Below are 135,462 nucleotides of genomic sequence, written 5' to 3' on the forward strand. Positions count from 1 at the left end.
ACAGTTCCTAAACAATCAGATTTGGTATCTGAGAAGAGGCTCCAGGCGCAGAGCTAACCTGATCCTAGAGTTTACAGCCTTAACCAGCTGCGTCTAGCAAGTGGCGTGCCTACGGCTAGTGCGATTATAACCCCGGGAAGGCATTAGGACGACAGAACTGTAAAGTCAGTATTGGCTGTTTACATACAACATGGGGCCTGTCGGCGGGCCGGAGGCTAGATGACGACAGAAAGGTAACATATAAAAGAGCAACAAAATACAGGTCTCGAAATGACAACTATAGAATGACAAGTAGAACCTCAAAATGTTAGGATACCTCACACTGAGCCGTAGCCCAACATGCACTGCATCTTTTAATAGAATTCATCAAAGCGTTTGAAGAGTGATCCAATGTTATATTTTTATATGTACTGTACTCGGACACCATTGTCCTTTACTGTTCGTCTTCCCGTGTTGTCACAGTGCCGTTGTATGTAATGTTCCCTTCTTGCATGCATGGCACTCGATGTCAATTGCAGTGAAGTCACCGAACCTGCAGAGTGGATTTTTTTCTCATATCAGCGAGGTGCGCTACGCATTCAGCATTCAAATGCTGATTCAAGTGGCCACGTTGAATGGACAGCATTCCTGCGAATATCTAAATTCGGGCTTTCAATTAAAAGACAAAATCTTCCACATTTATTTATTGCTCTCGTCATTTCTGCATACGTAAATTCGGCAAACAGTAGAGTCATTTGGTTGTCCTATTTGAAAGAAATACGCTATTGCAAACGAATAATAAACGTTGCATTATCAAAGTACGATTGCACACGCTCTTTTAAAATGCACCTGAGAGGGCTTCTGTTGAAAGATCTCGAGTTAGCGTATTTTAACCGTGAAGCTTGAAAAATGCGTATTGGAACATAACTAAAGTAATTTTAAGCCTTCTTACAAGTGGTACCTTCGTCTTTGTGACTAGGCAGAGAAATGAACCAATAAATAGTCCATTAATAAAAATCCATTCCAAAAAGACGAAGGCTGCGATTTTACTGTTAATTTAAAAAGTGCTTTCCTCTTCAACTGCAGTAAAGTTTTACTTCCACCGTCGGCAAATTATAGTAATACATACAATGGCGAGCACCATTATTTCTGTAACAATAAAAATAAAATTTGCTCAAAATAACCTCTCATATTGCTTTGCAGCGCCCCTCTCACGATTTTTTTTGCAAAGAATTGTTCAGACCACAAGAGTCAACGATTCCCCAGCAACTCGAGCAGACGACGAAGTCACTGTGGTCATTTAATTCCTCAAAGCGGACGGAACCAGCTCTTCTCGTTTCAAATGTTTAAAACCGCACCGTCGACACTTCCGTCAACAGCGCCACGCGCGCTCACCGGCTGCAACCGGCGCGCACCAGTCCAGCTGCTGCTTCGCGGCGGTTTCCCCACCCATTCTGACTATGCCACCATTTGGCAGCTTCCAGGGGGCGCCACCTACCAGCTATTTCGCAGCGCCATCTGCGCCGGTTCAGAATAAGCGCGCGCCGGCGCCAGCCGGCCACGAGGAGCGAGCGGCGCGGCCAAATTTATTGCGCTCGGCTGCCGCATCGAGACACGCGACGCGACGACTTCGGGTCCCGTAGCCCTGGACCGCTGCGACGCGGCGGCGCCGGTGTGTTACCACTTTTTGCGACCGCTGGCTCGAGCGAGCAGTTGGGGCCCCGAACCGCGGCGAGGAGGTGGCGTCGCCGAGACGGCTGCGAGATGACGCGACGCGTTACAACGTGTGCGTTCTGTGGAATGCCGCGCCGCGTGCACCTAGCGAAACGCGCGCGCGCGCCAGCGTGGGACATAGTTCAAACACTTGCCACAGGCGCTCGCGATGGCGCTGCCATCGGCGCTCGCTTCCGTCCGCGCTCGGTGCAAGGCGTTGCTCGGTGTCGCGTCACTGCGGCTCAAACCAGGCTCAAACACCGGGTTCGACACAACGGGAGAAAGTTTATAAAGGGAATTGATTCTAAACTGCTTACACGGAAAACAATTATGACATTGATAGACTGAAAAACAAAGTGGCGCGATTTATTTAATTTTTTTCACACGACTTGGACCAGGGTTTTGAATATAAGTTGTACGTCACTAAATATAGCGGACTGTACCTTCAGCTTGACCAAACAAAAATTCCCTCAATGTCTGCATAGTTTGTTCGACCTTGTACCAACTAGCTTAACAATCCACCTTGTTAACATTCGGCTCAGATTAGCTTAGTCGTTACGGGATTCGCTAAGGTGGCATTTTGAGCCAGTGGGTCTGACAGAGGGAAGGGGAGCGCTCCAAAAATAAATGTTCGGTTGAAAGCGCTCCTTTGTTCTCTCACTGTGCCCTATCGCTTCCGCACTCTATCTCTTACGGGTTGTTTTTTTCTTTTTGTGTTTGTTTGTGTGTGACGAAAAATTCCGAAAACAAGTAAAACGTGGTAGGCATGTAAGAACACAGGCAAGGACTCAACATCTCTTACACCCACCACTGAAGCTTTTATAATAAAAACAACGCTTTCTACTTTTACGCATTTCTCCATCAATTCAGCGCGCTGCATCCTGGAGCGAAGTTACAAAAACAACAGGGCATCAGAAAAGGGAAATCCTGTTCACGCCATCTGTTTGCTTGTTCACCGCCTACAGCATTACTCTCCTATAGCTCTCAAATGGTCAAATGCGGCATTGTTTTCAGCGTGTTCAAAAGTGATGAAGAAATAAGGAGAAATTTATCACTAAATTAAATAGGAATGGACGTGGCGGGAGCACATCAAAAGAAAACAGCTCGTCAAAAAGTTTCCTTATCTTCTCATGACACGCATGGCCCATTCCCACCGCACGAGGTTGAATTATAAACTTCTACAGCGTCCAAGGGGCACATGACATTTGCCTCAATCTTACGTTCAATGCCTCTTTTTTTTTTTACTGACGTAAAACGAACATTCTCACCATCCTGTTTGAAAGTAATGTGCTTTGATGTCGCTTCTAGTGCCTGCCATTTCAACGCCGTTGTAGCAGCTTGTGTAGTCGGATATAACTTACGCTTGCAGTGAAGCTCTTTCCACAGTCATGACCGCCACACACAGTTCGTCGCGAGAGGGAAATAGTACACTGTTACCTGAATAAAAAAAAAACTAATGGCAAGTCGAAATTAAAAGCGCACGACGCATGACAGGTACGCGACTTGTTAAAACCGCGCGACGTTAAAATGTTGATTTTGCTTACTGCTATGATTGATAAGCGGAATGCCGTATTTGCTCGCGTGATTTGCACACCCTTTTTCCTTTAAATTAAGGCTTCAAATCTGCTATGATTGATAAGCGGAATGCCGTATTTGCTCGCGTGATTTGCACACCCTATTTCCTTTAAATTAAGGCTTCAAATATGCGGTGCGCAAATTACGCGAAAATTTTCTGAACGCGTCCTACAGAGTTCATATCGAGTAATATATTCTCTGTATATTGCCGCCTATACGTAGACCTCCCAAAAAAGTTGACTCCAAATATAAGACCACCTTACGAGCTCAGTGGTTATTGTGCTCGGCTACTGAACTGAAAGACGCAGGTTCGATCCCGCCGCGGCGGTCGCGTTTCGATGGAGGCGAAATTCTAGACACCCGTATACTGCACGATGTCAGTGCATGCTAAAGAACCACAGGTGCACGGTCTAAATTATCCAGAGCCCTCCACTACGGCATCCCTGATAGCCCGAGTCGATTTGGGACGTCAAACCCCACAAAACCACAACCACGCATACACACTCCCACCCCACCCCACATTTCATAGTTACCCTAGGGATGGCATGATGGACGTGCTCAGCTCTAAGCAACAAAATTAAACGCACAACTAAACAATCGTGAAGCCGGCAGTGGGAGGCAAAGGAAGTAACGGCCGATAAAACGGCGCCCTCGCGTGTGGCCCGGCTGATTAGCGGAAAACCGAACAGGAAACGGTTGGTTAGTTTCGTATTCGGGCGCGCGCGCAAGAGTTCGTCCAGGAAAGCGACAGTCAGCGCGAGAGAATCGGGTAAACGGCGCGCAGTTCATGCACTCACCATTCGCGCCTTTGGCAGCCGCACACGGCAACGCCAGGCCTGCCTTGAGCGCACCCGCGTGCAAGCTAGCGATCTGGAGCGGCAAAAACCTCGAAATATGTGAGTTTTTCATTTTTTTAAAATGCGGGAAAAAAGTTGGGGGACACGTAAGCCTTAAAGGTACGACGCGATAAGGTTGTTGGGCTAATGCCCACATATGAAGACTTGTTCACTGTCTTTTAACATGCTTAGATTCGGGGGTGGGGGGGGGGAGGGGGTCGGAACGCTGCAGCGGTTATGTGATGCGCCGCTGCTCTGTAATGGAAAGTGTTGCCACCGGTGGGGCTATCTCTCGTGATCAATCATTAATTTAACTGCCACCTACCACGCTACGCAGTTTCCTCACAGCCCGGTGGGTGGGTTGTGATGACGTCACAAGGCCACGTGGCCTATAGGTGGCCCACCTACTTCCTATGTTGCTTATCTGGGGATTTTTCATGAGTTTTTCGCTCACGGTAAACGATGCCAACGGCGACGCCAGTTTTTCTGCAACGCTAGCTCCTTAACGCTATCGAGGTAAAAGTTGGGGGTGTGAAAATTATGCGCCAGCGCAAATTACGCGAGTTCATGCGGTAATCAATACAGCACCGTGCTGGCCGTGTGCTGCTGTTGCCAACAGCTGTTGTGTTGAGTTGCATCCTAACATAGTAGCTGTCTCCAAGGCCGCGCAGCCGCTATATTGGGTTTTCTGCAAAGTGTTGTGATACTCCGTTGGATTTATGCTCTTTTCCTTGAATTCTTAGTCATTAGCGGGTGTCTCGCTCAAGGCTTGCTGTCTAATTAACCGGTAATTTTCGCAAAGCTGAAGAGATTAAAAAGGTTCAGCCACTGGGGATTAGCAAAAAAGAAATACATTCGACACTATTTTAGGTAGAAGGAGCTTTGGGATAATATATAGCACGTAAAAGCCCCGTGTGATCAGTCCGCCCCTAGCTGTTGCGGCAAGAAAAGAGAGAAGCGAATTTTCAGGAATCAGCCGGTCTAGACATGAGGCCAGCTGTTGTAGTAAGAGTGGACCAGCTTTAATACAAATCAGCCGCAGTTCAGTCAATAGGCTTCAATAAGCCAGGCGCACAAGGGCGGAATGAAAGTGCCATTACTTTACGCGAGAAGAAAGCGTGCTAAAACAAGCCTTTATCACAACAGACCTGGTTTTTTTTCTAGCATCTTACTTGGTCTGCGGAAGCCCATCAACTGAGCGGCCCTTGTCAGTAGGGCCCGGACTTGTAGCCTTCTCCTTTGTGTAAGATGGTTTATCACCCTGTACACCATCAGTGTCATCCACGTAGTCATCGCGATCATCATCATTGCCAGCCGTTCCATGCCTCATCGACGCCTCAACGCTCAATGAAGTGAGAGGGACACTTCGACTCACGACTCACGACAGCTCCGGCACGCCGGTAGAGTGCAACGAGAACCTGCCAAAACAACTTGGTGTCATAGCCGGTAACAAGTGCCGCAGACTGTGCGACTGCGACTGTGCAATGTATCCATCCGACACAAGCTTATGGGGCGCAATGCTATCGTGAAAAAAAAAGTAGTGTCATCGTCATCATCTGTGTACGAAGCCCGAAATACGCATATGAAACTCCATTTTGAGAGCACGAATCGCAGAGTCCACCGTTAAACCTAAATCTATGTCCGCTGGATGCAAATAAATTTTTGCCGCAAAGTCATATTCCATAAACGTACGATATCGGCCGTCCATGCAAAAGGCTTACATCTTTACAAACAACAGCAATGTGTTTTTGCGATGAGTTGGTTATAAGCACTCACTTACTGCCTGCGCTCAAACAAGAGATGAACTGCGACCAACACACGCCTTCCGCGCAAGCTCGGATGGAAACGGTGTTGGCGCTCCCGCGGACTTTCGACAAAGCTTCTTCGATGGCGACGCTTCCCGATGCATTAGCCTGGAGCTTTCGGCGGAGGATTTCGGGATTTTGTTTTTGCTTTCGTCCGCCCCAGCTTCTGTCTGTAGCGGGTGCTGTGCCTCGCGAACTTGGAGACGGGAGCGCGTCGCGGCGGTACGCAGATCGCTCGCGTCGATTAACACTGCACGCGCGGGACTCAGCGCTGCAGGAAACCGGTCGAGTCGGGGGTTGCGCCAGCGCTGCACCCAGCACAGTTGAATGCAGCGCTCATGAAGCATACAACTATGAAGCACGAAGCATGCGTGTTTAGCGAGGTGAGTCAGAATGTGGGAGCTACAGGTATACAAGGCGTTTAATTCTTTTTCAACGCAGATTCGACCAAACAGAATAGGAATTTAAAACTCGACTAGAAATACGCAGTAATAATTAGATTGATATTTGCATAAATGCTTGAGCGAGAAATTCGCCTGGTCATGTAGCCCATTTTCAAATGCTGCTAGGTAGGTAATAAAGTGTTTTTACAACAGTATGTACTGAACAAAATTGCACAACAGTAAAACATCGTTATAACGAAATTGTTTATAACGAAATAACGGATATAACAAAGGATTGACGATTCCTCTTGGAAGCTTTGTCAACATGAGCTATAACGAAGCTACGGCTTTAACAAAGTAATCGCCGGGCCCCTTCAACTTCGTCATAATGAGGTTCAGCTTTAGTGTATAACGACTAGTGCTTGCTAAGTGCGCATGCGCGTTGCTCCTGCTTATGCGCAGTCATTCCGCTGCCTTGCAATGTCCACGCCGTGCTTTCCTCCGGTGTGACTTGCAGTCCGGAACAATCCTCCTCACGCATGTTGTGCTACTTGTCGGAATATTTCTCTTCAAAACATTGCTGCAATTAGTCTGCGACATATTACTCCATTCGTGTATCACTAAGGCTCGTGTAAGCAGTTCTCTAAAGTTTTATCTTCAAAAAATAATTTGACTGGCATAGTGTATTCGTAGTTGCGAGTGCAGCCCCGTGAGCAGTTCAGCTGATCGCTACCCTCGTGTTCACAAGCTTTGTTGTCATTCATCTTAGCCTAAAGCTCATAACAATAAGCATCCTCTTACGACAACCAGCTGTCGGCGAGACAGACCTCACGGTGACATTGTCTCGTGAAGCAATTTGACACAGTTTAAACCAATTGCTCTTCATGGCTGAGCGCTCTGATAGGTGCTTGCTGTAAAATGAAGGGGTATGATAATTGCAGCGAAAAGAATGACTGACGAGGTAAGGAACGGCGGCGCGTTGATAACGGCACAAGAAAAGGACAACACATGCGCACGCTACCCACTGTTTATTACATACATACATATTTATTTGTCACAGTTACAAGTTGAAATAAGTGTGCCCGCGGAAGCGCAAGTGCGCTTGTGGGCGGGTCACGGCAATCAAACGAAGTAGAGGCTCAGTATTGACGAAAAAACATAGTTTCCTGTATGTAGAAACAAAACAAATACTATACAACAAAGCTTATTGCAATAAGACACATAATATTCCTAAATACAAAAAAAGAACAATATCACTAATGCACACTGCCAAATTAAGACACTTATTTACACAGGTTCAAAAACAACTTAAACAACCTAGATTCACATGGGATGGCAAACTCAGAGTATTTAGAGCATTCTTGAGCTGAGTGTTATAAATATGCCTCCTTTCGTCTAATTGTCACAGTTGGTGGAGTTGTCACAGTCACAGTTGGTGGAGTGCGCATGTTGTTCTGTTCCTGTGCCGCTGTCGTTGCGCCGCGGTTCATCTCATCTTGAACCACTCGTCCCCCCCCCCCCCCCCCCCCCCGGGCTGTTGTTCTGAACAGGCGATTAAGACGCAACATCGTTTTCAAAGGGTTCAGTTAAAAGGCCAGAAATGGTGTGGCGGTTATGCGAATCATTACCGCAGAAAGATCAACGAGGTACAATGCACATAAGTATATGATTCACACCCGCAAGGAGCAAATAAATAAATAAATATAGAAATAAGAGTTGAACCAGCGCCACCAAAACAAAGTATAGCCCAAATATGATCAACTCAACAACCGGCCGCCCGCATGGTTCCTCTTACCTCATCAGCACCGGCCTCGACCTCCGTGACAACTGTGGGGACTCATTGTAGCGCATATGCCACGAACAATGTGCCTGCGAGGGCTTTCAATAAAAGACGTGTCTCACTCGATCACTATAGATTTTACGGCATGTCGAGGGCTTTCATCGTCTGTCGAGCTCTTCGCGCTTTATTTTCGACCTCTATAACGCTGTGCCCCCGTATCTCGCGACAAGTGCCATTACGAAACAGAAGCCGCTGTGCTTGTAGCTAAATGATTATGATTCTAGCGTCGCGCCTGTGAAACAGGCCTGAAGCTGTAATCTCCTAATTTCTATGTCATGCGCTTCGCTGCGGAACCTTATAGAATGGCTTAGTACCATTCTCACGATGGTTCAATATCCTCCGATGTCTCGGCCAACACTTATCGCTGTCCGCTCTCATGCGTTCTTTGTACTTTCGAGTCGTTAGTCGCATGGAGTCATCCTATTCTCTTGACCCCTATTTATATTCCCTCCACTGTCGTATGTGTGCAAGCAATCGTACGCGCAGGCAATTAGAAATCTCCGACAACTTTCCCCCTCTCTTTTCAGTCAACGTCGTCTTCCAACGGGCGAAGGATGCTCGCTGCCCGCGCTCAGGCACTGCACCGTTTCTCCAGCCGAGAAGACAGCCTGGCGGCGACGTTGCCTTGGCGGAGCGGCCTTGCTACACTGAACCAGAGTATGCGAAGCATTCAAGTTCGCTGCAACCTTGCCGACGCCTCTTTCGCTTCGTCGCCACCGTCTCAGCGCAGCCTTTCTCTTTCTGCCTCGAGTCTGGTACAGACCTTCGCCGTTACGGGCAATCGTTCGCGGCGGCCTTGACGGTGCCTTGACCGCGTGTCTGCAGCGCGACGTCCCGTTGTCGTGCACTGCAGAGGTCGCTGTCGCTGCTGCCTCCTTTTATTTGTATAGCGCCATCAGCAGTCCTCCTGTGTTTTTCGATCTGTTTTTCTCATCTGTCCCTTTCTCTCTACCTTAGATAGGCCATATCTCGAGGAGACAGCCGAGTCTGTCTGGCGTGCTGGGACTCTCGGGGATGCGGAAATTTCCAGTGATGCCGTGAAGGAAGGAGTGTCTCCGATCACAATCCGTCTATATATATCAATACAGCATGGTACAACAAGTGCTTGCGATGCACCGTTTTCTAAAAATATAGTTCGGTAACTATCTACAAACTAGAAGCACTGATATTAATCATGCGGCTAATGTACCGCAAAATATCGGGTGAATGCTTTCAAAATGAGGGTCGCCTGCAAGTGATCAGCATTAAGCGAATTATCCAGGACGTTTTCTTTGTTTTAATCAGTGCTTACACGGCTTAAAAGGAATAAAATTTGAGGCTTGGTTTAAAGCACTGCTTAAAACAAACAGCGCTTCTCTCTCCTTGTGCAATTCCTTGAGATGCGCTCAGGGATCACGACATCAAGGTGCATAACGGTTGCCCTCATTTAGCGTGTTGCTGTCTGCGATCGATTAACTGCCAATGCGCTTCACCTAACAAAGACAATCCATCATCTATTGTTTGCGCAGGAAGTTTAAGTTGAAACACGAGTTCCTTGAAGTGCATTTCCGGTGGCTCAGTTACAAAAGCCCCATTAACACTGCGGAGTACGCTACGTCGATTTGCGTCTCAAGTGAGCACGCGTATAATACAAATGGAGGTAAACAATCAATAACATAGAGTGGCGGTAAAAGTGCCTTCATTTAACCTCGAAAGGAAGCTGCGTAAGAAATAGGACTTCTGTAGCCTGAATGCTCGCGCTGCATTTCAACACGATGACGTAAAACATGAAGCAAATTCACCTTACGTTAAATTGGTTCGCCGTATGCATTCATAAGTTGCACAAATATTTGTATGCAGCTGGAAATGTTAAAGAACATTCTGAACATCTTAACTCTGTATTTACTGATTATTAGAAACAGACGTCTCTTTGGTCGTATTTTCACTAAAATGCATCTCATGTTACAACTGATAAATGACTTCAACCCAATCAAGCCGCGAAGGAGTGGTTTTATTTATTGAGCTCATGTCTCCTTTCTTCCTCGCGCGCAGTTCAGTGCTCATGGGAACAAAATAGCATACGCATGCGGTAACACTGAATTGCCGATACATCCCGTCTTATGCGTCGGCAGCTGAACGCAGAAAACGCCACTTCTATCGCCACATAAAAAAAAAATGTCCGAGAATAATTACGGACTTCAACCGACGGTTCCCCCAGAACTGACATATGCGTTTAAGTGGCACAAGAGACTGCTCGCACATGCAAAAAGATCGTCATACTAGCGCTTGCTTCCACAAGCTAAGCCTATAATAAAACAGCACCGTCTCCCAGTACTCCTTGCACCGATCACAGTTGTTGCAAAAGCTTCTTTATTACTGGTTTGCGTTCGATGTCCAACTGTGCCTCCTGTCCACCATTTCAGGGGCCATCAGGATGCTATTGCGAAAACAAAACAAAAAGTACGCCAGAAACAACGCCACCGTGATGGCGGCCGTGATGGCGATTGCTATGGACTCCAAGCTCTCTTTCTTGTCCAAGGAAAACAAGTGGTTCTTTATTTATTCAGCTTCTTGCGAATAGCAGCAACCTGCGGAGAACACCTTTTGTGATTCCACTGCATATCTCACTGATTTTATCAGTAAACTTGCTATTATAGAATGGCACGAAGTACAGTAGTCCACAGACCTGCCTAGAGCACTCGAAAGGCGCATCCTCTAGCATTTCGCCTCCATCCTTCGATGGAGGCGAAACTCTAGAGGACCGTGGACTGTGCAATGTCAGTGCACGTTAAAGAACCACAGGTGGTCGAAATTTCCGGAGCCCTCCGCTATAGCGTCCCTCATAGCCTGAGTCGCTTTGGGACGTTAAACGCCTACAAGCCCAACCCAATTATAATTATTTAAGGATCGTAGGCTAATACCACGGGCTGCCCCATGCATACCAAAGTCTAACGCATCGCTTGAAAGAAGAAAACACGTAAGCAGAATTTAGTGCCTAGAGTTTAAGAGTAAAGCTTGCTTAGAGTCGTAATGCATTAGCTACTTTTTTTTTTTTTAGCGAGCTTCTGGCTCAGTGACCTCTAACTTCATGCCTTAATGCCCTGTTCCTCTGCGCAGTTACTGCACTCAACTCACTACGCACTTACACGTGAGAAAAAGAAAAAGAAAATAAAGAAAAGAGCCCAATGTGTTGAATGAATACGAATCCTCAGTATTTACACCACAAAAAAAAAAAAGAGCGTACACCTCCAAGCACGACTCTAACGGGAGAAAATGCCTGAACGTATCAACACGAAGAGCCCTGAGAATCAATGATCTCAGAGTGTCTCAACTTTCCGCCTGCCATAAAACGAAGAAGGCCCGCCCTGCGGTCATCGTCCCGTGCTCGGTGAACCACTCATTTAGTCAGCGTACCACTACACGAACCCACAGAGAAGCAAGCAAGAGGGCGCTACCCGAGTTGTACCAGACAAGTCGGTCGGTTTTCTGGAAGCTCGCCCGAAACCGTGCAGGAATTTCACGCCCCGTGGGATTCTTTTTTACCGTCCCTTTTCCCCTCGGCGAGTGCTGCGGTAAGACTTCGACGGGGCACGACGCCCGCAGCATCGTTAATAAACTCCGGCCTCTCTTTTTGCCCTTCTCGACTCAACGCGGAGCCGTCCTCGCTCGGGGGAGACTGGCCCTTAATGAGCTCCCCTCGAAGCGGAGCAGACAACGCACACTGGCACTGCACACGCGCACCCGGAGGTTGTGCCGCCGTGTGTTGGGCCCCTCGCAATCCGTCTTCGTGCGCGCATGAAGCAGGCTTTGTGCCAGCCTCGATAGCCTCCGCTTCCCTCCGACGCGTCGACCCCCGTCCCAAGCTCTCACATTCGAGGAGAGGGACGAGAGGGTGCTGTGGCGGGAGACGGTGAGTTTTTGGAGCACACCAAGAATTTATGGCCCTGGCACACTCTTTGACCTTACAGTTACTTTGGAGCCATAAAAACATGTAGTCGTCATTGTCATCGTAATCATTATCGTCGTAAAGTGGGTATAACCCAAGTGTCAGGTGCGCAGTGACGCAAGGCGAGTAGGTTATACCACTATAACGGATCAGCTGTTAGCTCAGTGTTAGTAGTACGCATCATATAATGGACCAATGGCGTGACTGTAGATGTATCGCCAATTCCGCTTACCACCAGAAATGTAACGTGTATTATGTAGCTGCTTTCTAAATGCATAATATGTGGCATTTACTTCTCCACAAGATAATCATTCGGAAGGATAATAATCTCACTATAGTTGGTACCAGAGGTGGGCAACCTCATGAGGTTGACCTCAACCTCAAAATGGAGGTCGGCGACGGCTCGCAATTTTATGAATGAGGTCAGCAAATCAGATCTCAACCTCACACGTGAGTTTGAGGTGTAGTGAGGTCGTCATTCAGTGTGGTCGAAATTTTGAGGTCGAGATTTTTTGCAGTTGCCGCGGCTTACTCTGACGAGTGCCGCTTCCGAGTTGGAGCGCGCCACCGCAGTGTTCATGCAATGACTCTTGGTGTGGCGGTCGGCGGCTCAAGCTCCCGGAAGCGCGCACAGCACATAACTCACGTTGACCCGCGGTAGCTTTGTTTGATGCCGCAAACAAATAAGTTCAGTCCAATGGGCACGCTATAAATTCGTCGCAGCGCAGATGGCCCAAACCAAGACTGCTTCGTGCTCATGCTCGTTTCCGGCGCCGACGTCATGGCTCTTTCCTTGCAGTCGAGTAAAGGGATCCTGCTGTACGTTACACGGTGACTTAACAGAAACTGGAGCAGTCGGCACAGGCCAGAGAATGTGATTCAGGTGGTTCCTAGCAAGGACACATGCTGATTCGATGAAAAAAGAACGAAGCCAGAAAAACCTGCATAACACCGTCGAAGCTTTTGATCGGCGTCTTCCGCTTTCGAATCTCACACTATACCTGTGTATGTTCCCGTTCCGTAATGCAAGCAGATGCAAATATAATTTCACTTTTATAGTCTTCCGAATAACCTCTCTTTGGTCTCCTGTTCCTTGTCGGAAATTCACATATTATGACGAAACACCGCAGCACGGGGTGAACGTACCAGCATAGCGCTATTATAGCGGTAAAAATATGCATAACTATAATTAATGTATGATGATGTGGTAGCTGATTCTTTTTCCTTGATTTTTAATGAAGATGTGTGAATAGAACTGACTACGTGCTGCCGCTGTGCTGCTGAGTCGATGTTTCAAACCTTCTAATGCGGCGTTTAATGGGAGTTGAGTTTCCTCTTCAGGTGGCGATGAGAGGAAACACCTTGTCGATGACGAAATCTGGGTGTCTTGATGACCCGGTGATTCTAACTCGCAAACATTCACGTTACTCGAGGAAAGGAGAAGGTTAACTATCTATTTACAACATAAATAAAACGAGAAGAAACGATCAAGGAGGAAACTATTTACAACATGACTAAACCGTTGATCAGACGAATTCAGCCCTAGTTCAACCCAGAGCGCTTACTTTTAACCCCTCTGTCTCCGCCCTTAGCGGGGACAGCAACCAATAAGGTTACAAGCGACTCACATCACCAATCAGTGGTTAGGGAAAGAAAAATAAGGTTTCCACCAACTAATCACAGATTGGGGAAAGAGTACTGATTAAACAATGGTCGGAGAACGGGAAGCCAAAAATCTGCAATTCCCTCGACCAGCCAAACATTTGGGAAAGGAGAGGTTGCAATCAAACACACAAACAGCACAAACACGACTGCCATTTCCCACGGCACCACAATTAATGCATTCCTAACATTGTCATCTGTTTTCTCTTTCGCACACGTGCATGCGAGACAAACATATGCCGAAGAGACGATCACTCGATGTTATTTACAGAAAAAAAAGAAGACAGTCGTTAAGGAAAGAATGAGCTTAATGGTCACTCGATCCTACCCAGCCGTATCTCCTTCATTCGCGAAGTCTCGGCAACCCTTTGACGCCGTACACATGTCGACAGCTGTACCTGGTTAGGCTTCTTCGAGACGGGTTATGCCCGTGACTGCGCGGAGAAAACAAGGACATCCGCTGCAAGCAGGGGAGGTAGGGACAACACCGGTTGTCGACGCCCTTAGTTGGCGACGCGCTGACCGCATTACAACCACTTCCGTCCCCACTGGTGCGGCCCTCCTCGCGAACACGAGACCGACTAGTTCGCTGAAAGGTCAGCGGACTTCACAGTGGTGCACACTGTTGTTAGCTTCTGTTTTTTAAAAGTGAGCGATTTTTGTTTGTAATCATCCTCTTTTTTTTTTCTGCTATGTGATTAGATAGGTTGACGGCGTGCTTTGCAGACGACCATGGCACTGCTAACACCTCTATCTTTCCTTTAACTATTTTGCAGATGCCCATCGTTCACCTTAAACTGCTTCGCAGAATGCTCGCGCGGCACTCGCGGGTAAAAAACGTCGAGAATGCTGCAGCGTACCATCGATTAGTTCAGTTTTGAAGGAAAGCAAGTGATTGACTCAGAGCAGCTTGTCTCACAGTGGTGGACGAAATGGTACCCAGAATTCTGTTCAGGAGTATAGTATTTAGGCGTTTTTATTTTGTCCAGGGTTGGGTGGGGTGCCTGAAAAAGATTTCGCTGCGGCGAAATTTGAGCGGAGAGCCGTGGTGCTCTTGAAAGAGAGAGCACCTCACGCTGCCCATTCTAGGCCAGTTGTTTTGGCCCGTGTGATTTCAATAGTCGGCACAATGTTCGAAGAAGTAATCTAGCCCATTCCTGCAAAGTGCAGCGGGATCGTCGAGTCATCGGAGAATTCCCAGGACTTTGGAACCATTACCATCGCCACCTGGAGGAAGTGGCGGAAACGGGGACCGCAGTCGTGGCCTAGTGGTCTGGGCGTCCGCTTCGGCTGCGGGAGGTGGTTGGTTCGAAACCCACCGCCGGACACCCACCGGTAAAAGTGGGTACAAGCCACCTCGGCCCGGCGCCCGGCTTCTTCAAGGGTGTGTGTGCTTGGGGAGGCTCCACAAACCCCGCTGCGAACCATCGGGGGGTGCCGCATCGGGGAAACACTCAGCCTGCGAACAGGTGGAAACAAGTGAAGAGCACACTTGAATTCACCCCCCAGTCCGGCTGTGCGTCTTCATGAGAAAAAAAAAGGCCACAAATGGGCTTATACCGCACGAGGTGGATTTAACGTTGTTGACGGCGGAACTTATCGCTGATCCGTCAGAGCAACTGTGGTCAAGACCCTTTTCAAGAGCATCTCACGCAGAAGAGCCCAGCACGAGCAGAAGGCTCGTACTCTCTAACCAGCGTCAAGTAATGTCCTTCGTCAGAATCGATTTAGAGTATCACTGCGGTCATGGGCTAGTCCGGCTTTTCGGCCGTCCGACTTCGTGAGAAAAAAAAAAGCCACAAATGGGCTTCTACCACACGAGGCGGATTTAGCGTTGTTTGCGGCGGAGGAGGAGGAGGAGGAAAAACCTTTATTGAGCTCTAAGATTGGTGAGATTCGCGGAATCAGATGGTGTCTTCGATCTTCTTAGCAATGGCCATCTGCCCCTAGACCAGGGCTCCGCTGGATGCTGCTGCCAGCTGAGCCCGTCGGATTAGCCCAAGTTGGACGTCCTGACGGTCGCTGGAGAGCATTCCTTCCCACTGCTACGCACTCAGGTTTGGTATTATTGGTACCGGATTTATCTCCTGGCACGCCCACGTTATGTGGCATAGCGTGGGTGTTTCTTGGCACCATGGGCATTTGTCTGTGTATTGTGCGGATTGTATCTTACTGAGTGTGTTCAAGTTCGGATATGCGCCCGTTTGTAGCAGCCTCCAAGCTACGGAGTCTTCTCTGGGGAGAGATTTGTGCGGTGGGGGGATACCGCTTCCTGCTGCCCCTGTAGTGGTTGAGTATAGCCGAGTACTCTCTAGGGACTGGCTCGGCGTCCTCGAGACTGATATCGTAGGGGGCTCGGTATGTAGTGTATCCTCGAGCTACCTTGTCGACCTCTCGGTTGCCTTCCACGTCTGCGTGTTCTGGCTTCCACGCTATCGTGTGTTTAACTGGGTTTTCTTCTTGGGTGCGTCTTGTGCGGTGACCTCCAGAGCGGAGTATGCGGAGCGCTCTGTGTCCTATCCTGCCTAACGTGTAGTTTCGGCATGCCTTTTGAGAGTCGGTGAGAATGGTTAGGGACCGCTTAGTCCGGTAGCCCTCCGCTGCCGCTAGAGCGACGGCCGCTTCTTCAGCCTCGGTTACCGTGCAGTCTCGTAGCGATGCGCTAACAATTTCTCGTGTGTTCGAGTTTATCACCACCGCTACCATATTGGGGTTGACTTGCCCTGTTTTCCTAGGGTATGTGCCTGCGTCCACGTGCACCGTTGTTTCCTGAGGGGCTAGTGATTTTTGTATGTAGTCGGCTCTCGCCTTTCTGCGTTCTTCATGTAGATGTGGTCCATGTTTTTAGGAATAGGGGCCACCCTGATGTCGCGTCGTATTTCGTCCGGGATATTTGCGGTTCTTTGTATTTAATTTGTTCGCTGCATCCTAGCCTGTGCAGTAGCTCCTTGCCAGTCGGGGTCTGTTGTAGTGCTAGCAGTTTCTCTGTAGATGTGCATTGGGGTATATAGGTGGAGTGCGGTCTTGTACGCTCTTCGGATTATCGCGTCGATTTGCTGGACCTCACTCTTGATTGGGTTGTAGTACGGGAGGCTGTATGCTACCCGGCTGATCACTAGGCTCCTGACCAGCTTTAGAGTGTATTCTTCCCGCATGCCCGATCGACTGTGGGAGATGCGCGTATTCATGCGAGCGACTTGTAGTGTTGATGCCTTTAGGAGGGCTATGGTAGGTGAGCAGCGCTGGTTCGACCGTATCCACATGCCCAGTATTCTTGTGAGTGCCTTCTCCGGAATCGGCTTCCCTTCTAGGTAGACGTCGAGTTTGAGCTCGCCGCTAGTTGGGTCTATGCGGTTCTGTTTTCCTCTCCATACTCTAAGCAGCACCGATTTCTCGGTGGAGCAGGCTAGCCCTGTCGCCCTCACGTAGTTTTCTACGCAGGTAGCGGCTTCCTGTAGTCTTTCTTCTTTCTCCTTCAGTGAGCCCGTGTTTGTCCAAATTGTAATATCGTCGGCATACATGGCATGTTTTATACCCTCAAGTTCCCTGAGCTGTTTCGCTAGGCCAATCATTGCTATATTGAACAGCGTCGGCGAGATGACTGATCCTTGGGGGTTCCTTTGTTAGGGGCGTAGAATTTCTCCGAGCGGAGTTCTCCTAGACCTATCGTGGCTGTCCTGTTAGAGAGGAAAGCTTTGACGTAACCGAATACCTTCCTGCCGCAGTTTAAGTCGTCTAGACCCGATAGGATGGCTTCGTGGCTCCGGTTGTCGAAAGCTCCCTTGATCATCATCATCATCATCATCAGCCTTACTACACCCACTGCTGGGCAAAGGCCTCTCCCATGTCTCTCCAATTAACCCTATCATTTGCCAGCTGCATCCACCCTTTGCCTGCAAACTTCTTAATCTCATCCGTCCACCTAACATTCTGCCGCCCCCTGCTACGCTTACTTTCTCTTGGAATCCACTCCGTTACCCTTAAGGACCAGCGGTTATCTTGCCTCCGCATTACATGCCCTGCCCAAGCCCATTTCTTTCTCTTGATTTCGACTAGGATGTCATTAACCCGTGTTTGTTCCCTCACCCACTTTGCCCGCTTCCGATCTCGTAACGTTACACCTATAATTTTTCTTTCCATGGCTCACTGCGTTGTCCTTAACTTAAGCTGAACTCTTTTCGTTAGCCTCCACGTTTCTGCCCCGTAGGTGAGTACCTGTAGGATTATGCTGCTGTACACTTTCCTCTTGAGGGAACTTGGTAAACTGCCACTCATGTCCTGCGAGAATTCGCGATATGTGCTCCACCCCATTCTTATCCTTCTAGTTATCTCCCTCTCATGATCCGGATCAGCTGTCACTACCTGCCCTAAGTAGACGTATTCCGTCACAATTTCTAGGCTCTCGCTGCCAATTGTGAACTGTTGTTCCCTTGCTAGGCTGTTGAACATTACCTTGGTTTTCTGCATGTTAATTTTTAGACCCATCGATCTGCTCTGCCTGTCTAACTCATTGATCATGATTTGCAGTTCACCTCCTGAGTGACTCAGCAAGGCAATGTCATCAGCAAATCGCAGATTATTTAGGTGTTCTCCATTTATTCTTATTCCCAACTGTTCCCAATTCAGGCCTCGAAATACCTCCTGCAAACATGCGGTGAACAGCATTGGCGAGATCGTGTCTCCTTGCCTTACGCCCTTCCTTATTGGAATTTTATTGCTGACTTTATGGAGGACTATAGTAGCTGTGCAGTTGCTATATATATCTTCCAGTATTTTGACATAAGGCTCTTCTACCCCCTGATTACGCAATGCCTGTATGACTGCTGAGGTTTCCACTGTGTCGAATGCTTTCTCGTAATCAATGAAAGCTATATATAGAGGTTGGTTATATTCTGCGCATTTCTCTATCACCTGATTGATAGTGTGCATATGATCTATTGTGGAATATCCTTTACGAAAGCCTGCCTGATCATTTGGTTGATTAAAGTCTAACGTTGCCCTGACTCTATTAGCGATTACCTTAGTAAATACTTTGTAGGCAACGGATAGTAAGCTGACTGGCCTGTAATTTTTCAAGTCCTTGGCGTCTTCCTTCTTATGAATTAAGATAATGTTTGCATTCTTCCAAGCTTCTGGTACAGTCGAGGTCATAAGGCATTGCGTATACAGACTGGCTAGTTTTTATAGCACGATGTCCCCTCCATCCTTCAACAGATCTGCTGTTACCTGATCCTCCCCAGCTGCTTTCCCCCTTTTCATTGCTTCTAAGGCTTTCTTTACTTCATCTTTCGTTACTGGCGGGATGACGCATTGCTGTGCACTGCTGTCTTTCTCATTAACGCTCTGATTACATTGGCTACTGTACAGGTCTGTGTAGAACTCTTCGGCTACGTTAACTATCTTACCCATATTGCTAATGACATTGCCCTGCTTGTCTCTTAATGCATACATCTGGCTTTTACCTATGCCTAGTTTCCTCTTCACTGTTTTTAGGCTACCTCCGTTCTTTATAGCATGCTCGATTCTCTCCATATTAAACTTCCTTATGTCTGCTACCTTGCGCTTATTTATTAGCTTTGATAGCTCCGTTAGTTCTATTCTATCGGTAGGGTTAGATGCCCTAATGTTTTGGCGCTTCTTAATCAGATCTTTCGTCACCTGAGATAGCTTCCCGGTATCTTTTCGAACTGTCCTACCGCCTACTTCTACTGCGCACTCCATAATTATTGATGTCAGATTATCGTGCATTGAATGAACATCAAGATCATCTTCCTCAGTTAAAGCCGAATATCTGTTTTGCAGCGCTATCCTAAACTCCTGTGCTTTCCCTCTTACGGCTAACTCGTTAATGGTCTTCTTCTTCACTAGCTTCTTCCGTTCCCCCTTCAAGTCTAAGCTAATTCTAGACCTTACCATTCTGTGGTCGCTACAACGCACCTTTCTGAGGACGGCCACATCCTGAATGATGCCAGGTTTAGCGCATAGTGTGATGTCGATTTCATTTTTAATCTCACCATTGGGGCTCTTCCAGGTCCACTTCCTGTTTTCTCGTTTGCGGAAGAAGGTATTCATGATCCGTAAATTATTTCTATCCGCGAATTCGAATAATAACTCTCCCCTGCTATTTCTAGAGCCTATCCCATAGTCCCCTACCGCGTGATCGTCAGCCTGCTTATTGCCAACCTTCGCATTGAAGTCGCCCATCAGTACAGTGTACTGCGATTTTACTTTATTCATTGCCGATTCTACGTCCTCATAGAAACTTTCAACGGTCTGGTCATCATGGCTGGATGTGGGGGCGTAGGCCTGCACCAATTTCAGCTTGTACCTCCTAATCAGCCTAATTGCTATAGCTGCTACCCTCTCATTAATACTGTAGAGCTCCTCTGCGTTGCCAGCTATATCCTTATTAGTGAGGAATCCCACACCTAGTTCTCGTCTATCTTCTAATCCGCGATAGCACAGTATGTGTCCGTCCTTTAGTACTGTATACGCCTCACCTGTCCTCCTGACTTCGCTAAGCCCTATCACATCCCATTTAATTCCCGCTAGTTCCTCAAACAGCACTGCCAGGCTAGCCTCACTAGCTAAAGTTCTAGCGTTAAACGTTGCCAGGTTCAGATTCCAATGGCGGCCTGTCCGGAGCCAGAGATTCTTAGCACCCTCCGCTGCGTCACAGGTCTGACCGCCGCCGTGGTCAGTTGCTCTGCAGCCGCTGGGGACTGAGGGCCGAGGGTTGATTGGTTTGATCATAGAAGGTTGTGGCCAAGTACTACACCAGGGTGGTCAAATCCTGCTCTGGTGAGAGAGTGCGTTGTCGGCTCTGGTCTCTATCGACACGTGGATTTTTTTATTTAAACCCGGTGGAGAATTGCGCGGCACCAGGATTTGAACCCCGGTGCTCTTGCACGCGAGGCGGATGTTCTACCTCTACGCATCGCTGCTCCCTTGATATCTAGTGCCATTATTACGTTTTCTCCACTCCTCGAAATGTTACTTAGGACTTCTTTAATCTGTAATAGCACGTCTTGAATACACAGCTTGGCTCGATACCCGCGCGGGCTCCATTCCCGTGCCATGCACCCTAGAAAACCGAGCACCAGGCCCACAAGGACAGGATTTGAAGGCGCAGGCTCCTTTGCCAAGCCATGTAACCCTAGCAAGCCGAGCACCATGCCGGGACATAGCTTGTACCCATTTTGAGGAAACCGGTGGGTAACCGGCCGGCAGTGGGAGTCCAACCCACCACCTCCAGAAGCCGAGGTGGGTGCTCTACCGCAGCCGTGTGTCAGCGCTCACACGGTGTTGGGATTTTAAGGCGCGGGCTCCTTTCCCATGCCATGCAACCTAGAAAGCAGAGCACAAAGGCCGTGGAATGACTTGTACCCATTACAGCATGACCGGTGGGTGCATTTGCGTCCGAGCAGTACAAACTAAAGGTGTGCCGTAAAAGGGAAACATACGTCCGGGACATCAAGGGCCCGTTGTTCTAAATTCCGCATTGCAGTCGACAGTTCGTCCTCGTGGAGGCTCACTACTACTTGAGCAGCCCGTGGGAGGTGAGCAGCGTCTGCAGCTTGTTGTTGCGCTTCATGTCCTCGACGTCGGAGGCTCCGCCGAGGCACTGCTTCTTCACGAAGACCCGCGGCACAGTGCTGGCGCCGGTCATGTTGCCCAGCACTTTCTGGATGTCGTCACCATCCGAGCGGTTGTCCAGCTCCACGGCCAGGTACGACACGCCCAGCTCATCGAAGATCTTCTTGGCCTTCTTGCAGAAGGGGCAATAGCTCTTGGAGAATATCACCACGTTGTTCTTCGCGATGGCGTCGTCGACGAAGGCTTTCGCCATGGCTGCTTGCTCAGGGAGTTGCTGCTGCTGTTGCTGCTGCGATAAGCCGCTGCGATAAGCCGCTTTCTCCTAGCCTACGCCCCCAGCCCGTCCTTCAGTTTCTTTTTCCTCGACGCAAAAAAAAGTCCCTCCCAAGAACATCAGCATTATCATCTTTAATTATTAGCTGCAATTATTCGTGTTATCCCGCAGAATTATTGTCTTCGGTTGCTGATTATGCACAATATTTAATAAATATTCTGGAAACCTTTAGTTGGGCATCAGTATATCGACTTCCCTGGGCTCATAAAGATACACTATTATCATCGTCAGCATCATCGCCATCACCTCGAGGGTCAACGGTACAGTGACCTAGAATATCCAATATTCTAGTTCACTATATCAACGGCATGTGTCGTTGCATGATCGGTGCAGTATGCCACACATGAGAACTACCGCGTTTACTTGCTGGACAATTCGAATGTCATTAATATGGACCGAGCTATGGGCACTCTTTTCAATGCATCATGCGCGCATGTGTGGGATCCATTAGGACCTTGAAATGGGGGTGTGTGGGGACCTGGTATGGCGTCACATTACATCGTCGTCACGTGACTGGGTTTGACGTCACATTACATCGCTGTCACGTGGCCTGGTATCACGTCACTCATATTGTCGTCACTAATACTAATTAGCCCTAGCGTTACCTAATTACACCAATAAGCATTGGTTAGGCATGTTGATCAGTGTATGTTAATTAGGAATATTTATTTATGTGACATCATCTTCGTCACGTGACTCATAGGCTCGTGACGTCACATGGTGCCGTTTCATGCGGACACTTTTTTGAGGGTATGATCTTGAAACTGAGCCATCTAATGCTCTCGCATTAATAAAAGAAGCCGCTCGCTTCTACACAGACATAAATACAACGCTCTTGTGTTGGTGCACTACAGTCGCAGCTTCTTTTCGTAGGCAGCATACAGAGGACTGAACAGAGCGTTTGCTGGGGGGCAAAATTTTCATCTGCGCTTAGTGCTCTCGCTATGCCGGATAGAGCTGTAAATCTAAATATACTGATATGCGTCTGTGTAGCCGTCTCATTGCAAAGCATATCGGCAACCAGTTTCTTTACATTCGCTATTTTCAAGTCTAAGAAGAGTATCGTGATTCAAGAATACCTCAACCCCCCCCCCCCCCCCCCTCCTCATGCCCTCCCAATTTCTGGTAGATGGTGTAGAAGGTCTGTGTTTGCCAATTGCCGGTTCTTGCGTGAATGAGTGAGAGGTTTCAATACGAGAAAGTATACGCGAAGCAGTTGCCGAATATTGACACCTATAAACTTAGAATTACTTAGTGAAGCAAACTTAATGAAAAAAGTACCCTCCGAAGTACAGGTGGTAACCGCGTAAGGGACACCCCTGTCCGCAGGCCATAAACTCTCTGAGGGTTCATCCTAGGTTATAAGCTTCTCCTATTGCGTGCACATCAATAGTGTCTGTACACACCTTATTAAATAATTACAGACCGCTAAAGGCCGCTATTGTAATAACTAGTCATCACAATGCTACCGTCATCATTTCGGCTTTCCTGTCTCGCACGATTCAAAGAACTGCTTTCAACTGAAAAACTTCTAGATCGATTTTAGTTTTTTGTTTGTTTTCTGAGGTCGGGTAGCCGACGTTGAGGTGAGGTTGAGTGAGGTCGCCAGTGGCCTCAGGAAAAGTGGCCTCACTCAACCTCAACTGAACAGGTTGAGGTTGAGTGAGGTCGGCAAATTTTTTCTGAGGTTGAGGTGAGGTTGAGATTTTTGAAGCCAAATGTCCACCTCTGGTTGGCGCTACCGGTGTTCCTATACAAAAGCTTCCTCTATGCGAGCTGTGTAAAGGAAATGATCTCAGGGTGTTTGTTATAGAAAGCCTTTCCTCAAGCGCTCTCCGCTGAACCGTGTTACCATGCAACCTGCAAATGTTTATGCCCTCGACATGGAAGTGGTAGGATTCAAGCGATTAGATATTGTTTTGCTGGACGGGAAGCAATAAATTCAACGGGAAGAAAGGGTGCAGTAAGCGGCGTACACGGCTTTATCTACCGGTTGCTTTGCTTCGTGAAAAGCAACATATAGTATAATATGTGTGAAATCATAGCAGAGAGGAGAAATATATTTTCGGGATCACGAACATGTTCGAAATACATGTTCAGTGATCGCGGAGCCCTTTTCGGTCTCGAAATTGCGCGTTTGAATTCAGTGGATGGAAAAAAAAATATTATATTTTTAAAATCCAGTTCCCCATCGACAAACCAATATTTTGTTGCCAAAGAACTCACCAACATATCCAGAAGGGGCCATATAATCTATTTTTACCGTCAGGAAAAATTCAGTGGATGGAAAAAAAAACATATTTTTTTTAAACCCAGTTCCCCATCGACAAACCAGTGTTTTGTTGCCAAACAACTCACCAGCATATCCAGAAGGGGCAATATAGTCTATTTTTACCGTCAGGAAAACGTGGATGAAATTGTTTTCGGTGTGCCTTCAACAATAATTACAAAAACGTCCGTGCACGAATATTTCGGTGTATGTTAAAAATTCTTCCGGTGGTCGAGGTGGATTAGTAAACGTTATAGCGCAAACACAGACAACTAGGGCAGCGCTTGTGTATGTGTGCAGTCTCAAATGTTGTTGTCTGTGTTTGCGCTATAACTTTTTACTAAATCGCTGGTAACAAGCAGCCGATTCCATATGATGAGCTATTTCTTCTTGGCTTGCATGCGATCCGGCGGTCTCGACTGGCAGTCAGAAATTGCTTGGTTTATGTGGGTTTAACATCCCAATGCGACTCAGGCTATGAAGGACGCCGTAGTGAAGGGCTCCGGAAATTTCGACCACCTGGAGTTCTTTAACGTGCACTGACATCGCACAGTACACGGGCCTCTGACATCCTGAGGTGACATCCTCAGGAACCAAGGTTTCTGTGATGAAGTCATTGAAGTGATGGGTATCCTCGTTAAAGTGAAAGTACATAAATTTTGATGTAATACCAACCGACATGGTTGTGGTGTTTCTGTACTTGCTGCAAGAGGCAATAAAGCAAAAAATACGGCGATAGCTAGTGGTCTCGCATGGAGCCCTTTGAAGATGATCAGTTCGCGCTGTCGTGGGTTCGACTTCCAGTCTTGGACACTGACGTGATTCTTTTGCTTGCCTGATTTTTCTATGCGTACATATACATCGGCATCATAAGATTTTGCTAGGCTCTGAACCTCGATCCGGATTACTTTAGGTTTAGGTTTGTGAGGGTTTAACGTCCCAAGGCGACTCAGGCTATAAGGAACGCCGTAGTGAAGGGCTCCGGAAATTTCGACCACCTGAGGTTCTTTAACGTGCACTGACATCGCACAGTACACGGGACTCTAGAATTTCGCCTCCATCGAAATTCGACCGCCGCGGTCGGGATCGAACCCGCGTCTTTCGGGTCAGCAGTCGAGCGCCATAACCACTGAGCCACCGCGGTGGCGTCCTCTGGATTAATGCTTTCGCACTAAAAAACCGGTTCCTAATCGTTGATCGGTCTCGTAAAACCCGTAAAAGTAGACAACGTCAGTAGCCACACACAAATCAGTTTCCTACATTGCCCAAAGCAAGATAATAGTAAGGTGGGAACATAATATGAGGTAAAGGGAGGGAAAATGAATTCGTGGAGATTAATTTTAGCACAGCCTCAAACGCAATTTAACATTTCCCGTGGGGTGAAAAATAAACTGTGTTTAGGTTGCTTTAGATTACGTTTTGCTTTCGTTAACGTTCGTTCTTTTAACCGAATCGACCATCGGTTAGCTGTTGTCCGCATTATGCGTTCTGCACAGGTGCGTTCGGTCCTCTTAAAATCTGTTAGGACACCACACAAAAACGAAGAAACAATTTTACAAAATGTAATTTATTTTCTATAACATAAATGTGCCTTTCTGCGATGCCAATTTCAGTGCTCTTTTAGGAGTCATTTCGGAAAATAGGGCGCAAGTGTGTAAAATAATTAAACTGTGATTTTTAAATATAATTTATACTTTTTGTAATTACTACTTCGGTGCATAATTTGTTTCATGTTTCAGTGATCTGACTTTGATTATGTCGTGTGTGCTGTCTCCGTTAACCTCCAAGTTGCGGCCTCGAAGATTATTGCTGGCGGTATGTAGCTGATATATACTTTTGTTTTCTCGGAAAACTGAGCGGCATCAAAAGGGCCATCAAGGGTGCTCCCACAAATGCTCAGCATAGTGAATACAGGGCAGGGACAGCGATCAGGGCAATTGAAGTTATGTAGAAATGTACTGTGCGCAGTACCTCAATGTCCTGAAAGAAAAGGTCCCCTCCAAGAGTTGAATCGTGGAATTTTGCTATTTCTGCACGACAGCGCCCCAATGCTATACAAGTAATCCTCAAAAAAAGCTGTATTTTCTAGGTCGAGAGACAAAGCAATTGGAAAAAGTTTCGAATTCATGGCCACCTTGAAACCGATGGAACGAGAGTAACGCAGGCTTGTCCTGTGTCTTTAAAGTGTGTTTTTTATGCGAAGGGCAACCGCAGCTAGCAATGCTTTAGAAGATCCTAGGAAAGTACCACCTATTTCAGAAAACGGGGTCTTATCCATGGCGGTCGAACAAAAAGTTCTGTTCCAGGTGTGGTTCCGAATTTCTTTCTGAAACGTTTGGCAGCACATTTATCCGGATTTCCTATGCAAGAACTTTCGAGTTTCTTTGATTTCGGATAATCTAACCCAGGTTCCGAGTGGAGCCCGTGTGATGCCATTGCACGAAAAAGAGGACAATTTAAGTATATAAAATTACCGATGAATATGAGTGACTTCGTCGGGTTACCAGCTGGTCGACAATAGAGTTGTAGGTTATCGAAATTCCTTCCTTTTTGGAAGACATGAAATACGACCATATCCCATCGCCTGATGTGTGCAGAAATATATCACGTTTATGATTTATTTATACGACTTTAACACACAAACTAAACATACTTCCACAAAAAGTATTGCTTGAGACAAATACAGCCGCCAGGAAAGTCATTTATTACCATCTATTTTTGCGAAGGCTGCGATGTTGAAGAATTGCTTTTTTCTTGGAACTCTTCCGGATTTGTACTCCGATCCGGCGGCCACACTACAGTACTCTTGTCGTACTCACAGTCTTGAACAGCGTTTGTTCGACTGATCCCGTGTTATATTACGTTCTGTTGAATTTTTTTCGTGTTTGCCGTCGTGAACTACCTTTCTTATCCTTTATTTTTCTGTTGTTTTTTATTACCCCTCTGCAGAAGCGTGCTGTTCGTACCATAACCTTTGCAAATACAATTGACACTAGCCGACCACTCTTTCAAGAACTGCGAATATTACCGGTATCAGTTGCATACAAATTAAAGATAGCTCAAATAATAAACACAGTAATAAGAACTAATGATCCAATTCCTCTTAGACTGTTTAGATCGCCGCTGAGACAAACAAGAGCCGCCACTAATAATAGATTTAACCTACCGCCTTGTCATAACACTTACGGTCAAAGGCTATTAGAGTACAATGGTGCCCAGTTATGGAATGAGATTCCCGATGACATCAAACTCAAACATAATTTTTCGGCATTATTGAAAGACGTTTTTCTTGTCTGCCCAGAACTGTGGGACTGAGTGCGTTCGTGCTTGGTTTTGTACATTCATAAACCTATCTTTTGTTGTTTTTCATAATATGTATGTGCTTAACATATTTGCAATGCCGCTATTGTAGCACCTCACGTCTTTTTGTACATGTATTTTGAATGTGCCATTCTTTAGTGAATATTATGTATTTGGACCCTTCACTAGCCGAGTTGGCTATGGGTCCAATAAAGTTTTGATGTATTGGTTTTATAAAATAAAATAATGATGATGATGAGAAAAAAAATCTTAGCTCGCAGTATTTCGATGTAAAATGTTAATAACCACCGCGTAAACGATGCGCCCAAAACATCACGTCAGCACAGCGCATACAAGAGGGCAACGAAGCCTCACTCGCGGGTTCCCTAGAAAGGTCGAATCTCTTCTCATCCCAGGGACAACCTGTCCCCAGAAAGTACCTAGGAGCCGGATGGTGCAGCGCGGAACAAGCGGCACATGCAGGAACAGATTTATTTTTAGGACAGTGCTCTCCGGAGGGGCAGAGCGAACGGAAAACAAAGAGAAAAGAGGACCAGTGCCCAGAGACTCGGGGCCAGCGACGCAGGGGCAGAGACCCCGGGGAGTCAAAGGCTGTACGGCGCCGATCCACAGCCCCCACCCCCCGCGTGCCCCGACAGCAGCGGCGACAGCCAAGAACGGAAGGAGGCACGGAGCGCGCGCTTCTCCAGCCTTTCTGAATGAGCCAAGTGCGGCGCGGCTTGCTCCTCCTTCGTAACCGGCCGGTCCTGTAAGGTGAGCGATAGAAGCAGCTGTTTGGCCCACTACTAAATATTGTCGCGCCGCCGGCATTGTGAATACCAGCATGCTGTTGGTGGAACCGCCCTCGTTAACATATGGGTTTTTTTAAATGTGTACTGCTAAGGAGGGAACCGGATGGAAGTACTCAACCGGCTCCTCAAACATGCGAAGATGGAATGGAAGTCAACAATAGAAATTATTTTTTTTTGTCTGACCACCGGTTGCGCTGACGTTGAACGCGTGACAGTAGCGACAGTGGCGTCAATGGTTTGTGCCCGAATACAGTGCCTAAAGTAACTTAGGGAATGAAATGAGGCACACCACCCAAACACGCACAATTCATATCCGTATATGCATGCGTGATTAAGTTTCGTTTGGGCATGCATAGCCTTTGGCATAGTATTTGGGCATGGTTTCCGACTCATGCTGTACGTGCTATGCAGCAAAAAAAGAAAAAAAAATCTCACGAAAGGAAAGTTGGTTATAATCAGTGTCTAACATCTAGACGTCTAGCATTGAGATCTAAGAAACAGCGGTATCTTTGATAGCACAAGCGCGGTTCGGTATGCAATGCTTTTCTGCAAGTTCGATGTGCAAATAGTGAAAAACAAAGACAGACTACTCACAGAGGGACAGTTCTCGTTGCTGTTCACGGCCTTTCGTGAACTTGATGTGCGATAACAAGATGGGTTTATGGGGGTTTAACGTCCCAAAGCGACTCAGGCTATGAGGGACGCCGAAGTGAAGGGCTCCAGAAATTTCGATTACCTGAAGTTCTTTAACGTGCACTGACATCGAACAGTACACGGGCCTCTAGAATTTCGCCTCCATCGAAATTCGACCGCCGCGGCCGGGATCGAACCAGTGTCTTTTGGGTCAGCAGCCGAGCGCCATAACCACCGAGCCGCCGCGATGGCTGCATATCGACACTCTGGAACACTAGTAGAAAGACATGTTGAAGCGCTAGTTTCACAGCGGCTCCGAAGTAAAAAAAAATGCCACTGAAAGCTTCATGAGCGGAAATGGTATACAGAGCGGCGATAGAAGTCAGGATGCTATAAACTGTTGTTATTGTTGGCCTCATAAAACGGCACATCGAGCTTGTTTTTAATTTTCTTCTTCTTTATACTATGCGAATATCAGGGACCTACCCAACAATTCTGGACAAAAGCATCTTTGCGCGGGAAATCGTTTATGAACGCATTTTTTCTCCTATCTTCGAAGATTTCAATATAACAGTCGATATAACCGCGGATCTCCCGTCGACTGGCTTGAATTTTTTTTTTGCTTACGTTTTTGCTATCGTCAAAAGCGTTTCGCATTGGTCTTTGCATGGCAGTCCTAATTGCTCGATGCGAGCTACTGAAGAACTTTATAAGGCAGATTTTACTACACATCGGAACAATGGACCATCGCCTTCAATATTTCCGCAACAGCATATTACAATCTTACAATTTTCAAAATTTTTGTCCAAGACTTGGATTACTTGCCGCAGCAAGGCAAATCATTTTTATCGGTTTTGCGTCCGTCGTAAATGCTTATCGCTAATGCACACAAGGGTCAAGGGTTGATAACTGCGTGATTTCTTGTTCTGTTTTGCGAGGTACTGAGACGCGGTGGACACCTGGCAATTCAGGCTATCAGCAGCTGGCCAGGTAGGAGGAGCTGACGTCAGGTGCAGAAATGACCCCTAGGGGTCGAGGCACAAAAACGAGACAGTTCAGAGGCTGTCACAACACGGCGGCAAGGCATAAAAAGAAGGCGGCGGAGGAGATTACAGTTCCCTTTATGGCGGCGCATGGAAACAGCTGCCAGGAGTCTGTTTGCCGACTTATCAAGAGATTGCTCATGCGACACGCTGATAAGAAGCGATAACGGCTGTCACTGTGTCTTGCATCAGAGGTATACGCCTCAACTCTTTCGATGTTTGCGGAAACATTACACATACGCCTGCGTCAGCACGCCACGTTTGCAGCAAATTGCACCAAACTATGGTAACGAAAAAAACTCCGCCAGCACTCAAAAATTCTTGTCTGGTTAGGGGAGGGGTGAGTGGGAGGTGCGTTTGTCTTGCGCGTGGTCTCTATATGTATCTCTCTTCCTTTTTGCCATTCTCTCTTTCGCATTCACTCTACTCACACTCATCACTAACAAAAAAGTAAAAATAAAATAACCCTGGGAACCTCCCGGGAAACGAAGCAAGTGGCATGCCAACAGGTCTTTGGGAAAATGCGCTCTCATACTTTGAGGGTGTGCACTGACATCTTATATATTCAAGTTGGTGGGAGGAGCACGGCTCTGATCGTTCCAAGCAATCTAGTAATACATGTCGTTGGGCTAGGTGGTGCATTGAATTAAGGAAAATAATAATAATAATTGGTTTTGGGGGGAAAGGAAATGGCGCAGTATCTGTCTCATATATCGTTGGACACCTGAACCGCGCAGTCAAGGAAGGGATAAAGGAGGGAGTGAAAGAAGAAAGGAAAATAACGCTATCCAAAAGAAGGCGTACACAGGAAACTGGGAAGAAAAGGCTGTTTCGGCCTCAGTACCGAGAATTGTTTCCTCGGCTAGGGTGTCCGATATGTAAAGAAGAGGACATTGAGGCCGACATTCATCACTTACTGTGGGACTGCCCAGCTCTCAGGCCTACAAGAATCCGGCACCTGATGGTAGCAGTTCTTTCACCAAGCAACCCTGCTTCGTACATTGCCTGGACGCAGGGACCGTACCATCGTTCTTTAATGGACTTCATCAAATCAGCTAACTTTTTCCCATTCATTTAATCTCTACTACATCATTCATCAGACCTTCACCCATCATTGATGCCCTGGGGCAATAAATTTCGCTAAAAAAAAAGGCTTTCTTTTTTTTCTGTGCTCAAATTCTTTGTCTAGCATCTGTCCGCGTCTTCTTTTGGCTGTCGTTGTTTTCCAGGCATACTCACTCACTCGCCCACGCTCACACTCACTACCCCCAACACACACTCACACACAAACATTTCACACTTAACTCCCTTCTTGACTGGAAGTGCACATCGCGGGTAGTTAGCGCGCGCATTCCGCGTGCGCGGCCATGTAGTGTACGACCTCAAAAACTGTACTACATGTGGCGAAGTCCGCCGGCGTCTCGGTTGATTGAACTTCCGGGCGGAAAAGAGGCGGTCTGGATTACCGTCGGCCTTCTTCAGAGGCGCCGCAGGACAAAGCGCTAAATCGTCGGGGAGGGGCTCGTCTTCGATCGGGAAGCCCGGGCGCTGTTGCGCTCCGCTCAACCTAGATGGCGCTTCCTTACCCCTCGTATCCTCTAGGGACGACCTGGGGAAATTTCGGGGCTAGAACTCGAGACGTCATACTCCAGCCGGCGAGCAACGAACGGCTTCAATGCCGCCGCTAAGAGATGAATTATGAGGCCGGCTCGACGACGAGTTAGTTCCTTTCGAGTCTGAAAGAACTCCTCTCTTTTCACGCATCGTTCAAAGGCGAACTGCCAACGCCGGTGGTGCCTTGCACTGGGCGTCCGGGGACCGCCAGCCCATCGCTCAAGGAGTGCAAATGCGCCGATCAATATTCGTACGGCCTCCCACACACCCGGCTTCTGCGCGAACGGGACCGTGCGGCTTTGTCGAAGCACTGCTTTGGTGGTGTGTTTATGCTTCGCGGTTAAACGGATCGGTGACATTTTCGATCGCTACGTGCGAACGAGCGAAGAAAACGCGTTTTGCTCATATCTTCGTTGGAGTAAGGTTCTATATATCGGGGTTTGTTTCAGCAAGAGCAAGCTCTCGAGGGCTGATTCTTTCTTATATGCGTTCATAATATTTTTGTTGCATTGTTTTCATCGCCGGCGCTTAATTCTGCTCGCTGCTGTGAGAACTATACAGAAATTTTGTGCGATCATGTCAACAAAAAGAGAAGAAAAATCGATGTCCTTGCTGCTCTTATTACGTCAGTTACAACGCTAGAAACAAATTTGTAAAGGTTTTGAAATCATAGAAAGGGTCGATTGGTATGAACGGTCTTTATCTTCTCAGTGGCCGTAGTTTGGCTGCGCCCGCTATACGTAGATGATCATGATGATGATGACAACGCCTGAATGATTTCTTCCATTTCTGCTTGCAAGCACTTGCGGAATGCAAGCAGTGCTACCTCGTTTAGTTCGCGCTAATTTCAGGTACCGATCAGACTCAATGACTGAATAACAGTAAGGCTACAGACGCGTCAGGTTGGCAGATACATCGCATAAAGTTTGCTATCGATTTTCTTGCGCCTTGCCTTGCCCATATCTTTAATCTGTGTTTGCTGTCTGGCATTTTTCCGCGTCTTATGCAGACAGGGAAAGTTATAGTAGCGTTTAAAAAAGGGAACAAAAATGAATTGGGAAACTGTCGCCCTATATCTATCTTGCCTGTTTTTTCTAAAGGTTTGGAAAAAGTTATTATAAAACGGCTGTCGTCTTTCACTGATAGATATAACATTGTTACTACTGCTCAGTATAGCTTTTGCAAAAAACAAATCGACAGAATTAGCCCTTCTTGCTCAGAAAGAGTTCATACTGCAAAACTTTGAGTAAAAAAATCTGGTACTCGGATTATTTTCAGAGTTCTCAAAAGTGTATTATTTAGATAATCATTCTGTTTTGCTTGATAAATTGGATCATTATGGCATTAGAGGCAACGCCCATTTGTTAATTTCTTCGTATTTGCGCCATAGGTCCCTGTTCGCTGGTATAGCTGGTGAATGTTCCCAGCTGAAACCGGTAGTTCCTGGCGTTCCACAAGGAAGTATTTTGGGCTCCTTTCTTTCTGTTCTCTATGTTAATGACATTGTCCACGTCGACAGAACTGCCAAGTACATAATTTATGCGGACGACACTAGTCTGTTTTTTTCTGGTACTTCAACTGATTACCTTGGCGACCGAGCAAACAAAACCTTGGGAACAATAAATGCTTGGGCATTTAACAATTATTTACAAACTAATGTTAATAAAACTAAAGCGGTCATGTTTCACCCGCGTCGTAAACACTTCGCGTTTCCTCTGATTGAATTAAACAATACCAGAGTAGATTTCGTACAGTCTGTAAAAACATTGGGCGTCTACTTTGCAGACGATATGCCATGGACTGTCCACATTAGCTACATAGTTTTCCAGAACAGCCGGTATCATGCGCCGTCATTGCTTTAATTTTCCTACAGAGGTTAACATATTACTCCACAACTCTTTATTCTCTTCTGTACTTAACTACGGATGCCTCGGGTGGCCAACAACAGCAGTAAATCTTAATAATCTTACTGTCTTACAGAAACGAATCGCGCATTGTAAGTAAAATGTCATATTTTTTGCACACCGCAAATCTTTTCCAAAACCACAACATTATACCAATAAAATGCATATATGACTATAGGCTGTGTCATAAATGTAAACTGGCAATAATGAAAAACGATGACGTGTTGATTAATCTGGCTGGTTTAGAGAAAAACAAAACAGTGTATGATATATGTGCAGCATAGAGCCTTGTAATGTTAAGACATATATCGTACCAGTTATGGCCATCAGATGTTGGAATGCACTTTACCTAAGTTATTGAACCAGCCGCACTGCTGTGACAATCTTGACTTGTCCGACGTTTCTCTACAAGAATTGCGACAAAGATTCATGTATGTTTATGTTGCTACTGTCGTGAGCACCCCTTCCCCCCCCCCCCCCCCCTTCCTGTAGTCTTTTTTTTTTCTCTGCGTGCTGCATTCTGATATTTATTTGTATTTACAAGTATATAAATGCATTATATGATGCACATGCTTGCATGACGTTACCATTTTTTCCTTTATCTTTTCTTTGTTCTGGTGCTTCCGCCACCGTCAATACTGCTGTGTAAAGGGGAAGTCAGGATCCCTCAAACTGTTTATACAGTTTTTTCCCTGGCCTTCCTCGCAACACTTTGCTGCAAAAATAAACTTCAACTTCATACACATGTAGGAATAGTTACAGACTTACAGCCTCTCGATGTTCCTCGGCACTCATCACGTTCTTCTTGATGGACCATGCGATCAGAAGCATCAAGGCAACAAAAGAATATTTTTTTTCTTTTTTGCTTGCTTTACTCTGCCCTGGTGTCTGCCTTATCTGGAGCTAAATGCTTGGGAAATGGGTTTCTGAGCACACCTCGAGTAGTCGAAATAACATTGGGCCATGGCGCGCTTTGGCCACAGATGCCATTGCGCCATTAAGGCCCATCATCATCATCATCAACAAAATTTTTTTTTCTTTGCCCTTCGCGTCTGGATAATACCATCTTCCGATTACAGCAATACACGCTTCTTGCTGCCACAAAATCGTTTCTTACCACAGGCATATGCGTAGACGAGCAGTCACTCCAATAATTTCGTGACTCTTAACGAACAAACTTATAAGCGTCGACTCGTGGTGAGTCGCTGCCGTCTTCCGCCAGTGAACGTGCAAGGAAATAATTAGATTTCTTGTCTTGCTTCACAAGGGTCGCCCCAGCACGTCGTGATAGTTAAAGCAGCTGCACGAGCTCTATTGCACGTGTTTCATGCTTGTTAAGATTGGCACCACCAATCTCAGCTGACAAGAATCTTCTATGTGTTTTGAGTCGACGAGTTTAAGCCGCCCTAAACATCTGCATCTGTTTAAGTCAGTCACTGCAAATCGGAAGTGATTTCACCCATCATGACTGTACGCGATAATGCCCATCTGCTCGCTGTGGTCAAGGCCTATACTGCCAACATGACCTCCGCCCCAAAGTCACGTGCCCGTCAATCTCGTTCCCGACACCCGATACCGGAGCTCGCGAGTAAACAGCCTGTCGTCATCAGTTTTTTTCGGGCTCGCCGGCGACCACCATACAGTTTCCGGGGCCGAGGGACTGACAACGATAGCCTTTTGTCAGCAGGGCACGGCGGCGTCGACCAAGCTGACAGAGAAGTAAGTACCTGTGCTCCTTTCGCAGCGATAGCTCTCTATGAGGCTTTCACTGTGGTAAACGTCGTAGCTCGTCCCATTCGCAATCATCATCATCATCATCATCATCATCATCATCATCATCTCATCGTAATACCAGTAGAGCCTACTACAAGGAAAAGGCCTCTTACTGACCTCAAATTCACTCTTCGCTGCGCCAACTGCGGCTACTCTTCCTCCGTGCATTTTCTAATCTCATGAATCTACTAGCCACCTCTGTAGGTCTACTAATCGGTCGTTGTAGTACGATAGTATTATCAATTTATCATGCCGTAACTGATAACCCTCACCTTCGCCTTGTGGGAAACGAGTGCGCTATGGTCCAGAGGTCTGACCGATAAGCGCCGGGTAAGCCTCGGAGGGCGAACAATGTTCAGCCACAGCTTATACACTCTAAAGAGAACGGAGTAAAAAGGAAGTAAACTGTCCTCTAGAGCACTCCCTTTTATAAAAGGAAGTGTCAGAGGACAGCTTGCACCCTTTTTACTTCCACACCTGGCGGGCTGCCCCTAAAAGGGCGTTCCGTAAAAAGGAGTCGTTTTTTATTCTTCTTCAGTTTCGCCTTGTCACGAGACGGTGAAAAGAAGTTTGAGAGTTTTGCTTCCCTAAATCTGCTGGGGCGCGTAGGCGAATGGAACGCCACCCAACTGACGGCCTCATCAGCAGCTGCCGCAACCCCACGCGAGTCTGTAAACATGTAAACATGATGAGTCGATGCGGAATGGGCTAGAAGCGTCACGAAGTGCTGGTGATAGTGGTTTTGTTTATATTGTTTATATAAAAACAAAACACTGAGAAGGGGAAAAAAGAGGTGATTGATGTAGACAGAAACTGCTGCATTTATCTTGAGCAACTGATTTGCGGCTAGCAGGGACAGCGATGATGAAATGTAGTGCGGTAAAAGAGAGGAAGGGCAGAGGAGAGGAAATCATACAGCAGCTCTTTGTTGTATTCTTGTTTTCGTCATTTGTATTCAGTATTGAGTATTTTTATTTATTTATTTACGCATACCTTACAGGCCTCACGAGAGGCATTGTGTAGAGGGGGGGGGGGGGTCAAATACAGAAGTTCGTGTAAAATAGGTTAGAAATCAAAAGCATAGTAAAAGTGCAGCAAAACAGACAAAAACGAGTGAGTTCAGATAATAAGATATCGCAATTCAGTAAAAGTGATAAAGGTACAAGGCAACTATGCGTCATGCAACAAAAATTGTGGAAATGCACAAAGAGTAATACAAAAGCAAAAAAGAAAACATTTCAGGCATACATAAGTATAGCTGCGCATGAGCAGAACCGAGTCTCAAGTACCTGAAAACAAATTCATATGAATCCTGAGTACATAAATGACGTGCTAAGCGCTACCAACGAAGTGCTTGAATAAATGTTCGCGAAAGGTGTCATGGTTGCTCTGCAGGCCGATGCAATCCGGAAGATCGTTCCAGAGGCGGATGGCGCGCGCGAGTGACGAGAAGTTGGAAGCATGTGTGTTGCCATAAATGCGAGCATAGCTGTAGTTATTATGTAATCTATGTGATAAGTAGGAGGGACGTTGTACATGTGCTGGCGGTGAATCAGTGGCATGGACGTATTTATGAAATAGAGATAAAAGAAAGGAAGACGACGTGGCTGCAGTTAGGCAAGTGGTTATTATTTCATAGCAGAATGCAGATAACTAGCTGTTAGGGCACAGCGAACAAGTAAACAGAGAACCGCCGCCAGTGTCTGCTGATAGAACTGTATGCATAATGCCAACCATGGAGTTCTCGCTGACCCTCGATGACGTCACAGAGCACACCGGACGGTAATTTTTCAACAAACTTCAATGTTTTTCCGACAATATGCACACGCCGCGCAATTCGTTTCTCTTATTTTCCTTAGACGCCACATTTCACGATTCAAATTACTTCAAAACAAGTCGTTTGATTTTATTGAGGCTCCGTGCCCCCCCCCCCCCCCCCCCCGCCCTACACACCTTTTCTAAGGTATCTTTTATGAGTGGGGTATGCAGGCACGTGTTCGTCTCACTGTGTATCAGCACTCCAACCCCGACTAAAGAAAAAAAAAATGACGCAAACAGGTAGTCGCCATGTGAGGACAAAATAAAGGAACGCCGACAGAGTCGCGAAGCAGTCAAAACAACGGGTGAATGAGCGGCACCACTTCGTTCCTACAAAAAGAGGAAGGGAAGCCGCGCGTGTTCTGAAGACGGAGCCAAAACACTTCTCCCTTCCCGCCCCAATTAGCTGTCCACTCATACTCTCTCTCCGACTCTCCCGGCGTTACTCACGCCGGAGCATGGCTCGAGGCAAGCCTTGCAGCAGCAGCAGCTGTTGTGCCACGCAGCTCCGCCACGTGTTCCGGCAGCTGCGCGGGTAAACGCTTTAGGCGCGCGAACTCGACCCTCCTCCCGAGATGCAGGCCACAGCCAGTGTCGTGAGCGAAGGTCGGCGCCGGTCGGCGCCGGTCCGCGTCGCCTTGATTGAAGCCGCCGCCACACACGCGGAGGCGATAACCGCCGCTCCGCTTGTGCTTCGGCTGCCAAGGGCCGAACCCGGTGCTCCGCGAAGTCGCTGACGGAGGCGTTGTCTGTGCCGTGACCTCGTCGCGTCGCCGCCGCCACAGCGGCGGCTGATACAGAAGCGGCAGAGCGGGAGGAAACAACGGGTGGGGAGAGGGAGCAAATAAACACGGGAGCGGTCAGCGTTCTCCTAGCGTAATACGTTGCGCCGCCGCCCGCCCCTCTGCGAAAGAATGTAGCCGCATTGGAACGCCGATCGAGTCCCAGGCTAGGAACGCTAATAGTCGGACTCAGTGAGCCGAGTACAAATGCGATGGCGTTCGAATAATTACAGCCACAGCTGTACGACGAACTTCGTCCGTTTGTCCGATGTAAGCAGCGTCTTCAGCGGCGTATTATGTCGTCACCAAAAACTTTCCGCATCCTCATATTGGCAAGAGTTGGCGTTGTTCAGGCGGGCGAGTTATTACAGCCAGAGCTACGCGACGAATTTCGTCCGTTTGTCCGATGTAAACAGCGTTCGCAGCGGCGTATTATGTCGTAACCAAAAACTTTCCGCGTTCTCCTATTGCCCAAAGTTATTGTTGTTCAGCTGGACTCAAACCACGGGAAACGTGTAGGCCGGCGTGTGAATGCCCTGAGGAAGAAGGCACTAATTAAAATCCCGGTCAGGCGCAAGGCATATTGCGCGACCGGACAAAGAAATCTGGGAGCGAGAGTTCCTGCCCTCGATGGTTGTAGTGACGCCGTCAGCAGGTGTGCGTTGCACAAGCTGAGCTATTAGATAAAACTATAATAATAATAATTGGTTGTGGAGGGAAAGGAAATGGCGCAGTATCTGTCTCATATATCGTTGGACACCTGAACCGCGCCGTAAGGGAAGGGTAGAGGAGGGCTTCAAAGAAGAAAGGAAGAGAGAGGTGCCGTAGTGGAGGGCTCCGCAATAATTTCGACCACCTGGGGATCTTTAACGTGCACTGACATCGCACAGCACACGGGCGCCTTGGCGTTTTTCCTCCATAAAAACGCAGCCGCCGCGGTCGGGTTCGAACCCGGGAACTCCGGATCAGTAGTCGAGCGCCCTAACCACTGAGCCACCGCGGCGGGGTATGCAACTACGGAAAACTGAATTTCATGGAATTGTCCATAATCTAAATAAAATTAACGGACGATTTAGCATGGTTAGTCCAGATGAGATTTCGATTTTAATTCTCTCATTGGTCATTCTCTAGCTTAGATTCATAGATCCCTGGAGTCCTCGTACCACTACAGACGCAGTGGTGCTGTGGCTAAGCGATGTGCCACTGGCCTGCGTTGGCAGGTGCTGCCACCGGCGGGGCTTGCGAGACGCAGGTCGCGCTTCCCGAGGAATCTCTCGCGATTAATCATTACCTGAACTGCCACTTGCCGTGGTGGGCAATTTGCTCGCAGTCCGTTGGGCATGTTGTGATGACGTCACAAAGGCATGAGATCTAGGCGGCCCACCTGCGGCCCAGGCGGGTCGTACCCTGCCACCCAGTTTTTCAAGGTCGCGGAGGGACCAGACAAACATAGGAGGAATCTGCGAGTGAGGACTTCAGGCCTAGCGCACTAAAATCCCAAGAGAAGCAAACTAGGTGGCAGGTGGGCCAGCTAGGTGATATGACCTTGTGACGTCATCACAACCTGCCAATACAGGGACTGCACAGACAACGACTCAACGGCTGAGTGGAAGCTGTAATGCTTGCGCACTGAAATTTCCTTGCCGCAATCAGCAAAACAAACTTTGTCTGCCTTGGGTCCCGGGGGCTTGTTCTAACCATAAAATTAGCAGACCGGACACTCTTCGTCAAACACATAAAAGAGATATTTAAACTACACCAAGACTACGATCAACGGGACGAACACCCTGTACATAGGGACGTTTATAATACCTTAATTTTCTATAAAAATTCCTCCTTGTAGAGGCGGCATAATGCGTTCACTATTATCTGATTTCCCTAGCCACGCTTGGTACTGCATATTTCGGGGAGGCTTTTGCATGGTAAACTTCGAATTGTTAGGGATGACCCCAAACCGCGGACTTGATCATGTCACCTCGACAAAATGAACGAAACGTCTTCCCCACAGAACTCAACAATCTCTTTCATTAATATGTAAAAAACTCGCAAAAAAAGTTTGCAGCTCACCACATGCAATTTGCCCATTAAACCTCGCGCCCTGGCTACCAGCGCGTCCGTGCATGCGGTATATGCACTCCAATATAGACATGGTTGAGCTCGGACGTGGGTTGTTAACTAGGTGAGCTTAACTGAAGTCCGGGTTCGCCGTCCATCCCCGAACCGATGCACAGAAGTGTGCGGACTCGGATAAGTGGACTGGGGAAGGTGGACAGAAGAAGATGAAAATGTGGGCGTATAATGAGTTTCATGCATTAAAAAATCTGGATTATCGAACGCAGTTCCTAAAAAAATAATAACAATAACAGCAAGCCCGATTTACAGACGACAATTAACCAAGGGGAGTCCCATTTTTTCCGCTCTTTATGAGCGAAATAATTAGACTCTATTTGGCTAATATGCGAGTACGAAAATAGTCGAATTGGAAAAGTAGAGAGAGCAGTTGCGACCTTCACTTACTGTGGGAAAGTAGTTTTAAACCCATTGGGCTGGCTTCTTCCCACCACCCCGTGCATGCAGTGAATGAGAAGCAGTGCAGCAGCTCTAAATGGTCAGAATACTTGTGTCCTCCATGGATGTGCGGCCAAATACGGAATATTCGTGAACAGGCAAGTGATTCAGGAAGTTCTAGTGCTTTCCTTTCGATTCACCTCTTCGTCGATGTTCGTCAAGCTCCGCATCCAGCAGGAGATTATCGCATCCAGTGCGACCTTTTCAAGACCAATCACAGGGCGCACGCGAAACGCACGGCTGCAATCAGGTCTGTGAGGTTTAAAAGTTACGGTGGGCACTAAAGGTACTACTTACGTGGTTTGAATGCGAAATCATCCTTAGGCCTATAGGCCTTTACACTAATGGCCTTCACCACAAAGGCCTTTGACCTAGGAATCTACCTTGAAGGCCTTCACTCTAAAGTTTGTTGACCTAAAGGACTTTACCATAAAGACCTTCAACCTGAACATCTTTATCATTGCCCTTGTCATTATTGACCCTCATCATTCCTTAGGAACGTCCTTTGTCATTCCAAAACTGACACCATCACTAGATATCACTATAACTTACTATCACTAACTATACCTATCACTAACTACTACTGCCTCCTCTAATGTCTTTTGCTTCATTGCCTATGATCACCCATTACTATCTTATGGTATTCTGCTGACGTCATGCTGGACGATGGTGACGCCATGAGGTTTTGGTACCACGTTTCTTGGTCCGAACGGGGCCGGGTTTCGTTCCTGAAGAGCTATGTAATGCTTTCGTATTAATACTAATGAGACTGATCAGGTCGATGAAGTCGCTTAGATCAATGAACGCGTCCTGCCGAGCGGATCTCTGAGAGAGAGACATGCTTCGATGAGGCTTCGACCCGACTTCTGGCGGCGTCATCAACCGTTGAAAATTGCACGCCGGCAGCAAAAGTAAACAGGAGTGGCAGAAAACGAACGCTCCTAAACTGTAACAGCGGCGCAGCTGAAAATGACACCGTGGAAGGACGACCACGACAATCCACCAAATGCCGAACGCCACACGATCCGACGGCCCGCCCCACACTCGATGTGGCGCCGTGTGGCAGATGCGCGGATCCGGGCCAAGCACACATGCGTGGCCACCAACTGCGAAGAACATATTTGCCCAGCTACTCACTGCCACCGGCTTTCGCTGATGTCTCTAACGGCCATCCGAGCGGCTAGCTCCGCAACGAAATAATCACAGATACGCCCACTTTCTTACCATGAAGCCCTCCTTCAAAGGTAGGGCAATGAGCTACCGTTATTTCGGCCCAATGGGCACTGGAACTCCCATGGACGTCTTGTGGACGTTTAGGACGTCCGTTGTACGTCCGTGGGAGTTCCAGTGCCCACTGGGAGTAGACATACATGCGCCATTGTTGCGCGTAGCAGCGTGTAAAAAGCAGGCACATGTTATCTAAGCAAACATATACCGGGTGTTGCAGCGAACACTTTCAAAATATTTCAAAAATAGGCTTTTTGGGGTAAGAATATGGCTTTTGCGGCATAGTATTACCAGTGCTCTTAAGTAGTAAGCTCATTAACTAATTTTTATAATTAACTTTTTAACTGTTAGAGTTAGGCACCTAGTGGAAATTAGAAATTTGTAGCCTGTCGTTAGTAATAGTCATATCAGTTTTTAGAATCTCTAAAACGCGATTATCCTCGCAGCTGTGGCTCGACAAAAGTTGGCTGCATCGTAAGAAAATACGTGTGCTTTCGAAAGCATGCAGGCAAAACAAGTAACTTCAGTGCAAGTAACTAGTCGAAAAAGCCAAATTTTGCCGAGCTACAGCGCCAAGGGTAATCGCGTTTTCGAAATTCTAAAAACTGATATTGGTCTTGCTAATGACCGGCTACAAACCTCTAATTAGAACTAAGGGCCTACCTCTGCTAGTTAGAAAAGTAAATTATTAAAAATTGATTAACCAACTTGCTACTTAAGACGATTCACTGGTTTTCTGGTGTCCGCCAACACTGGTAATTCTATGACGCAGAAGCTATATTCTTACCCCCAAAAGCCTAATTTTGAAAATTTTTGAAAGTGTTCGCTGAAGCACCCAGTATATCGACTACACTCCATTCTCAGCAGCATCAAGTAAGGAGGCACGCGTAGGTCACTTCAACAAGCATACGTTCACAAGCACTATTAAGATTAGCAGCGAGTAAGGAGGCAGCAGCATGTTATCTGAATAAAAGGAATCACCAGAGGGCCACAAATGATGCGGTGAATTTCAGCAATACAGCTGGTCGTTGAACGCCGCCTGGCTGTGACGTTACTGACGAATGAGGTGCTTAAGGGTACAGCTACCAGGGAAATTCATAGAATCTCCGAAAGTATGTCGCTCACTGAACATACAAAGCCGAAAGGATAGCTTTTGAGTTGACGCTCAAACGCCCGAGTGTCGTCATCGTGGTTCTCCTGTCTCTTTCAGTTCGGCGGCTTAGCTGCCGCAGCTTTTGTCCCAGCTGTATCCTTGTTCTCGCGGGAGGTGTTGTAGAGGCCCCTGTACACAGGAGGTCACATTGCTGTTCTCTGCCAGTCCTCCTTCCTCTCCTTCATCGTTATATTCTTCCATGCTCACAAGGACAATAACGAGAACCTACAATGGTGATGATCTCCTACCTACGTGGTCATATACGCAGTGTATGCCGGGTGTTTATTTTAGTGCGAGGGCACTATTCCGATGGATCAACCCCGAGCAAGATCTTGCGATGTTTGCATGCTTGCGGTGTTTGTCAGTTTGTGCCAAGAGAAAGTAATAAATAAAAAGAAATCAAGTAAATATCCACGACTGAGATTCGAAGCGGCGGCAGCGCAAACAGGACAGCTTCACAAGCCGCTGAGTTACAGCACTGGGCTCTCGCCGCATTTTGTAGCGATAGCTACATTACGGTAGCAATTCGAGCTTTCAGCGTGGCGGCGCAGCCACGCTGTCACGTGGCTGGTGACGTGGTGCGGAGCAGCTGCCGGCGGCGCGACGCCATGACTGATCACGTGATTGGTCACGTGACCAAGTCCCACTCGGCCAGCTGCAGCTATCGCGTCACTCCAGGTTTAACCAGAGCTAAACCACCGCAATTTTTTTTCTTTATTGCCTGGGGCTATCGCCGCAGCCCAACACTTCTAGCGTTAAACTGCAACACATTCTCGCGCCGTATATTGCGCACCGTATTTTTCATCAATTAATTTATGTTGCAGTAGGGACAGAGAGATGTGCGCTGCATGCTTTGGCGTTGGCAACATTGCGGCAGAAACGCGGCACTGGAGAATGTGCCGCCGGCGTACATTGTGGGCAAGTTGGCAATGACGATGAAAACGTTGAAGATGCGCATAACTAAAGCTCCCTGAGTCAGTGGACACCCTCGCGCTCCCTCTCATTAAAGGGAGTGCGGTAGAGGACAACTTACTCCCTGCTTACTCCTTGCTGTTTAGAGGGTGCAGTTAAGCGGGGATGCTGTACGTACTGATCATACTCATTTCTCAGCAGTTTATCAGCGTATGCTTCGCGGTGCTTGTCGTGCTCCAGAGTATGTAGCGCTTCATCATCGAATTCAATTTCCTGGTCGCAAAACAGGACCTTTTCGGGTCTGCCAAACCTCTGTGTTTTTTGTTTTTTTCGGAGAGATAGTCCTCGGCACGCCCTGCATCGAACCATTCGGACGGCCGTTCGCGGCGCATCCTGGGGCTGGATATAAGGATTTGGTGGTTAGAGCTCCACCATGGCGTCCGTTGCATTGCTATTGCAGAGTTTTGCCCTCGAAGACGTGTGTTGCGCCGTCGTTGGATGGCTGATGTTTGCCTCACTGCTTGTGCTGCGAGCACTGCCTCGCAGCACCACGGCCGAATGTGCCAATATGGCTGACAGATGCGCATCTGTCTTTAGGGAACAAAACATCGAGCGCATGAAGAAGACTTTGAAACAACGGGAACTGAGGAACCATCGAGAACCTACTGGCTACCGCAGGGAAAGATCCAGTGCCGATTTGGATAAGTCGACAGCGAGCATTCGCAGCCGGCCACGGTAGAGCGACGCTTTCGCGGGAGCTTTCGCCGTAGTGCACCTTATTTTATTTTTTGTACGTGCGCAAAGAATTTGTTTATTTGGATCTTTAGCCTTGTAGGCGGCGTTTTGGAGCCGCGCCTGCCTGTACATGGCTGAGTGCGCGCTTCTGTTGGCTGGTGCTGACAGTGGCGCGCCTATAAAAAGGACTGCCTCTTGAGATTGCACATTGTCGTAGTGCACAGGCTAACTCGAACCCGGGCTCCATTTGGTAGCGTGTCTGAAACTTCGGGCTGAAGAAAGACGGAACTTGGAGTTTGGGAAAACGATAACAAGTGGTTTAATGGCACTTTTGACGAAACTTAATTACACATCAAGAAAAAGCAAACAGTTGTAGCGACCCGCGCGGCTGGCAGTGGTGAAATGCCAAAAAGGACGAAGTATCCCCACCACGTGCTGGGGAGAACGCTCGGGACCCGCCTGCTTTTCATTTTTATTACCTGAGTACAGGTGAGTAGCCATCCGATTCCTGGCCGATCCCCCAGCGTCGGTATGTGCCATCTTTTGCTAGGATAACAACAACAACGACCTTGGCCAGGGGCCGCCGCCGCCGCCGCCGCCGCCGCTCCGCTGCGCTCCGCTGCTGCCTCTTCTCTGGCAGTCCTCAATAAATGTGGCTGCGGTCGCCTTCCTGGGCGACCTCCATATCGTGGGGAGCTAAGACAGCCCGAAAGCTCCTACAACCGCAGCACCACAGCTGTACCTTCGAGTTCCGGCCTCGCCATGGACCTACCCCAAGATGAGTGGCGCCCGATCCCGCCCCAGGACCCGTCCCGAGTACAGCTGTGGCCATTCTGCTCTCACAGCCCCACTGCCTGGTTCGCGCAAGTGTAGGCCCGGTTATACGTCAACGGCGTGTCGTCCCAGATTTGGCGGTCCTCCTCGTAAAGTGGAAGTTGCCCGCCAACATTTTCGACCAGCTTGACCTTCCACCGCCGGACGACCACCTGTTCGATGGACTGAAAGAAGCTTTTTTCCGTTTTTACGGCGCTCCACTCCGCCACCCCGCTGCCAGCAATCCTCCGCATAGTGGGGCAGCTGAAGCCAGCACAGCCGAAAGCACCCTTCCAACAGCGGCTCCAGCTCAGCCTTTCTCGCAAATTCCAGTGAGTACTCTCGCGCTCTTACCGGATGAGGTGCCACTCGCCGAGAGCCCCATCTCTTCGACTGGTTCTTAGACCTGTGGATCCCCACCGCATTCCACGCACACGTCGTCGGCACCTCCGTCCCTGCCTCCGGCGCGGCCCACTCTGCCTCCTGGCGCCAGCCACACGCACACTCAACACGGCTCAGTTGCACCGGACAATCGGCTTGAATCGTGCCACGCCGCTTGATGTACATCTGACGCCGTAAGCCATACCTGCGCCACCGTTACAGCCGAGACAACCGCTGCAGCTCCTGTTTTCCGCAAGGCGTCCAGACACCACTGTGCGTCTGTCTCATTAACCGTAGCCGGTGACGTCTGCACCGTCCCTCACCCTGAACCCCTGCTCTGAACCCTGAACCGGTGCCACCGCCCGTCCTCAAGCCAACCCAGGCCACTTATGTGGGTTCTTCTTGTTCCCCAGCAGTGATAGAATCTTCAATGACGCCTGACACCACTGGCTCGGCCGCCGCCAAACGCAAGTTCGACGGGAGCCCACCGCACACAACCTCTCGTCTACAGCAGATTCCGGTCACCACCACGCTGCAGCTTCATCAGCCGCCGTCTACCAAGCCGCTTAGGCTGACCAGGCCAGCGGACGTTTCCCCGGTTGCTGTTGCGGTGCTGAAGGCGCCTCCAAATGCCGCTACCTCGCCGGCGTCCCCCATCATGATCTGCTCTGCGCCAGTGCAAGGCAGCCGATCGTGCGTTCGCCGGTTGCGTCCAAGCCAACCAGTACACGGCTGGCTGTGCGCGTGTCCCAACAGCTACGTGCAGCCATTGCCTCCTCGCACCTCGCTGCGCCTTCCGTAGCTGCCCGCCTGGGTACCGGGAAGCTGCACCCGGCAACAGTTACTCGAATCTCACAACCCACGGCACGCCTAGTTCCCTCTGCTGCGCCGTCCATCATGCGTCAGCCGTTGAATACTGCACCAGACCCACCGGTGCTTGGTCCACACAGCAGGCCTATCCACTTCCCTCCACTGCTGCTACGCGCCCCTCAACGCCCTCCGAAAGCTCGGCCTCAACGTCACAGCCAGGGTCGCCCGCCTGAGCCTGGTCTTCGGACCCCGGTCGGCCTGCATGACTCTTGACACATCCGACTGATCGTCTAGGGGCGGAGCCCTGTAGCGACCCACGCAGCTGGCAGTGCGCGTGATGCCGAAAATGGCGAAGTTCCCCCAGCACGAGCTGGAGTGAACTCGGGACCTTGGCCAGGGCCGGACGCTGCCGCCACCGCTTAAGTGCTGTCTCCTCTTCGGCATCCCTCAATAAATGTAGCCGCGGTCGCCTTCCTGGGCGACCTCCACACAGTCAAAAATTAAGAGTTCATGCGTAGAGCGACTGGATGAGCCTTGTCGCTAGGACCCAAAGCGCCCTTCCTCACTCAGCACGCTCCTTAAATCCCCTAAGGTTCCGCCCCTTCATCAGGCGGTGGCCAGTCCAACACGAGGCGCATTTCTCCAAGATGGGAACCTATCAAAGTTTCACAGCACTGTAGCAAGCACAGTCACTCGCTGCAGAGCCGACCCATGGGAACGGGCGAGGAGAAATCGCAAGTGCGCTGCTATTTAAGTGTATTGCAAGCGGCTCCGTGTCCACGAAAACACCCGTGGTCGTTGCGGCGTCGCGGGACTCAACTGCGGCGAGCTCTCTCCGGTTGGGCCCGCTCCTGACGGATTCGGCTAGTTACTTGACGGCGCCGTTCCTTTACTACCCCATCGTCTGTCCGTCGTCGGTCGCTGCCCCAGGCGTCCTTCTCCGGGAACCAAAGGGAAGGTCATCCCCACCGAGCAAAGCGCGAGAAAATTCCTCAAGCACTTTCCCAGCGAGGCACCCATTTTTGTGGGGTCCTCGGCTGGTCAGACGTCGTGTCGCCAGCTGGTTCATGACAACACCCACGGGATCCCATCTGCTACTCGGCGTTTCCTGCGGTGATAAGTTTAAAACCCCAAAAGCGCGCAGCAACTTGCATGATCTCGCTTGGATGTGCTCCATGGGATAATTTTTTCTAGCCGCCCATCTGTGGATACTCCAATAAAATGTATAGCTAGAACTCTCACCGTGGGTGTTGTGAATGTATTGTGCACGCGAAACAAAAGCCGTAATATATGCGTTTACTGTATTCTCGTACTTTTTTACTTTAGTTCATAATTCCTGACCTTCATCTGCAGTAAGGCCTACATTTGCATTCTATCTTGGCGGGCTGTGATGCGCGGTGTCATATAGTGAAACGGAAGCGTGTTTCTCATTTGAAGCAAACTATTAATTTCGCAGGTGCTGTGTGTGCTTTGTAGGTTGACTTGATATATTGCTGCATGCAGATGCTCAAAAACATTTCGCTGTGATGTGCTTTTTGTTTTTTCGTTTTAGCGGCGGTGTCAGTGTGTGCCATCGCATATTTATTTTCAAATGAAGTTCTACAGGTACTATACCTGTGTTATTAAAGGAAACTGTTAGTTCCCTCCCAAGAGCGAGCTCTGTAGTTACTTCTACGCTTAAGTAAAAAATTTATCACGGAGATTATCCGCCCAGCGTTAAAAAATTTACAAGTGGTTCAGGTGTCCAACGATATATGAGACAGATACTGCGCCATTTCCTTTCCCCAAAAAACCAATTATTGTCACTTATATTCATAGAGTAATCCTTGATTGAATGCTGATAATGTGTCCCCATTTATAACGGAACTATCTGTACGGGGAAATGGAACTGTACACTAGGAGATGACTCGAATGCTGCGAGTGAGCTCCGGGTGGTCGGCAGCGCAGTGGGCCCCCATCTTTGATTCCGTTGCAGTTTCTGTTATCTGGAAGTTGGAGGGGAGAATCCGAAGGAGGCCCGTTAGTGGATCGGCTGTGAGTTTCGAAAGCCAGGTGTAGCTCGAACCACAGTTCAAGGCAGCCTGGGCGGCCCTGGTGCTGTCAAGCTTACTCTCGCCTCCACCGCTATATGTACAGCCTTGGTCAAAAGTCTTAAGGGCACAGCATTCAGCTGCAGCGAAATGAATGTTCCTAGAATGCTCCGTGTAGCGGATCATTCAAAACACAAATCAAGTAGTAAGCTTCTCTACCGCAAGAAGAAACCTTCTGCCAGCATTTCAAGGTCGTTCGGTCTTTAATAGTGCCGTAATGGCTATGTTATGCGGCTGAATCAAAAAGATTTTGGCCTTAAGACGTTTGACCAAGACTGTGTGCCTACTGTCTACGCCTCCCTTGAGAGTGCAGACAATCTTGTAGGAGCTATGTCCCAACGACTGGTCAAGCGCCCGCTCACTGTACGTTGCTGGGAACCGCTTGCGCAGCCCGCAGTGCGATGAACTTACATCTTCCACATACTCCATTCTTGAATGCACTGGGTCTACTTCTTCGCCTATGCCGCCATTTATATACCTCAACCGTGCCCATGCTGTCATTGATTTGCATGAGCATTTCCACTCTAGGCGTGGTGATAATAAAATTGTTCGAGGCTGAAGATGCGTAAGTCCATTCGAAAATAACGAGAATTACGGCGTCATTATTGAGTCCACGGGCGTAGACTGCGGCAGCGGTATATATATAGGCGAGGTGTAGTTGCTATACTCAGCTTCCTTACCCCGTGTTGCCGTCGCTGGGACTGACGTCAGAGACAAATGAAATGAATTGTTAAAAAATACTGCCGTAAGATCATTTGACTTTGGGCTCTGTTTAGCCACGCGAAGCAGTGTTTCTGAACGGACGCTTTAAAGTCGTTCCCTAGCTTTGTGTCGCCAGCTTGCTGCAGAGTTGCTCTGGAAGTTGTGTCGGCGATGGGAATAGGTCCCTCTCTGGAACGTCTTGGTACCGCGTCATTATTTTCTGTCTTTGTAGTCTAAGTGTCAGGTCGTCAACACTCACGTACACGTCATGAAGACCGGCGGTTGATCTGTCTCAACCCTGACTTGCCGGCCACATAACCAATCTACTTTCGGCAAGTCAAGACTCGGGCATGGAACACGGATTATCGGCAATTTCTTGGCCTCTTTCTGTCTAGTAGAGGAGCCTGGACACACAACTTGCTATTATGTAATTGAGGACCACAGCTCAAATGCAATGGAAGAGACTTATGCGCTGACTATCTTTTCTTCGAACGGCAGTAAACTGTCCGTACTGATCGAGATGACAGCAGTTCACTTCACTTGTCAAGCGCCTGCGTTTGTAGGATACCTGAAACGAATTCCCGTTTCGTCGATGACAAGCGAGAAGTGTGAAGAACGTAAAGCTAGGCAAGTTGGTGGTGGTGGTTCTCTTGCGGACGTTCTTATATTGGGCAATCATGGCATTGTTTAAATCAGCGCCTCAGAGAACACATGGAATCTCTGGGACACATGGCGTCGTCGACAAGTTTGAGTTTGCATTGCGTGAAACATGACTGCCATTACTTGACGACAGCAAAGTCATATTCGAACGAGAGTTACTGCTAAGGAGTTAGTTGAAACAATTTATATTCTTGAAACAAGTGCCACATGCGTTAGCTAACCATACGTCGTCCTTCAGGAGCGTGAGGTCGAGTTTTTGGAGAGAATCTCTTGAGCATGGTCCGCTGAGATGTCATCAGTGTAGCATGTATGTGATACTTCTGTCACACGGGCACATGCAACACTGCTACGTGTTACCTCTCGACCCCAATTGACAAGTTCAGCCCCTAGATACAAGACGGCGCTTGATGTAAATGTAGTTGTACTGTCGGCGACAAAAGTGCACAGGACTCGCAATCCACATCAAAAGTATATAGCTTAGTTATTAGCCGGTGCTTGCACATTGCTAGTTCCCTCGACACGGGCTCACAAATCGACGCTTTATTTATCGACCTTTCTAAAGCTTTCGACACCGTTCTCCACAGCAAACGTCTTTGTAAACTTAATGCAATACTCAAAAACCCGTTACTGGTAGACTGGATATCAAGCTTTCTTTCTAATCGTACACAGTATGTTTCTTTCAACTCCTGTTCACCTGAAACTGTTAATGTATCATCCGATGTACCACAAGGATCCGTGCTCGGACCACTGTTGTTATTATTATACATTAATGATTTGCCAGAAAATATTTCTAAAATTCGGTTGTATGCAGACGATTGTGTGATATACAGTTCAATTAACACCCCTGAGGATCACGCGCAACTTAATCAGTCATTTGTGTCATTCTGCTCATGGTGTGAAACATGGCAAATGCAAATAAATTTTCGTAAATCTGTATACATGTCATTCTGTAATCGCACAATACCATCTTCTTACACCTACTCATTCAAAGATAACTCTCTGAATCAAGTGTCCGAGTACAAATATTTAGGTCTTCTTTTTTCTTCTAACTTGTCCTGGTCAAAGCATATTAACACAATATCCAATAATGCAATGCGGAGGCTCGGTTATCTAAAACGTACACTTAGTGTTGCCCCCCAAGAAACTAAACTGGTAACATACAAAGCTTTAATTCGTCCACTTTTGGAGTATGGGTCAATAATCTGGAATCCTCATAAACAGTCCGATATCAGTAAGCTGGAATCCGTCCAAAGGAAAGCAGTACGGTTTATTTGCCGACGGTATGACAGAAATTTTTCACCTTCATCCACTCTTCCTGCCATAGGCCTTTCCCTCCTTTGTACCCGCCGCGACAATGAGTGTTTAAAATATTTTCATGGTATTGTTAATTCATCCCGCTTTGCTTCACTGTCTGAGTATTTGCATTTTTCAGCACCTTCATCTACAAGGAGCTACCACCCATTGAATGTAACACCCATTCACGCGCGCACTGATGTGTTCAAAATTAGTTTTTTTCCTCGTGTTATCGAACGATGGAGTTCTTTACCCGGTGATATACGCTCCCTGGAACCAAACCTATTTTTCAATGTTGTTTCAAATCTGTGATTAGTCTGTTGCATTTCTGTTCTGTATTTTAATGGTGTTCACTTCTGAATATGTTGTCCCTCTCTGCCTTTTTTTTTCTCTCCTCTTCCTCCCACTCCTGCAATAGCCCCATCGGGGCTGCAGTATATGTAAATAAATAAATAAATAAATAAATAAATAAATAAATAAATAAATAAATAAATAAATAAATAAATAAATAAATCACACTTGTGAATATGAAACTAGGCCTTAGACTCTATAATGTGTGCTAGCGAAATCAGCATAAAAATAGCGCACTTCCCGCCTATATGCCAATATCTTCATTCGCGCGTCCTGGAGAATTTTGTCCCCAATAGTACATATATAGGGTGGCAAACAGATAGGTATATATCTAATGGAGAAAAAATAAACGAAAACACTTCTGGTAAAAAAACAAACCGTGGATTTAAAGCTGCTTCACCAAGCTGCATCACAAACGCACGCCGAATACCTTACTGTTTCACTTAAGATGTTCTCAGTTTTTTAAGGCTTTTTGAGATAGAACAGTGCTTTTCTCGGCATAGCATTGCCAGTCGTAGAGCACATCACGTGCTAACTACTAGGCTAACTAGTGCCTACTAGTTAGCCTACTAGACGTGCTAAGGCTGGCGAACAATATTTAGTGGTTAACGTTTTTTACTACTACTCTTTTTATTTTTAGAGAAGCGTGTAGCTAATCGTAAGTAATTTCCATACCGGTTTGTTTCAATTTCGAAAACGCCGTTACCCTCGGCGCAGTGGCCCAATAAATTTTGGCTACTTCGAAGGGTTACGAACACTGGAGTGGTTTCTTTACCTTGAAGCTTCACGAAATCACATGTATTTTGGAGCGATGTACTTCGGCTCATGCATTTTTGTACCATGAAATCTCAGCCCGATGCTGCACAATAAAATCTTAAAATCTTAATCTTCACGCCTTTGGACAATAAGTTAACGCCTGGAGGGTGAGGCTTGTCAAGCGGTCGCGAGGACTGCTTTTTACTTGCCGCCCTCAGTTGTTTTGTAAAAAGACTGAAATAAACAATTGATTGATTGATTGATTGATTGATCGATTGATTGAGCAGTGCTAGTTGAGTATATATAGCCAACCGAAACTGTGACGGGAATGCTCGAACACGGGGCTTGGACAGACGAGAGGGCCGTGAAGTGTTCGCCGCTGGGTTCGAGAGCATGCCTGTCGGTGTGCTTGCAAAGACTCACCAGCGGACGCTCCTGTCTGCATTGACTGCTCCTCCGTCTGCAGTCGTTAACCGCTCGTGACGGAGCCATTTCGCCGCTTTTTGGCCCACGCTGCCGCAACAGGGACGCGGCTATGCGCTTGCAGTTTTCTTACAACAGCAGCTCGATGTAGGCGGGCGACGCTTTTACTGCTTGCACGGCTTTCAATTCTGACGAAGCAGCCTCATCATGAGCGCGCACGCTTCGCAGCGAACGGCCAGAAACGGTAGGGCATTGAAAATGAACAGGGCGCTCGCTAGTATCGGCAGCCGCAAATACACAGGGCCGCGTGGTTCGTACGTTGATTATCCGTGGCTAGAGTAGCTCTGGTGTCAATGCAAGCCACACGTTCGAGCAATCAGGCGAAGCTTGAGGACAGCAGTACGTTATCATGGCAGGAAATAAAGCAAGAAAGGTAGGTCCCATCCGGAGCAATCTTTATCATCATCATCATCACCAGCCTGACTGCGTCCACTGCAGGGCAAAGGCCTCTCCCATGTCTCTCCAATTAACCCTGTCCTCTGCCAGCTGCGGCCACCGTATCCCCGCCAACTTCTTAATCTCATCCGCCCACCTAAGTTTCTGGGCCGCCTGCTACGCGTGCCTTCTTCTGGAATCAACTGCGTTACCCTTAAGGACCAGCGGGTATCTTGCCTTCGCATTACATACGTTGCTCTGCCCAAGCCCATTTCTTATTCTTGATTTCGACTAGGATGTCATTAACCCGCGTTTGCTGCCTCACCCACTCTGCCCACTTCCGGTCTCTTAACGTTACACCTATCATTTTTCTTTCCATGGCTCGCTGCGTTGTCCTTAACTTAAGCTTAACCCTTTTCGTTAGCCCCCACGTTTCTGCCCCACAGGCGAGTAGAGTTAAGGTACAGCTGTTGTATATTTTTCTCTTCAGGGATATTGCTAAGCTGCCGTTCCTGTTTTGAAAGAACCTGCTTTATGCGCTCCACGCCATTCTTGTTCTTATAGTTATTTCCATCTCATAATCCGGATCAGCGGTCACTATCTGCCCTAAGTAGCTTTAGCACTTCCAGCACTTCGTTGCCAATTGTGAACTGCTGTTCTCTTGCTAGACTGTTGAACATTACTTTGGTTTTCTGCATGATAATTTTTAGACCCACCGTACTGCTCGGTCTTTCTAACTCGTTGATCATGATTTGCTGTTCACCTCCTGAGTGACTCAGCAAAGCAATGTCATCAGTGAATCGCACATTATTTAGGCATTCTCCCCCAAGAGTTCCCAATTCAGACCTCGGAATACCTTCCGTAAACAGGCGGTGGATAGCATTGGCGAGATCTTGTCTCCCTGTCTGGCACCCTTCCTTATTTTATTGCTTCCTTTTTATTGCTGACTTTATGGAGGACTATGGTAGCTGTGCAGTTGCTATAGATATCTTCCAGTATTTTCACATAAGGCTCTTCTACACTCTGATTCCGCAATGCCTGCATGGCTTCTGAGGTTTTGTCCACTGATTAAAATGCCTTTTGTAATGAATGAAGGCTATATATAGGGGCTGGTTGCATTCTGCACGTATTTCTATCATATTACTGATAGTCTGAATAGGATCTATTGTCGAGTATCCTTTACGAAAGCCTGCCTGATCATTTGGTTGATTGAAGTGTAAGGTCGCCCTGACTCTATTAGCGGTTACCTTAGTAAATACCTCTCAGGCAACGGACAGTGAGCTGATAGGTCTGCAATTTTTCAAGTCCTTGGCGTCTCCTTTCTTGTGAATTAAGATAATGTTAGCGTTCTTCCAAGCTTCTGGTACGGTCGAGGTCATAAGGCATTGCGTATACATTTAAGGTGGCTATTTTTTCTAGCACAATCTCCCCTACGTCCTTCAACAGATCTGCTGTTACCTGTACTCACCAGCTGCGTTTCCCCTGTGCATTGCTCCTAAGGCTTTCTTTATTTCCTCTTTCGTTACTGACGGAATGACGCATTGCTGTGCTCTACTGTCTCTCTCATCAACGTTCTTGTTATAATGGATACTGTATAAATTTCTGTAGAGCCCTTCGGCTACTTTAACTATATTATCCATATCGCTGATGGCATTGCCCTCCTTGTCTCTTAATACATACATCTTGTTGTTACCTATGCCTAGTTTCCTCTTCGCCACTTTTAGGCTATCTTCGTTCTTTAGAGAACGTTCGATTTTCTCCATATTAAACTTTCTTATGTCGGCTACCTTAACTTCGATAGGGCTGCTAGTTGTATCTTGTCTGTAGGGTTAGACGCCATCATGCTTTGGCGTTTTTTATTCTGATCTTTCGTCTCCTGAGATAGCTTGCCGGTATCCTGTCGAACCGTCCTACCGCCTACTTCTACTGCGCACTCCGTAATTATTGATGTCAGGTTATCGTGCATTGAATGAACATCAAGATCATCTTCCTCGGTTAAAGCTGCATATTTGTTCTGCAGCGATATACTGAATTCCTCTATTTTCCGTCTTACCTTCTTACTAATGGACTTCCGCTTCGCTAGTTTCTTCCGTTCCCTCTTCAGATCTGGGCTAATTTGAGACCTTACCGTTCTTGGTCGCTAAAACGAACCTTTCCGACGACCTCCACGTCCTGCACAATGGCAGGGTGAGCGCATAGTATGAAGTCTATTTCGCTTTTAGTCGCACCATTGGGGCTCTTCCAGGTTCACGTCCTGTTCTCTAGTTTGCGGTAGAAGGTATTCATGGTCCTTAAATTATTTCTCTATCCGAACTCTACTATTAATTTCTCCCTTGCTATTACTGGAGTCTATATGCCATAGTAACCTACCGCCTGGTCGCCAGCCCACTTGTTGGCCACCTTCGCATTGAAGCCGCCCACCAGTACAGTGTACTGTGACCTACGATATTGGGTATCAAGGTAGGATTTGCTAGAACAGGCTGAACCTTGGAGTGTCGCCCAATCTTGAAGGTCATATGCGTGAGCGTTATGAACGCCGTCACACGAATGGACCGCGTTTCGGTACTGAGGCCTCCTTCCCGCGTCGACCACTGATCGGGGCTATAGCTGGAGGTCAATGGCATAGAATGATCACTGCTGCATGCTGTGAGGCGTCGGAGTGGGTCATTTTCTTGAAACTGTCATTGAATCATGATCATGATCAAAAACTTTATTAAAGAACTGAGGAGTTTGGAGAAAAGTATAGAGTTCCCTATACAAACTTCGTGCCAATTCTAAAGCTATTCGAAAACTTCATAATGTATTCGATTCGTTTCAAATCGAATTTTGCGCGTGCGCTATTTGACTCGTTCAGCGAATAGGATAGGAGAATATTCTATACACAATTAAAATTTCGACTACTTGCACAATTCTTTCTTTGAGTTGCACTATATCGATCGGCATAGACGTTGTCGAGGTCCGTCCGGACTTGACAAATGGCAAACAGAGTTTACTGTGCCGCAGGGATGTTGTTTTTCTGCCAAGAACACACTTGATGCGTTCAACGGCACCAGTGCTCGAATTCTATAAAGACTGACGGTGCATCGCTACCACAGACTCACAGTTAATTAGGCCGCAAGCATTTTCGGAGCGATAACTTCACGCCTCATGCGAGTTAGCTATGAGCTAAATTATAGTAGAATATATGTGCGGTAAGAAGGGCAACGAAATACAGTTAAAATACGGAAGTTTGATAAAAACAATGCACATCTAGTCCTGGTCACACGCAACCTGACCTCACTGGCATGCACATCACACCGCTATAGCACAATGTTTAGAACGGCGTCCACAAGTCTCCTCTGGAAGGAGCCAACCTGCCGTAATGGACCACCCGAAGATGGCGTGCAGGTTGCCATCCAGCTCCAATCACCGTACTCTTCCGCGTCAGAGTACGGCCGTCTTCGACCCAAAAGAACGAATATTCGAGCACAACAGGAACCAATTTCCGGTGTCTCCTCACGTGCCGAAGCCCACATCTAACGACACACACTCACTGCCATTCTCGACCACACGTTCTTGCAGCTCATGGCACTTTGCACTGACATCCCCTCGTCCGCCGAATGGCGGTGTATCGCACGTGTGCTTTGGCTTCTCCGGTTGTTTGGGGTGTCCGGTTCGGCACAGCCGACGCCTCCGTGTGTCCGGTTTCTCACGCTGGCGTTGGTCTACCGTAGTTTGCACTCTAAAATAAAAGCGCACTAAGAACAATGCCGCGCGCTCGATTGCATGTGCTGCAGGGTTGTCCCGAGGATGAGGGGCGACGGGATTCCTCTCTTCGGGACGCCCGGCCCGTGAGCCGTCGCCCAGCCGGCATGAGTGACGCCCTGGACGAGGCCGGGCAGCTGACGTACGCCGCGCCGGACGTGGCCCAGCAGTCGTTCCGGCGCCTGCGCCAGTTCTTCGATGACGGCCAGCTGTGCGACGTGCAGCTGCGTGTGGGGAATCGCTCGTGGCGATGCCACCGCCTGGTGCTGGCCTGCTGCTCGCCCTACTTCCACGCCATGTTCACCACGCCGCTCGCCGAGAGCCAGCAGCAGGTACGATGCGCACCTCAGACGCCAGGACGCACTGACGTCAGCTAATTAGGCTCAGGTTACTCGTGAGCCGCAGCCGGGACTTCTGTAAATTTGCTGGGCGCTCTTTCTTCCTTCCCTTAATCTACAAGCGGGAGTGTAATACCACTAGCAAAAGGATATGTGCCGCATTCCGAGGCCTTCCACCAGATGTAGAAGAATGGGTTTTTGGGCCCCACCACAGGATGCTACTGGACTTTCTTCGAGAGTCCAGTGTGTACCTATATTTGTAAATAATACTTTGTGGCAGCAGGCACGCTGTGGCAATAAAAAAAAGAAAGCTCTCAAGAGGAAGGGAGCAGCTCTTAGGGCGAGTAGTGACCCGATCTGGACCGTGAAAGAGGAATAACTAGGAGAATAAGAATAGTGTGGAGTGTATTTAGCAGGCACTCTTAATTGATGAATAGCAGTTTACCAATACTCCCCAAGAGGAAAGTAAATAACTCCTGGATCTTACGGGTGCTAACCAATGGGGCAGAAACGTTGTGGCTGGCCAAAAGGATTGAACTTAGATTGACGACAGCGCAGCGTGCTGTGGAAAGGAAGATAAGTGTAGCGTTAACAGACGATAGCAGAATGAATGAGGAACAAACTCGAGTTAATGATATCCTAATCTAGACGGTAATAAATAAATCTGAATTTGAAATCAAGAAGAAGAAATGGACATAGCCAGAGCAGGGTATGTAATTCGAAGGCAAGATCACCGATGGTCCCTGAAAGTAACAGAGTGAATTTCAAGAGAGGGCCACTGTAGCAGGGGGCATCAGGGGTCAGGTGTGCGGATGGAATTATGAAGTTTGCGCGTATGAAATGCCTTTGTCCTGTAGTGGACGCAGTTAACCTAATGATGGTTATGGTTATGAATGTTTATTAAGTTAGCCGTCAGAGGAAAACCTTTTTTGATCATGAAATGTTTGCGATACTAACTTCGCCACGCACCCCTTCGAGATAACCAGAACTGTTTCACGCCAGATAGCTAGCCATTGATGGAATAACGCTAGGAACGTGTTTAGAGGCCTAGAAATAGTGGTTCTCTTAGGCTTAAATGTGGCCTTATAAGAACGATAAAATGGCAAGTTCGAAGAAGGATCAATAGCTCTCTGCAAGACTTGAGGCTTCCTTGCCGACAGCTGTTTCCGATGGTCGCCACCATATTTGTATACCATAACATACTCAGCGGCTGGAGAGTTGCGCCAGTTTTTCAGACAAAGGTTTGTCAGTTAATTATGGTAGCTTAGCGTTTGAAGGATCCGGACTTACCGTGAAACGTGCTGGAAGCAGTAGCTCGTCATCTTTTCTCGATCACTCTCGCCTTGAATTTAAGATGTCTCCATAATCCGTATAGGCATATCGTGAAGTACACTACTCGTCTGCAAGTGAGTTGGGATGAAATCAACGAAAAATAGCGAGGTACCGTCCCTTTTTGCAGGAGGTGACTATTGGCGACATCGATGAAGTGGCCATGGACAAGCTTATCCAGTTCGCATACACTGGAGTCGTTCAACTCACGGTGGAGGGCGTGCAGGTGAGATCTCTTACGTAAAAACAATGAACATGAAATGATCAAGCTAAAGCGATACTAATGCCGTCGATCTGAAAAGTGGAATTCAACTCTCAAAGGAAATGAGTGGGAATGCAGTATTTGTGTTAAGAATCTACACTTCTTGCTGTTTTGCTACATAAACCGCCAGAAGGATTATGAATTCTCTTCAGCAAGGTCGCACAGGAATAAGCTGCCCTATCGCTTTATCGTTATTAGTTATTGCATTGCAATAGCAGTTCTTTTTTTTCAGTTTTGTGGCTTTTTTTTTTTTTACTGCGCAAGCTATATGAACGCCGGCAGGAGAAATTACGGCGTGTGTCTCTGCGTGGTAGCCGGATGAAGCCTCCGGTGCCTGCAGTAAGCCAAGCTCGAGAACCGCCCCTTCGCCGAGGAGCGAGAAGGAAAATTTGCACCGGTGCAGGCGGAGCGTCGGGTGCAGCGCCGCCCCCATGCGAGTATAGCGAGTGCGGAGAGTGAAAGCGGCGCCGAAACTGAGTGCGCGTCATCGGCTGATCCAACGCGATGCGCCCAGGAACACTAAATATGTATAAATCAACAAAAGTAAACGCGTAAAAAATGAGAATAAAAATCACCCAAAGTAAAGCGAAGTGTAGGTTCAGCAAGTGTGAAGCATAAAATGATTAGCGAGCCGTAAAGGCCAGCCGGAGTAAAGCGAAATTAATTGGCGCAACTTTCAGACAGTGCTATGCGGCGAAAAGGAAAAGCGTCAAATTGAAAAGCTGTATCTAAATGTGCAGTCTGCTAACGCAGTTAATCGCGCCAGACCATCTGAGCGACTCTTAATTTCTTTTTCTGGAAAATTTGTAATCCACTCATTAGATGTAACTGACCGTGGTCCCACTCGCCTTCCACAAAAAACGGATTTCTTCCCGTTTCTTCTTTCGATGTCATCTTTTCAGCGAGGCTTGCAGTAGCGCAAGGCTTCGTCTGAGAGTAAAGTTATCACTGGCCGCAAAACTTTATGAAGCCCAGCAGCTATTTCAATGCAATTTTCCTTTTAGATTACGCTGACCTATAACGCGTATTTTGGAAATCAGACTTACTCTGCGTTGATCGCGTAGACAAGCACAGGCTACATCCTTACTTTCAAGGATCCAACTAGTACGATCCACGAGCTTACTTTCAAGGATCCACGAGCTTTCGGGCCGGGTGCTGAGGTACAAGCAATACGATGGGTAACGTTCAGCTTATAAGAAATTATTATTTTTTTCTGGCAGCTGAATAAAGTAGTCAGTAGGCCCATTCGACCCGTGGAAACCTGCTCTGATAAAAACATCACCTTGCTGCTCACTCACATTTGAAGAGTGATCGTCGGTCGAGGGAAAATTACTCATTCCCTTCAATATTGACGTATGCTTGTGCGTGAACATCAAGCGTACACTCATACCTTAGGAATGATGACAGTGTCAAGAAGGTAAGGCTAAAGAAACAGGGAACGCGACAACAAATGTGCGGAAAAAAGTTTTCCACACAAAAATGAGCTGCGAACAAGTCTGTCTGGCAATTGTCGGTGCTCTCTAAAACCCAACTCAAGCGAACAATTCCGCGAAATAGAGAAGAAACCCATGAGCTGCTACCGCCACCATAAATGACTCACGGGCTTTCAGCTGGATATCAAGAAGACCACTATTTGCGCGATTTCCTTTAAGGTCATGTCTTTGATACAGGCCAAATCATCACTATTCTGGAAGTCCACTTTGGTAGCGGTTTGGGATTGTTGGCCAAGCATAATAAAGGGCACACAGAACGGGAGGAACAATACACAAGAGCAGGCACAGAGAACGTCCAGTGTTGTTCTCGGGGACTGATTGTTCCTCCAGAGTTGTGTGTTCTTACTATTGCTTCAAGTTGAGCGCCTGTGCGCAGGCTCTGCTGCACGCCTCGTCGGTGCTGCAAATGGAGCCCCTGACGCGGGCCTGCTCGGGCTTCGTGCGCGCCCATCTGGAGCCGGCCAATGCGCTGGGTGTCTGGCAGTTCGCCGAGTCGCACGGCCTGCGGGGACTGGCGCGCAGCGCCGAGCTGTTCGCACGCGGCAACTTCCCCAAGGTGGTGTCCTCCGGACGCGAGTTCCTCGCCCTGGGCACGCAGCACATGGCCAGGCTGCTGGCCGCCGCTGACCTCAACGTGGAGTCCGAAGCCCAGGCACGTACAGGGGGCGGGCATAGCACCCTGACTCCCTTCAACAGCGGCTGCTGCACAGACAACTTCTGGAGTACACTTCTGTGGTTGTGTCCTCCAGGAAGTCAGGAGCTCTAGATGGAGGACAAGGGGTGAGAGGAAGGTTTAACCACAGGAGCGGAAAAAATAACCCAAAGGCACCAACAGTTTTCTGCCTGCGACCATGGAGAGAACAGCTAGTCCACAAACCGAGAGTCAAACGCCGATCACGTCATTACGGGAGCCTCGTTTGGGAACCACATCAGACATGTAACGATTCAGCGCCTCTGCCTGCATGAAGCGCTAGAACGAAATGAAGGCATCTGCGTGCCGAGCTGTACAGGACAGAAACGAAGGCTGCAGGAAGTATTAACCGCGTAGTTAAATGAGAACATTCGCGATGTAACCTTATAGCGGACTTTTTACAGCGAGAGCTGTTCCTGCGAATTGGCAAATAAATGCGTGGGTAGTTCGTACGCGACGAGGGGGAAGCACATCAAAAGGTATACAGAAGGAAAGGAGTGGGGGGCTACGCACTCGTGCCTCGCGCTGGGCAGTTACTATGCCTCTTTTCTTTAATCGTAATCAGTTATTTTAGTATTCGAGTGGGGCGCGCGCCTACCTGCGATCACGCCGCCATCCGCTGCACACAGCCAGTACCCGGTTCCTCGCGCCCTATGCTATACCTTTGCCGTCATTTCGTGGGACTCGCGTAAGGCCCCAAACGCCTCTCAAAACCTGCACATAAGCGGAAGTCCGCTAGAAAATGGTTTTGAGGATAGGAAAGACGCAGTAACTGTCTGATTTCTCGGTGAGCACCTCAAACGCGTCGTAAGGAACAGGGTGAAGTAGTAGTGTGAAAGCGTGAAATGATTTGCTGCACCGCCGTAGCGCATTCTAGAGAGTGCACCTCGTTGCAAGGCAAGGTCTCGTCTAGACCAGAAGCAAACAATCGCCCGCAGCGTCTAACGATCGGCGGAGTACAACGTCCAAGACCCTCACAGGATGGCGCTACGGCTCCGCACGAGACACACTGCCATAGCGAGCGCGGATTACGCAACACGCGCGGTGCTCTCGCTCCGCTCATACGTCACGACGACTACGAGTACACTGTCACAAGTACACTGTAGCTGTGGGACCGCGGCCGGACTCGTGGGGAGCGCACGCGGCTCTTCAAGAGGGCGCGCTCGTTTCCAAAATGGCGGCCCCCTTCGAAGCAGGACACCTCGCTTCAGAACCCTCGCCGCGGGCTAAATTCGTCGTTGTTACTGCCGCTTTCAGAACGTTCAGTGGCCGTAAATGGGCCACTGGACTTACGCTTTGTCTCGTCTCGCCTATAACAAAATGTATGAGCGATAAATTCGCTTTATTTTTTTAATTAGAGGGACCATTATGCCGCTTCTAGGAGCATCGGCTAATAATAATAATAATAATAATAATAATAATAATAATTAGTTTTTGGGGAAAGTAAATGGCGCAGTATGTCTCATATATCGTTGGACACCTGAACCGCGCCGTAAGGGAAGTGATAAGGAAGGGAGTGAAAGAAGAGAGGAAGAAAGAGGTGCCGTAGTGGAGGGCACCGGAATAATTTCGACCACCTGGGCTGACATCGCACAGCACACGTGCGCCTTACCGTTTTTCCTCCATAAAAACGCAGCGGTTTGTGGACGAAAATACTCCTCGTTTTAGCAAGCAGATGACCCCACTGGGCTGAGCTTATCGTTTCGTCTCCGTTTGCATACGCTGAACTGAAAATACGAACGTGACAGGTGGCGTAACATCCCCTAAAATGCTTGAGTTTAGCATACGTAAGCGTGCATACGCTTAAGGTACGTAGACAGTGTCGATTTAGGCTCTTTTATTACAATATCTGTGTACGACGCGAGCAGACGACGAGTCGCGGAGGAACACGTTTAGCTAGCTGCTCTGTTTGGCTGAGGACATCTCTACCTTCCCTAGCGCTGCAAGGAACTTATGAAATGGAATATAGGAAAGCGCTATTGCTGAAGGATGCGCTGCTGTGGGCGGCAGCGCAGCACGTGCGCAGAGGGGGCTGAGTAAAAGTTCATTTAGGTTCGCGGTCGCCTTCTCTCTTTAGCTCCCCTCCGTGTTATCCTTCCGGTTCGGCGCAGTGTTCTCCCTCCATTCAGGCGCCAAGGCGAACCGTGGCGCGCCGACAACGGGAGCTAAAAGCATTTCATGCTTAAAAGTGACGTTTACACCATGCTGCACACTTCTAGAAACTTGGAAATAGCAGTACCGCCAGTCCACACTGGTGAAGCTTCACACTTAATCCATATAGAATAGCTCTGCGAGGACACAGGGTCGTCATCGCTGTGTCGAAGCCACTGTGTGCGCGTCTTCGTAGTGGTTATATGTAGGAAAGGCGCGGCAGCAGTGTTACGTGGCTATCGTGAAGAAATGGATTAAGGAGGCTGAGAATCGAACAGAAATTTGAAATATATTGACGACTGTTACGATAGCTATCGCTGAATTTCTCGATTTACGCAAAGGTTGTTTTTGTAGCGATAGCTACATTACGGTAGCATTTCGAGCCATCAGCGTGGCTGCGCCCCCACCCTGTGGCTGTGCCGTCACGCTGTCACGTGGTTGGAAACGTGGTGCGGAGCAGCCGCCGGCGGCGCGGCGCCGTGGCTGATCCCGTGGTTGGTCATGTGACCAAGTTCCACTCGGCCAGCTGTAGCTATCGCGCCACTCCAGGTTTAACCAGAGCTAAACCACCGCCATTTTTTAAATACAGTTATTTACATAGCACATGCAAATGGCACAGGTGTACGAGGCTCTCATGAGCTGGGTTCGCCACGACATCGGGTCGAGAGCCGCGGACCTGCCGGGACTGCTGTCTCGGGTTCGGCTGCCCTTACTGCCACCGGGCTACGTGCGGAGGCGAGCCGAGGACGAGGAGCTGTTGTGCGGCTGCCACCGGTGCCGGGACCTGCTGGACGAGGCCCGCGACCAGCAGCTGTGGAAGGCCGGCCTGCTGGTGGGCTTACCGCCGGCGCCCGGAGAGCGATCCAGGCCGCGGCACAGCTACGCCGGTGAGCGCATGCTTGCTTCCTTTTGAGTATACACAGACACACGCACGCACTCTATAACAGGTGCGGGCATGTACAGAAAAATGTACACGTTGGTAACGGCTCGTATATGATACAGAGCAACGAAAAAACATGACACCCCAGCCGCCACTGTTAATGCATGCAGTCTTGCTTTCCTCGGAATAGACGGGGCCCACTTTTATCAAGTTGGGAATACTTCGTTGTCGCCCTTGAACACTGTGCAATGAAGTTAACTCTGAGAGTACAAAGCAAAACTTGCGGATGTGTGATCACTGTGCAACAGCATGCCGATAGAGACTCCCCTCTCAGGGTATATGCTGTCCTAGAACTCAGACATTTCCTTGTGGCGCCGGTCGTCACCCTTTGATTGTTGAATTTTCGACATACCTGATGAGATAACGAGCAGTCTGCATTTGCTCTGTTTGTAATGCTCGATCATTCATATGCAGTGACAATAACAGAAGTTGAGGAGTGCCTCAAGTGAATTCGTTAACTCGAAAGATCACTACACGCAGCGGTACATTACCGAGGAATCACAATTCTCGCTTTCTGTATTGGGTTCCGTAATACAGGACGAAAGTTTTAAGGTGTCCATCTTGCGTGGTGCTGCATGTTGTCGCCGCTGCGCGGATGACTGCGCACAGGCTGTATACGTCACGCCACTTTGTTTTACGAGCCGTGGACCGCAGTCAGACACCGCCAACGCAGATGTGAATTAACTTGTAACAACTACTAAGCAAGCGCAGTTCTCTAACTCCTACAGTTAAGAAATTCTAAATAAAAGGTCGTTCATATCCTGCGGATGGTTTCTGGAGGTTAGCCGGCAGAGACGCCACCTGTGTGAGCTGGAGCTGCACAGTGAACTACTGCTAGCGTCGTGCAGCTTTTCGTTCTCCGCCCTGCACAGCCTTCGTCAAGAATATACAGCCCACCTGGTTTGTTTCCACACCAACCAGTGTTTCTAGTTTTTTTTAGCTCCTGTATGTTAAGATGAGCTCAACTCTCGCCCTAACTCCGCCGAAGCTGAGGACTCCTACGAAAGCTACATTTAAGGATTCCACTATACACGACTTACAAGCAAACTCCTTGGGCTGTATATTTTTGACAAACGCTGTAGCTGCTTTGTCTAGCCCAAAGCAGGTTTTCTGAATGTTTAAAGTACCGTGATAGTTAACGCACGAGTTCTGTACTGATCAGTGTGCCGAATTTCGAAACAAGGCTTCCTTGGGGAGTTGAGCTGCTGGAATGGCCTTAGAGCTCTAAAGAGCGAGTATACGTCTCATATGTCCCGTATAAATCCCACGTGTGCCACACAGGGACCATTTTCTGCGTTGGAGGACGCGATGCCAATGGGGAGCCGTCATCGTCCACTGAGTTCTACAGCATCGCCGACAACAAGTGGCTGAAGGCAGCTGACATGACAACCAGGAGGAGACACGTCGGAGTCGTGTCTGTCGACGGTGAGCGCTTCGCATTCGCCCAGTTTGTATAGGGGTGGCTTTCTTGAGTGGAAAGTGTGTCCGCACGGCAGAGTAGTGGAATTATTCTTTTTTTTTTTCAGGAAAGCTCTTTGCCGTGGGCGGAAGTGACGACAAGCATCACCTCGCCAGCGCCGAAGTGTTCGATCCTTCGACAAACTGCTGGAAGCTGATATGTCCTATGAACGTTCCCAGGTTGGTCTGGTCACTTTTCTTCAGCGTGTACATAACGAGAGTGCATGTGCTTACGGCACGAAAAGTAAACGGACCACGGAAGCGGATTTAAATATTTTGTTTCTTGAAACCCGGCATATATCAAAAACAGTTTATTCTGTTTTTGGATGCCCAGCATGGTACATAACGTTTGTCGCGCTCGTCATTTGTTTAAAGCAGTGTTAAGCTGTCCTGAAATAAAGTTTGAAACTCACTTTCGTAGTCCTTTTTTTTTTCTCCCGACAGTACATCAGCTAGAGAGAAAAGCTTTTTATTTGGGCATTCTCCATCAACGCTGTATTTTAAATGCGTAATTGCAGTGCACGTGGAACGGCGTCGTCGAATGTATATATCAGCCCCTTTTTGCCGACTGCGCCACTCCTTCTAATGATTCTGGGCTGAAGACAGAGTGTACGCAAGAAACAGCGTTTCAAATTTTCGATGTCTTCCTGATGTCAAGGGCGGAACCGTCGGAACGCCTTAGTTGCACCCATAGTCGAGTACACAGTAAGTGATTAAAGGTACTTAGAATGGGGCTCGCAATAAAGTTGCGATATGTCTGGGATGTTAAAAGACGAAGCTTCATAATTATCCTCCAGCAAGAATTATTTTAATGCGTTTTGTGGAAGCTGAGTGGAAGCGCTGTGAACCAATGAACGTGACGTCGTATGCCAGGTTTTCGCGCGAAAGACGGCACCGCGCGGCGCCGCGAGTTGCGAAAGCGGGAATTTTAAAATGTATTGTAAATTTCCCGCTCGCTTTTGAGGTCTCGTACGAGGCATGGACGCTCGGTGGCCTATACTCTACATAGAGCAAGCATTTTAAAACCAAGCTCAAACACCCCTTTCTGTGGTCCTTTAAGCCTTCGTATGGATAGGATATTTTAGCACTCTCAAGACTTTGCGATCAGAAAGGCCTTACTCACCCTTCCGGGTGGTTTGGGGGCGGTGTCGGTTCTGTTTTCCCGCACGCAACTACATGATCTTCGACCTAAAAGATTGCTACACGTTAAGTAAATGCCAGCAACAAGCACGCTTTCGCTTTCGTCAGGCAGGCCGGCTAAGCGCGAATGACGTTCGGCTTCTGAGCACAAGTTGGTAGGTTCCATCCCTTCCACGGCGGCCGCACTCCCTCCTTTATCCCTTCCCTTACGGCGCGGTTCAGGTGTCCAACGATATATGAGACAGATACTTCGCCCTTTCCTTTCCCCAAAAAAAAACAATTATTATTATCATTTCAAAGGAGGCATAATGCGAAGACGCCATTTTCAAAGCACGTCGAAGAACCTTGGGTGATCGAAAACAATTCGGAGCCCTGCATGCAGTACAGCACACCTCGCAGCCCAGAGTGTCCCTGGTCGCTTCATTGTTGGTGGGGAGTGGCTCTAGTTTCTGCTTCTCCCTGCACAGATCACTACTCAGAGCCAGGGGGGGGGGGGGGGGTAGAGGAGGAGGAAGGGGGGTCCGCGAAGGGCAACACGGCACATACAATGCGGGCATCTAAGGCACATGGTGGGTTAGACTTGTTCGATGTGGACTGGAGGTGGTGATGTCCAAAGGAGTTTATCACGACACCACACAACACCGCACCGTAGGAACACTCAGAGTGTCTTTCGGGCATGTAGTGACCTGCTGATAACAACCCCCTGGTGGCGCTGCCTGCTCTTTACCCGTTGTTGCCGCAGGCGAGGCCTGGGCTTGTGCCAGCTGAGTGGACCTCTGTATGCCATCGGCGGTATGGACGACACGACCTTCTTCAACACGGTCGAGCGCTACGACAGCCAATCGGACTCGTGGACGGCTGTCGCCCCCATGAAGTCCCCGCGAGGGGGCGTTGCCGTCGCTGTCCTCAAGGTCCGCTTATCTCCCGTGGTTGTCTCTCCACAGTTTCCTCCTCCTTCCGCAATGAATGCTGCACGGAGACCTAACGGGCTAGTCTGAGAGGATAACTGTCCTTGTTTCGACTAATGACGCGCCTCTTCAAACTTACTTACAAGCTGTTTGCCTGATATATAAATCCAATTATGGCTCATGACACTAATTTAAATATAGTTATTGCCCACCCGACCCCCAGCAGAGCCCAACAGGTTAGCATAATACCATTTTGTTTTGCTCGCTGAAGTTCTTTGTTTAGGTGAATGCAGTATGTCTTGAAAATCTGCAAATCACTGATCTCTTTTCTTCTGACATATTGATGATATAGTTGTTTACGTCTCTTGGTAATTTTATTTATAATGTCACAATTAATGCGCGTCTTACACCTTCTCTGCGCATGCTTTGCTGTTCTAATGAAACACTTCCAATAAGGATACTTTTGGCAGTGGGTAAAGAATTCATACGCTTTTTTTCTTATTCTTTTCGTCATGACCACTAATCCAATCGAAATCCTTTAAAGTATTCTTTTCTTAAAAAAATTTTCATTGTCAATAGAATGGAAGCTATCTATTAAATATTTAAGCTTATTTCCGATAATGACGCGCAGTGAGCTTTTGGCGATTGGATTACACTCTAGAGAACGTACAATTGGACAACTCTAAATTTCTAGCGTCGGTATATGAGCCCCATCAATTGGTTTATGGTATATGGGGGTTTAACGTCCCAGAGCGACTCAGGCTATGAGGGACGCCGTAGTGGAGGGCTTGGGATAATTTCGAACATCCGGGGTCCTTTAACGTGCACTGACATCGCATAGTACACGGGCGTCTAGCATTTCGCATCCAACGAAATTCGACCGTCACGGCCGGTATCGAACCCGCGTCTTTCTGGTCAGCAGTCGAGCGCCATAGCCACTAAGCCACTGCGGCGTGCCCATAAATTAACGTTTGTACCACCACCGAACACGAGCCTTAAGCAGTTCTCTTTAATACGCAGAAACAATGACTCAAGAAGACACAGGAAATTGGTGATGCAACCATGTGGAGACGATAACAAACAATAAAAATCACATCCTCCAGATCAATAGACGAAATTTGATAATCATATGTAGATGCAGTAAACATAGGTAGTAAATCTGGTTTCCAGGGTTTAAAAAGATTTTTGGTTGGTGAATAATCAACGAGCGTCTGTTTTGTCCATACAACAGGTTTCAGATATCATAATGGAATCAAATGAGGCGTTTAAGCAATGAATGAAACAGATCTTTATAATTTATTGTTTCTGGTTCACGGGGAATTAAAATGACGACATTTTAAGCGCTTTGAAAAAGTGTAGCCTATGTTTTTGAATTCCCCCGAAAATACGTATGGGGCAGAACAAAAAGGTACAGCCGTAGGCATGCGATGAAAACCAACTTTTAACTGAGCTTTGCTTTGCGAAACGGCAGATAAAACCAGGAATCTTATCTTGTCTCTCCGGCAAGCAATGGATTGCAACTGTATCGGGATATTTGAGCAGTAGGAGCTCAGTTTTCTCAGCGATAGTATTATGTGCTTCTTTTCTCTTGTTCCGTCTTTTTCGCGCAGTTCTTGTCTTCTATAGGATGCTATTAAGTTTGGTCCAGCAACTTTCATTTTTTATTTGCCGAATTCCGTGGAATTCTAAATTTGCTCGCCGGTGTCATCATTCTAGTTCGTCAATCTGGCTTTCAAGTTTGGTTGGTTGGTAACAACTTTATTAAAAAGTCCTGCAGAGCTTTCGCCGACGGGACCTCGACGTCTCCCACGTGGGGACGTCGAGGTGTTGCCTCGCCGTCGCCCCGCGGGCCTGCTGGACGGCCCAGAGTTGGTCACCGAGGCTGGGGCTGCGCAAGGCAGCGGCCCACCGCGGTGGGAGGGTTCCGGAGTTAGCACCGTCAGGGTTTTTGCTACAGTCCCAGAGCATGTGGGGTAAAATTGCTATAGCAGTGTGGCAGACCTTGCATATATTTGTCGGGTATGTTTCGGGGTAGAGTCTGTGGTATTGTGCAGGGTTGGGGTACGTGAGCGTCTGCAGTTGACTGAGGGCCACCGCGTGCTTTCAAGTGCCTCATTTTTTTTTGTCCTGCGCTTCAAATTTTTCCGCTTTCGATCTCATTTATTTAATGTCGCGTTCATGTTGTTCAGCGCGCAGCAGCCGATCAGTCACCCGGTCAGGCATGAACTGTACAGTATCTTTATTCCATCAATGGTTTCTTTCAGAGACATTAATACGTCAAGCTTTTGGTTAATTGCTTGAAGATGCGCCGCATACTATTCTGGATTTGCATCCCTAATACTGATTGCCAACATACCTAGAGCAACCTACCTCCAGCAACAACTTCCGTGTCCGCAGGACTGCATCTACGCCATTGGCGGCAACGTCGGACAGACTTCGCTCAGCACGTGCGAGAGGTACGACCCGCATCTGAACAAGTGGTCATACGTGTCCGGCATGACGCAGCGACGGGCAGGCGCTGGAGCCGTCGCCCTCGACGGTTTTATCTACGTCGTAGGTAAGTGCCGCTCTTACTTACACAGTTTTCTACCAGTGATGTCCCATGCGGGCATTTTTTCCTTTTTTTAGGGAATGCAAAGAAAATCTTTACAGAGTTTCAGCGAACTTCAAAACCTGAAATCGTCTCTATTTTCTAAACTGACGGAGTTTTCAAGTTGCTGGGGGGGGGGGGGGGGGGCTGAAATGGGAAGTTTTCGGTCTGATTGAGGGAATTATCGGGTACTGCACGAAACAGCACTGTTTTCTTTTTTTACTGGAGATTATTAAAAACTGGTTTCTTCAGTACCTAAGTTATCTTAGTTACCTAGGGTAAGTTATCTTAGAGGACCAGTTTGCTGTAGTTACCATATATGTCTTAGCTGTACTCTGATGTCCTCTACTCGTGACAATACTATGCCGAATACTACCGAATACTATACCAAATGTATAGTGTTGTCACCAGTAGAGGACATCAGAGGACAGCTGAGACATATGCTAACTAGCAAACTGGTCAACTAAGATAACTTACCCTAGATAGCTAAGATACCTTGTATGTCTGTTCGAAAATAACAATAACATTAAAAATTCCTTAATATATTCGATCAGGCGCCACATTGTAATTGGAGTTTGTGTATCGTGCGCTATTAGGAAAACAGATATCAAATTTTTGAATTTTCGAGGATGCGATCCTGGTAGGCGCTACAGCGCAAGTGATCTCGGCTCTGACACGCGCCAAACTGGGGCTCTACAACTCTGGAGCTGTGCAAACCCGCGTCTCATGCCACCCGTTCACGCGCCGCGGGTCGGTTCTCTTTTGACTCGCCGAGATCATTAAATGTGCAGTTGTCGAATCGGGGTGACATTGTCCAAACCGACACCTTACTTGACCCGCTTCTGTCGGGTGCGTGTAAATTAAACTATACGGAGAAGGTGAAAAAAGACACAGTAAGAGAAGCAAATGTAAAGAAAAGATGTGTCGACTGCTTAACTGTTACAGTCTAATAGCGATAACTCGGATTCGTGCCAAGAGGAGGCCGACTGGAACTACGGGTTGGTTCTCCGCGCTGTGCAGGTAATTGCATCCGAGTTGGGTCGCCGCGTACTACTAGGCTTTTTCCACTTATGCGGGCGCTCAGTATTGAAGGAAAGCGTTACGCCCGCAGCCATTTCCCCGAGGCCATCAGAAATAAGCCGTGCCCTCCACCACGACAGGTGCGGGGCAAAGTGGAGCGGAAGGACGACCGCCATGACGAAGTCTCTGTTGACAGTGTGAAGCTCGGGTTCGCGTCGAGAATGCTGAGCTCTTGAATGCCGCACTGGCGTGTCAACCACGAAATAAGGTGGACGACGACTCGAGAACGCCACAGTGCATTTTACAAACGCCAATAATGCCGCGCTGATTTGACGCGCTTAGCGTTTTCCTGTGTTCTCTCCCTCCGCTACCTTTCTCTCGCCGACAAGAGCTTGTGCTCGCTTTCTCCCTTTCACTCTGAGTTGACGCGCCATCTGTCGACATAGCTGAGCAACGAAATCGCGGTGAGAGCAACGGTAGAAAAGAAAGGCTGAATGCGGCTGGAGGTGACAGCTTTCGATTAGGGTCACCGATGAAGTGGCTAAACAATTTATCGGATGCGTCACGAAGCTGCATAGAGATAAAGCACTAGTCGCGCGGCTGTTATCGGCGGAGTCGACTCTCACTTCTTTACTCCGCGGTTTCAACTGATCACAGCACGAACAAAACACAATGATCTCGCCTTTCGAGGTTCAGTTATGGTAAGCAACCACCACGGCTCATGTTTGTCCATGCACGCCGCTAGGATGTAAACGTGAACCGATCTCAAATGGATACCTTGCTGTACAATCTAGGAGTGCGGCGTAGGCATGCTCGTGTTTGAATTTGGTCCGGTAGTACGCTGGTCGAAAACAGTGCAAACATTCTAATTATGCACTTTCCATTTCCCACTACAGCCCATTGCAGAGTGTTAGCAAGTTTTGGGAACCGAACCACGTTGAAGTGCTTTTATTTACTTATTACTTGTTAGCGTGCTCTTTACTCTGTAATCTGCAGTTGTTGTAGCCGATAGCGATGAGGCAGGGCCAGGGTAACGAGCAACGCAGACGCTTTATTGGCACGCCTGTGCCGAGCCGAGAATGGGCTACGCCCGCGGAACGCAGCGCTTATATAGTGCTGAGCGACGCGCTCTCAATGTGACGTCACACGCGCTTCGCATGACAACACAATAGTCAGTGCGGTCTTTGTAAATGAAGCAACATTCAAAATTTTCGCGTATCTGTACCACAGGTCACGCATTGGAGAAGTAAACAAGCGACATCGGTGACACAATGGCAGGCTGGTTTTTGTCAACAGGTTCAATTTTCGCAGTGCAACGAGTTGCTTTAAACCATATTGCACGGAACACTTTTCCTAGCAATTTTTGTTTTAATTTTTACGGGCTGCCGTGCCTAATCTGGTTAGTCTGCAACCCATTTCGCTTCCTCGCAAGAGTAGTCTGTTTGAGGGGAAGCCAGCTTTTACAGCCGCGTTCGATATAACCTGCAACGCGCCGGCAGCGAGTGTAGTGCTATTTGAACTTTATATAAAAGGAATACGCCGTGATACGCAATGCGGGTAGCCCTACCATTGTCATTGGTGGCTGAAAGTAGGACACTAGACTTCTTCACTGACTTTATAAGACTTTTCTGCATTCCTGTTTTATATATATTTAGCCCAATTCTATGACCGATAATTTTATTCCGTTTTCATTCTTTTATTTTACTACTTTCACCTCCGTTATCTTCCCTCCCTTCTCTCTCATACACCTCTTCAGCGCAGAGTCATGCTCCTTAGGCATGCTAAACCGTCTGCTAATTTTAACGTTGGCGACTGAATGTCTTACCTTGAAATGCGTGTCTTTATCGACAATTCTGCAGTGGAAGCTGTCAGATATCAGTCAGAAAGCGTCAGGAAAAAGTCTAAGTAGACGAATATTCCTTTGTTTTGTTAAGGAGGGAAGAGAGTTCTGTCCCAGATAAGTAACAAGCACGTTGCTGCGACGTAAGAGCGTTACTGACGCAATCTCTGCTATAAGCGCGTTCAATGAGAATACATCATCAGTCTTTCTGGCACCTAAAGCCTGTTCGGACGCATCTGTCTATGCGCTCGACACGAATGCCTGCTAGGAAGCAAAGTGGAGTTTTGGGCCAGTTGGCAATTCATGGTCTCTGCGCGCCGCTCTAACCGTACGCCGGCTCGGGCGCTTGCCTTAAGTATGTAGTGCGAGGCGGCACCCTCCGGATTGTCTAAAGAACTTTGCCGTGCTAAAGGGCATGAGCAACAGCGAGCTCGAGTGCTGTTGTACGATATTCCGCGCTTAGCCATGCTAAACCGTCCGCTTTTTTTTTTTTTTCAAAAGGGCACTCATTGCCAGTGCTGTCAAGGGAATATGGAGCTGCTCACGGAGAATATAGAACATTTTTTTTAACGTGTGGTCACGGCATACGACGAGACTTTGATGTGCCACAAAGTTCATCCGTCCAAAATCTATGCAATGGAAGCACAAGACTTCCCCACTCCTAGACGTTTAAGGTTGCAAACTCTGTTGGTAATGCCACGACGACAGTTTTCTTGGATGATAATGGAGTCCTGCTTTTAGAATTCAAGCCACAAAAAGCTATTATAACAGGAGAGGCCAGTGTTAACACAATCACTGCTTTGCGGAAGGCCATCAGACAGAGGAGGCGAGAAAGGTGCTTGGCAGGCGTGCTGCTCTGAAAAGGGCTCTGAAAGCGGCTCTGAAGCAATATCCTTCAGCAAGAATTTTTAAAATGCATTTTGTTGAAGCTGTGTCATCTACAGTCAAAAGTCGAATTTCCGCTTCTTCGCACCTTTCCGTCTCCTCCCGTCAATTTTACACGTAAAAATTTCAGCCCTCCTCCGCCGGCCCCACCCACTCGGCTCCGCCGCTACCTCCGCCAGCTGCCGAAACGCGCGGAAATTCCCCAGGGGGCGGAGCTTCCTGATCCGCCCGAGTGGCCGCGGTCGTGGTAGTCGTGTGACGTATGAAAGAGTTGGCGGTGCGAATCAATAACCCCCAGCTGCTGACGTCACTTGTACGTGACGTCGTATGCCGGGTTTCGCGCAAAAGCCCAGCACCGCTGGTCGCCGCTAAAGACCCTAGAGAAAAGCTCATGAAGGGACTTTACTCTGCAAGAGCTCAACTGAGCTGTCGTTAGGCTGAGTGGATTCCAACCCACCCCACAATCCAGACCTAACTCCCTCGCAATATCTTGTACATTTCGACATTAGAAAACATTTCTTCGGGGCCAAAAATTTCGTAGTTATAAAGATGTCAAGGAGGCAGTGACGACCTGGTTTGAAGAGCAGAGATATTTCTTTTCTCCGGTGGGATAAAAGCGGTGCAGCAAAAGTGGGCGAAGTGCATTGATTTCTCAGCAAAAATATACTGAAAAATAAATACTTATTTTGTAAAGTTGTTTTTTTCTTGCTCAGGAAGATAAATTAATGAACGCCCCTCGTATCATTCTCCTTCCCCTGCGCAGTACCGCTGCGGCGACCTCGTAAAGAGGCAGTCACAGCGCTGCGCACTCCCACTTCCTTTGCCCCCCCCCCCCCCCCCCGGGTTCGAACCCGACCGCGGTGGCGCCCGTGTGCTGTGCGATGTCAGTGCACGTTAAAGATCCCCAGGTGATCGAAATTATTCCGGAGCCCTCCACTACGGCACCTCATTCTTCCTTTCTCCTGCCCACCGGAGAAAAGAAATATATCTACTCTTCAAACCAGGTCGTCACTGTCTCCTTGACATCTTCATAACTACGAAATCTTTGGCCCCGAAGAAGTGTTTTCTAATGTCGAAATGTGAAGATAATCCAAGGGAGTTAGGTCTGGGTTGTGGGGTGGGTTGGAATCCACACCGCCGAACGATAGCTCAGTTGAGCTCTTGCAGAGTAAAGTCCCTTTTTTATTCTTTCACTCCCTCCTTTATCCCTTCCCTTACGGCGCGGTTCGGGTGTAAAGTCCCTTTTTTATTCTTTCACTCCCTCCTTTATCCCTTCCCTTACGGCGCGGTTCGGGTGTCCGCCGATATATGAGACAGATACTGCGCATTTCTTTTCCACACAAAAACCAATTATTAACTATTGCTTTGCCCCGCAACCACCTTCCCCGACTATAATAAAAAAATCTCATTACTATACTCCGCTATTACTCCTGCCCATGCGCCCCTTTCTCGTGCTCGCTCCATCCATGCTGGAATGAATGAATGAAAAACTTTATTGGTTCCTTTAGGAAGTAGTAGCGGTAGAGGAAGTCTTCGTCTTGAAGCTTGGGTCCTCCTTGGCCGTGGGTGGGCCCCTAGTCCAGGGCTCCACTGAGTCGGGCCACCTCGCTTGCGTGTGCTATGAGGGCTCTTTGGGCCCCTAGCTCGCAGCTGGTGAGCCGGCTCTCCCATTGCTCCGCACTTGGTGTTTTGTGTTTGCGGAATGCTTGATTTCTTCCGCACTCCCATGTGACATGATATAGTGTTGGTTTTGCTCCGCACCACGGACAGTTGGCGTATACTGTGTGGGGAACATCTTGTTTAATATGTATGTTTCCCGACACGAGCACCCACAGCGCCATCCCGCGGTGGCGCCGCTAAACGCGTAACGGGGATCACACGTGGTTCCATCGCGGAAAGCCTCCCATAAACAGCTTTCGCTGTAAAATAAACCAAACAGCCCGTAAATCTTTCCAGAGATCCTTACTTTGTTTGCCATAAGGCTACCTCCCCGGCCCAGCTGTTCTACATAATTATATACGATGGATGCGGCATGCAGGCGGCTTCGACAACAACCTCCCTCTCAGCTCGGTGGAGCGGTACGACTCCGAGCTGGACCGCTGGGTGGGCGTGAGGCCCATGAGCACCAGTCGCGGCGGAGTGGGCGTCGCACAACTGGCCGGGCGGCTCTTCGCTGTCGGTGGACACAACGGCAGTCGCTACCTGGATTCAGTCGAAGCCTACGACCCATCACTCGACAGGTGGGCACGGCCTTTCTTCGTTCTTGCGTTGAAAGTAGAGGCATCACGTTGTCGGCAGCGCATCCAGTGTGTACAATTTTGATAGTTGCAGCGGCGGAAATTAGGTTGCAGGAGCATATCCACTGTTACATTAATGCACTGGTCTATGGAAGCGCGTCATGGCTTAGTCGTTATGACAAGCCGCTGCGAAAAAGATGGTAGCCGTTGTAAAATATGGCGTCGATTTCTTTTTGAACATTGTCTAACCACATTCTAAATGTGTGCACTAACAGCTAACACTGTGTCATAAAAAATAAATAAATTTGTGACTACCGGCCTTGAACTATCTAGCCCAGGTTTCCGAGCTAATAGCCAAAGACTCATAATATACCGTAGCATAATGGGTGCAGGCAACCGCAATCACGTTGTTGGCCACGCTGGTAGTAAGAGTATTTCTGCATTTTCTTCATGTAAATAATGAAATTGAAACTTTTACCTTTTTAAGTATTGCGTTTCCGGCGAAAATTACAGTGCCAAATTGCAGAGCGGCTTCATCAGCTTTTATATTCGTGTGTGCAATACATTAGTGTTTTTCGCGTTGAAAAGAGAGTGCGAAATGTGAAAAAATGCCACGTGACCATGCACTCGTCGCGCGCCGCGACAGCAGCGCTCTCAAAACGCGTAATTCACCAAAGTAGACGCGTTCGATGGAGCAGCAATTGTGGCGGGGCAAATAGTGCCCCTGCAATGAACTAAAAGTAACATCTCCCACCTCTTCCTCCTATGCCGGCACCCCTTCTCTCGGCTCCTCCCAAGCGCCGGCGGTGGCGTCACCTAGGCCGGGCAACGCTAGCAGACGCTCCGCTCTTTGGCCCGCGGTCGAAAAAATTGTTTGTTGCATTTTCTGCCTTCGTTTCGGTAGAATTCAACGAGACCATGGCATGGGAGATTCAAGACATGGTTACTACAATAACTGCCCCGACCCACTTTGCACTGCAATCGCTTTGATTGAGATATACACGGTGGAAGTGCCGTGCGCTAGCGAGCTCCCAACACTATAGTGAATATCGCCGGAGTGCTTTCGAGCGGAGCCTTTTGCCCCAGTATCCATTTTAACTCCACCAAGAGGAAGTGGAATGACATACGAGCTGAGTGGTGAGATTTAGTGCTTACTTTTATTAGAAACAGACTTATTTATTTATTTGTCCCTCAAAGGTCCTCGAGGGACATTACATGAGGGGTGGGCTGAGAAGACAATTAGCATGAATACAGATGATGTTTGAGGGCGGTTTTGAATCTGCTGTAGTCGATGACGGTTGCCACTTCGGATGGAAGGCCATTCCAGTCTCGGGCTGTTTTCAGGACGTGCGGTCCAGGCCTTAAATGAATCGATGGTGGCGCCCCCAATGCTTCTATAATATATACTTCCCTAAAAGGCGCGTTTGGAAGTGTAATCGGTTGTATTCAGGGCGTCGCTGCCTACCCGTCTAACTTTTTTTTTTTCGCGTAGAAAAGCTTGGTGATTGTTTCGAAGTGACAGTGCCGGGTACGTCACAGGCTAACGACTGACGGTAGTCGATTAAAGTTTGTGCGTAGATTCGCGAATACGATACCCTAGGTGCGCACCGTTACACGGCATGCATGATATCCCCAAAGGACACAAAGCTTCCACGTGCGATGCCTACATCGATATAATTGATATTCTTAAAACAGCAACTATGAAACAAGCAAAACAAGCGAATGGACATGGACGTCTTTCAACGCTTATGTCCGGTAAAAAAAAAAAAATTCTAGGGTTTTCCCGTCGTTAAACATAGCAGACGTGCGAAAGCGTGTTTAGCTCGATTATTGGCTCACGGTTTTGCTTTGCTGGGTCGTCGGCACGCCTGGCGACAATATTAGACTCACTTTAAGCTAATCTGGTCTATTCGCGCCACAGATGGATGTCGAAGACGACGGTGTGCAATGCACAGCGCGAGAGTGTCTTGCAGTTTGACACAACAACAACAGTTTGACACGAGGCTGCAGCATAGCGTAGTGCTTTCGTGCAGTGGCCAGCGAAGCTATCTCTTCGCGCCGCCGCAGGTTCGAATCCCAGTCACAGAAATATTTATTTAGGTCAAGTCTTCAGTAATAACCCGGCTTTTGCAGTTTTGATCTCGAAGTAGAGCTTTCGCTCTAAAAGAGAAATGCATGTCACAGTTCAAGCGCAGGTACCAATATAAAACTTGGCAGGAGGAGTGCTGTTTTAGTGTAACCTCCAACCGCCATCCCTACCACCACCACCACCACATTCCCTCCAAATATCGGAACATATCCATGTAGCCTTGAACTGGACAACTCGTTAGTACTTCAGTGTCACCAACATATTGGCTTTACAATGTGATACATGGTATAGAATGGTAAGGAGGTGATTTTTTTTTATTTCTGCATAATTTTGCCATCAATAGACTTTATGTGGTGTGGTATTCGTCCTGGTGTGGTATTCGTCCATGAAAGCTAAAAAAATTAGTAATTGAATTTCTTTGGTGCTTTGAACCAAATGATCGCCATGATGAGAATTGACTCAGGTCCCACCTGTCCAGTCTTTCGCGAGTTCTTGTCCTTTTTTTTGCGCCGTTGTATTTCATTTACGATGTCTGTTCACCAACTAGCTGAAACTAAAGTCTTCCTGAAACCAAGCGGCTCGGTCGGGCCAACATCAGTCGGCATACCATGTATGCCAACGCGGTTTATCCATTGTATTCAGCTTTGCCACACCATGCCGACGCCGATGCTCGTCGGACGTCTGTGTCGGTGGCCCGTATAGCTGACAACGTGTCAGTCGGCTAATCTCCTGGTCACATTACAACGACACGATGTCTCATTGTTCGTACCGACCAATACCCGTCGCTGTCTTCGCTCTGCCCGCGCAGCCGCGCTGCGAGACTGCATGCTGCAGGTTCCGTGCATGGTTGCCGATTACGATATCTGCTGCACGCTTTTTTCTGCTGCTCGTAAGCAAGCAATCTGTGTATTCGCTAAATGAATGCTGCAAGATAATTTTATAGGATTCGGCATTTACCGCGCGAGAACTGGCCCAAGAATGCGCCCATGACTACACCCCAGCGCTACTTTTGTTTACATTGCAGGAATTGAGCGTTTATTCGGCATTAAATCTAAAGCAATGTTCTACTTAGGATGAATGATCAGATTTTTTTTTTTTGCGCCGGTTGTTTACTTGCTTACTCGGTGCGGTAACTCATCAACAATCACCGATGAAAGCGAGTGCCAGCATGGGGAACGCTCCATAGCCAGATTGGTGACACCGCGTATGTCCGGTGTTTCTGGCTCATTGTAACTGCTTTTTCTGATCTGTCCAATACTAGACTTTAAATTTCTTTACTGATGCCTTGTCTATAAGCTCTCTACGCTTGGTGCACAATCTGCACAGCGGAGGCTTTACTCTATATTTCCAATGGGCGCTGAAGAACAAACCTAACGCTTGAAAAACTCGTATTCAGGACAGAGCTTAAATCATGGACTCCGAGAGCACAGCAGAGGCATTGAATCATTAACAATGTGTGGATATCTAAAGCGTTTAGCGGCCATTTGAAATAATTAAGATGGCTTAATTTGTTGTCCACATACGGTAACGCCGACGACTGCTGCCAGGCGCTGCAGCTTTCTGCATTCTGGGTCACATCGGCTAGCAGCGGTGCTTTTTACGCCCCAAGAATCCTCGATTGCAGGTCCCTGTTGTCAAAGCTATGCTCGATGGCCATTTATATTCGCTAAACACTTCTGAACTTGTTCTCCACAATCGACATCGCACATACGTACCCAGCGGACTCGCTAGGCTTATTCGTACCGCTGGCAAGTCAAAGGGTGATCACATGAAATGTAGTTGCTCGTTTCACTTTTCCGTAGTGCGGAAAAGGTGTAGGCAAGAGCAACTATAGTCATCGCCTCATCGGTTTCGCCCGCTGGTGCGTCGCCATTCATAGTACATCACGTTACTGCGCTGTGAAGGCACTACTACTCACTGGTATTCCCACAGCTCTGCGCGCTTAAAACGAACACTCAAGGGCTTCTTGGGGCTGAATTCAAATATATTTTAAGCGTTTGTGGCATCCAATACTTCGCTTTGGGTGACCACACACAGAGGAAGCCCGTAACAAGCTTTTCATAGCCTAAAAATTGGATGTCTCAACCCCCTTAATGTCCAACACATTTGGAACAATTAAACAATCAAAAATTCTTTAAATCTTGAAAATTGGTCTTTTAAAGCATTAAGCAGCTTCCCCTTCTGTCTGCCCTCAATAGCATCAGTAATGACAGTACGTCATACATATTATACATGCCCATATGTATTAACATGCCTCTGCAGATGGGAGCTCGTGGCCAACATCCATGGAGGCAGAGCCGGACCTGGCACAGCCCACTGCAGTTGTTCAACGCCAGCACTGGCCGCACTCAACAACTACGATGGAAACTGCAATGACGACAATGAGGAGAGCTCCTAGCTAGTCAGCTTTCAGAGCACAGCCACTGCCTGCGAATATGCAATGCAAGCTTTGCATTTCCAGAGATGCATATACGTGGCTGGTAGACATGTGCTTTTTCTAGGCATCGCAATTTGCAAGGGCTAGTTTTTAATCGAACTAAAAACAAAACCTCGCAAGTGAAACAGGCATTCCTTTTTTTTTTGTTTTCGGGCAAGTGAACACTCCAGTCTTCCTTTTTGAAAACAGTGCTTTCGACCAACAAGTTGTGTTTGCAGTCTAGTCAAATAGTTCTAAATAAAATGGTATGGTATGATGTGTGGGATAATATCCCAAGGTTGCTCTTGGCCTTTCTTGCTCTTGACAACCAAAGTTTCTGTGCACTGTTTCATGGAACACAGGTCTACTTACCCTCTGATGGAGCAACTGAACCATTCTGGTGGGTCAGTTCTGTATAAATTGAGCACACCTGTGCAAGGAGCGAGTTTACCAAGCAATTTACAGACAGAACTACACACCAAAATAAAAGGACTGAAGAACATTTTATTACAAGCAGTCCATGTTAAAAAGTCATGCACTGTGAAATAGTTGTAGCGAAGAACGAAACAAGTATATTACACACTCAAACAAAGCATCCAAACAATCAAGTATGCTGTTTGATCTTTACAACTGCTTCTTAAAAGCTTTGCATGCAACACAAGCAGGAAAAAAATAAACTTAAGAACACAGGACAGCTCTTTCACTGCTGCCATTTGCGGTACTCCATCCCTTCCGGTGGCTTGACGGGAGTAGTATGGCTGGAAATCTCGTCCCAGTTTGTGCTCAGCACAGTTCCCCCGGACTCCATCTGCACAGGCAGGTAGCAGCACAACATACAGCACAAGCAAACAAGACCAAATCACCCTTATTTACGCTTTACAGAAGATGCCAAGCTCCCTTCGAGCTAAGAAGACTGCAATATGCAGCAAAATGAGCAACTCTGAGCATGCATTAATTCACACACTTTTACGACATTCTTGCAATGCACTGCAACATATAAGTTGATATAAGCTCGAGACCATGGGTTAGTATGCTGGTGTCGCTGTGTTTACAAGAGTTTACATTGGACTCCGTAGCAATCAGGGCGGACAAAAGCAGACACTTCTAAGAGACTGAATACTCCCCCCGGAAGCTACAAACCTAGTCTGCGGTCACCTCCATAAATACTGAAAAAAAAAAATGAAGCACATACAGAACAGTCATGCATGCCAACGTTACTGCAGCCAGCAAAACCTCAGTGACCAGCGCCAGTCAAGCATGTATGCAAAATGGAATCTCAGAACCTGTGCGATGTAACAAGCCAGAAAGACCTCGAATATTCTTTCCTTTGGAGCAATGCTACTGCACCCTCTTCCCCATGCCCAACACTATGAAGGTACCTAGACCTCAACCCACCCCAGTAACGACCAGCAGCACGATAGTTATACTTGTGGCATTGCCATTCCCCGCCCATAGGAAGTTCCATATACAGGGAAAAAATAAGATGAATCAAAGCAGATGCTCCTGCTGTCCATACCACCTTGTCCCTCACATAACCCAAGATGACATGACACACGACATGACACAAACAGTAAGAGGCTGGTCCTGAACACAAATGGGATACCATTGTGAGCAAACCTTGCAACAATGCAATATGCTGCAGCACAATGGTGGACGGAGCGCAATGAAAATGCCATTACAAGCGAAAGGCTGAAATCAGTGGCACTTGTGGTTTCAGACAGCAAGAGAAGTAGCTTATGTCTGAAACAGCACATGCAACAAAGTTGCAATACCATGCACAAGTAATCTGAAAAACGCTTGGGGCGTGGGGTAGTCTGGAATGGACTGGGAGGGGCACTGTGACAAACTAGCAGAAGAACCAGGTTAAACTGCAGAAATAAGAAACTGGCTCAAGCTGTCCACAGAGCTTGCAACAGAACTCCGCTTCTGTAGCACAATGGAGGTCAACTACATAGGATGTTGCAACCGTGTGCGACCAACTACGAAATATATAACTTAAGACAGCCCATTATAGAGCAGTGCATGTTCAGGGTGTTGAAGCTCTGTTTAGAGCTGGTGCGCTTATAAAGACCATGTTACTCATGAGCGCACTTTACTGCATTTGAACCTTCGTGAATTGCAACAAAAAGGATGTGCTTGATCAAAGAGCAGCGAGTGTCCAGGCAGCTTGAACTACCACTACCACATGAGCATTAAAGAGCATGGAACAACAAAACCACACATAAACAGCCTTTGAAACCATATGTTTTAAAAGTTGGCTAGCCTATTAGAAGCCCACGAATTCCACTGTGCTTCGCAATGCTGCAGCTTCCTTTTTGAGCAAAGTATTATACTTAGCCTGCATATTATGGCCCTGGGGATAAGTGGTCATGAATGCCCCTGTGGAAATGGCAGTTCAGGCCGCCTAGACACACACTGCCTGGCGGAAGAAGGTGGTTAACCCTTCTTCAGATATCTTCTCTTTGAAATACTCTTCAAACAAGGCAGGACTATAAAAATGGTCTGAATTATCGAATCGTCCGAGAAGTCAGAAACGGAACTTTTGGTGTGAATAACCGGGTTCGAAAATCGAGACCTTCACAGTTTCCCACAGGTGACCATAGATTTGATTCAAACTGGTGTCAAATTGGAATCACGCCCTTGCCACCACGAGTCAGTAATACCAGACTGAGCAATGTGCCCGCAAGTCATGCGTTTCCACAACAATTTTTTTCTCACACGATGCTCTTGACTGCAATTCCTGGCTCGTATACTTCTTTTCCAGATTTCCCATAAAAAAAAATTAACAGCAGAGTTCGGCAATCGGCTCGCGAGCCCTCTCTTTCAGTGCTCTCTCAAGAACACCTCACACGCTGTTGCACAGACAGTGACAGCACTTCGACTAAGATCATGGCACAGTTGCGACAGGGTCACCAGAACAACCCTCTGCAGTTCCCCACCACTCGACTGCTAAAGTGTTCGGCTGCGTCTGGAGTGTTTAGACTTCACTCGCCCCGTGCTGCACAGAACTCATTGATACACCGCACACTTCAACCTTCGATTGCTGCAATGGATCACGTGCCCTCTTACTCTTGCCAACAACAGCTGCTCCTATCACAAGCCGTTGCGCACATCTGGGCACTAATCTGAGATAGGACCTTGGGCACTGCTCTTGCGCATGCTGACAATGACTGTGTATAAATGCGCCCGCAAATGGCACAGAACGTTGCCAATAACAATGTTAAATCGTGAGAGATGAGAGACCACATCTTGCAGATGCTGAAGGCAGTAAGACCGAATTTCTGGTGACCGAATTTCTGGTGGCGATTTTTCAGACTCCAATAATTTGGACTTCACTGAGGAACCGTCGCGCATATCATAGGAATGTGTACAATTTCATGACCAATATTTCGGACCTTGTGGGGTCTAAAAGTAACAATTTTTGGACTAAAGCAGATGCCTACAATACTCTGGAGATCGTTTTTCAACCGAAAGTTCGTTATTTCAAACTAGTATAGACGCGCGGGAATCGCTGCCACAACCAACTCGTTCTCCAGCACAGTGAAAGGCGCGTCTCTGATTTGAACGGAATCAGTGGGCAGCGGGCCCTGACGGAGTGAATCTGAGGGACTGGCTTAGATAGGCTTGGCTATTTGTGGGCCATAACGATGGAGAACGAAGAGCGTGCGGTTGGACTGAAAAGGGTACAACGGGACAACCGCAGAGTCCGCTGCGGCTTTGACGACACCACCAGAGGGAGGGGGAATGCATTCAAAGGCGCTGGCTTCTGCTCGAGTCTTCCCGTGAGCTAACATCTGCCTTTGCAAGCGTCATCGCCCCACGCATACTGACTGCAGCTGCTTCATGCGGCGGGTGCATTTGTTCGCAGCATGACTTGCGGCCGTGTCACCCATCTGGTATCGTCACACGAGAGAGCGCAGAAATGACGAAAGCATGACTATGGCTGACATACAGTCTAATATTACCGCTTGTATAAGCAGAACAAGGGGAGCGGAGATTTTAAAGATTTAGAAAGCCGGTTCTCCACAGAAAAAAAACTTTTTTTTTAAGTTCGCAAATTTTTCGGACTGTTACATTATTCGGACCATTTTCCAGGTGCTGCGGCGCCTGAAAAATTAGTCGGCAACTGTATATAAAATGCTTTGAATTAATGAGGTTCTACTATATGCTGTGTACCTCACTACTGCCAAAGGCTTTCAGAGGTGGCAAACATTCTCTAAGAGCAGTAAAAGGAAGTTGGCAACACTATTCATTACAAAGGCCATCGACACCACATGAAGGCAACAAAACAGACTAAGCTACAGCATGGGAGAACCTGTGGCGAATTACAGACAGATGAAAGAGGAAAAAACTGAACTGTGAACAGAGTTTTAGAGTCTGAAAGTAGCACATTGGCTATGAGGGATGCCATAGCGGAAGGCTCTGGATTTATTTACATCCGCTAGGGTTATTTAAAATGTTCCAACAGTACAGCACACTGGCATTTCTGTATTTAACTTCCATTGAAGTACAGCCGAACCCCAATCTAATTCTAAGGAGATTGGAAAATAGTTCGATATTAGCGAAAATTCGGCAGGAAGACTGCTTCGGGGCACAAAAAAAAAAAATTTTTCGAAATCTTCAGCCATTTTACACTAGTCTGAATTTCCAGAACTCCGGAGTCAATATTTCAACTGTAATACATTAAAAAATGCAGACCCATGCATACTCTAGATTTTGGCGCAGAAAGCGTGCTCTTTTGGCGACATGCAGCTGTCATTCTTGGTCTCATTCGAAAGAGCAGCTTTTCGTGTTCAATTTCGCGCCACTGCTGCACTTGTATGCTTATTAGTTGCAGAAAAAGGCACCAAAAGTCTCAACGTGCGCTGTTATTCGCTAGTCTGTGTACATGACTGAAACACGTCCTCTCATTGGCTGACACGCTTCCCGTCGTCTGCTTGACTTATCTGATCTGTGGCAGGCTGCAAGCGGGAGCCATCTTGTCTGAGTATCGTTGTTGGTGGCCTTTGGAAAGAGTTCGGAAAAAATTTCGAAAAGAAGAAAAAGTCACTGACAACTTTAAGAAGAACAGCTCCGCAAAAACCGGAAGCATCACGGATGTGCGACCGCCCGAATCTTATTGAGATGTGGGAACTGGGTTAGGCTTAACCGCAACGACGGCCGCAGACACGAAAACCTGGGACAGCGGTCGTGTTCGGCGAAACACCCCGATGCTGCAACATTCCGAGGTCGAAACAATTACAAGGAAAGCGCATTGAAAACTGCAGCAGATGGCATAGACTTCCACAACGAAGCGCAAGGCTGCTTTCTTGGGTGGAACTGAAGACTCCGCGACTATTGCTGCCGAACCGCTCGAAGACGCGACCTTCAAGATTGTATTTGAAATATGCACAAGTCGGCAGAAAATGTGCAGCGCACGCTGAAAAACCAAAACCGCAATTTCAATGCTAGTAAGCAAGCCGACTGCCTACCTGAAGGCAAGGAAACTGGATGGATAGCTGAATTTTACTTCAATAAGCAGTGCGCTTCCCTCGGCGACACCAAACTGTCTCCCGGCCACACTGTTGCTGATGTTCTCCGCAGCTAAGATCACTTTTCACTTGAAAGCAGCCGAGTACTGTTTGAGACCCTGACATCTTTCTCCCAAAAACACATCCACTTCCCGAAGTGTGGCTTACATGCGAGCATGTGCGTTGTCAACAGGCACACGACGAACCCTCGGCGCACCCAACAGATGAACAACAAAGAAACGACATCGTGACGTCGTTTGTCGCAAGTAACGAAGCCAAGCTGTAGCCACGGCTCAATATATAACGAAACCAAAACTTTGACCAACTTCGAAAATTTTTGCTCGGATCCGCAAATAGTACAGTAAAACCTTGTTAATTCAGCGCCCGTTAATTTGGAAATTCGGTTAATTTGGATGCGCCATCTGGTCCATTCAAACATGTACATAACCCTATGGCACATATCGGACATATTTGGTCGTATTTCGGTTAATTTAGACAGCTCGTGGAGTCGTGTTCAAATCGCACCACCAGCGATGGCATCTCCGCTTTGCGTGCACCGATCTCGAAGGCCAAGCTTGCATGTGCTAGGAATGCCGAAAGGGCGGGAAGACATCAAGGCCGCCATGTTTTAATAGACAAAGCTACGTTTCAAACAACATGGCGGCAATGATGTACTTCTGGCTTTGCAGTCGCTTTTGGCACTTGGCACTACCTCTGCACCACTACGGTTATCACCACGGTAGTTAATCGGTCTATGCTAGCAATCCTGGTACCCGTTTTTTTCCTTCTTTGTACTATTTCTGTCCGCCATTTCCGACGTTGTCTTTTGTTTGCGCAGTTGTGCAGTTTTTTTTTTCGTCGTCGTTTTTATTGGTTTGAGTCAGGTGCGTGTGGGAGGACGGCAGAACTTGTGTGTGTGTGTTTCTTTTTTTTCCGTTTAACCTTTTTTTCTTGACATCCTGCATGTACCCGTCGCATCGTTGCCGCGCCAACATGTGATCTCGTGCCCCACCGAAGTGGGCGAAGTACTATGAAGCGAAGGATTTGGCAGCGAAAGTAGAAATATTGAAAGCCATGAAGGCAGACGTGTCTCGGCACGTCACAATGAATAAGTTCAAATGAAGAGAAGCACATTCAGCACGTACGTGAAAAATGAAGCAGGAGATTCTTTAGGCGTATGACAGCGACAAGTTCACTGACAAAAGGAAGAGACTGTGAACGGCAGCGCACCCAAAACTTGAAGAAGCCTTGCCAAGATGGATTGCAGATTCACGCGATGCACAGCTGCCTTTGAGTGGCCCCCTTGTCTGTACGCAGGCCGAAAAGTACGTGCTGAAGCTCAGCATCGAAGACTGGATTGACCGATTCAAGAAAAGACAGGGCCTGATCTTCCAAAGCGTGTGCGGCGAGAAAGGGGCTGTGAATGAAGGTGTTGTCGAAGATTGGAGGGCCGGATTACCCGGATGCCTAGCAGATTATGATGCCTGCGACATTTTTAACGCACATGAGACTGCCCTATTCTACAAAGCCCTGCTGGATAAGACCATCACATTTAAGGGGGACCCTTGCGTTGGCGAAAAAAAAGGACAGAGCAACAGCTTAGCTGGCTGCCGACATATCTGGCACGGAGCGTCTACCGCTACTGATAATCGGCAAAGCAGAAAAGCAGAGATGCTTCAAAAGCATAAAGAAACTTCCTGTAGACTATCGCTCGAATCGAAAGGCGTGGATGACCTCAGCGATATTTCAGGCCTGGCTGCACGAACTGGACCGCCGCTTTTGTGCGAAATCGCACAAAGTGCTAATTGTGCTAGATAACTGTAGTGCGCACAATAATGTGTCTGGGCTGACAAACACACAGCTGCTTTTTTTGCCACCTAACACAATGGCTTCCTTGCAGCCTCTGAATCAGGGAATTATTCAGTATGTGGAAGGCCGATACAGAAGACAAGTGCTTGAGCGCATGTTGCTCTGTATGGAGGCAAAGAAAAAAATATGAAGTAACTCTGCTCAGTGCAGTGCACATATTGGAGCATGTGTGGAGCAACACGCCCCCCGCAGTAATTGCAAACTGCTTCAGACACAGTGGCTTTGTCCGTGATGGTGATTCTTTGGAAGCCGGGGATGCGGATATTAACGAAAATGCCAAGGAAGATGACAGTCGCTTCGACAGACTTCTGCCTCCAGATGTCCCGCTGGACGTCCATGTTGACAGTGACGTCGCCGTTCCCGTTCGCCTCAATGACGTCGAAATACTGGACGTACTAGACGACGAAGAGCCCGACTCTGGTGGCGGAAATGTGCCAGTCATGTATGTGTGTGAAGTGCCGCGCCGCACTGCTAAAGAGGCCGATGACTCCTTTAAAATTTGAGGACATCTGTGTCGTTTCTCCCGACAGTCTGCACGGACTGCACCACCTACAAGAACTCCGAAAAATTGTGCTTTCCACTCAAATTTCTCACATGCAACAAGCAAAAATAGCCAGTTATTTCGTAAAGGTATGCCGATGTTTTAGGCATTTTTTGAGTTATTGTCGAAACCTCGTTAATTCGACATTCGGTTAATTCGGACATTTTCTCCGGTCCAGTGAAATTCGAATTAACGGGGTTTTACTGTATGAGGCAGAATTTTAGGACAAATTATGGGGGAAAAAACCTAGTATTATAGAGAATTTTTACGGTATTTGGCGGCCCAACCTGCCACACTCAGCATCCCAAGCCGGCAGCCATTCAACAAAAGGTTGGCGAGTCATCCAGGCCTTTCTATTACAGCTGTAGCAAACGGGAAGCTGCTTGCAATTCTTGAATCAGCACGGTGACGTGCTCTTTCCAATAACAAACAGACACAGCTTGCACAAGCCATCCATGTTTGCCGGAAGCAGGACCATAACACGCACTTTGCTCATTTTCCCGCCGTGACATGAGCTCACAAGGAGATCGATGTCTTATTCGGCAGCATTTGCCAAAAGAGACCAGTCTCGTCTGCATTGAAGACTTTGCAAACTTTGCAGTGATCTTCGGCCACTCCTCTGAAAGCCACTGCTGCATCTCCGGGCTGCTGACAGCCCCACTTTTACCTGAAATGGCTTTTCCCACAATGCCGTGGTTGTTTCTGAACCGTTGCAGCCACCCAGTGCCACCACAAAAGATCTTTGCCAAGAGCCATGGCAAACCGTTTAGCCTTCTCCATTAACATGGGGCCATCCACAGGGATGTTTTGAGCTCGGACTGAGAAACCACGCATATAGCGCCTTCTCAACTTTGTCGAAAGCAACAGAGGCACATGACATGTTCCCAAGCGGCTTTGCCCACCTGCTTTGAGCATGATGTCCTGCTTGTTTTGTTTTTGAAACAGCGTACTTAGAAGTGCTCCGCGGAATGCCAAACGCGTGTGCCACGGAGGACTTCTTTTCGTCATTCTCCACACGCAGGATCACCTCAGGCTTTGTTGCGAAGTCCATATTCTTTCTCTTTTTTTGTTATGTCCGTAGATGCCATAGCTCACTAGATGACAGCGCGTTGAAACAAAGACACGCACACGAAAAATTAGACAGGCCCTGCACTGACCGATGGAGTCTACTGGCGTCTGTCGAGGAGGCACAAAGAAATGAAGGAGTGGGAGAAAATCGAGCGGAAATGCGCTGTTGGTGCTAGTCGTGGCAGTCGTGGAGCGCAGCGGGGCAACCACTGCCTGGTTCACAGCCTCCACGATTGGCTCCGGCGGCACGCGTGCGCTCTATTGCGGGGGCCATGCCTGGCTGTTTCCAGTTCTCTCTTCTCCCTCCCTCACTAGTAAGGAGGCATTGCCCTCCCTTATGACTGGTTTCCTCTTTCCCGAGGAGGCATGGTTAGCATATGTAGCCGCTAGTCGGGTGTTGTGCAAACGGAGATGAGAGTCTTTGGGGAAAATGCACCTCCCGGGGGCGCGGCGCGGCGTTCGAAATATTGAACGCCACGCGAAGATAGAGTTAGATATACTATGCAACTGCCCTATACTTTTAAATAGTATTTTCAAGGTGATAATCTTTATGTTCGATATAGCCAATAATTCGAAATATGCGGGTTGGATATATTTGGGCTCAACTGCATGACCGCCACGTTCAGGACTAACCTACAACCTTGTAATCTAGTAGAATAAAAAGAAACCATGGAGACACCGTGGCAAGTCAAATCAAAGAAAAGTAAATAAAATTATCTTGTAAATTTACTAGAAGCCATTTGCAACTTAGGAGTTAGGCTGAGTCTAGAAAGGAGACCGGCTCAAGGCTAGGGAGACAAGGAGGAGAAAACTCACAAATGACTTGTTCATGGCCCTCTTGACATCATCCGAGCCCTCGGCATAGATCTTCTGGAAGAGGGCATTCAGAGCTGCGTCGCCTTCTTCTTTCTCATTCTCAGTCTCCTTGACGATGCTATCCCAGTTCTTGGTCTTGAAAACTGGAGGCACCTTCTCGATCACTGTGGCCTCTGGAACTGCACAACACAAATGGCACTGCTCATCTCCCTGGGCAAAAGTTAAAGCAAAGATTGCGAGGTTAAATATTAATGCATCGCAGACACCTTACGACGGTCCTGCAACACTTCTTGAAGTCACCGAGAAAATAATTAAGAACATTAACACATGGGTGCAGATGTAGAAAGAAGAGATGAAAATCTACAGCGATGGATGGGGATGTTGAATGAAAGAAGTTCACAATGTAAGCAAATGAAATGCTGTCCACAACTGTTTCCTCATACTCTTACAATTTTGCAAAGTTAATGCAAACAGCCTATCTGCATACATAGCAAAAGTTGGAAGCCTTGACAGCCAGTAAGTGCTGCACAAGTTGACAGCATCACTTCCATGGTCACAACCACCACAGGGGCAGCCAAAAATACTTCAGATACCAGCTTCGCTAGACTAAGGAGCAGCAATGCTCTGCAAGCAATACCCTCCAATGGTGAGGGCGAGGGACATGGAGCAATAGAAAGCAGCTAAGCTGCCTTGATCTTCCTCTTGCCATGTGACAACAGAACCACACAGCTCATTTGCCCAATGTCGCATTAAAGCCCTAATTAGGCCTCACAAGCAGAGGGTAGAGACAGAATAGCATACATGCAAATGGTGACAGTGCACCTTTGGAACATGCTTGCGAGGAGCATGCACACTCATTGGGTGCGTCTGACCAGCCGCTGAAAGCTGCCAATGAGTGGAGACACGAGCATTTGGGTCTCTGTACCACAAAAGTCTGCTGATGTTTTAGTGACATCCATCACACAAGGCAGAGGTTGACAGTATCCACTTTAGGTGTTAAGTACAGTTTTCAGCTTTGACTAACATCAATAAAAGTGAATTACAGCTACTTTCTTTTGAGCGCCAAAAGAACATTTTCCCAGGCCAATAGGTAACCAATGAAACAGTATTTGGATGTCCTGTATCGTTTTAGCTCTGTGTGCCAATTAGCTAGAATGTGCAACACTTGCACAGAAAGGAAATTACCTTTGCCAGCACATCATTGCACTCGTCGTCGCTATTTCCAGATTCAGGGTACCTAAATGAGCACCTACTGAGATTTGCAGAAAATGCTTGCTCAGCAGAACTTGTACAAAAGAAAATAAACCACTGATGTTTCGAAATTCCCTTTGCTTCCAGTGATCAAGGCACCCTGCATGGGCATCAAAATGTCAATGGTTCTTTTGTGCAAGCTTTGGAGGGTACACTAAAGGCTCGTTAATTTGGAAATCTGGACAATTTAAATTGCCAACGCAGTCCCAGCGAATGTGCACGCAAGGGTATAGTGTCTTACGCTGGCAAATTCAAGTGTTATAGGTCTCGCATTGGTTAATTCGAACAGAAGAGCAGTGCAACAAGCGATTGTACAAATAGCCCTATCTTAAACCTGAACTGCATGCTGCAGAGTTGCTCGCGGACCTCTTGACGTGCGCGCAATGACAAGCGTGTAGATGAACACATAGCCCAATCTACTACGAGGATGGTCACATTGCATAGTTTTGGCTTCACTTTTCCGAGCTTTGCACCAGCCTGCATCAGCCAGCGACCAAAGCCTAGCTACGGGCCTTCTTGGGCACTGGTTAACGCACTGCTAGTCTTGTTATATGGCCATTTTTTTCTCTTGCCACTTCAGCACCACTGAGCATTTCCATTCGTGTTCCGTCCTTACAGTGCATCGAGACTGCGCGCTCTTCACTAGCTGTTTGTGTGGTGAAGTCTCCCCACAAGCAACGTCGCCGCTTGAGAGCTGTGCGATGCGATAACGGCAGAACTCACTGCTAAAGACCGTCACTGTAACCGCCATTCTCGTAACAAAAACAAGCAACCATTACTCAGTGTTTCGGCAAATAAATTTACTGCAACGCAAACTGTTCTTAATGGTTTTTGTTTGGGATCATTTGATAATCTGAACATTTTTTTCTAGTCCCTTGAAGTTCAAATTAAGAAGCTTTTACAGTACATTTTTTTTTGCGACACTCAATAGATTTTTCCATGCCAGACAAGATCCCGTCGAAACCAACCCTTGATTTCATGAAGACTTCTCTTGCACCACAAAGAAATGCAGCGATTAAAAATTCAGTTGTCAACACATTCGACATGAAGGGAATAGAAGCTTCCGCGGACTTTGACTCTGCATAATCTAAAGAAATTTTCAGTCCCCTCCAAGTCAGAATTATGAACTGACTGCACACAAATGTATGCATGCATGAGGAAAGCAACTTGCCAGAGAACATTGCAGGGGCTGGGCAGAGTGATGCCGATTCGTCGTACTCCAAGCTGCTCCACCTGATGCCTTCCTGCTTCTTGGCCTTTATCTCAACCTGCACACAATACGACAGCATTAATGAAACAAGTACCGCACTCATAAAGCAAGCACCATGCTCTGCAACATGAACAGGAGCGAGTGAACACGTGAAATTTCATGTTCTCAATGCAACTAGAACGATTGCTGTGTGGGGAAATATTCTGTCAACAACTATTTATTTCGGAATACTGTCAATCCCTTCTTGGGATTTTTACAGGAGAGGGCAAAACATACAAATATAGGTTCAGTGCTAATATTTTTGTAGAGTCAAAAATAGAGGCAAAACATGCAATACACATGACAATAATAAATAAAGCAATCGAGCCATAAAACTGATGATAGCACTTGAATACAATAAATGCACTGAGAGGAACACTGTACTACAAGATTATGAACAAGGTTATGGCGAGAGGAATGAAAGCACAGAGCTCTCAGCGAGGGTAATAAATTTGTCTATGGTGCGCTGGGCTGTGACTGATGGATGCAAGCGATTCTAATCTCGGCCAACTTGTGGAAAAAAAGAATATCTGAAAGTATTACTGCGACAGAAATATTCTTCAAGGGTGAGTGCATGCTTGTGACTTGTTCGTCTAGTTGTGTTTATACCAACAAAGTCTGTGGGAGACGTCTTTAATGCATTATTAAGCAGTAAATACAAAAACTTTAGACGGTGTAATTTGGGACGGCTAGACAGCGTGTGAAGCCCAGCCTTGCACAAGATCTGTGGCTGAATGCATGCGTCCGTAGCAGTTGAAGATAAAGCACACTGCTTTCCCTTGGACCATTTCGAGTGTTTGAACGTTTTTAGTGTGGGGGAACCAAGCTATGTTAGCATATTCTAAGAAGGGACAGATAAAGGTGGCGTAAGCAAGAAGTTTTGTATCAAATGTAGAATGACGAAAGGCCTTTTTAAGGAAAAATAACTTGTTCATTGCTTTGCTAGCTATGCTTTGAACATGCGTAGTCCAGTTTAAGTCACAAATGATGACTACACCGAAGTGTCGATATTCAGTCACACTATGGATATTCATGTCATTCCAAGAGTATACATAGTCTAATTTACACTTGCGGCAATGTACAGACAGTGCATGCTCTGCAGCACACATACTATGCAGTCACTGTCCAAAAAAGCGTACTGGAGCATTATGCATAATTTATCACAGCATCCGATAGCCATGTGGAGACTGAACCGTGTCACTAAATGCAGATAGTCGACCATAAGTAGTCCTATAAATCCTGGCCACGGGAGTCATTTTTATGGAGGTGAAGTGGAAAAAGCTTCAGTGTGCTGCGCAGTCTGTGCTCGTTGCAGAACGCAAGGTGGTTGCAATTACTCCACAGCCCTGCTTTCCAGCACATTTTCACAGATTTGCGCTCCCTCCTATATCACTTCCCCCATGGCGCAGTTCAGGTGTCCGAGCAGCGAGATAGTATCCTGCCCTTTCCCCCCAAAAGCAATGGTTCATGTTTCAATCACAATGAAACTAAGGTATCAAGCACTGACACTGGAATGTGGCCTCGCACAAGATGCTCTCGGCATGATGTAACCCCACTTAGCACTCGGGTGGTGGTTCCACCATATTGTAAACACCACAGTGCACCCTGAATGGTGCCAATGAGATTCAGCACTTACTTCCCCCATCAAATGAACAACACTGATATGATTAGCTTCAGCAGTTGAAATTCCACAGGCAATTTCTCGTGCCACTTAAAGTGGCTGTCAAGAGGAACGGCCACATCTGATGACGTTCTAAGCACTTTCACAAAAGCATGCGTCAGCTCCACAATCAAGGAATCGGGAAATTTTCCACACGACACACTGGATGCTTAAACACCATGTGAATTTTGCGACGGCTGATGATGGCAGTTGCATCGATTCTACTGCCACTGAAGGCAGCAAGGATAAGGAAACAAACTACGCTGCAAGACAGCATGCAGGCTGGCTCAGAGGCTTTTGTTTACACCAGAAACTTGTTGAATATGGCTCAAGATGCAAAGTTTCCAAGTCTTGACAGATGCATATTGTGTAGCAATCAAATGATAAAAACACCAGCGCTGGATCGCAGGCTGAAAACAACTTCCTTCACCGGCACATTCACAGTCAGTCATCGACTGCGACATGGTACGACTACGCGATTCACTGCAGTGTGCTGCACTTGGAGAACGATTTGCGGGCAAGCAGAAACCATGCCACAGCATTGCTCAGTTACTGCCACCACACATCTTTTTATGCAAGGGCTGTTTTTGGTGTGCGCTGGCAACCACCCTACAGGACTAGTGTTCATGAAGGAATTAATTTCAAATGCAGGAGATTCTGGATATATACGAACTTTAAGGGGATCGCAAAATATTTACGGAATATACGAATACTTCAGTACAAAGAACATGCCTATGGAGAAGGTCATCTGTAACCTAGAAGCAAGAATGCAGTGCAACTATGCTAGCAACTCGAATCTTTCAGTGACATGTCACTCGCAGGCCTAGCCTGTTTCACATAGAAACTGCAGCAGGCAGTGCCTTGGAACTAGCCATTACTAATGATAAGAGGTCAAATCCAGTTAGCAGCACACAACAAAATTGTCTCATTAAAATTAAGGTACAGTTAGCTGCCACAATGCCCTTGGCAGTCTGCAGCTAGCCTAGGGTCAGTGAGGTTGGCTTCAAAGCACGATAGGGTGTGCACTGAATGCCCGGGCATGATAGTGAGACCACGTGGGAAATCGGCACGAAAGACTCAAGGCTGCCCTCAGGAAAACCCCACATTCGCTCTTTTACATCGTTTTACAGAGCTAACGGCGCCAGCGGGTGCCGAAGATTATGCAGCCAACCCACGAACGCCACAGTCCGTTATATGAAATTTATAGATACATCCGGTTAGACATCCAGAACAAGCCATTCACATAGTCCTACTTTCACACGGCGCAGTCGAAGAAGGTATGAGCATTATGAAAAAAATCAGGCGCTAACATACGACACAGAAGGGACATGAGCAGTTTGGGAGTGCCGGCCTCTGAAGAGTGTGTGAGCAAAGTGCACACCACTTATCAGCTACACAATAGCTTCTATTCTACTGCAGTTCCACAGAATTTCTCAATATACAAGGTCTCAACAACCTGCATATAATAAGAGGTGCTTTTCCAGATTTTAGCAAGTCAAATTTCCACCCCGTATTATATCTGAATCCAATCACCATGATTCCAGCAAAGTGCTAACTAGCGGTGGCATAGGTGGGTAGTAGACACTAGTGCACTACACTGACCTGACCTCGCGACACCCACAACGATCGCACTTCTCATGGTATCAAGACTACGAAAGCAGCACTCAGCTGTTTTTAAAAGAAGAGCAATCGCAGCTGCCGAAAGCATAGGCACCACGTCAAGTGCTGCTACGTGGCCTGGCAAGGTAGGGAGAGTGTTCGGTTGCTGCCGCCGGACCCTGGTCTCTCCAGCCATGCTGTTCATTTAGATCGTGGACGATTGGGCGAACATTCAAGGAGCTTGCCGACTTATTTCAAGAAACGAGGAATATTGAACGCCGTTGACTGTACGGAAGACTTGTTTCTATAGAAACACCTGACAGAGGCCTCGCCACATCTGTGCTTATGTGTATGCTGGAACTGGTCTGCACATGCTCGCAGAGAAGGATGCAAGTGGGTGGTGGGTGCGAGTGCAGCACCTGTAACCGGTACTCAAGCTACACGTGCCGTATCTAGCATGGCAGCGTGAACACGGGCCTTCAGCTTCCGCAACTTCTTGAATGTCTTCGAGCTGACAGCCTTTCCATACTAGGTATACGCGGATGAGAATTTTGTTGTGAACATCCCCAAATTACTGTATTTACACGATTGTAAGTGGACTCGAATGTAAATCGACCGCCCCAAATCACATTTCCGAAAAATAAAAAAAAACTTCCGAGGTTGTTCAAGCTTGGCCTTGAATAGTTGAACGCGACAGCATTATCCAGCGGCAGCCGCTATCGGCTGCCGTGCGCAGGCAGGCATGCCCATGGGCACATTCCAAAATGAAAATGTGTTAGTCTCTGGACCACTCGTCCACACTTGCGCCGTCGTCCCCACTAGTGCTGCCATCGTGATCGCTGCTGCGGTCCCACAGCAAGGCATTCTAACGTAGTCGTCCAGCAAAATTCCGCACTTCGTAAACAGCCACGTCACGACATTGCGTGGAACAGCTGATAATTTTCCTCGTTGCAGCTGCCACACCTGTATCACCCGTTGCGAACGTTGAACTTGCGGCCAGGCGCGCGGCTGTTCATTTCTTTGGCGTAAAAAAATTGCAACCATCTTGAATGTAGCCGTGAACGAGCACCGGTTGCTTGCCGGACCTGGAGCACAAATGATGACTGACGAAGCACTACATTAAGAACTTGTGAAACGCGGCCGGCAATATTCAAATGCGACAGAGCCAAATGAAAACTACACGTGAATGGCGTTGGCTCTTCCGTCGGCTATCGACACTGCCCGGCACCGCTGCTGTTCCAAGCGGGGGTGGCACCTCAATTGAAACAGCGGCCCTTCCATCAACTATCAACACTCCCTTGAGCACCAAGCGCGCATTTGAAAGTAAAAAGAAAACTGGTTGGACGCTTGAGCTTCCCTTTTAACGGGATTGCATTATCAGCAAACGCAGTCAGTTTGGGGAGTATGGGGGTGCCAGTTTGCTGTTTATCAATAGCCGCCATGTGCGCGCGGGGAGGGGATGCCAGTTTTGCACGTTGACATAGCAGCTGCTCAAGGCCAGAACCAAGAGCCCAAGAGCGATGAGACGGAGCCACGCAGCAAAAATGCAACCACGTGTGTCTCACCTTTACTTATAGTGATGTTTTCGTTTCGATTGTATGTCGACCCCCCCCCTTACTTTAGATTTTCAAATTTAAAAAAATATGTTAACTTACAATCGTGTAAATACGGTACACCTCATATTATATGCAGGCCCAAATTATACACTTGTTTTTACAGCATGTATCACGTATGCACCGTGGCAGGGTTGCAGTGAAAGTGCAAATACACAGCAACATAACGGGCAGGCCATACAAGCCAGAACATAATGTTTAGTTTCAGTTTCTGGTAGTTTTTCAGTGAGGCTTTGGCACGAACATTGCACAGAAGTAAGCAAAAGCTGGACTTGGTAGCAGCACATAACAGGACTAGGCATCTGATGCATTTTGGCACAAATGGTGCATCAGTTACTCCACTGAGCATAGTGCAATCTATTACGCTGTGTAAACTCTCCTACCAAGACTGCAACCGCGGACTCCATGCTTACTACAAGAATGTGCAATGCGTGACCCTCAAAAAGAGGGCCATGTGCAAGTGAGCAAACCTGAGCTCACCTTGGTGGAGTAGCACTTGTAAGTAGTCTCCTCTCCAAAAACGGGATGGGCAAGTTGCAGCGACAGCTCGTATTTGTCGCCAGAAGGAAGTTGCGCAGCAAACCAAATCTGCAGAGAACAGAAGTAGCGGGGAAACTGGTGCAAGGTCACCGAGCCTCACTGACAACACAATTGTCAACATTACTGCCCATACCATGTGCCAAACACTTTGTGGAGCATAAATGCATTGCACACAACCAACCAAAATGGCTTAGACATCACAGCAGTTGGCTCGTGAAAACAGCCTAGGGAGACTAATAGCTCCACTTCGTTTCTTTGGCCTTTTCTAGACAGTAACCTCCATTAGAATGTGGCAACTGATCAAAACGGGCAGCTTTCAGCCTTCTTTTACGAACATTTAGGACAACAAGGCATAGCTGAAACAAAAAAAGAATATTCACAAGTACACACAGCCCCCTGTACATGCGACCACTGTAGGATCCCACGAATTCAAATCAGCACAATTCAGACGTCTGGTAGATCTGAACCCATACTTTGCTTGACTGAACAATTACTGTTATGCACGATTTGAACAATTTCTCAGTTTCCTCAGAGTACGAGTAGTTTCGAGTCTAGTATGAACCAGCATGTCCATTCAGGGTGAGACAAGCCCAGCATACCAGCAAAATGCTGGTGGCTCTTGCATAATTGCTATCACACATGACAGCTCATCATGCTGTGTTTGTATGCACTTCAGTGCAGAACATACGCAACAAAAGGCACACACATTTTACATACTGCACGTTTCAGCAAGAAGTTGCTGAATGAAAATATTAAAGATGGGGGCCGAAATATAAAGAAAATCCATCCTAATCAGGTAGCTGGCAATCAGCGTTAATGGTAAATTTGTAGCCATGAACAACAATTATATTTGTTTAATGACGTAAAAATGAAATCAAGAGCTCTGCACTAAAAAATTTGGTGCTTTTCTCCATCCAAAACTGAGCTCATGAGGTGCACAGAGCAGTTCAGTGCACATTCGTCCACTGATCACGTATTTCAGTGCCTACAGCATCCAATCTGAATGGCTTGCACCGCTGAACCATGTTATGCACTTCCTTTGGTTCGTCGCACTCAGAAACGACAGACACACTTCGCGACTAGTATCATTTGTACTGAACGAAGCAAGTGAAAGTGCATGCAGTAGTACAAAAGTGCAGGTAGTTTGAAGGCCGTGCTCAGTTGCAGTTTTGGGCAGAAAGAGCACTTCAGTCATGCTGCAGGGCCACTTCAGAAACTGACATGGCATCATGTCTGCAACTAGGAACTCTGGTGCTATTCACCAGACTGCAAATTAAAAAGATCATCACTAAATTATGCTACTCCGCAAGACAATTGATGCAATTCTCAAAATAACTGAAATCTGCTGTAGCCGACAGTGCTTCCGTAAAAAATTTATTTAGGAACGTTTAAAAGTTTTCCCTAAAACGCACGCACTTCACAGAATTGACAAGTGAATTTTCCGCATAATCTTTAGTAAGAGCCACACAGTTTAATTTTCAGCTGCGGCCCTAACTTGAGATTATACAGCAAATTCTGTAAGTATTTTGACAACTTAGGATTTCGGCTCACATGCAGGTTGCCATATGGCTGGTCTAGTCATAAGGCTAATGCTGCCGTATGGCCCAGGTCAGGACAAGTTTCGCTTCAACTATGAAGTTTTAAGACAGTACAGCTTTCCTTTGGAGCTGTATGGCAGTGTTTGGGCAAATGCTATAAAAAGTAATTACTCCCGTGTTTTTCACTGTTTGGCCTTTTCTAAAAGCTCAGTTTCAATGAGAGATCAGTATAATGAGATCTAATGATACAGGATAAATACAATATGTGCGCTCAGGGTCTGCGATGTGCATTGCACTTTGACAGTGCACTGGAGGGTGTTGGTGCACAGTAACCAATTACTTTTGTTTTATCCTCAGATGAAGTAGCAGAGCCCAGCATTAAAGGGCCACTGACAAGGGTCTGGACATTTAAAAAAGCAAGGCCCATGCTTTGATCAGGTATTGGAAAGTTTCTGCAAAATGCAGCGATGCACACGCCGGAAAGCAGCGGAAATGCAGATCAAAGCCCTCACTTTGGAGAGCCAAACCTCCTCATCCTCTACATTGGCCTGTCTAAGCTTGGATATAACTTAAACAGAAACTGCATCCATGGTCCATCTCTCTGATTGATTGGTGAAAGATGGGTGTAGACCACTCATTGCATGCTTTTCTCTCTCTGTTTTCGCGCACACAAACAGTTGTTCCTGCTCCACCAGACTACATATGCCTCCCGTCAAATGTGTGAAGAGAAAGGAGAATTTGGCTTGCATTGGCTAGATGGCCAGGCAGGAGAGTGAAAAAATCTGGCAGTGTTTAAACACAGTCATACCCAAAGGTCGAGCGATAGCATTTGGGCAATGGCCCGGGGCAAATTTGGAGGTCGCCATCATGTCTGGCACTGTCAATTATGGTTGGACATCGATTACTGTCCAAATCGGCTAAGGTGAATCTATGAGAGCACAGATTTGTGCTGCGTAGAAGAGGATGAGTGGGCAGTGCCACTGGATGGAGCAAGTAGAAGTTTAAGATTACGCTCTGCAATGCACAGCGCGAGAGTGGTGCTGTTCAATATGAGGCATGTTCAGCTGTGGCAACCGCCCAGTGGCCTCGCGTAGCATCTTTTTGAAGCTGATCTGTCTGTGTGCAGCTGCAGGTCTGAATGCCGCACTACAAACTCCTCTAGTGGCGCTGTATCGCAGCTAAACTGTATTGCCTAGTAGTTGGCAAGCCTTGAGCCATCTCGGGGCTAGATGCTTTGTCGTCTTCATCTCTCGAGCTGCCTGCTGCCTTGGGCGTCCCAGCAGAGTCTTACGCATATAGGTAAACCAAGTAAGCCTGCCCTGCATACGTCAACCATTTCTCGGTAACATATCTGATGGAGTGGCTGGGTAACAGTCCATATACGCTGACCTCGAGGACACCCTTGAGGTCAGTTAACGCGTGGCTACAACACCAGTCCACAAGGCGAGCTGCCGCCTGTGAGGCCTACAATCCGAGTTCGGCCAACTCGCAACATTTGTAACGGCCATGACGTCCATCAACTACGGCTAGCCAGACAAGTCAGCATTCCGCAAATTCCTCACCGTTCGTCCTTCATACACCTCGGTCGCCCCCATCATTCCATGGTGATAGGTTCGAGGACGTCGAAGACTGGTTGGCCAGCTTTGACCGTGTGGTGGGTTTCAACGAGTGGGACGGCGAGCGCAAATTATGGAATGTTTACTTTGCACTACAGGACTGCGAAGACGTGGTACGAGAACCATGAAGCTTCCTTCACTAACTGGCAGGTTTTTCGCCAAGAGCTCTTAGCCACGTTCAACATCATCGAAAGGAAGGAGAAGGCCGAAATCGCCTTGCAATCGAGATCGCAGCAGCCGAATGAGAGCGTCGCCATGTTCATCGAGGACATGACGCGACTCTTCAATCATGCCGATCCTACTATGCCCGAGGCCAAGAAGGTACGCCACTGAATGCGCAGCGTCAAAGAGGAATTGTTTGCCGGACTGGTACGTGACCCACCAGGACCGGTGGCAGACTTTGCCAAGGAGGGAACAATAATGGAGCGTTCTGTGCACCTACCGCAGAATGGGCTTAAGGGGGTTTTCACCTGATGCACCTCGACCGCGCTACAGAGAACAGCCGTGGGATATCGAGCAGTACCTGCCCGATAACGTGCAGCCATCGACCTCGCAGCGATGCCAGTCCCGGTCACCATCCCCAAGGCTGTTTCTTCGCCAAGCCGCCCTGTCATCTTCTGGCCAGTTCAGGGGCACGTCCCCACATCAGGAAAACAGAAGACTGCGTCCTCCGGGGGTAGGGCCGCCGCTATTGAACCAAGTCGAGAGCCTCCACCCGACGATCCACGGCTACGATCCGGCCGACTACTACTTGACCTCATGACCTCAACGACATGCTGTGACCAACTGGCGTCTGCCGAAATCGACGATTCACTGCCACGATCCGACCAATGCAGACCTCAATGACGTGCTGTGACCGACTGGTGTCGGTCGAAATTACAGTAACTGCTGATAATTTCGATGTGACCGCACTTGTGGATACCGGCGCCGATTTTTCTGTAATGAGCAGTCTGTTAGCCACGGCCATCAGAAAGGTTCAGACTCCCTTGGTCTGGACCGCAGATCTGCATCACCGGCAGCGACGTGGTTACCGCGATTGGCGTCTATGTCATGAATACAGATCCGTGGTGCTATTTTCCTGGTTGCTTTGCTGTGCTGCCCGCATGCTCCAAAGACCTGATACTCTGTTCGGATTTCCTTCAGGAGTACAGTGCTGTCATCAACCTTCAAGAGCTGGTCGTGTCATTTTCCACTCAACCCCCTGTTGACGGCGATCCCGAGCCACGCAGGACTAAGTTACGCGTGTATGACGACCACGTATTGATCCCGTCAAGAGCCGGCATGTTTGTTACCGTCGATTGCGTTAACGAATAACAGCACCGGAAGTCGTGGCATCACTGAAACCAACATGTCGCTGCTCCCTGATCTGCAAGTCTGTGTTGCTCGCGGAATTGTTGAACTGAAGAATGGCGAACTGAACCGCAGATATTGATGCGGTTTCTTTTTCCATCTAGGCACATTTCGACCCTGTCTAGGCCGAGGGTCATTTGTCTGTAGTGGACAGGTCATGTGTTGTTGTGTGGGGTTGGCGCACACCGCTCTAAAAACCTCGGAGAGGGAACAGACTCATGGCAAAATGAGATGGCTGTAACTGTGCTATTAGTCCTGAAAAATGTTTGTGACACCACGTTCTAGGGGCAATGCCTCAGTCACCGGTGTGGGTGGTCAGTGGCCCTTTAACGATTCATATTCTGCACACAATATGCACATAGTAAGTGTTATATATCAGGTCAATTACAAAACCAGCACAGTCAACATTCTGCCAGCACCGCCAACCAGAAGCCCGGGCGCAGCATCCAACAAAATTTTGCTTACGGCTGTGTCTGCAAACTCAGTCTCGATGTTCTCTGGCTTCTGGTTCTTTAGGAGTATTGTGATGATGACATGGCTTTCTGTCTGGTACCACTCGTGGCTAGAAGAGAAATGACAAATTAATAACAGACGTCGCAGCTCCAAGTTCACATAGCATTGACAGAAGCACCACGAAAACTACAAAAGGGAATAGAGGGAAACTAATCCAAACTGACAGCTCCCAATGAGTTTCCAAATGATTAAAGAGGAGGAAGGTGAAGTCTGCCTCTCCATTTTCATTCAGAAAAAAAAAAAAGCAGTGGCAGCAAACGCTACAGAGTGGGGCAGCTGCCAGCAAAAAATGTTAGCAACTTACCGAATTTTCGCAGGTGCAGGAGGAGGTGGAGGTACAGCACGCTTAGCTTCCTCAAGGAGCTTTATCTCAGCATTGCACTTTTCAATCCAGTCATCGAACTCCTTGCTACCTGCACGTGTCGGAATTGACGAAATCCCCGAGACCATCAGCACGAACTGTAGTACAGCCATAACCAGGCTGACTGCAAACTTGCAATGTAATGCACGATTTCCAATCGAGTACAAAAATTCATTCATCCAGTACACCAAAAGCCAGTGCATGTTGTGAACTGAATATCATAGCCCCGGTCTGCAAGCTAAGGCAATCCTCAATGGGAGCAGAGAACAGTAAAAGCTTGGCTAGTGTACATGTGCAATTAAACAAAAGTACTGGAGAGACCAAACTTGAAGAGGCCATGCTATATGTTTAACACTCCAAGAAAGGTAATTATTGGCCTCGCAACCCTCACTGCCAGTGCAACAGCACTCAGATATTGGCGAAGTGACGTTTCACGAAGAGAAAAAATAAACATTTGCAGAGACGTTTCAGCAAGATCATTGGCACAGCCCTATTAACATATCACAGAAAGACAAACAACACATCTAATAGTGAAGAAGGCAGGAAAACAAAGCCGGCTATTCAGTTTTCATGATGCAAGTCTGGTAATTGCAAACCACAATTGCAGTGATACTGGAGTGCAATTGTATGGTCTTGATAAACCTGTGCCTTTCAGCTGTGCTCCAGAAATTTCATCTACAAAACAGACAGGATACACTTGGTAGCTACCACAGGATGACAAGGTATATGGGGTGTAACATCCGGAAGCTGCACAGGGGCTGTAGATGCATGAATAAAAAAGCTCCAGATCAATTTCAACCTGTTGGGGTTTTCCAAATCTGCACTGGACTTGCACATGGCAGACAGGCCATTCTGCATTTAGCACTTAATAGAAATGTAGCCACCACTGCGCAGATACAAAGCTGCCAAAATAACTACAGGTTATGGCGTACTAGGAATGTGCTACTGATGGCAGTTTGGTCAGAGTGGCTTAGCCAGCTACAAACAGACTTCCCAGAGGTCCGGTAGGAATAGGAACCTGCCATCAAGCGTTTGCAATGCTGTCAGTCACCATAATTTCATAGTTTCACAGTGATGGGAAGCCTTCTTCACTGCAGATTTCCACTACTCATTTCTAAAAAAATAGCAACTCCAATGCAATGACACAGAATGGGATGCAAACGTGACACACAAGACATCAAAATCAATACCAAAATGAGAAAAATTCAGTAGAAGATTAGTGAAAATAAAGAACTGCAATTCTAAGAAAAACAATACTGATCTGCATTTGTATTGCTACCCCACTCAGCATTTTCGAAATTCTGCATTCACTGTTCTCCTACAGGACAACCTGAGAGGTACTCTGCCTTTGTGTAATCGTTCTCAGACGAGCAATAAATGTGCCATCATGACACGTGCTGCTAATGCTGCTTCGCAGTTTGAGGTGCCAATAAGGGCAAGAAAATCTAGTCGTGCTTTTTACCAACCATTTTGGTAGTTTTGGCACGGGAAAACTAACGAGCGACAACGAAGGAGGGTGCGAGCAAAGTCTGCTGCGTGTGGAAGTATTATTTGATTCAGGTTTACATGACAACACAACACAGAGATTAAGAGAGTTTTACTCCTCAAAAGGAGTTTCAGAGCCCCTTTAAAAAAATTGCTGGTAGACTTTTGCAAGCATGAGCACCCTCCATTTCCTGCTTTATGAATCTCATCTTGTCCTTGTGCTGGTGAAACAACTGATCTTTGGCACTTGTACCCCTAAAAAGCACATGGCAAATGCATCAAGTGGACAGTTACTTAATGCAAGACAGTATGCTCCCCCCACCACCAATGCACAACGTTTGAAAAGAACTTACCCCCAAGTTTTGCTCCCTCTTCTAAGGCCGCCTTCGCTACATCGTATCTATCCAGGTGGAATGCCGCTTGCCTGAGGTGCATCATGAAAAGAAACATTAATCCAAGAGGACTAGGAAACTATATACGCCATCTCACCCTTTCCGAAGGAGAGCTCTGGCATTTGTGCACCCATCTTTATGGGCCCTGTCCACATCTGCAATGGTAGCTGTATTAAAAAGGAAGAAATGAGTTCCTGCAATACTGAGCAAACCGAGTCACAGTTTGGTGCAAAGCAAACAAATTTCCTACCTTCCCAGTTTCCAAGCTTGAAATTTGCATGAGACCTTTTCATGTAGATTTCACTGTTTGATGGATCTAATTCAACTGCTTCATTATAGAGCTGAAAGTAGCACAGAATACCCAACTGGTGTCACTTTGAAACAAAAAAAACCATGCAAGTAAAAATAACATGCCAAGTGCTTCTAACAGTAGCAATACCACAGACAGTACTGTAATAAAGCACGAAACGACATTTTGATGCCAAAGTCCCCACTCATACTGAAATGATGTGCAAGTAGCCATATTTTATGCAAAGAATAATGCTCTGTGCACGAGACATCTTGTCGCCATTCACCGGCGCACTAGCTTCGGTTCTGCGCATGCATCAGAACAAGAATATTTGTGAAAATGGATAAGAACACAATTAAAATTCACTTTCAGTCGCTGCTGTGGCGCAGTGGACTAACCCTTTGTTTTGGATGCACAAGACAGTGGTGCAAATCCATTTTTCGGTTCATGTCCGCTTTTTACGAATGCGCCTTAACTTTTCTAGCAACGAAGCATTAACAGCACGCAAATCAATTTACCACTAGAGGTGTGTTCCCTTTTAGGTTGCATTCCGAGATGCTTTTGAGCCAAATCATTGTTTAAATCCGTCTAGAAATAATTTTTCCCATTCTCCTTATTTCTTTTCTACTTGCAACCAGCAATTACCTGCACTCAAATCAATTACCCCTCCCTTTACGATGCGATGCGCATTGGCCATTTAGGTTGCATTAGGAGATGTTTTTGGAGATAAATTAGCCATTTGAAAGCTTAAATACGTGCGTGACTAGGCTCCCCCTAGATGTTCCTACATCATAGTGCATGGAGCATCATTCTTACGCAAATTTAAAAAAAAATTCGAGGACGCTTAAGATTCGTATTTAAGAGACGCGACAGCGTGTCGCAGCGTTGTCAAGGTGTCCACGGAACGCCATCGCCCGTTCGGCGCGACGCCTTGCCCGTTGGACAATTCAAGGAAAGGACGCCTGTCTCACAATTCTCGCTGGACACACGAGCCAGGCAGTAAGGGAAGGAAAATCCCTAACCTTACGGCGCGGTTCTGGTGTCCACCGAGATGCAACACATACTGCGCCATTTTTCGCTCACGGCCAACGACACCGTTTTTTCTGCGACACGGGATCCTTAACGCTGTCGTGTTAAAAATTGTGGCATTAGACGTTTCAGCAGGCAATACTTTGTTTTGCTTGTCCACCTAAAAATATAGAAGACTCAATAGGTGCGGCGACGCCCCTAGCACGGAAGGAACACCTGGCACCTACGTCCCTACATGAACTTCGAAAAACAAGGAACCGCGTAGTACGAACATGAGTAAAAAACCATCGCTGACAACTATACACACATGAAGGACGCCGCGTTCTGTCCCGTGTCAACACGCCGTGTTCTCGAACGCTGTTACTGGTAACGACCGACTACAAACGGACCTGTGTAGTTTCTGTAACTTCAGCTCAAATAAATGGCCACAAAGCGCGAGAGCAAAGAAATTTAGGCTGCTCAGTCTTTCTTGGTTGTTTGTTCTAGGCGAATCACTCCCGCGCCGTCACTTCGACGGAACTTTCCAGAAAAAAGCGCGAGCTTCAAAAGGCATTTCAGAGCAACATCTCGGGGCAGTTTTGTCTCTGAATGCAGGCAACACGACTGTGTAGTCACTTAGAAAACGCAAAATATTAAAGGCGAATTCAATACGCGAAAAGGCTGACTCACCTTCAGTGCCGGCGCGTAGTTTTCATCGACGAACAAACTGTTCGCTCGACTGCAGTGGGTGTAAAAAGCAGAACGATCGACTTAAAAAGAGTTCGGCCACTATTTATTGTCGAGCACTCACCTAAGAAGGTCGGCAACTGTTTCTGCCATTGCTCGAGGTCTCTGGAAAACCTAGTAAGCAACCCACGAAGCTCGCAGCTGAGGCTTGAGAGCCCTCGCAACGAATGCAAACGCTACCTACGAGCGCAACACCAAGCACCACGCACGAACGGCAAGCACAATGTGGCTGGAGGAGTCGAGGCGAACGCGTTCTTATAGGCACTTGCTTGCTCCCCCTCAAGGTGGCACCACTAGTACTGCCGTGCTGCCACCTTGTGTTGGTGGCGCCGGTGTTCGAATGACGCTGAAAAGGCAAATTCTCTGAAAACGCCAGAATACGTGAGCGACCCACCCTTTCCCTTCTGCTACGAGAATGAGATACTGGAGATGCGCGGTCGAGCATGAACGATAAACGCGTCACGTTCCAAACTGTCGGCTGACGATAGCACAAGAGAAATCATACAGGCCAAACATTAAAAAGTTTGACAACAAAAAGTGCAATTTGAAACTGAGACAACGGAAGAGACACACAAGCAGTGGCGTAAATCACGGGAACAGGGCTGGGGGTGCCCCCCTTCACCCTTTGCCAAGGGTGACAAGGGTGAAGGGGGGGGGGGGGGGCACAGCATGCGAGCGTCCCTCCCTGAAATTCCTCCCGGGACTAACAGATCGGCATCGAATGATACAAGCAGCACACGCAAAACGGGGCAGCCGTGGGAGCGAGAGGCCTTTTAAAGCGAAAGCTTTACTGGCCGCGAACTTGCGATTTCGCCGTGGCGGTGCCCCGAGGAGGCACATGACCTCACAAGGCGCATCTCGCCGCGAATATTTCTCTCTCTCTCTCCCTAGTAAGGTGTTCCGCCACTGCGCAGTGGCGTGCCTTTCTTCAAAATCCAATTAACAATTTTCAGTTCTCTCTTTCTTCTTTCCGTCCCTCCTTTATCCCTTCCTTTATGGCGCGGTTCGGATGTCCACCGATATATGTGAGACGGTTACTGTGCCATTTCCTTTCCTCAAAAACCAAACGAAACAAGTGAGCCGACGACGTTCATAGAGTTCATTGGCGTTGGCAACTTTGTAAAGGCCGTTCATTTTCACGAAAGGCGCACAACCGGTTCCGTGGGTCAGTGGAGACCCCAATCTAGCTTTCATGTACGTGGCGTTGGTGCCCAACTGCAAAATCCTGCTTTGATTGCATTCCGCACACTGGATAGGCAGCGCGCCTCCCTGCCACCCTGGGAGGTGGCCTGCAGTTAATGGTTGATCTGGTGACTGAAGGAGGGCATACTTCGTGAAAACGAAAGTGATAAACAGACGTAATGATCAGTTAATTGCGAAATTCTTGAAGCTGTAGAAAGCGCAACGGTAAATGCATGTATCAGCAACACCTCTGTGGTGTTTCATCATCATCATAATCAGAGTGACGATGCCCATTGCAGGGCAAAGGGCCCTGTTGTCGCCATCAACAGTTATGTATTCTGTAGGAAAACGGCGCAAATAACACAGGACGAAGAAAGACAGACTTGAGCGCTGACTAACAGCTGAGGGTATTTAGAGCGAGAGCGAAATAAAAACACGGGGAAAAAATCACTGATGCGCAGGCGCGGTAAAGGAAAAAAAAAACAACAGCGTCAAGGCAACGGCACCAAGGTCGTCATTCTGAGTTAAGATAGTTCAGCTCGGGGCGTGATAATGAAACAGAAGGTTTGCTGGCACATGAAGATCCCTTGCGCGCGATGACAAGGGTGTCATAGATTTCCCTCGTGCGTTGCTCGGGATAGCATCTGAGAATTTTGCACTGTTCAAAAAGGGGGACCAGTTCTCGCACGATTTTTAGTGTACGACCAGGTTGCTTTTGGGAACAATGCCCTCCAAGGATGAGGCGTGCTCCCTGAGGCGATCATTTATACAGCGCCCCGTCTGACCAACACACGAGGCTCCGCAAGAAAAGGGCGCTTCATGAACTACCTGGGTACAGCAATCAACAAAATGCTTCTCCTGCTTTTTGCCGCATACAACCCTTCGGCGGCCAGAAGAGTTCACCTTTTTGCACAGACGCTGCAGTTTTGATGGGGCACTAAACATCACATGTACTCCCACTCTGCGCGCAACGCGCTTAAGTTTGTGTGAGAACTGGTGAACGTACGGGACGACTGCGACTTTCTGTCTATTCCTTTGCCCAAATTTTTTGCGGTTCGTAGGATTTCGGCAGCCTGTGAATAACTCTTCAGCAACACTGTACAAGACAGATTTTGGAAATCCAGCTGACTCCAACCGTTCGATCTGCGCGAGGAAACTTTCCTGCACTTGGTGCACCTGCCGCTTGACGATCTTGGAGTGCGTGGAGGTGTACGGCAGAAAACTTTCACGAGCACGAGGCTCATAGCGCCAGCAGAGGTGCTCGCCACGAGTGATGAGTGTCATATCCATGAAATGTATCTGCTCCCGTGATTGTCGATGTGTTTTCTTTTCTTGGTTGAGCCTGTCGTAGATATTTCCGCCGGCCAAGCCATAAATTTCTGTAGGAAGTCAGCCCTCGGCCTTCTGTGTCTTCCTTCGTCCCAGTTTCAAATCGCGCTGTTTCTTATCAATGGATTGCCAACTCACCCAAGCTTCTGTTTTAGATTAAAAATGCATGCGATTGAGAAGCGTGTGCTTTACTGTACCGGCGAAAGCAATTTTTACTATGTAATTCAGTCTAGCCCGTTTCTCTGCCAAAATATTGCTATCTATACAATTATCGCGCATTATGGTGTCTTTTTTTTTTGAGTGCCTGCCGACCTGCATGCGCGACCAATTTGCCCGTGTTCGTTCTGTACTGTTTACGTGAGTCAGCGCCTTTCTCGCTGATACGAGTCGCAGATCGAGCAGTTGACGAGCGCTTCTTTCATTCTGGTAATGTAGCCTCTGCTGGCAAGGGCAAGTACGTAAATGTGAAGCTCTCACCGCCAGAGGTGGGCAACCTCACATGGTCGACCTCAGCCTCACGGAGGGAGGTGAGGTCGGCGACAGCTGTAAATTTTTTGAGTGAGGTCAAAAAATCAACATCACGCGTGAGTTTGAGGTTGCGTGAGGTCGGATTTTGAGTGCGAGGTTTTTCGCAGTTTACCCCGGCGAGCGCCCCTTCCGAAGCGCAGTTCAAGCGCCCCGCCAAACAGGCTACCTGAGGTCGGGTGCTTGAGCAAAGGATACGCAACTCACGCCGACCCGGTAGCTTTGAGCGTCTGATGCCGCAAACAAATATGTTCAACCCAACAAGAAGTGAAGAAGCTCCTCGGCGATCGTGTGGTCCGAACAAAGACTGCTACGTTCATGCCCGGTACATGCTCTTACGTCACGGCTGCTGCTTTGATTTCGAGTGAAGGGGAATCCCGCTGTACATTACACGCCTACTCGAAGGAAGCTGGAGCAACCTACATTAGCAGGGGGACGTAATTAGGGCAGATTTTAATAATAAAGTTGCTGATTGGACGAACAAGAACGAAAAAGCAAGAGAGTCACAGGTTTTCAGGTTTTATCGGAGTCCTCCCCTTCGAGTCGTGAACTATACTTCCGTGTAATCATATTCGATAAATGTATATAGCAGATGTGAAAACAGTTTTTATCTCCGCCCGAATAACCTATAGTGTCCTTTTCCTTGCTCTGGCTAGTAATTCCACGCAGTGATGTGCCGTTCATATGGACACATATGTTCTCGTCGAAGTGTCCATAATGTGGGTCGTCCATAGAATCGAATGTGTGAGGAAAACAACCCAATTTACGGCGAAGAGAAATTGGCGATCACAGTTTCCGTCCGTGCATACCAAGGAGAGTATTATTATTCAATGTAAACAAAGCTGAGCTACGTCGAGGTCGTTCTGTCGGTCACCGTTGCCCTGAAGAAACCGAAGCGTTGTCTGTGGAGAGTCAGTAGCCACGGCAGCACTCTTCGATGAATAGAGTTAATCCAAGCCTTTTTTGCGTTGCTGATAAGTGCAGTAAATCCGCGGATTGAAGGCTTTCCCGCAGCACACGCCAACTCATTGTCACCTGTACTCGTCCATATTGCGCTTCACAGGAGCATTTAGTTGCACTCTTCCGAACGCCATGCTGGCCGTTGTGGAGTGCCAACTGCAAAGGCCCTTCCTGGGCGTACGCGCCCAGCGTCGGCGCTCGCTCCCCATCGCGACCCGACGGAAAGAATTTCAAGCCGTGAAGGAAAGGGTTTAGGGGGCGCTGAAAGGACAGCTTATACCCCTGTCACACGGCCAGTTTCAATCACCCTCGAGTCGAGGGTCTTCGAGATTCTCAATCGCCATCGAACTCGCCGCTGCTACACGGCAAATCTCAATGGCCATTGAAATGGTTCTCGTGTCTTACGCCACAGATGAGTGGCGCCACAATCGCTACTTTGGATTTTGCAACAATAACAAAAATAGTTGATAAATGTATACTAAATGCTGAAATACAGGCATACGCGAAAGTCGTTAAAAACCCTTTTAGTTGCACGTACGCGACGTACATATGCATACACTGCTGTAGCCACTTTAATACAAGACGAGCTAAAACCAAGCCAGTCCAACTGCGTCGGAGCGCTGCTTCGTCAGGCTTAAGACCGGGGAAATCGCCATGATATCTGAAAAACAAGAGCTATTTTTCTCTTGAAACTTTATGCGAGAGTAAGAATGGGCAAATCGAAGGCGAATACAACAGCTTAGAACACGATATTGCTTTGAGGGATTAGCGACGAAGCTGTTATCGCTGTGAAGCGGGCGGGCAGGGTGCCGCCATGTTGTCAACGTTAAGTACGCAAGCAACGCAAAGACTGCAACTCAAAATGAATGCGCTTAATGCGCTTAAAACCAGTCTAATATAATTTTAAAACAATTTTACAGGCTGCTTGCATTAAATTTTATGCGAATAATGTTTGTTCATGTTTTTTCACCGTGAATGTGTCGTGTACGAAAGTGCGCTTGGCGCCGCTCGGAGCAACGCTAGCAACCTTGGGCAGCGCTCGAAGGCCCTCGAAATCTCGATGGAGTTCTGCGCTACTCCGTTGACTCGATAGGCTATTGACTCGATCGCCATTGAAACTGCCCGTGTGGCAGCGCTCGATAGCCTTTGAGTCGATAGACTATCGGTTCGAGGGCCCTCGAAATGCCCGTGTGACAGGGGTATTAAACCGCGAAGAAAGGTTCGGGGAACATGAGAGAGCTTCAAGCCATGAAGAAAGGGGTCACCGAGAACCCCGCGGTCCTCCCATTGTTGTAAACCGGACCCCGCTAGTTGACGCGTACGAGAGCGCCCCTGCGCTGGCGCCGATGTCTAGCAAGGACAGATATCCGCGCCTCGCCGATGTTCGCTCGCGTTTACTGCAGTGCGCATTCGCAAAGAGGTTCTGGCGTACACCAAGAGCGCCGACGCTCGGCGCATACGCCATTGAGGCACCCTTAGAGTTAGCACTCAAGGCTTCCAGCTGGCTTCGTATCGCCCTTATTAGACAGCTTGCAAAGAATTTTCTACATATTCATCAACAGCCTGCTTGGTTGAGATGTAGGATGCTCTGGCCGTTCAGGAACACTGACTCCGTCCAAGTGCATCAGTGGGTCGAACTGTAACAGCCGGAGATAAGCTTACATTACTGTAAATAAATAAAAGGAAAGATGTCCAGCTTGGTCTAGGCGAGTAATTGCGTTCCTTTTTCCTCCGAGGAATGCTAGAGATTGTTTTTAGCTTCAGCGGTGCCATGGGGTCCACCCACTGGAGTGTTCGCGCCCTACTCGTTTCAGAATCGTAGAGCTGTGCGGAAGGGTAGATGAGTCGTATACCTTGTCGCAGTATTTTGCGTGCCTTGCAAGTTGAAAACTGCCGTCAGTGGCTGGCATAGTTAGGAGGGCAATGCCGCTTTCACACTTTGCCTTTACGACACATTTTCGTGCTACATAGCCTTCGACGTAAAAGTCTAGTCGTGAGTCACTCTTGGCTACATGCTAACTATGATCACGACATGCTTCAGCCTGATCAACCGGCAACTTCGCTATCATTCCTGCTGGCATGCGACGTTCAGATATCGCAGCAGCGTCGATCTTTATCTTCCGCGTCAAGCAAGGAGGCCAAATCTTCACTGTTTCCCTGAGAAATGCATTTCACCAAGCCAAAAATGAAAGGCAGTTTACTATGATTAAAAACTGGATTATGATTATCAAAACTATAATTAGAAACTCAGCACGCTGAAGAGGGCTACCTTCGGGTCATCATTCCTGTAGGCATAGCCGGTATCGAAACCCTGCGCGAAGCAATGGTTCTGCAGGCGACCTGGCATTTTTATTCCTTCACGGAACAATCTCTCAATATATTCAGGATGCTACATCCTTCCACTGCCACCGCCGCAGTGGCTTAGTGGTTATGGCGCTGGGCTGCTGACCCGTAAAACGCGGGTTCGATCCCGGCTGCGGCGGTCGAATTTCGATGGAGGCGAAGTTCTAGAGGCCCGTGTACTGTGCGTTGTCAGTGCACGTTAAAGAACCGTAGACCAGATGGTCGAAATTTTCGGAGCCCTTCTACGGCGTCCCACACAGCCGGAGTCGCTTTGAGACGTTAAACCCCCATATACCAAATGAAACCTTGCATTGCAGGTTCGTGGGAGACGAAATAATGTTCTAAGCACAACACTGAATCCTACAATGTAAGCCCGATATGAGCACAACAAACAACGACGACCAAAAAAAAAAAAACGACTCCCCAGCGCATGACCACACCTACTTGTGCCGCGGCGACTTTAGGATAGATGGGTGGATAAGGCTGAACCCTTTTAATCGAGCGGTGGCTCAAGCCACCTAGCCATGACTTAGCTTTCGGAACGGCGGCGGCACCTAGCGGACACGCGGAAAACTAAAAACTGTCGACGCTAAAAATTGTCGACACCGGCGGCTTCACCTCAGCCTATGGAGATGCGGCGCAGTGAGCACACTACTCAATATTCTAGTGCATGTTGGGCATGTTGGGTCTCACTCTCCCGTTCGGCTGCATTGAGCGCAATGCGGCGGCGCGCCGTTTCGAAGAGAAAACTGCATCTGCCGCGAGGATTTCAGAAAATTTGGTGTTCTACCTTGACAGAGTGGTACCAGAGGTAGTTTAAACAGTGAGCCAGAGGTAGTTACTCTAAAGTAGACCATCTTTCGCAGCTAACCTGCCGATAAAGTCGGCGCCTTATGAACCGTCGGTGCACTCATGCGAGTTGGTTCTCTTCGGTAGCGTTTATCCTGCGCAGTGTTCCTTCATAACAGCTTTCTTACAACTTGCGTAGCATATTCCACTGCAACCCTTTGACCCGAATACTCTCCATTTCAATTCAATTTCCAGCAATCAGGATTACTTATTTCGAGCCGCAGTTGCATACTGGCCAAAGACTGCCATTCAGGCACCTTTTCGTTCGCCATGAAATCAATGCGAGAAGATGCGTTTCATGGCTGCTAATTTAAATAATTATGAGGATGCAAAGATAAGTAGTGCATTATCCCTCCGTCCCAAGCAGAAATTGTTCTGGAAAATAAGCGTTTCGCATGCCTTACCTCTCAGATTGTGGGGTTTACTGTTGTTCACGCAGTCCGGTTTGAACTGCGATTGGCAATTTTTTCGGCGCGCTCTGTCACGAGCAAAGCCAAATAGCCGGGTCATTTCAATAGTGCGGGCAGAACACCCGGGAACACAACCGACCCTCGTAACTTGGTCTCTGACTGCTACATCACGCACACTACGAGCTCACTTGAAGCAAAGGGGCGTGGCCCGTTTTCGCCTCGGTTTTGCAAGTTCTGTGCGTTCTCCGCCGCCTTTCTTTTTCTTCCGATTAGAAGCACGTCGTCATCGTTACGCGTCGCGGCCTTTCTTCTCCCGATTACAGCCGCCTCGGTACATATCGCACCTTCTGCACCACGATGTCAAAGGTCGCATGTTTTGACCACCAGACCACAAGCGCTTGCACTGATGACGTAGGCCAAGAAAGCTGAAAGGCGAGTGCTAAAACCTGCCAGGCCACATCAAAAGTTGCCGAGCGGCTTTGGCTTCACAACCTGATCAAAAAGACGTTTCGCAATAAGGCAGCCGTATTATTTAGGCGCTCTTGTGGGTAAGCGAGTACGTGAAGCTCTCGTCGCAGCTTTTCGTTCAGTTTATTATTTGTTTTATCTTAATGCCACGAAGGCAAGAAGGCTCTCCTCTCTCCTTCTTTGCGCCAGCTCACTACGAATATCCTGGTGCCAAACCTATCTTCTGTGCCCCGGGTTCGAACCCGACCGCGGCGGCTGCGTTTTTATGGAGGAAAAACGCTAAGGCGCCCGTGTGCTGTGCGATGTCAGTGCACGTTAAAGATCCCCAGGTGGTCGAAATTATTCCGGAGCCCTCCACTACGGACCTATTCGTTCCTATCTTCTTTCACTCCCTCCTTTATCCCTTCCCTTACGGCGCGGTTCAGGTGTCCAACGATATATGAGACAGATACTGCGCCATTTCCTTTCCACCAAAAACAAATTATTATTATTATTATTCTGTGCGCCAGTAAGCAAAGAAGCCGTGACTGCGTGACGCGATCGCAAGGCGGCTTTTTTCTCCAGTAACGGTTTATTTTCCTTCCTTTTCGAATCATTTTTAAAGAAACCACAACTGGGAAAAAACGACTCTTTTCGTTGCCCTCACGCAGCCACGTCAGTAAAATTCGTCACGCGTGTTTCTGGGCAACCATGTCCTATAGATTACTTTTTTTTTGCCTCTTTCGATGACATCAGCAGCAGCAGCAGGGATGGGCGAAACGCAAAGGCGCCCGTGTGCTGTGCGATGTCAGCGAATGTTAAGCGTCCCCAGGTGGTCGAAATTATTGGGGAGGCCTCCACTACGGCACCTCTTTCTTCTTTTACTCCCACCTTCCTCCCTTCGCTTACGGCAGATATGTGAGAGAATTACTGCGCCATTTCCTTTCCTCATAAACCAATTTTCAATTTTTTTCCTTTGTTGCTCCGGCTCCTCTTTCCTAGTTTACCCTGGCAGGGACAATGGTATTGAAAATAAATAGTCATCAGGGGCTGATTTTGTGAGGCCTCTTTTTGCTTCAGTCTATGTTGATGATTTTTCTTAATGTTTTGAAAGTAAAAAGAAATTGTTTAGTAAAATTTGTCCTCGAATAAAGCTACTTAATCACTACGAATTAGGAAGATGTCATCGCATCGCATCATTAGTCTACGTGTAGTCAACACCATCCAAAGGGAAACGCAACCATTTGCATTGTTTTGTTGCGGTACAAGCCACTAAGGAAAGCAGTTCAGAAAATATGACCATTTGGTTTCAGACGTGTCCTCGGCTTTCTACTCCAGAGCAGTGAGGTGACAGATTACTTGGAAGAGAAATTTGACATTATTACGTGGAATTTTTCACATACGGTGCAGCAACAAGACAAAGGCACTTCAGAAAATGTTGGAAAGTGAATGTTGACTACGCAAAAATATTATATTTGGCAGGACATGCATGCTCCGCGCTGCTTGTATACAAGGAAAACTTGGGGCCTTGGCAACAGTCTTTACGTTCAAAACAACAAAGGCAGCCTAATTATATGGAATTCGGTGACCCTAATATAGTCCATATTATCCTATCAAGGAAAACCAAATAACTTCTGTCCTTTTAAAGTGCAGCCGTTGACTCAAACACACAGCAGTCCGTCATAACTTTTCGTTTGTCGTGCTGTCAGAGCGAGCGTATCATGCATAAAATACGCTCAAAGCTGCCAAAACACTACTGCCACGAGTGAAACAAGTATATACTGTCTATTTCCAGATCAGTAGCATTATTACAGTCGCCACGCGACCGCACAGAAACCGTGCCAGACGCATAGCGCACTGCACGCAACTGACGTGTGAGACCCAACATGCCGCTGCGAGGGGGAAACGGCGGCGCGGGGTAGTACAAAGGGTGCCCCCACCCTGAAAGCGGAGGCGAGCGAGCATCCAGGCACCCTGCTACGACCGAGCGGAAAGAACCGCGACCTTTCCATGGTGCGCGCAAGACAACAGACCTGCGTTTTCTCCAGTTCTCCAAGCGCATGGAAAACCCAGCTCCCTGCAGCGCCGGTCGAAGACCCACCACACGGCCACTACTCATCGATGACCACCGGGGAGGTGTGTGTGTGCGAGTGCGCTGCTGGTGCGGCGGCAGGTGCTGTGTGCACTGCGTTCCTTTGCGACTGGCAGCCTTCAAGCTGCCGTTGGTAACCAGGCGCACTTCGGCCTCGCACAGCCGACGGTGATCGAGCAAGTGCAGGTGTCAGGTGTCGGAGGCTGAAAGTCTCCTATCCCAGCCTTTGGATTCCAGATTTTCCAGCCCGGAGGACGGAAAATATGGAAAGTCGGCGCGCAGAAGAGGTTCAGTTCCTCGTGAACTCTGAGGAGAAGGCGGCGACGAAGGAGGGCTACCTTGGAAAATGCAGTATTTCCGGCGCCGTCGGGTGTGTCGATGGCACACTCGCTATCATTACTGCGCCGCGGGCCAAGGCTGCCCGCAGCCTTCAGGAACGGGAAAGAGTACGACGCCTTAAACACACAGAACGTGAACAGACTTCGCACTCTGTATTTGCACATGCAAATTCGGGCCCTGTTTCTGTCAGAGATCTGCGACGCCAACATGCAGTTATCGCCGTCGACCTCCGCAGTCCAGGATCGTGCCATGATGCCTCTGTGTGGAAGTCTTCTGGGTCTGGCGGGACACAAAGGGATGCTTGCTCTACGATGAAGAGTTCCTACTCCGTAAGCATTAAAAAACCTTTGTCAAGCATCGGGCCATCTCGGTTACATATAGCACAGTGCATTTTCTCGCTACAGTGTAACTACAAAAATGAGACGCGCTGTTATTCTTTGGAAGACGCGTTGCGGTACGATACACACGCCTCGTGCGGGTGGCCCATACGTGGCTGCTTGCTGTTGCAACTGAACACAAGGCATGTCTATAATTGTTGAAATGGGCGTTATTATCCTCCCAAAAAATCAAGGCAGAAGTATCTACATGACGCTTTTGTTGTGTAAGAAAACGTAGCACATCGTGATAAGCTACAAGGCTGGCCTTGCAGTGGTCGTCGCTTAATCGTCTCAGCCGGCATTGTCTGAGCGCCCATGAATATTGTTTTTCAAAGCCTGGCAGCAGAATACCTGATTTGAATCCTGCGTTGTGGAAAGAACTGCTTCAATCGTGTTCAAATCAACCACGACAAAGGACATGTTTAACTGCACGTCATTGTTGTTTATGCATGGTAGAGTGGCTGCCCGGTGGAGACTTGGATGATGACACCAATTCCAGGCCATCCAAGTGTGGCCCCTCCAAAGGGGTTGTACAACGCGGCACACGCTTGCATGATATCGGTGGTTGAGCGCGCCTTTGACGTGGTCAAGAGCCGCTTACATTGACTGCAAAAGTAACGGACGCTCCAATACCGTCCGGAGCCAGCAGTTTCCATCCTTGCAGTGCGTGCCATGCTTCCCAATCTCTGTTTGGAGGCCCCCATTCCAGGAGGGGAGGATGATGCCGCTGGCCCGGATGACAACGGGCCGCCTTTGACCAACAGCTAGTCGCCATGCACGGGAACCCGCCTGACGTACCTGCGGGCTACAGCCCCAAGGAACGGTGTTGGCGACCAGTTCCGGAGAACACGTTGCCAGAAGCTGGACTAGCTTCGAAGGGTACGTTCGGGGTTTCGGCGTCAATCGCAGCCAGCGCAGTAGCCAGTGTAGTGAGCAACACCTGCCACTTGTTGCTTTCGTCTGCCTGCAAGCCTCCGGTGCCAAAGAAACGAGGGCTCACTCCAGCTGCCGCTCCACAAACAGTGCCCTCGCCACTATTCCTCCCAGGCGTTCGACAGACTGTCACACAGTCTCCTACCCGAGTCGGTCTAAGTGTGGAAACAGCTCGTCCAGCAAGTGAAAATTGTCATCATGCATCCTCTATCGCCGTGGATCGCGTCGACCCGCACGCCTTTTCGCTGCGATCACTATGTGTGCGTGTCTGTGCAAGAATGGAGTGTTTCAGTGCAGCAAGGCAAAGCCAACTGACTCTCCGCTACCATCATCTTTCAGCATGGAACAGTTGTTTGTGTGCACCACATATGTGTATGTGCATATGTCTGTGGCAGTGCATAAATATATTGTTTTGGTCAAACAACACCGCTAATGCTCGTGGTGCTTTTTGAAATTATAAGGCCACACACAAGCATTTTTAGCATCGCATATATTCAGTGCACACTTTTTTTCGGCACAGCACGGCACGCATTTGGAACACGCAGCAGCCATCATTCCGCATACAATAGAACTGCTACTGATTTAACATTGTAAGCCAATTGACACGTGATACACAAACTGTGCCACTCAGATATGACAGAAAAGAACAGTTGGTTCATGACTAGAAGGTCACACGGTGGTATCGCAGGTGCGCCACATGCTGCATAAGCAGAAAAGCCACATTCACAGATCACAGTGTTAAAACATGGTACACGACTAAAGCAACACGCAAGTATTGCATGGGACAGTGTCCATAATGAAATTACTAGGACCAGAAAAATCTCTACTGTGCACAAAGTATACGCAGAGTACATATCGCAGGTGACGCAAGCATTAAAGGGACACTGAGGAGAAATTGAAGTTGGCTTGTATCCATAGAATAGCAGCTCCTGATCACAAAAACGCCACTCTTCCTGAAAACAAAGCTCTTGTAATGTAGAAAATAGCAAGAACCAAAATACAGGTATCGCCGCCACAGGCCAATCTCGCAAGTACAAGCGTGATGACTTCCTGGGACAAGAGGCGCCACCTTGGAGGAATTTTTCTGACTTCATGGAAGTCACGAATCTCTGAGGCTTGCAAAGGAAGGTTGCGCACAGCACCGCTAGCCGTCAGAAATCACGGAGTCTGCGTTTACGTCACGATTCACGTCACTCCGTTCTGTGTCGTCATAAGAGTTCTCCGTGTCGTCATAAGAGTTCCCTGAGTTTGAATCAGAGCGGCGGGAAAAACTTTTTCAACTTCGAATCCAAATTTCTTTGAAATAAATGCATCTTTCGCGCCCGGACAAGCGGCAACAAAGCCATGAAATGGCGAACTGTCAGATTTTGCTAACAAAAAAAAATTGATAGAGTTCTCCTCAGTGTCCCGTTAAGGTGTGTGACTGGTTAGTTTAATAATTGTTGCATGGCTCCATCCTGGTCCTGACGGACACGTTTCCGTGTAGGCAAAACGCAGGCTTTACCCGTGTGCTAAGCGATCTCAGTGCACATCAGTCTTAATTAGTCCAGAGCTCTCCACTTCACCATCCCTGATAGATAACGTGTTGCTTCGGGACGTTAAAGCCTACAAAAAGAACCAGCAAGTCCTTATGCCTTGTGGGGATCTGCCCTGCAGCCCCCTGAGTTTGCTTTCCCGCGAGGCACCATGCAGCGGCAGTCTCACCTCGAGGCTGAGCGCATTCCCTTGTCAGTTACATTAACTGGCAAGAGAGGGCGCCAGCATCACTGCGCGCGAGACTGCCAAAGCCCGCGCGCGGGAGAGGGGGCATGGGGGCTGCGGCTGGAATCGTCGGCCCGAGCGGACGTGTCGCTCGCGGCTCCGCTCTTCGCCGGCGGGGCGAGGAAGCCACGGGGAGACAGGCTCCCGTACTCGTCCCGTCCGGCCTTCGGAGTATATATCCCTTGCCCTAGCGCGGGCGAACATTCGCTCGGAACCTTGCTGGTGAGTCGGACGACCTCGATTCATTAGCGTACCTTGTTGCTAGCTGGCGTTATTGTTTCTGTAGCAATAAATGCCTGTTTGTGTCAGCCAATGTGTCGTTCCTTTGTTCCCCCAGAGCAAGGCCCGCCGTGGTCGGCGAGCGCTCGGTAGCGTACGCGATCACGGGGTGGGGTCCGGGCGGCTTTGAACCGTGTCAGCCGCGATTGAGTGGGGAGAACGTACTTATCTCCCCAAGTCAACCCCACATCTGGCAGCCCAACGTGGGGCCTGCTCTTGGAACATTGGACGACTGTCGGTTCGGTTGGGGGAACGCTCCTTGTCCGGACTTGACAAGTGCTAGGCCTAGAGTGAATTTTGATCGCTGGGACCTGCGGCATGCTTTCTTGAGTGCGAGTATTGCTCTGCAGCATGTTTGAACTTTTCGACATGCTCAGCACATTTTTCCCCTGGAGATTCTTCGCGAGAATCACTTGGTCCGCATCAAGGGAACGCGAGGCCTAGCGCCCGCGGAGTCGCCGAGCCCGAAGCGAGTGAGTATGGAAGCCGCGTGGGTGGTCCGAGTTTCTGTATATATTTTCTCTACTGTCTCTTTTTCGACTCTGGGAGTCGCGGCTCCGGGAGCCGGGTGGCCTGGGGCCACGGGTGCCGCTACGAGATCGCTGGTATTGCAGCTCGGCACCGGGCGCTCCGACACCGTCCGATACGGTGGGCGCCGACCGCTCAGAAGCTGCTTTTTGTGCAGTGAGCGGGGTAGGACCACCCCACAATGCTGACGTCTCCTCGCGGCTGCGCGCACATAACCCGTTTCGGGTCTTTGTTGTGGTCACGGTCGTTGTCGGAGTGGTAGTTAGGCCTGAGGCTTTTCGGAGCTGCCTGCACCACGTTAAAAGAGACACGACCACCGGACCGTGTCGTTGAAAGGGGGCGCACTTTGCTGCCCGCCCGTTTTTTTGTAACCTCGCACGAACTGAGCAGTCTCGTTGAACTCAAGAAAGGGCTTTGTTCGCTCGAACTTTGCGTTTGCACAGCCGCCGACACGTTTTGCTAGCGAGTTAGGCATTGTGCCGCGAGGCCCTTGCGGATGCCGTTTCCCCTCCCGTGACCTACGTTAAAGGCACGCCGAGAGCGTTTCGGCAACTTTGCAGATCCGGTGGAGCCACCAGGCTTGCTGACCGGTGCACATCGTCTCGCTGCCACCTGCTGCGACGGAGCGGCCTGTATCCTGTTCGCCGCATCCATCCGGGGCAGCTGTGGCGAGACCAGTCAGCAGTCACCTCCGGCTGCTGCTGCCCTGGCGACTACTGCAGGATCCTGGCCTGCGGTTTTCCCACCGGCCTTCGATTCGCGGGCCTGCGGACACGGTAGTCCGCGGGCCATACGAGTCGTCCCAGCGGAGACCTTCACGCCGCCTTCGGAATACCGCGGAAGTCTGCGTGGACGCTGTCGGCGTGACCTCCGCAGCAAGACGTGCCTCAAGGACATGAAGACAAGGAGACTCCTCCATAGCATGTACTTACAGGCGCGTGGGTCTATATAAGGTTGGGGGGATGTGGGGACCTGCCCTGCAGCCCCCTGAGTTTGCTTTCCCGCGAGGCACCGTGCAGCGGCAGTCTCACCTCGAGGCTGAGCGCATTCCCTTGTCAGTTACATTAACTGGCAAGAGAGGGCGCCAGCATCACTGCGCGCGAGACTGCCAAAGCCCGCGCGCGGGAGAGGGGGCATGGGGGCTGCGGCTGGGATCGTCGGCCCGAGCGGACGTGTCGCTCGCGGCTCCGCTATTCGCCGGCGGGGCGAGGAAGCGACGGGGAGACAGGCTCCCGTATTCGTCCCGTCCGGCCTTCGGAGTATAAATCTCTTGCCCTAGCGCGGGCGAACATTCGCTCGGAACCTTGCTGGTGAGTCGGACGACCTCGATTCATTAGCGTACCTTGTTGCTAGCTGGCGTTATTGTTTCTGTAGCAATAAATGCCTGTTTGTGTCAGCCAATGTGTCGTTCCTTTGTTCCCCCAGAGCAAGGCCCGCCGTGGTCGGCGAGCGCTCGGTAGCGTACGCGATCACGGGGTGGGGTCCGGGCGGCTTTGAACCGTGTCAGCCGCGATTGAGTGGGGAGAACGCACTTATCTCCCCAAGTCAACCCCACAGCCTGTACATTGAAGTGTATCACATATGCAGGGATATTCGCATTGAATCTGTGTCTTTTAATATTTCCATAACTACTGCTTGGGTTCGACCATGCAAAAAAATTAACAAGGAAAGTTAAGAAGTGCTCTCGGCAGCCATAGGTATTGAGTTTACAAAGTATTATATCATGGTTCACGGAGTCAAAAGTTTTTGAAATGTCTAAAAATAATGCACAAGTAAATTCACTGTTTTCGAGAGTATTGATAAGGAAATCAATTATTCATCTAATGCTAACATAGTACCACGACATGATCATCCTAGAGTTTGTAATTACCGAGTTCCTCTTAATGGTAGTCTACTGCCGGTTCTGCAGTGTTGTGCTGCATTGTAGCATGCTGCATTTCCCAGTTCGAGCCATAGTACACAGGTGTCAACGCACTGCAAAGCATTCTGTCGCTGCCCACAGAGCAACTCTACAGTCGTTAAAGGGCAAGGCCGGTTTTTTAAAATTTATAAATTGTGGTGAAATATTTCCTGGAAGTTTTCCTCTCCACCCAAATTATTACCTCCATGTTTTGCAGCCGTGCGAGGGTTCTTTTCTTTGCAAATCGATTTTAAAGGACTAGAGACATCAAAATTTTGCTTGCGTGTTTTCTTCTTTTAAGCGATGCGTTGGACATTCGTATACATAAAGAACCCTGTGGTATTCGTGGACGACCGCTAAAAAAATTTATAATTGAATTTCTTCTTGACGCTGTTTCGGTTTCGGCTTCTTGAGTTGAACGATGACTGCGACGCGTAGTTGGTGTTTACGGCACATGAGGAAAAAAAAAATCGGCTGTACAATTGCTAACAAGTCATTTTTCATTCCAGGCCTTTGAAGAGGCTGGATTAAATGGCGTAGGGAATTAAAACTACACATCAGCGATTATATTAGTTTTTCTATAGGATCACATGACCAAAACATCAACTTAACGTCACAATCGTCGTGGTCCGTGAAACCGAAATGCATGGGAGAAGAAATTAAATGATAAATTATTTAGCGATTGTAGGCAAATTCCACCCGGTAGGCCGTGTACTTTAATGACTAAACGCATCGTTTGATAGAAGAAAACGCGCAATAGAATTAGGTGTCTAAAAAACTTTAAAGTTCGCCGTTTCTTTGGCCTCACTTCCGGTGATTTCAGCGAGCAACACTATACGTTTGCCACGTCACAAATATTAAGCACAAGTCATCGTCCGCTCCCCCCATGAAGAACAAATTTTCAGACTTGTATTGGGTTATATAAGACATTTAACGCTGAGGTATCTGCGATTCAACACGCATACGCGTGTTTATTCAACAATGTCTGCGACGGATATTCAGAAGAATAGCCCTCAAGGGAAGAGGGCTAAAGGAAAGGAGCCTAGTTAAGCTGGTACAAGCGTACGTCATCAGCCGACTCAGCTACACTACGCCATATCTAAACATCCGGGCCTCAGAAAGAGATAAATTGGACTCAATAATCAGGAGATGCTACAAACGAGCACTCGGAATACCCATAAGCACCTCCACCGAAAGACTCCTAGCAATGGGAATCCATAATACATCGAAAGAAATAGCCGAAGCAGTAAGGACCGCCCAGCAGGAAATACTCAGCCAAACATACACAGGCAGAGCCATTCTAAGCATGGTGGGACTGCAGACGGACAGAGGCATGCAAAAGAAACAGGATATTCCAAGAAAAATCAGGGAACAGCTGAGGATTGACCCGCTTCCCAAGAACATGCATCCCACCTTCAATAAGGAAAGGAGGGAAAAAAGAGCTGAAGCACTAGTCAAACGCTTCAGCGAAGTAAACAGAGAGACAGCGGCATACACAGATGCGGCGAGCGGCAAACTGGGAGCAGCAGTAGCCTCGGTAGTAGATGGCCAAGGTGAAGCAATCTCGGCAGCAACAATACGCAGCCGCAATCCAGAGGTAGCGGAAGAAGTAGCAATAGCGCTTGCTTGCGTAGGCACCAAGGCAAGTTACATAATAGGCGACAGCAAAACAGCCATCTACAATTACGGAAGGGGCAGAGTAGCACCAGAAGCGGTGCGAATACTAGTTGGAAGGAAAATTGATAGGAAAATTAGCCTCATATGGGCACCAGCTCACACGTCAGTTCCAGGCAACGAGGCGGCGCACCTCTTAGCCCGAGATCTCTGCCTCCGGGCAAGAGCAGAGCCGCCCGATTGCAAGGAGCTTGACGAGAGACTACAGACATACACGGAGATAATACAAAAATACAGATTACAGCAAAGAACTGTCCCTCCACCGGACAAAGGGCTCGGAAACAGAGAGGCAACAACTTGGCGCAGATTACAAGCAGGAAACTACATAAATCCGGTATGGGCATCACACGTCCTGAAAGACGAAGACATAGACGATAAATGTAAGGAATGCGGGGAGAGGGGGACCCTCGACCACATAATCTGGCAATGCACACACTCCCCAGGGGCCAATGAAGGAATAAATAGTAGAGAAGCCTGGGAGACCCTTCTGCAAAGCGCGGACCCCGCCATGCCGAGGAAAGCCATCCATCTGGCAGTAGAGGCCGCGAAGAGCCAGCAACTCTTTGCCTGCATCTAGTCGCGGAGGCCCCGGCCCCTGCCCCTAGGCCTGCGCGCCAGGGGTAGGGAGTAGGAAGTCTCTATTTCTGATGGAAATAAAAGTTATTGGAATGGAATGGAACCGGTGCGTCGTCCCTGGCAAAGAATCGATTTTCAATTTGCTGTTTTAAACCAGTACTGCACGGAATTTTAAACAATGTTTTCTTGTGACGGAGGCAGGGGAGTTCAAGGAATGGGATATGTTCATTAACACCACAGTACATTGCAGTAGATTACAAGATAAATCTCTTTTACGGTGGCTTACCGTTGCAAATTGTAAACAGCCACTCCATGGCGCTGCATTCATTGTTTCGTTGCATAGAGTGCAACTTTTTTTACCCTTGTGGCTAAAAAACAAATACATTTACTTTTCAATGATTCACTTTCACCTGAGTTATTGTGTATTAGTATGGGGAACCGGTAACTGCACTGGCACAGACAGGCTGTCTAGGTTGCAAAGGAGGGTAGGTCGAACACTTCAATCTCCGAAGGAATGCATGATTGCGAAAGCATTCATGCATAGACATAATATCCCAACATTCAGCAATGTCTACAGGCTTAAACTGGCTGTACATATTCCAGAAAGTTAAAGTCGAATACAATGCATTTATGGCTAAAGATCACAGCAGAAAAAAGGGCCAATGATTGCGTACTGTTTCCGTTATTACGGACATTCGACGGACTAATTACGGTAAACAAAAGACTGACATTCAGATCGCGCTCCTATGCAACAAATATTCAAGCATAATTGAAGCGTCAGAAACTGCTTTCACAGCTTTGAACTTCAAATATAAATTGTGGGCCTTCTTTTCCCCACTGCACAGTAACAAGCAGTGCACATGATTATATAAATGTCGTTTTTTTTTGTACAACTTATCTACCTTGCAGTTTGTACAAGTAAGCTCCTTTCATACACTAATGTGAACAAGCCAAAATTATTTGTCTTCTTGTTGCATTCTGTCTTGTATTTCTCCACAAACAATAGGCTAGTTGTAAACTTAATTTTGTAGGTATAACATATCCTCATTTGTCCTCTTGGTCTGCCTTTTTGCAGTCTATATGAAGTCTCCAATTTTGTCTTCTATTTTCATATATTCATAGTTATTTTTTATGAACCGAAACGAAAACTCGTTTTGTCTTCCATGTGTTCTTATTGAGCTCCGGATACAATTATTAGGAATGGTTCTAAATGCTTAATGAAACTGTTCATTCTGCTGGATACACGTTTTAGATATTGTGCGTGTTGGTAGATCACTGCTGCTGTGCCCTGCAGGGTCAGGACCTAGCCAGGAGGCCTATGCCCTCCTTTATTTAGTTCTGCCTCACAGACAGTACCTTTTATTTCCAAACAAACAATAAAGAAAAAAATGGTGAAAAACCACCTGAAGTTGCCCTTCAGGATGCCTCCTTGCTCTTGGTCTGACCCTCTCGCCTATAAAGTAATTATTTCAGTCGTACCGGCAACAAAGCCGGTCTGCGGAACACTACACTTTTCACCTTCAGTGTCACCATTCTCCAATTCCCAACTCTGAAACAGTTCGAATTCCTGGCCTTGTCCTTGATCCATCAGGCACTGGTACCGCATGGCTGAGAGCCATTCGTAGATCAGCTCACGGTATACGCTCGGTCTGATCCACCGTACAGTCATGTCTTCACAAGGCGCTCCTGAACATACAGTATGCAAGCTACAGTCCGCTCTATCCTCCAGCCACGAATATTTTACGAAGCGCAGTTCCATCGCCTCATCCATACATTATGGGGCTCCCTTGAAGCTATTAATCAGGTGACTATCCGCGCCATCACTTCTCTCCACTTCTTGAAAATAAGGGTGTCGGTGGTTGCACATGCTCTGCTAAGCGGCTATCAGCAATGACGGAAGATGCAGGCTGAGCATTCTCAACACGCTATGTAATTAAGTGTCGCTAAGTTTTCTTGTCTTTTTTCACTCCCCTTTCATCCCATTGATTGCGGCGCTGTTGGCGTACTCCGCCTACAGTAACAGTTAGTGTGTATTTCCTCTCCTCAAACCAAAATTCAGCAAGTAAAGGCGAAAATTTTCTACAGCCACAGATTGCTACACAGCTGACATCGAAGAAAGGCCCGTTGCGCACAGCGATCGATGCAAAAATATATGTTTTCATTCCGCCATGAGTAAGCACCAGACAATGGCAAGCAGTGTATATGCGTCATTGTGGGGAGGTGGCGTGATGCAGTTCGCCACCGAAAGCGTAGCGACCCATGTTGACATGTATATATCCATTTACGGCGGCCCTGTGCAGATCATGACATGATGGCCAGTGGTCGTTGCCACCGGGATATGGGCGACAGCCTGCTCAAGAAGCTCGTCTTGAAAGCCAGTCGGGTCGGGAAAAGCGCACGTGCGGCGGACGATGGCTCGCTCGGCTAGTCGGAACCGGCGCAGGTGCACGACGAATCCTGGAACTGACTTTCGCAACCAGCGATCGCAAAAAGGTCGCGGAAGGATACTGAGATTTACCAGATGGCTAGCTCTATCCTCGCTCCCGAGATGGCGGGAACTACCTGCGAGGATACCACCGGTCGTACCGTGTGGCTCCCTGTCGGTGGTGGCAACGTGAGATCCCTCCAGTAAATGGAGCTCGCACAGGCAGCACATTGGTCAGGGACCTCCCACGCTTGTCTCGAACACGCCGCACGAGGTACAGTGCAATGGCACGAGCCACAGCGGTGACAAAGGAGTTTCGGCGCCACGCTTTTCATTTTTTTTGTTGCGGTACGATTGTTAAAGGGACACTGATGAGAAATTGAAGTTGGCTTGTATCGATAGAATAGCAGCTCCTGATCACAAAAACGCCACTCTTACTGAAAACAAAGCTCTTGTAATGTAGAAAATAGCAAGAACCAAAATACAGGTGTCGCCGCCACAGGCCAATCTCGCAAGTACAAGCGTGATGACTTCCTAGGACAAGAGGCGCCACCTTGGAGGAATTTTCCTTACTTCATGGAAGCCACGAACCTCTGAGGCTGTGAAAGAAAGGTTGCGCGCCACACCGCTAGCCGTCAGAAATCACGGAGTCTGCGTTTACGTCACATATCACGCCACTCCGTTCTGAGACGTCATAAGAGTGGCCGTGGCGTCATAAGAGTTCCCTGAGTTTGAATCAGAGCGGCGCGAAAAACTTTTTCATCTTCGAATCCAAATTTCTTTGAAATAAATGCATCTTTCGCGCACGGACAAGCGGCAACAAAGCCATGAAATGCCGAACTATCAGATTTTGCTAGCAAAAAAAAAATGATAGAGTTCTCCTCAGTGTCCCTTTAAGACCTTCTCCGCTTCTGCGCCGTCGTCGATGGATCGGCGTGACGCGAAGGAGAGCAAGGAGCACAGTGAAGAGGTAGAGGAGGCGCGTGGAACGCTCCGAACTGATTAATCTCAACATGGCAGCGTCACGCGTGATGTCATGGCTACACCATGCTGATTGTCGTGAATAACAGCGCAGCTTTTTACCAAAAGCGCCGCCACCTTGCGAAGGCGGCGCTACCTATGATCTGACACTATAAGCCGGTCCCGACCGCTAGGATGATAAGTGTAATCGCATTTGAGATATTACGCCGAATAGGACGCGGACGGCAGCAGTCACCAGTGCAGAGGTTCCGCATGTATTACGTTATATTGCGAGTACTAATATCATGTTTGTCTGTCCGAAGCCTCTCTCCGAGACCTGACGGTTGCTCTGAAAGAGCAACCTCAGGTCTCGGAGGTATCGTCAGGTCTCGGAGCAGCCCAGGTTGCTCTGGAACCTGGGAAGAGCATGCCGGCACTGTGCCAGAGGTGGTATGAAGATTATGCCAGAGGGGGTGGCGGAAACAAGGAAAACCAGAGGGCATTGGTGGGGAGACATCGACCTCCTGAGGTGATCGTTTTCGCGGTTCCGGATGCCCCCTCGACTCACTTGATTCCATCGCCGCATATCAATGCTCTTGTACACACAGCACGCGAGAAGAAGCGACGATGCAGGCTATACTCGAAGCGGACGAGCAACGCGGACAGAACGCGTGAGTGTACGAAAGGATAGCAGCGCTGATGGTTTGTTGTGCAGTGATGTGACAGTGCAGCGCTCAACATCGGAATTTTTTTGGCGATTAATTAAAAAGCAAAATAAAGTATTCTGATTGAAATTACAGTTAAATGGGGTATTAGTTAGGTCACATTTTTCATTTTGGCTATGACGACCTATGTATGAAATTTTTGACTGAATACGCACCACAACGCACTTTTTTGCAAGTTTGGATTTTTTTCTGAACGTTATTACGTTCACTTTCAGTGTAAGCATCTTGATGAATTACTGCAGGCTATGGAGAGCCGACTGAAGCTTTTATATTGTTCATGAATGCAGCGTAGTTTTTTTTCTAGGTTAAAAAATGATGCATTATCATCAGCCTGGCTACGCCCATTGCAGGCATTATCTTCTCCCATGTTTCCCGAATTAACCCTGTCCTTTGCCAGCTCTGGCCATCGTATCGCCGCAGACTTTTTAATCTCATCCGTCCACCTAACCTTCTGCGGCACCCTGCTACGCTTGCCTCCTCTTGGAATCCACCCCGTTACCCTTAAGGACCAGCGGTTATCTTGCCTTCGCAGTACATGCACTGCCCAATCTCATTTCTTCCTCTTGATTTCGAGTAGGATGTCATTAACGCGAGTTTGTTCCCTCACCCATCCCGCCCGCCTCCGGTCTCTTAACTTTACATCCCTAATTTTTCTCTCCATACCTCGCTGCGCTGTCTTTAACGTAAGCTCAAGCCTTCTCGTTAGCCTCCAGGTTTCTTTTATAGGGTTCATGAGTACCTCATAGTTGAGTGCCGGTAAGATGCAGCTGTTGTACTCTTTCCTCTTGTGGGATTTTGATAAACTGTCATTCATAATCACAGACAGCCTGCCATATGCGCTCCATCCCATTCCTATTCAAGTTATTTCTTTCTCATGGACCGGATACGTGGCCACTACCTGCCTTCATAAGACGTTATCGCTTACCACTTCCAGCACCTTGCTACCAATTATGAACTGTGGTTCCCTTGTGAAACTAGTTTTCTGCACGTTGATTTTTGTACCCACCGTTCTGCTCTGCCCTGTCTAACTCAATGTTCATGCCTTGCAGTTCTTCTCCTGAGTGACCTAGCAAGGCAATGTCATCAGTTAATCGCTGATAACTTAAGTATTCTCTATTAACTCTTTTCCCGAACTGTTCCCAATCCAGGCCTAGGAACACCTCCTGTACCCGCCGCGGTGGCTCAGTGGTGAGGGTGCTCGGATACTGATCCGGAGTTCCCGGGTTCGAACCCGACCGCGGCGGCTGCGTTTTTATGGAGGAAAAACGCCAAGGCGCCCGTGTGCTGTGCGATGTCAGTGCACGTTAAAGACCCCCAGGTGGTCGAAATTATTCCGGAGCCCTCTACTACGGCACCTCTCTCTTCCTTTCTCCTTTGACTCCCTCCTTTATCCCTTCCCTTACGGCGCGGTTCAAGTGTCCGCCGATATATGAGACAGATACTGCGCCATTTCCTTTCCCACAAAACCAATTATTATTATTATTAACGCCTCCTGTAGACAAGCGGTGAGTAGCAGTGCCGAGATCTTGTCTCCCTCCCTGACACCCTTCGTTATTGGAATTTTATTGCTGACTTTATGCTGACTCTTAATCAATGAAGGCTATATATTGGGGTTGGTTATATTCTGCGCATTTATTGATCACCTGATTGATAGTGTCATAATAGTCCGTTATCGAGCATCCTTGACGAAAGCCTGCCTGATCATTTCGTTGATTAAAGTCTAAGGTTGTCCTGACTCTAGCGATTACCTTAGTAAATACTTTGTAGGCAACGGACAATAAGCTGGTCGGTCTGTAATTTTTCAAGCCCTTGACGTCTTCTTTCTTATGAATTAAGGTAACGCTAGCGCTCTTCCAAGCTTCCGGTACGCTCTAGATCATAAGACATTGTGTATACAGGGTGGCTTGATTTTCCAGCAGAATCTTCCCTCCGTCCCTCAGCAGATGTCCTGTTACCTGCTCTTCGCCATTCCCTCTTTGCGTTGCTCCTAAGGGACTTTATGAAAAATGGCAAGGAATAAAGGTCGCGGAGGATTTCTGCTCAAGAATTGCTGGAAGTGCTTATTCATCTCGGCAGAATCGATGTGCTCTTCCCACCATGGATGATCGCGTGGACATTTTCTTCACAATTCAAGAACTGAAAGCAGCGCTTTCTGCTTGTACACATCCTTCGTCCCGAGGACCTGATGGAATCACCTACAGCCGGCTTCGTCATCTGGGGCCACATGTAATAGAAGCGCTCCTAACCTTGTTCAACCATTCTTTTGCCTCTGCCACTGCTCAAGGCCAATGGAAAAGAAGCCGCATTGTGGCCTTGCTGAAACCAGGAAAATCGCCCCTCGGCTTAACATCCTACAGACCAGTAGCAGTTGCAAGTTGTATTAGCAAGAAGATGGGGCGTATGGTATTAACCCGTCTAGAATGGTTTCTTGAAAAACATGGTCTATACCCTTCCGCAATGCTACTACAAATAATTTTGTCACTGTTATTAACTCATCTGGTTTTATAAATTTAATTACAACACCTACTCGCGTTACGCCTTCTATCTCGTCGATACTTATAATAATAATAATAATAATAATAATAATAATAGCTTTATTTCCATCAAAACGATGGAGGGGCCGTGGGTAAAAGCTGCTGAACAGCTTGACTAGAGCCCACGGTCCCCTCTACAAGGCAGTACAGGAGCATACATGAAACATACAGGAATACAAACATGCAGAAACGCAAAATTGATTCGATTTAATGTATCACAAGGAAATCAATATTAGAATTGTTCAAAAACATGACATATCACGTGGCGCAGTTCACGAACTGTAGTGCGACCTAAATCAATTCCACATTTATTCAGATCATTAAGAAGTTTAGGCAAAATGTACGATAGTGTACCCATAGAATAGTTAGCACGGGGAGTGACCACCTTCCAGTATTCAGACTGACGTATAGTGTAGGATGTAGGCTTTATTTCTAGCTTGGATAGGTTGCGAAAGAAATTTCGATTTTATTTTAATTCGTACTTAAAGGCAACAATTAGTCTATAGCTAAACAATTTCCAGACAGGCATTATATCTGCTTTAATGAACAGAGCATGTGTATGAGAATTGTAGGGGACATCAAAAATAAGCCTAATTATCTTTTTTTTAGGACGTACACCTTTGTTAAGTTTGTTACTGTGGTAGATCCCCATACCAAAAAAGCAGTAAGAGAGGTGAGAGTAAAAAAGAGAATTATATATCAGCTTTTTTACGCTGAAAGGTAATATAGACCTACATCTGGATAAAATACCAACGACACTTGACAATTTAGTGCAAACAGAATCTACATGAATATCCCACAGCATACTTTGCGAAAACGTGACCCCAAGAATTTTAATACTACTTACTATTTCTATTTTTCTGGTGACATAGATAAGATCTACGTTCATATTTACCTGCTTTGATTTCGGTCTAAATAGCACAGCCTTGACTTACTTATTACAAATATGGATTCAGTAATTAATAATATCGGAAAAATCACTTCTGATATAGGCGATCATTGTACAGTCTTTATGCTTTACCATTTAGACACGCAACTTAAATCTGTTCCTCCAAAGTTGATCACTTTGCAGAGCATAACAACTCAATTAGCTTTGGAATCATTTAAACATGCTATTAGTTTATATGATTGGTCACCAATATTCAGAATAACAAATGCTCACAATGCGTATTCACAGATCATGACAATATCTGTACAACTATATGAGGAGCACTTTCCTCTTAAAACCATTAAACCTTCGAGAAAAGCCAAGAAACCATGGATAACACGTGCCCATCTGGCTATGATAAAAAGAAAAGCTATCTTTACCATGTTTTTCTTCGCACACGCCTGTCTACTGCACTACAAGAATTTAAGATGGAAAGAAACAGGTTAAATGCCGAGCTAAGGCCAGCAAAGAAAACTTACTATAAAGATGTGTTCTCTGATATTGCTCGCCGCAACCCAGATACCACTTGGAAAATTATCAATACCGTCCTCAGCCGCGGAAATACCTGCCGTTCGCACGAAAAAATAAGCCACCAAGATAAGGAAATAACCGGCAAAGCCTTAGGAGAGCACTTTAACGAATACTTTGTTAACATAGTATCACAGGATAGCACCGCTCCGATTCTGCGCTCACAAAGAAATAGCACTAGGGAGAACCTATTTTTGGAGCCAGCAAGCGAAACAGAAACTTATATGACCATTATGAACTTAATAACACTGCGTTAGACGTTAACAATATGCAAGTGGGGCCAGTAAAGTATTGGTGGCAAACAGCGCAACGACGCGGACAGAGTGGAAGAAAATACAGGACAAGCGCTTATCCTGTATTTTCTTCCACTCTGTCCGCGTCGTTGCGCTGTTTGCCACCAATATGTACCACCAACTCGCCCGTTTGGCTATTGTGCAGTAAAGTATATTTTAGAATTTGTTGTCTCGGTACTTCTCCACATCTATAATCTTGTGCTCGAAACCGGTGTGTATCCAGAAGGCATGAAGCAGTCTAGAGTGACAGTAATATATAAAAGTGGTGACAGGAACTTAACATCAAACTATAGCCCGATATCGATTATACCCATATTCTCCAAGGGACTAGAAAAGCTTATCTCCTGTCGCACCACGCGGTTTTTAGACAAACACAACATTTTGACTGAAGCCCAGCTTGGATTCAGGAAAAACAAATAATCCGAAACAGCATTATTGACAATAAAAGAGACAATTGTGGAAAACATTTAAAATATTATTTACACGTTAGCACTCTTTATAGATTTCACGAAGGCTTTTGATTCCTTAGATCACAAGATATAATTATACAAACTATCGTCGTATGGTATACGCGGGAAGCCGTTAGAACTGATAACATCATATTTAACTGGAAGAAGCCAATGTGTATGCATAGACACTACACGGTCATCATTTCTGCCTATTGCATGCGGTGTCCCACAAGGCCGTGTTCTAGGACCTCTTCTTTTTAATGCTTACATAAATAATATTGTTACAATTAATCAAAGAGCGAAATTTGTTATTTATGCTGATGACAGCAGCATTCTAATCTCTAGTCACATTGAAGATGAATTGATTAACAATACCAATGAAATACTTTAACAACTCCATATTTGGTCACAGTCGAATAAACTAAAAATGAACACAAAAAAACTAAAGCAGTTATTTTCAGGGCAAGAAACAAACCACTTAAATTGAATCATATTGTTAAATATGCTGGACAACAAATTGATATTTTACATGAACATAAGACCCTAGGAGTTATTTTTTTCATCTCAGCTGGGATTCGCAAGCCCATAGCCTCTGTAGAAAACTCTCTGCAACAACTGGAGCACTCTCTCGTCGCCGAACACTTCTCCCTACGAAAATAAAGCTG

The 135,462-nt window shown here is 47.7% G+C and overlaps 2 protein-coding genes and 1 pseudogene across 4 annotated transcripts; 1 reads left to right on the forward strand and 2 right to left on the reverse strand.

Moving 5' to 3' along the window:
* Positions 1 to 4,035: 4,035 nt before the first annotated feature.
* LOC144128269 (kelch-like protein 8) lies at positions 4,036 to 80,712 on the forward strand. 3 transcript variants are annotated; one of them, XM_077661551.1, is made up of 11 exons: positions 4,036 to 4,163; positions 56,682 to 56,981; positions 58,447 to 58,542; positions 60,448 to 60,723; positions 63,533 to 63,800; positions 65,135 to 65,278; positions 65,380 to 65,491; positions 67,194 to 67,362; positions 69,757 to 69,916; positions 75,733 to 75,934; positions 80,283 to 80,712. In XM_077661551.1, exons 2-11 carry the CDS (start codon positions 56,757 to 56,759, stop codon positions 80,416 to 80,418), a joined length of 1,788 nt encoding a protein of 595 aa, XP_077517677.1. In that variant the 5' UTR covers positions 4,036 to 4,163; positions 56,682 to 56,756; the 3' UTR covers positions 80,419 to 80,712. The 3 variants fall into 3 exon arrangements, with proteins under 3 accessions (XP_077517677.1, XP_077517676.1, XP_077517678.1); XM_077661550.1 differs by lacking the exon at positions 4,036 to 4,163 and adding an exon at positions 27,656 to 27,991; XM_077661552.1 differs by lacking the exon at positions 4,036 to 4,163 and adding an exon at positions 34,863 to 34,942.
* Positions 21,123 to 21,612, reverse strand: LOC144130323 (uncharacterized; annotated as a pseudogene).
* Positions 80,713 to 80,920: 208 nt separating the features above from the next.
* Positions 80,921 to 107,682, reverse strand: Sgt1 (suppressor of G2 allele of skp1). Its single transcript, XM_077661553.1, has 11 exons — positions 107,516 to 107,682; positions 107,395 to 107,443; positions 105,658 to 105,748; positions 105,505 to 105,574; positions 105,369 to 105,439; positions 103,474 to 103,582; positions 103,122 to 103,218; positions 98,093 to 98,200; positions 92,663 to 92,759; positions 90,241 to 90,419; positions 80,921 to 81,244 (listed from the first exon to the last, which is right to left on the reverse strand). Exons 1-11 carry the CDS (start codon positions 107,542 to 107,544, stop codon positions 81,137 to 81,139), a joined length of 1,008 nt encoding a protein of 335 aa, XP_077517679.1. The 5' UTR covers positions 107,545 to 107,682; the 3' UTR covers positions 80,921 to 81,136.
* Positions 107,683 to 135,462: the final 27,780 nt, after the last annotated feature.

The sequence above is a fragment of the Amblyomma americanum genome, chromosome 4 (genome assembly GCF_052857255.1).
Source record: "Amblyomma americanum isolate KBUSLIRL-KWMA chromosome 4, ASM5285725v1, whole genome shotgun sequence".
NCBI classification, from domain to species: domain Eukaryota; kingdom Metazoa; phylum Arthropoda; class Arachnida; order Ixodida; family Ixodidae; genus Amblyomma; species Amblyomma americanum.

What these genes read in the sequence shown, in the direction of transcription:
- LOC144128269 (XM_077661551.1), top strand. Translation starts at nt 56,757, where the DNA reads ATGAGTGACGCCCTGGACGAGGCCGGGCAGCTGACGTACGCCGCGCCG. An exon ending in TCGCCGAGAGCCAGCAGCAG is followed by an intron (nt 56,982 to 58,446) that starts GTACGATGCGCA and finishes CCCTTTTTGCAG; the next exon opens with GAGGTGACTATTGGCGACAT. An exon ending in GCCGCGGCACAGCTACGCCG is followed by an intron (nt 63,801 to 65,134) that starts GTGAGCGCATGC and finishes TGTGCCACACAG; the next exon opens with GGACCATTTTCTGCGTTGGA.
- Sgt1 (XM_077661553.1), bottom strand. Translation starts at nt 107,544, where the DNA reads ATGGCAGAAACAGTTGCCGACCTTCTTAG. An exon ending in CCTGCACCTGCGAAAATTCG is followed by an intron (nt 103,219 to 103,473) that starts GTAAGTTGCTAA and finishes TTTCTCTTCTAG; the next exon opens with CCACGAGTGGTACCAGACAG. An exon ending in ACAAGTGCTACTCCACCAAG is followed by an intron (nt 92,760 to 98,092) that starts GTGAGCTCAGGT and finishes TATTGTGTGCAG; the next exon opens with GTTGAGATAAAGGCCAAGAA.